The following is a 132,881-nucleotide window of genomic DNA, read 5'->3' on the forward strand; positions in this document are numbered from 1 at the left end:
CCTCAGGCTCTAGGCTAGTTCCTTCTGGTACCAAAATCAACTCACACTTGTCCACAGGGTAAGCCAGAGGACCATTAAATACAATTCCTTAGACTGGAATAGATCTTTCAGCTTATTTCATTTGGCTTTCACACTGAAGCAAGCCAAACTGCATTATGCGCTTCAATTCTGAATAAGGGCGTCTACACACAAGTTAAGATACTCCAGTCCACTTTCACATCGCGCCTTACTGAGTCTGTTGTTAATTTTCCTGAGCACCCTTTGAGAAACAACCAGGCTCTCAGGGCAGTGGTTCTTAACCACACAGTCTCATCCAGCTGAAGCCGGCCCAGATAAACATCTCCCTCTTCAAAGCTGGTTCTCCTTGTCCCTGCTTCTTGGGTTAATGGGAATGCAAGCTGCTAACAGGCTGTCGCTGAGGAACCTCATGAGCTGGCTTTTGGGGTTTGTTTAGCTAAGACTTAGTTACATGCTGGTAAAAGCTTCTCCTCAGTAAAATCTCTGAGATTACCCTGTTATAAGAGCTGCACTAACGATAGTAATAAATCGTTAAGATGGATGGACTTTTGTCCCCGTAACCACAGTGCTGTCTGATCCTCCAAAGACACTCTGGTAGCTGAAATACTGAAGGGTGGCAGGACTTTTCGTAGCTTGTGCTCCTGGCCTTTTAACAACACTGCAAGCACTGCGAGGCAGCAGGGAGATGCAGCACTGGAACACACACTACGGCTGCAGATTCCCAGTGCCCAGATCATCAATAAGCTAGGAAAATAAGCTAGGAAGGGACAGTGATGTTGGGACACAGAAAACAATATTTCTACATTCAAGAAAGAAGAAAAAAAAAAATAAAAAAGGCATTTAAACCAAGACTGAAGCAAATGGCTCAGAAATAAATATTTCAGGGACTGCAAAGAAGTTATCCATCTTCCAAATTCTTCAAACTGCAACACCAGAAGCAAGCCTTCTGTAGCCTCTGTTCTGTAGGGAGGAGAGGCCTTGAAGTTATTTTTAGAAGATATAGCTTTATCACTGAAAAATTTGTACAGAACAACCATTACAAGCTTGCAATTATCCCAAACTCTCATTTGAAAAATATGTTGTGAACTGTGAGAGGCCCATACGGTAAGAACAACAACAGTTGTTGGTTTTTTTAGGTGTCTAACAGACAAAAGTAGAGGAGCTGTGTGTAATAGTTACAGTGATGTATTTTTGGCACAAGGACATGGCTGTTAGAAATTTGGGAGATAGCCACAAATCCCCTCACGTTAACCATCGAGTAGCCATCTTAGAGTGGTATTTTTTGCTTCGTTATTAAAATGAGCAACCTTTACTAACAAATTAGAAGCAGAGGGCTGTGTTTTTCCTTTCCTGTTTGTTGGGTTTGCTCCATGTCCCAGCATTCCATGAGCTGCCAAATTACACCAAAAAATTAGAAATTACCACCAATCTGCTATTCTCGATCCCATTAATGCTAAATATGGAAATTAATATATATTTTAATCCAGATGAATTCCAAGTAATGAACTTTCGCAGAGGGTTAGGGAAAACCTCCTCTAAGTCATTTTGAAAACGTGGCCGGCCTACGTGAACTGCAAATGATTTCTTCCAGCTGAATTCTCGAGAGCTCAAAGCGGTAACTTGCCAATGAATCGCTGGAGTTTGTTATCTGTGAGGCAGGCAGGTTAAACGGGAAGGAATTTCATGACTGAATGCATATTTTAAAGAAGCTGTTTGGTGCTTGTGTTTTGTGTATTTAAAACTTTTTTTTTTAATAAAACCTAAAGTAATTTCGATAATCACATACAGACTGGGAGCTCACAAGAGACTAATTGCAGGATTAGGTCAAAAACCGTGATTATAAATATAAAAAACCCTCAGAAATTAAACAGTTTATTAAAATAGCACCCATGGGTCTTCACACTGATGAAAAAAAAAAAAAAAATCTCTTTATTTGCAATTCAGGGCATCCACCATCACTGTGACTTTTTATGTCTCGAAACGGGCGCACAGGGACCGGGGCCAGGCCCTGCGCCGGGGGCCATTTTCTCGCCGCCCCCCGAGGCCGCGCTGCCATCATGGCGGCAGGGGCCCGCCCGCCAATCAGGCGGCCTCTACCCCTCCCGGCCACGTGGGGCAGCGCCGTCGGCCCGCTCCGGATGCTGCCGCGGCCGCTTCGACCAATCGGCGGACGAGCGGGCGGGCGGCGACCAATCACAAGCGCCCCTCCCGCCTTTCGCCCCGCCCCCTGAAGGAGCACGCGCGCGCAGAGCCCTCCTCCTCCCTCCGCCGTTGTTTAGGCGTGCGGCGGGGGGCGCCAAGCCACGCCCACCCCTCCCTTCACGCCATTGGTGCGCCGGCAGGGGGGCCCTCCCCCTGCTCCCGCTCAGCCAATGGAAAGCGCGCTAGGGCGGGGCTGGGTGGGCGGGCAGTCTATAAAAGGGCCGCGCGGCTGGCGGGAAGGGGTAAGATGGCGGAGTAGCCGCGGCCGGCGTGGCTTGCGCTCCGTGTGCCGCGTCCGCGGGCAGCAGCCGGGTGGATCCCCGCGCCGCAGCGGGCCGCGGTGCGAGGCGGAGCGGGGCGCAGGAGGAGGAGGAGGAGAGGAAGAGGAGGGAGGTGGAGGAGAAGGGAAAGGAGGAGGGCAGCGCCCCCGCCGCCGCAGCCGCCGCCATGCCCAACATCAAGATCTTCAGCGGGAGCTCGCACCAGGACCTGTCGCAGAAGATCGCCGACCGCCTGGGCCTGGAGCTGGGCAAGGTGGTCACCAAGAAGTTCAGCAACCAGGAGACATGGTGAGGCGGGGGCGGGGGGCGGACTACACCTCCCGGCGGCCCCCGCGGGCGGCGCGGCGATGGGGCCTCGCGCGGGCGGCGCGCGGGGGCTGCTGGGAGTTGTAGTGCGGAGGGGAGGGGGGGGGCGAACACGGGCGGGCCCCGCGGCTGGGCCTCGAGGGGGCCTCGGGTGGGCTCTGCCCCGGGGGGGGGGGGCAGCCAGCACCTGACAGGCCATGTATGGGGCCTGCCCCAGCTGGGGAGCCGGGATCTGGCTTCATTTCTGCCTTTTGCTACCAAAATCCCTCTTAAAATTAGAAGGGGGAGGCAAAAAAATAATATTAAACTCTGAAATCCGCACGTGGAAATCGCAGTCAGCGTGTGAACACTGCCCGCAGTGTGCCACAAACGGCCCTCGGTGCCTGCCCCAACCCCCTCCTCGCCTTTGCAGCCCATGTGTTTTTTTTGCAGGATAAGGAAAACGCAGAAAGCTGTGTTTCCATTGCACAGGGATTGATTGTAACCCCCCATGCTTGAAAAGCAGTGTGAGGAGCTGTAAAAAGAGCCGGGTTATGATTTACAGCAGGTGCCGCTGCGCTTCTCATCGGGTTTCATCAACTGCCCCTACCCGTTCCCGGTGACCAGCCAGCAGGTTTTTGTGTGATCTAATGGGGCCTTTAAACATCTGATAGATATCTTACTTTAAGAAATTTATAGCCACATCTTGCCTGAAAAAAACGAGATTATTTTATCAGAACAGTCCAGGGGTAATTTTGAATGCTGAATGTCTTTAACCAGCTCTGATATTAGGTGCTCCGAGTACAGCGGGAGCTGGCTTGTGGGCTCACTGTTAATTCAGACACCCACCCGGTGGGAGGTTTCCTTGCTGGCTGAAATTCGTCGTGATAGACTGGTGTATGCTGCAAGTCAGCGCAATAAAAATGGCAAAGTTACTTGGAACCAGCAGTGTGCTGGTGGAAATGGAGCAGCAAGACCCTAAAGGCCACGTGGTCAGCAAAACCATGTTGAAGGGGAGATGAGAGAATAAAATCAAAGTAAAGATCTACCCTAAGGTGCTGTAAAATTGAAGCCATTAGGAGTGCATTGGGCAATCATCTGCCCACTTGCTCGTAGTTTGGTGTGGCAGCGAGCTGCAGGATGGCTCAGCATCTCCAGCACAAGGAGAAACTGTGCAAGGACTTTGTCTTCCCTTGGGTGCCTCCTGGTGCCTTCCAGATCCGTGCAAGGCTTCCCCAAACTCCAGTGTCGCAGTGCTTGGTAGTTAATCTGCTCCCACAAAAGGCCTTATCCAGCATTTCTCTGTAGGAAGCCTCAGAGCTCAGGCTGCCGCTTGCTTTCCAGCTCTGCCTTTGGCGCAGGTGTCTTGGAACAGGCGCTGGAGCTGGCAGTTTGCTGCTGGCAAACAGGACCTTTGGCTTGTATTCAGTCCCCTCATCAGCTGGGATTAGTGTGCATTACATCCAGGAGGAAATTAACCCCAAAAGCCTTTCCAAAGTGAAAAGCTTGAGGGCTTCTCTGTTCAAGCCAGTGAATAGCTGTTATGACTCTAAATCTAATAATCTGCTGCAGCATAGCTGCTGTTAGGAGCTTGGCTCGGCTTTCCCTGCTGGCTGGCCGTCATCCCCGCTTCCTTTATGCGCTGCTGCTTTTAGCAGGGCTGGTTGTACTTCTGTGATTCGGAGGGACGAGGAGTGTTTGAGGGTGTTTACATGCTCAGCTTGTGCTGAGCTCGAAAGTACAGGCTGAGCGCTTCTGGCCTTACTGAACCATTAAATTTGAGTGGTGAGTGATGTGGAATGGCCACTGAGCAAATAAGCAGCAGCGTTGGTGCTGGGCACCCTTGGTGATAGCACATCAGCACCCACACACCCTTGGGAATGCAGCCCCCTGGTCGCTCTGCAGACGTGCAATGGCTGGTTTTAATTTCTATTTGGATTCTTCTTTCCCCATCTGTCTCCAGCGTGGAAATAGGTGAGAGCGTACGTGGGGAGGACGTCTACATTGTGCAGAGTGGCTGTGGTGAAATCAATGACAATCTGATGGAGCTTCTTATCATGATAAATGCCTGTAAGATCGCCTCAGCCAGCAGAGTCACAGCTGTCATACCCTGCTTCCCTTATGCTCGGCAGGACAAAAAGGACAAGGTAAGGGATTAGATAAAGGTTTCTGCCTGGGGAGATGCGTGTATGCATTGAAAATCCTGACTGCCCGGCAGCTTTAAATGAAGTTGAATATGTAGTAGAACAGATAAAAGTTACTTTCCCTTACTTGAACCTAAGGGCTTCAGACTGCAGATTCACCTTTTCATAAAGATGCAGTTCTGCTTGAAAATACACCAACCTGTAATCACCAGCTGATGAGAAGGTGCAATGTTAATGAGTACTTCCTTCAGTAACTGCTCGTGAATCATTGCCTAGAGGTGGAAGGCTGACATCTTGATGAAGGAGTTGAACTTGTCTTAAATGCTGTTTTTTTTTTCCTGTACTAGAGCCGAGCTCCCATCTCTGCCAAGCTGGTTGCAAACATGCTGTCTGTGGCAGGTGCAGATCACATAATCACCATGGACCTGCATGCATCTCAGATCCAGGTAGGAGCTGAAATCAGAAGTGCTTATCTGCTCTGTCTGAGCTTGCTTGCTGCCTTGCAGGCTTTCTAGTGATCTTTCTTTTTAGCTGCAACAGCAATCAGGACTGGAAGGGACTTGCAGGGTCAGTTAGGGTACAGGGAGGTGAGCAACAGGTTCATCTGTAAATAAAATTACAGCTGTTCCTGTCAGCCTAGGCAGAATGAGCCCTGTGTGAGTGAATGTTGGGTAGGTAAATGATGCGTGCAGCTTTGTCCCCATACAGTGACACCGTGTGCTCAACTGGTCCTTTGAAGGATTTGAGATGAAGAATGGCTTTATCCAGAGTGTTCTTGAACGGTGAGCATTGCTGTCTCATGCTTAGTTGTCAGGGAGATGTGAGTGTTCCTGTCAGTGAGTGGCAGTACTGCTGCCCTGGGTGCAGTGACCCTCCAGGTGAGCTGGCACAGCTGCTTGTGAGGGTTCAGTTGTCCAGGGCAGTGATCCCATGGTTTGCTACTGGTTAGGTGGGCAACGCTGCTTGTACCCATTCACTTCTGCCCTTCCCCTTATGTTGGCTTCAGTCCTCTCCCGAGCTGCCAGTGAACTGAAAGTTTTTCATGGGTTTTGCTGGATTAGCGAACCAAGTGGTCCCACTGAGCAGCTGAAACCTTGACCAGGTCCTGCTCTGACACAGCAAGAGGTGCACCAAGCTGAGGCAGGACAGCAGGCTGATAAGTTGGTAGGCCTGTCTTTCTGCCTTGAGTGAGCTCTGAGACAGAGAAACCAAAATCATTGCAGCTGGGGTGGATGTGGCAAAGGGGAGGATACCTGATACATAACTGCGTTGCCACAAGCATTTTGAGTCCAGAGAGGTCAGGTGTCAGCTGCCTGGTGAAGTAGGTGGGCTTGCTGTCACTTTAACAGTTGAAAATGCAGCCATTCGTACTTCAGTATCAATCATTCTGCTATAATTTGCCCAGAAACATTTTGTCTCAGATGGAAAGATCTGTGAGAGCACAGCTGAGATTTTGGGAAAGCTGATGAAATAGAAGAGCAGAGCCCAAGGTGGTATTTCTCTTCCCTACGAGGCTTGGAGCTGTGATGTGTGCCACAGGGTTCACCATCAGCAGTGGTGAGGTTCAGTTAAATAACTGGTTTTGTGTAGATGAGCGTCCTGCTGGGTTGCTGCACCCCGAAGGAATGATGGTAGGAAGGATCTACCCTGCACCTCACATGGAAGGCCTGTTTTGCTAGGCACTCCTTCCCACTCTCCTGCCCATTGCTCCCTGTCCGGGATTAACTTACTGGCTTTTAGTGACCTTTGAGGTTTACCTGGAGGAGTCTGCTGGGTCAGTGTGGAGTTGTGTAACCAGCTGCAGGAGTTTAGAAACAGATGTTACTCAAGGGTTTTTCAGAGGTTTACTGTAGATACAAACAGGGTAGGTAATAAGCTGTAGAGATTGACTTTGTAAACAGACAGCTAGGCTATGGAAAAGAGTGTTTGTTGGTTTTCTGTACCACTTAGGATAGAACTAGGTCCGTGTTGTAAGTGTCAGATGTAAAGGGCTATGTGTGCTGCTAAACTGGCTCCAGTTGTACATTGCTGTACTGTGTGTCCCAAAGGCTCCTGCTGTTCATCAAAAGAAGTAGAAAGGAAAGCTGGAAATGCTGTGGAAAGGTGGTGGCTGTGGCTGATGATACAGAAGTTGTCTTCTGTTTTGGGGATGTGACCTTCAGCTACATCTGTTCCTGGTGTCTTTCTTGCAGGGCTTTTTTGATATCCCTGTTGATAACTTGTACGCTGAGCCTGCTGTACTGAAATGGATCAAAGAGAACATCGCGGAGTGGAAGAACTGCACCATCGTCTCACCAGATGCTGGTGGAGCCAAGAGGTAAGCTGTCAGAGCAAGCTGAGACGGTTCTGTATCTACTGCAGTTCCTGAGGGTGCTTGTAACTAGCTGCAGCCTTATTCTCGAGGCACGTGTTTCCCTCTGCCAGTCTGCCCCAGCTAGGGAAGAGAGGTCAAGTGCTCTTCCTGGGGAATATTTAGAAGGTTTCTTGGGCTATGCAGAGGGCTGAATAGCTTCTAGACTCACATGTGCATAGGTAGGAATTGGGCAATGACTACATCCGTTGGACTAAAACTATTTTTAGTAGAAGGGGAATTGTGCAAGTTAAAAGGAGGAAATCGTGTAGCTCATCTGCCTATATGAAGATGAGGTTACCCCTGCTGGTTAATGATGCCTTTTGATCTAGGCTGTTCTCTGCAGTGTTGAGCTTAGTCTAGTGAAGCATTTTCGTGCTTTATTGCTCTTAATTTGAATTGCTTGCTGTGACTTCAGCCTGCTGCTGCTCTTCCTGAGAGCAAAGATAATAGATGGTTACTTTCTTAAGAGCAGCAGCATATGGTACAGCACATCCCTGCTTTGATGGTCTGATAATCTACCATCTTCATGCAGATGAACACCACACTTTGTGGGCAATTTGGAATGCTCTCAGGTGCTTATTAGGAGAAACTGGGGCTGATTCTTGATGCTTCTGTGTAATGGCTCCATGTGAGCAGACAGCCAAGGGAAGCAGATGCGTTCTTTAATCCAGGGTACTGTTACACCAAAATGGTTCCTGGTTCACATACCTTGGAGTGATTTAAGTTGCCTGTCACAGCCAAGCAATACGACTGCTGTAGAGCAGTGCATGCCTTCCTGTAGCTTTGTTGTGGTCCGTGCATTAGACACAACCTCTTGTCTATGCAACTACTTGTTGTGTAATGCAGTATGTGGAGTGCCAAGTCAGCCAGCTATAATCTGACCTCTAGAGACTTCTTCAAAAGCCCCTTAAGCTGAAATGCGATGATCTTGGGTGGTGTGGTATCTTATGGAGGTGCTGCAGAACTAAATACCTTAGTAAAGAGTTCAGTTTGTCTTGCACAGGACTACCAGGACAATGAGTCTGATCTACTGAGGATGGGAACCTGCTCATAAGTATAGAATTTCTCAGGGGCAGGTGCATTTTGTTCCTTACCATTAATGCTTTTAAACTCTTTTGCTATTCATCAGTATCAATACATTATGTTTGGATCCCTCCTAGAAGGTTTTTTGTGGTCTCTTCAACAAAAGTAAATGGTGGTGGACTTGCTTTTATTGAGTGTGTACTCCTGCCACTGCCCTTGTGCTAGCGTCTATGCCTTTGGCCCCGTGACAATTGAGTGCTTATATGAGCACAAGTAGTTCCCTGTCTTAACACAACTTCAGCTGTTCCAGTGAAGTTTTATAAAGATGACAAGTTGCCAAGCATTCTGGTTGCTTGAGGTTTGCCAAACCTGCTAGTTAAGGTTTGTTTTGAGCTTTAGATGCAAATTAATTTGCAGTGGTCAGGTTAAAGACTGTTTTACTAGTCGCTGTTATCAGGAAAGATTAGATCAAAGATTCCAGTGGAAGTGCTCGAGGAGAAGCCAAGGTGGCAGAGTTGTCTTCTATGACCTGCTCGAGACCAGTTAGCAGATGTGTTGACAGCTTCTTTTATGGCAGTCTTAGTGCTTAATAGTTTTAGCGGAGATTTGACTAAAGCTATTGTGTGGAGTTAAGTGTGGTTTGGAAACTGTTCTCTCTTCAGAGTGACCTCCATTGCAGATCGGTTGAATGTAGACTTCGCCCTCATTCACAAGGAGCGCAAGAAGGCCAACGAGGTGGACCGCATGGTGCTGGTGGGTGATGTGAAGGACAGAGTGGCCATTCTGGTAGATGACATGGCAGACACGTGTGGCACCATCTGTCATGCTGCAGACAAGTGAGTAAGGCTGACTGATACGTTCCTAAATGAAAAAACTGTTGTTAATGATCACTAATGAATTGATCAGATTACTTGCACGTGGAGTTTCACAAGGTAGTGGAGTTCCTTGATTACTGATCTAATTTCATCCGTGATAAAAAGTCTAGCTTAACTTTGTACTGCGTGAACAGCTAGGAGGTCTCCATAAATAGTCTCCTTTTTTCATTTGAAAACAGTTTATATGGAAGGTATGGCTAGTGGATATTGCTCTTGATGGGTAAGCTTAGTGATGTTTAATTTCTCACACTTGAATTTAATAGTAGGTCACGTACCATCTCTGACTATATTTGGTGGGATTAAACACCGTCTCAGTCATCAACTTAAGATCATGTCTGGATTTCTATTAGCAGTGAGCTTTTCAAGCTTTGCCATCAGCTGTCTCCATTAGAAAAGCCTGCACATGCAATGCTCTGTAGTATTTGCTGCCTTGTGTTGGCAGGAGTCACAGAAGGTGGTTTAGTATGGTCTAGCCCAAATGTCCCAGAACTGATAATGTTTTTTGAATGTATAGTTTGCCTGTGCTAGATTTTATGGTACTTGTTAAACTGTTTTCTTCCCCCAAATCAATAACAGACAGGAGGGGGAATATCAAAGGTAGTCTGTCCCCTAAGCATATGGTACTTTAATACCGGTTAAAAATTTCTCATCTGTCTTTTTCCTCCCTCATAGGCTTGTGTCAGCTGGAGCCACCAAAGTGTATGCCATCTTAACTCATGGTATCTTTTCTGGGCCAGCAATATCTCGGATCAACAACGCCTGTTTTGAGGCAGTTGTAGTCACAAACACAATACCCCAGGAGGACAAGATGAAGCAGTGCCCTAAAATCCAGGTGAGTGTCTCATTTCTCTTCTGTCACTCCTTGGGGATGGTAGCACTTGTCTGTCCCCTTGTTAGTGGGGAAAACCTCATAATACTGTCCAGTGCTCACAGCAGTGTTACCAGACTATAGTTTCAGTAGCAGAGCTGACCAGTCCTCGTGTTCTAATTGCTGCATGACAGCAGACCTGGTACACTGATAAAATACACCTCCTTATCCAGGTAGTCTTAAAAGTTTAAGTCATTTTTTCCAGTGTTTCTTACCTAGTTCCAATCACTGATTGGATGTGGGACAGTCATGTAAGCAAGCAGTTGTCACTCCATAGTGTAAGGACATGTGCTGATGACACACAGCACGCAAGCAGAAGTAGGTAGGGATTTCTGAAGCCAATAATGATGCCAGCTCCAGTTGTGAAATAACCTAGGTGAGACCCTTCAGAGCAGGAGGGTGTAAGCCTTATTTTTCCTCACTAGAACTTCAAAAGTCCAGAAGGATTTCTGCTCTGTGAGAAGTCTGGTTCTTGCCTTTCCTGATGCCCTTGGAAGATCAGAGAAGCTACTGAATTTATAACAGCAAGCACAGGGAAGCATAATTTCAAGGGATGTGACTACTTGAAACACTGTCTTGTACTTGTGAGCCTATGCGCAATCCTTTAAGCAGATCTCTTTTATCTGTATGTCCTTTTTGTGACAAGACCTTTTGTGAAGGAAGTAGGCCTGGTCTGGGGGAGCTGTCTGGTGGTAATAACTGAGTGGCCTGAAGAGGGAGCACAGTCTCAGTCCGTGTATGTGTCCTGCTGGTTTCTCTGAGAGCAGGTGACAACTCCACAGGACATGGCTCAGATAAGTGCCAAAGATAAGCAGAAGCACTTTGCCATCCATATCAAAGCAAGCAGCCAATTTCTTGATGCTCGTTTTGTATCTTGGGTTTTCTATTTAGGAAAAGTACTGTGGCATTTTGTTTCTGAAGCTGGGGCTAACTTTCCTGGAAGAAAAAAAAAAATGGCTGTGGATCTTGAGCTAGGCACAACTTGAGGATTTTCTGTGTGAACAGGCAGCTGGAAGATGCAGCTTTACCTGAGCATTCAGACATTAAGAGGTTTGTCAGAAGCTTAAGGTACTGCTGTAGCATACACACAGTCAAGGACATCCTAAGTGTTGACTTCGCAGTGCAGATACATAGGGCAAAGGCATTTGGAGAATTTCTGGGAGGTCCTGCTCATCACCAAGTCTGAAAAGCAAATGGGACTGCTAATGCTCAGCTAGTACTGTGCTGTAAGTGTAGCAGGCTGCCCAGTACCCCAGAGTTCTGGTGAAAAGAAAGCTCAAATGGTTGAATCTGAAGGGAATTTTAAGCTGGTTTTGGAAGCAAATTACAAGCTGATTGCAAACTTAATCAGCACTAACTTCTGGGTGATGTTCCTGCAGCTGAACACATCTAAAAGATACCTGATGCTTTGACTTCCCTGCACGCTAACAGTTAACATAGGCAAAATACACCACTGCTAATCAGTATGTAAATCGCTGTAGCCAAAGATTGCCGTGGAGTCGCTTTACAGGCTCTTACTTACACATCACTCTTAGGCTAACATCTCATGTTTGGTGTTGGGAAATACAGAAGCACAGGAGTTGTAAGTCCCATGGTGTCTGCTTTTGCAGTTCCGAGTTTTTTTCCTTCCTTCTTAGGAGGCAAACTATCCAGGAGAAAGAAACTTAAATACCAATTTCACTTAATTCATGCACTGTGACTGTGGTGCTTAGTGAGAGACTGCATTGTAGTGAAAGGTGTTGGTGCTGGGGTTCAGAGCTAGAGTTTTACTGAGTTTACTGAGACTTTTTTTTTCCCCTCCTGTTAACTGGTTTACCCCACCAGGTGGAGCCAGTGCAGTGACTTGGTATTGGGAGCACAGTAGCTTCACCTCTGATTTAAAAGAAAAAAATAACTTCTAGCAGTGATGATAAAGCCTCATGACTCAAGAGAAGCAATCTGATGGTGCTGTAGACTGCCTGAACTCCTCTGCAACCCACACAAAATGAATAAGATAGTCTGAGGGTAAACAGACTAGGGTAAAAGGTTTCTAGGGAGTTTCAGCAAAGAAAGGTGACAACAGACTGTCATCTTGATGAAGATCAGCAAGGTATTTCTTGCAGTAGAACAGCATTGGGGTGATACAGAACAAGTCCCTGTCCTGTGTAGAACTAATCTTTCTACATCTGGCATGTTACAGATTCAGGGTAATGAGTTTGCTTTTGGAGTTCTTCCTGACATACTGGCGATTCTGCCAGGCTTCATGTATCTTCTCAGTGACCCTGCTACATCTTTCTTTCCCCCCCAGGTGATTGACATCTCAATGATCCTCGCGGAGGCCATCAGGAGGACTCATAATGGGGAATCTGTCTCCTACCTATTCAGCCATGTCCCTTTATAACAACAGATGCCAGCTGCTGCTTGTATGGCTTTTTTTTAAACCAAAAGTTGTTCAGCTTGTTGTAAAGTTCAGTAGAAGACTCTGCTTGTTCCAGTGCAGTTCTCCACAGCTCCTCCTGCTTAAGTCAGGCTTACTGGCTCTGACCCCAACACGGGGAGGCTGGGGGGGAAGCTCATCTCTGTAACACTCCAACTCCACCAGCAACCCTGTGCATTGGGGCTCGGCAGTAGCATTGACTCAATACTGCAGATCTGTGGAGAGCAGGACTGACACATGGCTAATTGCCACAATTATTTTTTTGGGGGGGTGGGGGGGAGAGGGTTTGTCTGTGAGCAGGGTTAGGTAAGCACACCCTGAATTGTTTGGGAAGTAGATCTCCCTAGGACATGTTGGTTTGGATCTACAGCAAGAGCCCAAGAGACTGCTTTGACTCTTACCACTCTACACGTGACAGAAGCCCTTGAAGAGGGACGAGGAAGGCTTGTATCTTGGCCAAGCTTGACCCTAGGTGGAGCCCTGGGGACACCTGGAAGGTGGTTCTGCTACAGCTTCCTCCTTCGAAATGGAAGGAGGTGAGTGTAGCTTGCGAACTTGAGTTCATCTTAATTGATGAAGAAATGAAATGTTCTTTAACATGCTACACGGCAAAATGGTGAGAGCCTGGTGTGTGCAGTGCTGTCTTGCTGCGTTACCTTAGTGGTGAAGGTGCATCCTGGGCAGGTGTTCTCCCTCTTACGCTGAGGATGCCCGGTGGTTGTGGGCTTTAGTTTTTAGGGTAGACTAAAACCAGTTCCTCAATTTCACAAGTTCCCGTTAGCCTTGCTCGTGACTAAAGGACTGCTGTCATGTACTTTATGGCTGCACCTTGATGTGCTGTGCAAATGTACCTTGATCCTTTTTTACCAGTACACCAGTGAACGGAGCCTCTTCACCCCACAGAAGCCTGGCGTTGCGTTTAGCAAGTGCCTGCTTAGATGCTAGGGTGACCGAGTAGGCAACAGCTTTGTGTTCAGCTGTCTTAAGCTCTGCCTGCAATCCTGCTGTCCCGCAAGTTACTGATGCGCTGGTTGCTTGTCCTGGTCACTAATTACTTGCCTTGTGTGCATTGCTCTTTGTAAAAGATCCTAAACCTGGGAGAATGGGAGGCTGCAGGACTAGAGGGCCTGAAGAAGCCCTCAGGGTGGCTCTGATGCTGTGGAGTGCTTACGGCAGTGGGTTGAAGAGGCTTGTGATACACAGTACTGGGAAAACTGCTGATCTAAAACCAATCTGGCAGGCAGAAAAATGCCTGAAAGAGAAATACCAAAACTAGAGCTGGCTGAGGCTCTTGGATGTAAAAATAAGGCTCATCCAAAACTTGGATGCTTAGTAGCTGTACCAGACAATCTTAAAGTAAACTGCTAAATCTCTCCTGGACTCTTACGGCGTTACAGACCGAGCTGTTTTATGCTGTGGTTTTTATAAGCACTCCTCTGATTTATTTGTGAGATGGGGAAGGGAAAAAGGGAACAGAAGGAACTTGAAATAGCTTGCTAGGGTAACTAGCAAGGCGCTGGGGGCTGGGGTGTCAGTGGGATTAACTGAAAAATGTGGGTAAGACCTAGGGAAGTACTTCTTTAGCTGTGCCTTTTCATGAAGACTTCTCCCCTCTCCCTTCCTACATACCCTGTCCTGTGGCAATGTTAACACTTCTATTACAGTGTAGGGTTTTTCTTTTGTATAAGAATTGGTGTTTGTCTGGAAAGTGTGTGTCTCTTGCTTCTTTGCTTTGCATCCTGCACTGAGCTCTCCTGAGTCTGATTCCTGCCTCCTCCTTTGGAGCCCCTGCTGCCACACTGCCAATGCCCCGAGAGCCAAGAGCCAGGACATCAGAGCAGCGGTGTGAGGATTTACAGCAGCATTTGTGTTTAAACTTAAGACCTGATGAAGGAATTAAACTTTTATTTAAAAACCACGGCCTCTGCCTATAAATGCTTCCAAAAACCCTACCAAGATGTGCATCTTCTGAACTGGGTCACTTGTAACCTTGATTGTGGAGTAATGTGGTTTGGAACGAACCTTGGCAGGTCATCTTGTTTGACAGCAGGGCCGACTGTGAGGTGGTTCAGCTTTCCTGTGCTCGCGTTGCATGGAATAAAATGCTTAGGACCAAGCTACTTCTGGTGGCTGTGATCTGTAATCTTACAGCCTTAGTTGTTTGAGGTGGTAGTGCGGTTTCTCTTGTCCTGTTCAATTAGATATCTGAGCAGATCTGTTCACACAATGTTCAGGTGGGGGAAAACCTAAATAGTTTAGCAAGCATGAATGAAGAATTGCTAAATCTCTTGCACAGAGCTAATGAGCTGAAGCAGCAGGATTGTTATGAGAAGCAGTTGTTTACCTAACCCGTGATCCTTATTGTGTATTGTAGACCCAGAAAGTATAAATGAAATTAAGAGGATGAGATCTCAGTTCTAGAGAAAGGTCTTTGACCTTACAGCAGTCTTCATGCCCTAGATTGAACCATTGCTTCAGGAGCTACAGCTTCAGGTAGACTTTTTGCTGAAGACCACTATGGTCATTCCTCTGTTAAAATATTTCAGTACTGGTCATGGAATACCCAAACTGGATTTCTGCCCCCTCCCAGTTGGCAGCATGGCAGCGGTGGTGTTGGTGTGGGTCTCATCGGGGTGGTGCGGCAGATTTGATCTTCCTTAAAGAAAAGGAGAACCTGAGCTTTACAGCTGAAGGCTTAAAACATCCTCAAACTGCTGAACGGATCTGAAGCCCGGCTGGCTGACTGGCAGTGACCGCTGTGCTCTCAGCACAGGGTGCTATTGTTTGCATACACGCCTGTAGGAGGATTAGAGCATTCTCCCTCTCCAGGGCAGGCACAAAAGTAGCATCAGGCAGCTGTGGTAAGGGAATCCCTTCCCTGGGGGGTGGGCTGGAACGAAAGCAGCCCCTGCCTTGTGAGCAGCAGGCACTGAGCTCCTGCCCTGCCCTCTGCCTTGGGGGTGCTCAGCTGTCGGTCCAAGCATGGTCAGCTCCAGCAGCATTTCCCCCCCCCATGACGTGCTGGTGCTAACTTGAGCTGTGTGCTGTGGTTAAGGAGATTCCCCAGCCTGTCCTGAGGAGCCTCTGGAGTAAATGGGGAACACGCAGTGCTCTGGAGGTGATTTGTGCAGTGTTTTCACAGGCTTTTGTTACAGCTGCTAATGAAATACCATAGGAAGCAAGTCATTCGTTTCCTCGGGAGAAAATCCCAAGTGGGTCGTTCCCTGTGCTCTGTAGCTGAGGGGGAGCTAGAGGAAGAGGATGGAGCTTCAGCAGCTCATGGACAGAGCACTGCAGGGACTGCTGCTGCTCCTGCCTCTCAGGCTGCTAGCTGATGTAGAAGCAGCAACAGCAGCAGAAAGGGAGGTATCATCGCAGAGAAGTCCCTGCCTCCTTGCCCAGCTCACCTGCCAGGGCAGCTGAAGCTAATGCACAGGTTGGGAGTGCCTTCAGCTATGGGGAGAAGTGGAGCAAGATGAGGCATATCCCAGTGCTCTCAGCACTGCTTCAGCTCCCTACCACTTTTCACTGTTCCCTGGTAGTGTAAAGATGATTTCTCATCTCTTAGACTCAGTGTTTGTGATCTGGAGAAACGAGCAGCTTGCCTTGCTGCTGTTGAGCACTGGGGAAGTGGGAAGAGTTAACAAAGCCCTTCTCGAAACTGCTGCCTTGGCGAGCACAAGGAGAAGCAGAATCCATGGGAGAAATGAGCCGATGTCCTGGTGTAACACTGCTGGGGCTGCCCTCATTGCCTCCCTCAGGCACCCAGCTTCTTCCCTGCTGGAAACGAGGCTGGTGGCAGGAGGCAAGGGTTAAAAATGAACTGAAAAAGCAAAAAAGCTGAGTTGGGGGGCTGGCCCACAGCCAGGCAGCTGCAGCTGGAGGGGATTTGGGCTGTGGCGTTGTGCCCTGCCTGTCCCTCCAGGCAAGAGGCTGGAAAAACCCTCTGATCAGATAGAGAAAACGTCCTGCCTCCTTATTCCTGGAGAAGGAAATAAAGCATTCCTGGAAATGGCCATCAGCAAGCCTCTATCAGAGCCCTGAAAGCCTTGTTCTGTGGGAGATTTAAAACTCATCTAAAATGGCTGGTGGTTGTTCCCTTCTATCGGGTCAGGGCTGCTTTCGCTTCCCCCCCTCTGCTGATGTCTCGGTTCCCTCATTATAAATTATTGAGCGCAGAAATGCCAAAACGCGGGAGAAAGAAGCAGGTTGTGTGGTTACAGGAGGTTTGGCAAATTTGTCATGGGATAAAGCTCTTGTTGGGGTGCACACTTGCTCTCTGTGCAGGATGGGATCTAACAGCGCCCCAGCAGCCACACACCTCGACTTCTGGAAACGCCAGGGAGCAATGGGTGGGTGCCTGGGGGGCTGTGGTGAGGAAGGGGGGGCAGTGAGCTCCCTGCCCATGCCTGTAAGGCCTCCACTGTGCTTTGTGCCCAGACAAAGGCCACGGGGTCTGCAAAGGGCTGCAGCTCGTTGGGGACATGCGGTGCATCCCATGGGGCCGGTGCTGCTCCTCGGCTGGGGCAGGCGAGAGGCTGTGTGTGGGGAGGACGGTCTCTGGGTGCTCTCATGCTCTGTGCCTGCTGGGGACAAAGGATAAACCAGAGACCATTCAGTATCCGCAAAGCGTGAGGGGAACAGGCAGGGAAAGAGGAGGAAGCTGGAGGGAAGGCAGGCGCAGCTGGAGAGTAAACACAAGGTAAAGCGCTTGCCTTCCTATTTGCATAAAGGCAAAAAGGATTTCCTTGCTTTCATTTTGAAACTGGGTGGGGTTTTTTTCCTTTCAGCCGTGCAGGAGAAATGTGCCTTTTCTCGGCTCAGGGTGGGCTTTGCAGCGCAGGCTCTGGAGGGAGGGCTGGAAGGATGCTCACTGAGGCAGCCCTGCTCAGGCTCGCTGCTCCTGGCCGTGGGGCACGTAAAGTCAACAGGCTTTGCCGTGCCACCCCAAAACCTGGCTGGGTTTTGGGGGCTGGGGCTGCAGCGCTAAAGCACAGCTGCTCCGGGAGCAGCCTGGCCTCAGGCTTTGCCTGCAGCCCCTTCCCTGCCCCAGGGAGCTGCGTGGAGGCTGCTCCCAACCAAACCCCTCTCAGAACAGCAGCCCCATCTTAGGACGTGGCCATGGGTCTCGGCCTTTGCCTTGTGTGCGTGCCAGACGCTGGGATTTCTTTAATTCCGTGCCTGAAGGCATGCAGAACGCTCCATCCCCCTCCCACGACAGCAGCCCTTCAGCTCAAAAATGCGAAGCAAATGTTTCCTCGGGCTGGCTGGGGGGGTTCTCCACAAAACCACCAGTACGCCTGGTGAGGGGCTGGTGGGCTGGGGGCGGTGTGAGGGCCGCTTCAGCGCAGCTGCTGCCCCGCTGCCGTCCCCAGGGATCCCTGCAGCAGGGCTGAGCAAGCCCCCATGGGGCCGGGCCCCACATTTCGGCTGTGTTCCCCGAGAAGCCATCAGTGGCCCCTTTCTCCTGGGGGTGCTGCTGGGCAACACCCAACCCTATGTTATCCCCCTGGGCACCCCTCAGCCCCCAGGCTTTCTGCCTGGGGGGGCACACGGGGGTGTGAGGGGAACAGGGGTGTGCAAGTGCATGGGGGGGTCTGTGTGGGGGGCTCTGTGTGGGGTGTGTACATGTGGGGGCGTCTCTGTAGGGTGTGTATGTGTGTGAGTCTCTATGGGGTGTATACATGGAGGGGGTCTCTGTGGGGTGTGTACATGTGGGGGGGTCTGTGTGGGGTGTGTACATGTGGGGGGGTCTTTGTGGGGTGTGTACACGTGGGGGGGGGCTGTGTGGGGTCTCTGGTGTCTCTGTGCTTGCACACGGGCGTGTGCGCGCGTCCGCCCTCACACACTCGCCCCCCTCCACCGCGCCGCGAGGCACGCTGGGAAACGCAGTTCTCCGGCCGCCGCGCACCACCGGCGGCTGCACGCTGGCGGACTACACTTCCCGTGAGGCTCAGCGCCGCGGCGGGCAGCCAATGGGCTCGCGGGCTGGGCGGCGGCCGGGGTATATAAGGCGCCGCCCCACGCGGCGCGCTCCAGTCTCACCTGAGGAGCGGCGGAGCGAGGGAGCGGAGCGGCGGCGGCAGCGGCACCGGGTACGGCCGGCACCGGGCAGCGGGGGCACGGCCTCGGCCGCACCGTGCCGGGGCTCGGCGGGCTCGGGCTGCACCAGAGGGGGCGGATGGGTGCTCGGGGGAGGCTCCGCGGGGCGCCCGCGGGTGCGGGCTGCGGCACCCAAAGGTGGGGGGCCGGGGGTGGGTGCGGGTCCCGGTGGGTGCGGAGGGGAGCTCGGGGCGGTGGGGAGCGGAGGGGGGCTCGGGGTGGCGGCCGACCCCGCCCTGCGCTATTGTCCGCCGCCGGGAGGGGCGGGCGGCGCCCCGGGGTGGGCTGCCTTTGTCTGCGCCGCCCGGGGGGGGCCCTGCCCGCTTCTCCTCCCCGCCTGTCCCCCCCTTTCCCTGCCCTGGTGCCCCCGCTGAGCGAGCTGCGGCGTCTCGCAGGCAAGATGTGCGACAAGCCGGACCTCTCGGAGGTGGAGAAATTCGACAAGAAGAAGCTGAAGAAAACCAACACGGAGGAGAAGAACACGCTGCCCTCCAAGGAGAGTGAGTGCGGGGACTGGCAGGGCTGGGCAGGGGGTGGCTGGAGCTGGGGGGCTCCGGGGTGCAGCCGAGCCCTGGTGCTGGGCTCTATGGGGGAGGCAGATGTTGGCCGTGGCCGTGGAGTGGGTGTCCTCGTGTGCTGATCTCACTGCCGAGGAATCCGGTGGGGAGAGGCGCTTCTGGGCAGCTGGGCTCTGACCCAGAGGAACAGCACTGAGCGAGGGGTGAGGGTTCGGGGTGAGGACATCGGGGGGCTGCAGCACTCCCTGTGCCTGCCCTGGGCACCTGGAGACAAAGATCAGGCTCTGCTATGACCGTGGTGGCAGTGGGCACCATCCTGTGCATGGGGCAGATGCCCAATGTGCCCCATCACCCTAGGAGCTGAGGCATTTGGTTCTGCCACTTGGGTTCAAACAATAAAACTGGCTGCCAGGGCCTGAGTGATTGCTCTACAGCCAGCTCCAGAGGGTGTTCCTACAAACCAGCACCAGATTAATGGCCCTCTCTTCTCTTTCAGCTATCGAGCAGGAAAAGGAATGTGTGAAGTCTTCCTAGAGAGATGGCCTGGTGGGAAGAGCACTTGATTTTTTTGCTTTGAATTAAATCATCTTTTTTTTTTTTTTTTAATTTTAAATTTACATCATGTACATGTATAGAAAACAGCTGCATTATCTAACCCACTGTCCCACCTTGCTGGCAGCTATGGCAGGTGGGGGGGACAAAGCGTGGCCCCCTCAGTCCATCGAAAGCCTGACCTAACCCCATCTCTGCTGCACAGCCGCCGCCTGTTGACAGCTCTGATCTCGCTCTCATGCGGTGGGGAGATGAGCAAGGGCTATGGAGGCTCCTGGGGACGGACCCCTCCTGCGTGGGGGAGTGGGATCTCTTCTGGCCCGGCCCATGGCCTGGGTCTGTCTCGCATACTCTTCACTGACGGTGTTCTGTAGCCTCACTCACAAGTTTTGTCTTCCTTGGGGGAAAAATGAGAAGTTTATTATAAAATAAAAAAAAAATTATAATGACCTACCTCTGGCTTGTGGCTTCTTCCCTGGTGAAGGTTCAGGTGCAGGCCTGCGTGCCCTGAGGGGTGGGAAGGGCTCTGCTGCAGGTTGGTGCTGCTCCAAGGGCCACGGGGTGGTTCCTTCCAGCTGAGTCCGCCTTGGTGTGTGTGTGTGTGTGTAGGGCTCACTCCTGGTGGCCTGGGGGGACAGAGCTTAGGGTGTGCTGGTGCCCCTCTGAGGCTCAATTAGTGCCACCAGTTGTCCCATTGCCATAATGGTTCCTTGGTGCGTTACCAGAGGTTACTCATGGCCCTCCTGCTGTGTGCGTGAGCCACCCAGCTCCCATGGGTGCTGGGTCTGCCCTCAGGGCAGAGCTCTCCCCTCGCTGCCTGGCACAGCCCTTCCCTTCACCTCCAGCCACGCTTGGCTCAAGGAGCTCTTCCCAGCCTTGCAAGGGTGGGTCATTGGGCTCAGTCCTTTGGGTACCCTATAAACTGTTCCTGGTCCTGCGCGGTGAGGGGGAGCTGGGCTCTGCTGGTGCCCCCCAAGCCTGCACTGAGGTGCCACAGGACTTTATCCCCTCCACCTGGCCTCTGGGGCCACCGCATGGGCTGCTGTGCCTGCTTGCAGAGGAGGTGGAGGCAGATCTGCCAGCTAAATTTTGGCTGGTGTCCCTAGCCGGGGACAAACATGGGACTATTGTACCCGTCCCCGTGTGGCACCAATCCGGCCGTGCCTGCACCCACGCCCCACAGCAAGGACTGCAAATAACAGTTTGCAGGGCTGTGGCCGCTTTCACCCTTCAAACACAGGGCTGGAGGCACCAGGCTGGTGTTGCTGTGCTGTGTCAGGGTGGTGTGGGGTTTTCTGTGGGGTGAGGGCAGTGCCCCTGCAGCACCCCGAAGTCCCTCTCCTGGGTGTACCAACCCCATACCCGCATGCTGGGGCTGCCCTCCGGCCATCCCCACGTGCCGGGGTGTCAGCAGCTGTTTGTCGCCCCAGCAGGGTTTGTGGTTTCCTTCAGGGCAGTCGGGGCTGCTGCTCCCCCAGTAACGGCCAGTTGTCATCGTCCCTGCCGGGGAGAGGCCCCCAGGCCCCTTGTGCAAGCTGCTCCTGCCCGTCACAGAGCCCCTTCCATGAAGGGGGTGGTGGATGGGTCACAGATGGGTCAGGAACTGGCCCAGGCAGTGGGTTCAGCACCTTCACGCTGCTTCAGCATCCCCCGCTCTGCTGAACCGAGCAAGCTCAGCCACATCCCCACCGAAATCACCACGGGGAGGTACCGGCTGCCTTGCCCAAACCCCGTACCTTCAGCTGCAAGGACAAGGGCAAGTCCGTGCTGCAACCCCACACCCAAAATGCCCCTGCTGTGGGGAGAGGGTTGGCCCCTAAGGGGAGAACCATTACAGAGCAGGCCTTTATGGCAACTCCGTCCCTCCCTCCCTCCCTGTGTCCCCAGCATGTATCAGCACAGGGCTGCCAGTGGCGTGGGAGGCTGGGATGCTGGATGCCTGCCGGCCTGATGTCCCCCAAAACACCATGGCTTTGGGAGCACGGGCACGGAGGATGCCCTTGCACCTTCCTCGAAGGGCCAGGTGCCGGGTGAGCCATGTACATCCTGGAAATATCCGTGTTGGTCCCCGCTGGGCCGTCCCGCTGCTCCTGGACACTTTCCTCCCATGGCTTTATCGGGCAGCAAGCTGTGGCCGGCGCTGCGGAGGAGGCGGCTGAGTCACCGGCAGGAGGAATCCGGGCCCTGCCAGACAAATACCTGGCGCTCAGCAGCACGGGGAGAATTGGGATCAGGGCTTGTGGCCGCGATGGGCACCGGCTCCCCTGCACTGCCCTGTCTGACTCAGCCAGGAGAGGGTTTTGACCCCACGGCTTTGCACGGAGGGGATGACCGCGGGTGTTGCCACCACACTAAGCTGAGGCAGCCCCCTGGATCCCCATCCGTGCATCTTCTGCAGCTCCTGAGTGCACGAGCTGCGAGGGAACACCAACACCTGCCCTGGGGTGGCTGGGAGGGTGCGGGTGGGTGTGTGGGGTGTGCAGGGTGTGGGTGTTCAGGGGGAGAGCCACAACGGGGCGGTGAGCAGCAGCTGAGGCAGCAGCTCGGCACGCACCAACACCTGCCCCAGGAGCCCAGAAGTTATCGCTGCTTGTGAAATAACGCCTGGGAGGGCAGCTTTGCAAACAGGAGCTTGCTCATCCCGGGAGCAAGGGCTCAGCAGGGGGTAACACCGAGCCGGGAGCACGCCGACATTGCCGGTCAGACATGGGCTGGGCTGGGGGGCTCGGCAGGCCCACCCGAGCAGGGGCCATGTGCCCAGCCACCTGCACCCTGCGCGGCACCCCCCGTCTCTCTACCAGCCCCCGGGGGTGTCCGAAATAACCCGGGCACTTCAGCCCCGAGCCGTGTGGAGTCCCCTCGGGGCTTTCCTGCGGGTGCCCGCTGAGGGGCAGCGCAGAGCCCCCCCCTCACACGGCCCCTCCACCCCCCTGAGGGAGCGGCCCCGCCCGCCGGCAGGGCGCCTGCGCTGCGCATGCGCGGGGTGGGGCCGGCACCTGCCCCGGCGGCGGCGGCGGCGGCACCGGGAGGGGGCCCGGCCGGTAAGGGGGGGGGGGGGGCGGGATAAAAGGGGACGGGGCGGCCCCGGGAGCGGCCCGCACCGCTCCGAGGGGCAGGGCTGGAGGCCGCGGGGCCCCGTCCGCTGCCTGGAGCTGTTCCCCGGGGCCCGGCGGTCGTTCCCGGGCATCACGGGCGGGGGGGGGGCAGGGCCCGGCTGTCCCGGTGCCGCCTCAGGGCCCGCTGTGGCGCCTCAGCAGGCCCCGGCCTGGGCCCGGGCCCGGGCCCGGCCCGCCCGCTTGGCCCGGCCGAGGGCTGGGGAAGTGAGAGCGAGGAGCCTGTTCGAGATCGGGGCTCGTGGCTGAGAGCTCCGAAAGGGGAACCCCGCCCGCAGGGCTCTGAAGGGGCTGAGAGCCCCCAGGGCCGGCCCGAGTGCCCTCTTCCCCACCGGGCTCGCTCCCCGTGTTGGCAGGTGCAGGCACACGGCCGGTCTTCCATCAGGTTCCAGAGCGTGTGGGCAGGCAGGGCAAAGCCGTCAGCGTCCTGCAGATTGAGGTGAGACGCGGGCTGTGCGCTCGTACCAGAGAGCCTTCCTTTTCTCTTATTTGGGGTTTAGCATCCACAACATTCCAGCCCTGGTCAGGAATGATCAGCGATCCATTTTACCCCTGGTAAAGGGAACTGTGTCCTCACCCCTTGCTCCTGGCTATTTTACTCCACTTACCAGCTCTGTACTTTCAGCGCCCTAAAACTCATCTGTTGTTTGCCCAGCCTGGGTCAGCCTCACAGATTGAAAGGCAGTGCGCTGAGTCCAGCTATGGCAACCTCACTGACAGGTGTTTGTTTCCTTTTAGCGACTGTTATGCTGGAGGAAGGCATTCCCTGGAGAGTCCCGGAGAGAGGAGTGCTGTATTTCTAGAGCAGGTACAGTACAGACAGCAGCAAAACAAATCTCTTCTTCTGTGTCAGGCATTTACCTTCACTCATAGAATGCCCCTGGGAGAGGGAGGACTGGCTGGCTCTTGGCCTCTTTCCTGCGGCTGCTGACTAAGGAGGCCGTGGTGTTGGGCTTGTTGCAATGTGAACCCGCACCTGTGCCCTAGCAAACCGGACTGCGAAAAGCATTGCCAAGAAGGAGCAGCAGAGAAGCAGGGTCTCTTTACCCAGGAAACCTCTTCCGAGCTGGAGACAACACGCACAGCAAACACGCACAGTTCCACTTCTGAGGTGAGTCAGCGTTCTTGGGGTGATTAAGAACTGGTTTGTTGGATGACTTATATTGATGTTAGGCCCGAACATCGCTTACATCCTTCCAGTCAGATGGGAGAAATGACTTAGCTAGTGATTGTACAGTACAAAGGGAAGGCCTGGTGGTGGTGGTGATCCCTGGGCGTATTTTGCTGTTTCTGTGCTAGCCTGAGGACGCAGACAAGAGGAGATGTTTAACGGGTGATTGGTGTGTTTGGTGAAACTAGATAAGCTTTCAGGTACACAAAGTTTTCTTCAAATGTAGTGGAATTAATAAGTAACTGACACTCAACAGCTGTTCTCACCTTGCTCTTAGTGTGGAGACCTGCTGCTTCCATTTGAGACCTGATAGAAGAATTGTGTGCCGGAAAACTTGCCTAATTGCCATCTCTACCAGCTGCTCTAGTAAGAGATTATCTCCTATTTCCAAAACTTGTTCAGAAACGGGGATGGCAGTTCCATGTTCTATTCCTTCCTGTGCACCTGCATCAAAATCTACAAGTTGGAGTCTCACTCTGTACTTTCCCTGAAATAATGCAGAGCTCGGACAATAGCAGAAGGCTGCTGTTACACTATTCTACTTGAAATCTAGGGTGGACTTGCGGTTATTTCCTAAACCTCTTGGAAGTCCCAGCGTAATGGTGAGGAGCACAAACGTTGCATTCTTTATTCCAGTGTGCACCAGTCTCAGCTCTGCTGCTTAATTTCTGACGGGGACCAGAACAACTGGGAGAGATCCCAGGGGCGCGGATTTCCTTCTTTCATCTCTGCTAAGTTCATGTGGAGTCCAAGTCAGTCTTATGCTAGAAGAGACTGGAGCTCTAGGTCCTCAGCTGGGTGACTTGCTGTGGAATTTGTGATTCAGAGAGGTGTTCTGCACTGTTTCTGGACCCTGTAGATTGCCTTGGTCCTGTGGCCCTCCCATCCTGCTGCAATGAGTGGGAAGTCCTTGCTCTTAAAGGTCATTCTGCTTGGGGATGGTGGAGTCGGGAAGAGCTCCCTCATGAACCGGTACGTCACCAACAAGTTTGACTCGCAGGCTTTCCACACGATCGGTGTGGAGTTCTTAAACCGGGACCTGGAGGTGGATGGGCGTTTTGTGACCCTCCAGATTTGGGACACTGCGGGGCAGGAGAGATTCAAGAGCCTGCGAACCCCCTTTTACAGGGGAGCCGACTGCTGCCTGCTGACCTTCAGCGTGGACGACCGGCAGAGCTTTGAGAACCTCAGTAACTGGCAGAAGGAGTTCGTCTATTACGCTGACGTGAAGGACCCCGAACACTTCCCCTTCGTGGTTCTGGGCAACAAGATCGACAAGCTGGAAAGGCAGGTGAGCACGGAGGAGGCGCAGGCCTGGTGCCTGGAGAACGGCAACTACCCCTACCTGGAGACCAGCGCCAAGGATGACACCAACGTGGCCGTGGCCTTCGAGGAGGCCGTGCGGCAGGTGCTGGCGGTGGAGGAGCAGCTAGAGCACTGCATGCTGGGCCACACCATCGACCTGCACTCCAGCTCCAAGTCGGGGTCCTCCTGCTGTTAGGAGAGGCTGCTGCTGCTTCGGGAACATCGCGTGGACCGGCGGCTGGGTCGGAATAAGTGCGGGCAGCTCTGGGGCGCTCTGAGGACGGCGGCCGCAAGGACAATAGGCGGTTTGCTCACTGGGGAGTTTGCAGCCTTACCGTCTGAATTCTGGCTGGAGTTTCTGGGCACGAAGGATGTATCTACAGGAGGGAGCTGTCAGAGCATGCAAATGTAGTCCTGCTTCCATCTCTGCCTGTTCTAGCAGGCTTAAGGGACTGGGTTAAACTAAAGACAGTGAATTTTGATCTGTACCGAGAACTGCCTGCAGAACAAAGCTGAGGGCGCTCCAGACACTCTTTGAGGTATTTTAGTCCTGAACTCCAAAAATACTAGACCCACTGAACTCATGACCTTACTGCCAAAGGAAAGTCTGCTCAGCATGCCGAGTGAAACCTGTTGGGGAGGCTGTAGCCCACACAACTGTGAGAATGCCGGGTACTAGCGTGGTGAGATGTGTGTATCTGTTCCTTGGGATCAATGCATTCTGTCCTGAGACTGAATTGTAATAGGAATTGTTAGAACTCTGTTACAAAACAACATACAAAGGACAGAAGAAACCGAATGTTGCAGCATCCCTTCTTGTAGCTGCCTGTTTCTGGTCTGTTTTTCCCCACCTTTAACTTTGTCTTGTATGGATGTTATTTTGTGGAGAGACTGGTTGCTGCTTGTTCAGTATATGTCCCCTTGTCTCTTCTGGAGGCCCAACCAGATCTTGCTTCTCATATCTTGAATAGCCCTGGATGAAAAATACCAATGTGGGCACTCACCAGGTCATGTCAAAGGGTTTAGAGTTATTTGGGAGTTCAGGAGACCTGGAGCACGAATCCTCAGCTGGTTTCTGCCAGAGGTAATGGCTGTGTTCAGACGATGTGCTCTGGCAGACGGGATGGAAGGTGGGTGGGATGTCTCCTCAGAGTGCAGGTGGCTGGCTCATGCGTGGGCAGCTGCTAAATCCCCTCCTCCTGTGCGTGGGGCCGTGACCGCCGTGCTTTGTTAGCTGGTGGGTCAGCACCTGCGGTTGCTTTAACATAGACGTTCCTATTTAGATGCTGCAATGTTCTCACCTGGTCTGTCAGGGACGGTGCTGCTCAGCACGGTTAACTCACGCCATTGCCCTGGCCCTTGTCCCTACAGGAGAATCAAATGCGTTTTGTCTGTAACTCCACTGATGTACTACTGGTAGCAAATGTCTGCTCAGTTAATTGGCCCTTGTTAATGGCAGCTGTGTTCAGCCCACTGCGGAGAGATCTGGACTGATTCCACTTCTGCTCAAGGTGGATGAAAAACATGGGGGGGGCAGGAAGCCTTCTAGGAACGGATGCCAGGCTTTGCTAACCCCAGCTCCTGCCCCCTGCTAGGTGTTCGTCCCCAGCTATTTGTGTGTAGCAGAGAGGTCAGCGCTCGCTGGCTGCCGTCTTTGCCATTGTAACCTCAATGTCCTGCAACTTCCCGTGCGAGTGTTTGTTCAAAGCTGTGACTTTGCCTGTAAGCACGTAGGAGCCTGTCACGGGAAGAGCTTTCCTGAGTGTGTATCCGCTAGCTGCTGAATGCAGTCCCACTGTGACGAGCTACTGGATAGCAAAGCGCGTAGCTCACGTAGAGCAGCCTCGTATCCTCTGCTTCAGAGCAGGATAGTCTCTGTCTCACACTGGCTGGTGGCAGCTAACCCCCGTCCCCCAGCAGTCTCTGAACTTGCAGGGTGTCTCCTCTGGGAACTCAGGGTGATGCTGCCCTTCTCACAGGGCAGCCACACGTGGAAGGGGCTGAAGCTTTAATACAAAGTGCTTTGCAGGGGTCTGATTTCTGTACGGGGCTCGACGCTCCCATTCACAGGAACGGATAGGGAGTGCTTGCAGCCTCTGGAAAATCAGGTCCCTTGAAGTATAAGAGAAGGCTCTGCCTCTGTAGGTGCAACATATTTTTACAGGGTTTTAAAATTAATGTTACTATTTATTTAACAATGTCTGACCTCTAGATTTTTCTTCAGTTCAACACAGCTTAATATTTCCTTCAAGATCCCAAACTGTGGTTCTGCTCCCAACAGACACGTTCCACTGGCGCTCGTTCCCACAGAGGCCATCTGGGCTCAGGCTCCTGTTTGCTGCCCAGCCTGGCGTGGGGGCTGCAGAGGAAGCTCCCTGCAGGTGAAACTGCCCCTGTCCCAGCACGGATCCTGTGATCTGTGTGAGGACTGTACCTCCTGAGGGTGAGGGCAGGGACTGAGCAGCCTGTGGTGCAGGAGGAATACGCACACAGCGTGCTGTTTGCTGTACCTCGGGTGCGTGTTGATGCTCCTGGCAGAAACTCGAGAGCCTCATGGTTCACAGGCTGTGCAAACAGTGTGTGCTCCCTGGAGGGTGCTGCGCAGCATCTTTTGTTTCTAACAGATGTTGGATTGCCTTTTTAAAACAAAAAATATTTTATTAGGCTTATGTGTTTTAAAAAATCCATCTAAAAGTATAGTATAATATATTTAAATTGTTTAATTTATTCTAAATGAGACGCACAACTTCTGAAGGAGCTGGGATCTTGAACTCTCTGTTGCAAAGTTCAGTGCCAACAGCTGTCCTCTCCCTGTGTCCACTCATGCTGCTGCAGTTGTTGCTATCGCTACGGAACTGGAACTGTAAAACTGAGATTCTACCTTTATTTAAGCAAATAAAACATGGATGTACCCAAGTGAATTCAGGAAGTGTTGACTTTTTGATTTATCAGAGTTCAAGCCAGTGACTGTTCTCCTGAATGGGAGGTGAAGCTGGGTCGGTTGTGGCAACTGGCTGAGGGATGTCACCAAATTTGAAACAAAGGGGCTGGTTATTCCTGAACAGTCGTTGAGTAAGTATAGCTTATTTACAAGCTGAATCCACTGACCAGTTTTGTCTTTCCAAGAGCACATCAGAAGACACTTTCATAACAAATATTCCACACTGCTTCCTTCTGTCACTATATGTTAATTTTCGGCCGGGGCTCTCAGCAGCAAGCCGTGCTTTCCTTTGATTTCTTCCTGCAATCTTGGACCTGGTCCCTCCTGCTCCAGGGGGCTGTAACCAGACGTGATTTCCATGGGATGCCGGGACAGCAATCAGCATATGGGGACTGTTCTCTTCCGCCGTCCTGCCAGGACGGTCACTTATTTTGGGAGGCTTTCTTTGTGTTTGCACAGTCCTTGCCTACTGTTTCTGTTGGCAGAACCTCTAGCTTGTTTTTTCTCTCATGTCTGCTTGCTTATCTGTGCTTCCAGAGGCATTGATACGGTTTCAAGTCCTTGGAAATTCTGCTTTTAAAGGTATGCTGGAGTATCTGAGGGCCTCCAGCCTCCTCTGCTGTTTCAAAACACAGCTGAGAAAAAAGCCAAGGTGAGCTGGTGGCAGAGGGTGCCAGCCTCGGAGGAGTCACGGGGTTTGGTGAGGCGGCATCTTAACGCCAGCGAGGATCTACCTGGAGGCATCGGAGCCACCAACTCACTTGACGTGTGATGTATTTACAAAAACGTGGGGCAGCTCGGCTGGGGGGGGAGGCGACGGCCCCGCTGACAGCGGCTGCCTGCAAACCCCAGGGAATGCGGCTCCTGGGACGAAGAGATGGGGAAATAAAAGGTTTCCCCTCCAGGGCTGGCTCCTGTCCCCGACCCCATACAGCCCCGCAGAGCCCCGGCAGCGGCCGCGGGGGGGAGCCGGAGGGCCGGGAGCGGCGGGCAGGGGATGGGGCTGGGATGGGGATGGGGCTGGGGCCGGCCCTGCCTCCTCCTCCTGCCCCGTGCTCAGCCCCCTGAGCTGGCAGCTCCACAGGGACCTCGGGGCCGGCTCCTTGCTGTGGTGCAGCCGTGCTTCAACCACCGGTCGTGGGGACAGAGCCGGCAGCTCCCTGTCAGAGCTCCCTCTGGGCCAGTTCATCACCAGACAGAGCCACAGGAGCCCCGAGGAGCCCACACAGGAGCCCACACGCGTCCCTCAGCCCTCGTGCCCACCTCCTGGCCATGCACACACCGCCTCGCACCGTCCCCAAGCCTCCCACCCCGCGCAGGGCAGCCCCGCTCCCCGCGAAGAGCCGTGGTGTTGTTCCCATCCCGCTCACACAGGGCCCTTTCAGCGTGGGGCGAGGAGGGTGCTGGCAGCTGGGAGCACGGGAACAAAGGGCCCCGTTGATGCCAGCCACGGCCCCGCGGGTTTCTGCGAGCCGGGGTGGGACCCAGGCTGGGAGCATCACTCCACGGCCTCGCTCCCCAGAGGGCTCAGAGCGCTGCTCCTGGAGGGAATGACCCGAAACAGGGTGTTTTGGGGGCGATTTCTGAGCAGAGCAGCGTTTGGGTCTGTTATTTTTGACACCTGCACACAAACTGCGCATGGCCTGGCTGCAAATGTCCCTCTGGCTGCCCGCAGAGCACAGGACCTGGGTTTATAGGATCCTGAAATTGTCAGGTCTGACCTTGTGCCCGGCTGAGGCCACCTTCTTTCAGCCAGGGCTCTCTGCAAGCGAGAGGTGCTCGTCCTGAGGGGCTCTGATGTGCTTGTACCAAGTGCATGGTGTGCTGCAAGCTGTGTGCTTGAGCCGTGCTGATTCGTTTTGTGGTGTCCGTGCTATGGATGCCACCTTAGGGGACAAGGCAGAGGCTGGCACTGTGTAAGCAGGGCACTAAAGGGCAGCAGCTCCTCACCTTGCCCCAAAAGCAAGGGCTTCCTGAGAGACCCCAGCTTTCAGGGCTTCTTGAAAGACCTCTGAGGGTCTGGAGGAGAGACAGCGGTGATAAGGGAACAAGGGGACTGGACTCAGGGTTGGGGACGTGGCCCCCCTGGATGAAATGGGAAGGAGAAAGGGGCTGTGGGCCCACACGTGGAGTGGACAAGTGCTCCCCTTCCCTCCCTGGGGGATGGGGGAGACCGAGACCAGAGCAACAAACAGACGCAGACAGGTACCTTGTTCAGAATGTTCTTAATTTTAATTTATTTTCTTTAATTTTTATAAAATACATCTTGTAAGATAAGTCTTTAAAAACTTGCTCCTTTTTATTGCTTGTTAGCAAGTTGAAATTCTAGATCAGAAATGAAGGAAACACTTTCAGTTGATTAACGCTCTTTGTGTGTGCTTGTGTGTGTGTGTGCGTGCGTGTGTGTGCTTGGGGTCTGGGGACGAGGGTGGGAAGGAGGGTCTGGTTATTTGTTGTTAAATCAACACGAAAGAAAAAAAAAAATAATAAACAAACCAGCAAACCCCCAGGAGAGATGGCGTTGAAGTGAATTCCCAGATCTTGCCTGGTTTCTCCCCACCCCGCGGCCCCAGCTGGCATCTCCCCCTCCCCAGCCCGTGTGCGTCGGTAGCCTGGCCAACCTCGTTCAGCAGCCAGCAGCAAGGATCCTTCGAACGCTCTGCTCAGCAGATCGGCCCCTTTATCCTTGCCCCTGCTGAAACCGGCACTTAGGAAAAACATCGATAATACAGACACCAAAAAATACAAAATAAACCCACGCGAGGTGGAGCTGCGGTCTGCTACTGAAAGTAGTTTCTCCCATAAATAAACACGAAGCGTAGCGTTAAGGCGAGGCGGGGGAAGGACGAAACAAAACGCCGGCTGGCGGGGAGGGCTGGGAGCTGCGATTTGGCAGCGAGGGATGGACCCACACCACCCAGCCGGAGGGCTTCCCTCGGGCTGCTGCGGGAAAGGTCTCCCCCGGCTCCTCGCCCTGCCCTGGGGAAGCCAGCGGGGTCTGGGGTGCGGGGAGCGGCCGTGGTTCAGCCCCCTGCCCACCGAGCTGCCGCCCTCCTGCCCTTCTTTGTGGGTTTTGACTGGAGCCGAGGTGCTGCCAGTCCTTCCCGGCGTGGCTAGCCACGAGACGGCCGTCCTGACTCGCAGGAAAAAAAAGAAAAAAGAAAAAGGACAAAAAGTGAGGGGCAGAGGGGGGGCAGGAGGAGGGGGGGCGTTACGTTTGGCACAGGTGAGAAACAAATCGAGATCTTTGCCGTAGCAAACGGTAGGGAAGCAGACGTCACCCCGAGAGAAGAGCACCATTGTGAAGGGACCACCGCGTCTGGCGTGCGCAGCTGGGAGGCGGTGAGGCGCAGGGGGACGAGCGGCCCGGAGGGGTGTCCTGTCCTACAAAAGGGACTGCTCTGGCCTTACGCTCTCGGGGCAGCCCCCCTCACACGTACCTGCCGCCTCCTGCTGCCCTGCCCCGTGCTGGGGGCCCTGGAGGTGCTGGAGCGTAAAGCTCAGAGTCCCCTTCGTCCACAGGCACCAAACTCCTTCAGGCTTAATAGGGGCAGCTGGGTTAGGGGCACGGACTTTGATCAGCATCGGGGTCAGCGCTCTCTTCTCCGCAACGGGAAGATCCTTGCCCTAAACGCCCTTTGCCTTGGCTGCAGCAGGCACTTTGGGGTAAATTCATCTTTCTTTACTAGGGGAAAAAAAAAATTGTTCTCATCCTCCATCCATGAGAGGTGCCGGCAGTCAGCTCCAGGAGAGTCTCTAGCAATGGTACCGAGACTTGGCCAACTTCCTTTTCTCTCTAGCCTCTTTCTTGCTACTCTTAGAGCAATCTACGGGGATTTCTGCCTCCCGGGAGCACGAAGGCTTTGGCTCATCCCAGGGACACTGGAGTGAGTCCCTCCTCTTCTCTTGCTGGTTTCGAAGGGCTTGGCCCCAGAGCGAACCGGTTACCGATGATGAGCGCAGAGAGAAAAGTGCACGAAGGGGGGTCCATTGGTGGGAAGCTCTCCTTCTTGGTCACGCTCAGCACGACGGATGCGAGGGAGGAAGAGGAGGGGAGTCAGCGGCGAAGGCAGAGTTAACGCAGGAGACCTGGTGTCGGGCGGCTGCAGTGTTAAAGCCTCGGGGTTAGAGAAAAGAGGGGGCGTTTGGCTGGCTGGGCTCCACCTCGTGGCCTAGAACTTGGTGCCTCGGCCCATCAGCTTGAGGACGGCGAAGTTGTAGGTGGCGGCGATCATGAAGGTGAGCTGCGGGCGGGAGGAGAGTGAGCGAGGGGAAGGAGGAGAGGCTCGCGCCAGCCTGGGAGCCGGGGGGAGCCCGCTGAGCACCCCTGCGCCCAGCACCAGCACCCCCTCGGCACAGTGCCCGGCCAGCGTGCCCCGGGGCCCTGCTGCACTGCTGGGACACCGCAGTGCCATTTGCGGTGCACAGAGAGGGGACAATCGGGGGAAGGCACAGGGCTTGGTGCACGGCAGCAGGACCTCTTCCCCTCTCCTCGCCTCCTAAAGCCCCTCCGGGCCCCCTCCTGCCACCTCCTTATCACCTGAGCTCGCCGCCTGCACTTATGTGCCAGACGAAAACGACACGAGCACGGGCTCTGTCGCGTCCTTGCCCACCACCTCTGACGTCCTCTGCCCCCAAATCCTCGCCGGGCGGAGGAGAACGGCCGGGCAGGGGGAGCACCGACTCACCAGTGAGACCAGCGTGGCTGCAGCCCCCACAAAGGCCGCGATGAAGAGGTGGAAAGTCATTTGGAACTGCAAGGGAAGACAGCGGTGAGCTCCCGGGCTGCCATTTGCCAGCCGGGGAGGGGAGCACAGAGGCTGCCACCATCCCCGTGCCACCTGCGGGTCTGCTCAGCCCCACGGGGGGCTTGGGAGGGCGCTGGGAAGGTGCTCACCTCGCTGGTCTTGCAGACGGAGAGCAGGTTGGAGCCGCACACCTTCCCGGGGAAAGCGTTCCAGGGCAGGACGCCTGGGGAGCCGCGGGGAGCGGGGTGAGCCGGGGCACGGACCCCACAGGCCCCCTCCGTCCCCTCTGCGCTCTGCGTCCCTCCTGGCAGCCCCGTTCCCTCGCGGTGCCAGCGGGAAGGGTGCGGGGGGAGCAGCGCAGCCCCCGGGGCAGCAAAGGCAGCACTGACCGTACATCCTGGCGTCCGCACACAGGGTGCCGATGCTGGCCGAGGTCTTGCTGGGGTTGGCGATGGACTGGCAGGTGGTCCAGGTGTTGAAGTAGATGTAGACCGGCACCGCGGAGCAGGCGAAGACCAGCAGCCAGACGATGGTCAGGACGTAGGTGATGCCCACAAACTGCAAGGGGCAGGACAAGCCGGGGGCACGGCCGCCGTCACCGTGCGGCCGGGGATGGGGACAGGGGAGCGCGAGGGTCCCCAGGCAGGAGGGGCGAGGGAGCGGGATGCTGCCAGTGCCTGGCTCTGCACCGCCCGCCGAGCCCGGCGCATCCCCCTGCACCCCGCGGAGCACCGGCCCGAGCCCGGCTGGCTCTCGGGGACGGTCACACGCACGTGGGGGTGACCGGTGGCAGCGGGACAGCCGCCGCTTCCCGTGCCGAGGGAATCCCACAGCCACGTGCCAGCGGGGCTCGGCCTCTGCGGGAGCGCAGCTGCACACCCCTGGGCTGGGCAACGCGGCTCTCCTGCCCTCCCTCCGCCGCGCCACCCCGATTGTCCCGAAGGGAACCGCAGCCGTCCCCCTCCGCTCCCCGAGGCCACGGGCTGCCCCGCTTGCCAGCAACTTTGTCACAGCTCCCTGCGGACAGGACGGCCCTGGGGACACCGCGCACAGCGGGGCTGGAGAGCCTGGGGCTGCCAGCACGCCCCAACCCTTGCGGGGATGCTCACGGCTCTCTCAGCTGGTGCGTAAACACCGAGAGGTTTGTTTGCCGGCAAAATCTGCAGCCGTGTCAGCTGCTTCGGTCCCCGGGGGATGCTCCCAGCCTGAGGGAGGGCAGTCGGGCTGTGCTTCCCTTCGGGATGCCCCGAAACCCAGGCGGCCGCCGTCTCCTGCCCTTCGGCCGTGCCGAGCGCGGCGAAGCCGCTGTGGGTGCGCGAAGGGGTGCCGAACCCCGGTTAAGATCACCTTGTCAGGATGTCCTAGCCACTTTCCCAAACACTGACACACCCGCTGCAAAGAGTGAGCTCGCTGGGGGCCTCGCGCTCCCCTCCCTTTCGGGCCCCCGGTTACCGTTGCGCTGAGGCCCTTGCCGCAGATGGTGGTCTTGTAGTCCCCGAAGATTTGCCGCACGGCACCGGTGGTGTAGAAGCCTTCGGCCAGCAGCAGCGCTCCGTAGAGGAAGAAGAAGGAGGCCGTGCCGTAGATGACATACTGAAAAGCGTGGATGCTGCCGGGGAGAGGAGCGGGCAGGGGTGCTCAGGCAGTGCTGGGGTGCCCGACCCAGGCGGGGCAGCCTGCACACCGCCACTTACCCTCCCCGAGCGCCGTGCCCACGCACCCCGTGACGCCCCAGGGGCGAAGCCGCTGTCCCCAAGGGGACTGAGAGGGGTGAGCTGGGGCAGAGCCGTGCCACGGGGGGCTGCAGAGCAGCACCAGCCCCCCCGTGCCCTCCATACCTACCCGGTGCGGCCGTCCTGCACGTGCCGTGGCACCTAGCGAGGTCAGATAAGAACAGGAGTGAAAAGGAAACGAGCGGCCGCCGGGCCCTGCCCTGCAGCCACGGCACTGGTGTGAGGCTGCCCCGGGGCAAACACAGCCCAGGGGTGTCCAGCAGTGGCACCGGCCACAACCCAGAGGGTGCCAGCAGCGAGCGGAGCCCCGGCCGCGTCCTCGCGGCACGGAGCACGACGGAGACGCGAGGAGCCCCGCGAGGCGGCGGGCAGGGTACTTACACATCGATGAGATACTCATAGTCCTGGTAGTTTTTGGAGAAGTAGGTCTCGATCAGCTGCTCGGTGCCCGTCAGGGCTTCGTGCCCGCAGCCGCAGAACAGCGCTACCCCGAAGAAGCACAGGCCAGTGGCCACCAGCGAGGCGAAGGGTGCCCCGATGAGGCATCGTGCGCAGCACTCCAGCAGACCTGCCGGCGGGAGAGGGGTTTTTGGGACGGGCAGAGCTCGGGCTGCAGCCCCACACGGGGCTGGGTTTGGAGGTGCAGAGCGGGCAGGCTCAGGGCAGGTTTGTACCCCCCACACCCCCTGCTTGTGCCTCGAATGCCAAAAAGGCGCTTGGGTGCCTGCCCCCCCCCTGGCTTGGCACTGCTGGAAGCGTTCCCAAACCCACGCTCCCCCCCCTCCCCAGACCCCGCAGCAGCTCTCCCTTCCCTGGAGGACAAGGGAGCCTTGGGCCCCGCAGCGATGCCCTCCCCTCCGCGCAGAGCAAGGTCGCGCGGTGGCACCGAGGACAATGGGGAATTGTCCCCGCACGGCCCCCCCCGCGGCCACCCCGGGCCGAGAGCAAACAGGGAACAAAGGCAGCGCTGTGGGGGCACTGGGACCCCCCCCGCCTGTTTGCCTTGGACGGGGCAGGCGTGGGCACGGCAGGACCAAGGGGGGGGTCCCGCTGTCACCCCCGGCTCTTCCCACGGTGATGCTCCCTGAATTTCGTCGGGTCCATGGGGAGGGCTGTGCTGGCACCAACCAACCTTTTCCTTTTCCTTTTTTTTTATTTTTTTCCCTTTTTCCTTTTTTTTTTCCCAGCCTAAATGCCAGCCAGGGAACATCGAGGCAGGCAGGTGCCCGGGGCTGGGGCTGGCGAGCGGCCCCACGGATGTGGCAGGGCCTGGCAGGGCTCCCCCCCAAAAAAGCCCCGGCCCCGCGGGCTGCAGGAAGCTGCTCCTGCAGTGGGGAAGGGAAAGGAGGGGAAGGGAGGAGAGAAAGGAGAGAAAGGGCCCTTGTGTGGCACAATCCCGGGTCCTGTGCCTTGGCTCAGCCGCTGTGGGGCCACACGGTACCCACAGGGACGGGGATGTGCCATAATTATTGCCTCTGGTGTTGATGGGGGGACCCCAGCACCCCAGGGCTGCAGGCACACAAGCGGCACGAGTTGTGGCAGGGCTCAGCCCGGGCGGGAGCTCTCAGCTCCCCATCCTGGGGCTGCAGGGGTGGTGGGACGTGTCCCGGGAGGCAGAACGGGGCCGGGAATCGGTGTGGGGAAGCAAGATGCCGTCCCCGCCACCCGGAGGCTTCCTCCCCGCAGGTTGCCACCCGCGGGGACCTGCGTGCCCGTGGCCTGCTGGTGCCGGGGGCGGGTTTGGTGGTGCCTTTCTGCTCCAGGAGCGTGCCACCGGCACCGTGTGGCAGCTGTCCCCGTGTGCAGCCCCCCCCTGTCCCCCATACTCACCCATGGTGCCGGACTCGGTCCGCTCCCCGTGCGCTCAGCTGCCTGGGCTCTGTCTGCAGCTGGGACCAGCCCTCGCCTCTCCTGGCAGTCCCTCGCCCTGTACCGTGCCCTCTGGGTGCCTGTCCCCCTCTCCAGCAAAGAAAAGGGCTCTCTGCGTGACAGCCACCCCCCTTAAAGGGACAAGCCCCCGTCCCTCCCCGCCCCAGCCCCCCCAGCAGCACCCCTTGGCTGCCAGCCCCTCGGTGCTGCGTGGGCACGGCAGCGGCGCGCAGGGCTGGCGGGGGGGGGGGGGAGGCTTTGCAGTAGGAAAAAAGCAGCTTGGGGGGGTGTGGGGGTGATGGGTGACCCCTCTGCGGTGGCTCTGGGGACCCCCAAGCCCACCTGGGCTGAGTTTGCTGCTGGCTGAGCCCCGCAGCGGTGAGGGAGGCGATGGGGGGGGTGTCCCTCTGCCTCCTCCCGGCCCCCCCAGCGCAGGCACCTGCTTCCAGCCTTGGTGCTCCGGGTGTTTTCGCTATTTTGGTGGGAATCGTGCTGGCAGGGGCAATGTCCCCTGTGTGGGACGGGGGACAGGGCTCCAGCGGGCATGGCCCCAAGGCCAGAGGGGTCCCCAAATGATGCCGAGGGATCCAGGTGGGGCCAGCTCCCCTGGGGGTCCCCAATTCCCCTGGGGGTCCCCAACTCCCCCGGGTGTCCCCAACTCCCCCGGGTGTCCCCAGCTCCTCCAGGTGCCCCCAGCTCCCTGGGGACCCCATTTCCCCTGGGTGCTGCAGCTTTGGAGCCGGTGCAGGGCTGGGGAAGCCTGCAGAGGGCAACAGGTCCCTGCCCGGCGGGCGCGGGGCGGACAAAGCCGCGCTGTGTGCCTCAATGCCCCGCGTCGTGCCAGGCGGCGAGGTGGCAGGGCCTGGCCGTCCCCAGGGATGGGGACACTGGTGGGGGGGGTCCCCGCACCGCGGGAGGCTGCTCGGCCACCGCTGCGGGCAGCATCCTCGGGCAGGTCCCCAGGGTACCGCAAAGGGACCCGGCCGCTGCGCCCCGGGGTCAGCGGGACCGAGGGAGGGGGATGTGGTGGTGCCATGCCAGGGGGCACGGGGAGGGCTGTGCTTCTCTCGGGTTATCTGCAGGAAGAAAACGCTTCTAAAAATCATCTCCTGACACTGAAGCTCACCTCCCTGCTAGGAATTGCGTTGCCTGCAAGCAGGCACCAAAGGAAAAAACACTGCTGGAGGGGGGAATAAACCCCCTGCTTCTTCTGTCTGCAGGAATTCGAGCTCTCCTGTTTTGTGAACACCCCAGGGGGAAGCAGCAGCTTCATGCTGCCAGGGAGGGTGCGAGCAATGAAGGGGGCTGTGATTCCTGCACAAAGTGCCTCCAAACCCCGGGTAATTGGCAGCTGCTCGTTAGCGAGCTCTCCCCCGTGTGCCCCCACCCCGGGGCCGCACAGCCGCTCGCCCGGCAAACCCCCACGGCTGGCTTCGTTTCATCCACCCCTCTGCTCTCCACCTAAAAAGCCCGTGAGACCTTCTCCCTGTGCAGGCTCTGCACATCCCTGTGTCCCAGCACCGCCCTGGATGAGGCCCCGAGCACGGTGTGCTGCTGCTGCTGACCCCGCTCTCCCCCCTGGCTCCCTCCCTGCCCGAGGACACGCTGCTGCTGGGCAGGCAGGGAACGGGGGACGCTGCCCAGTTTGGCCAGGTAAAAATAACCGTGCTTATAAATCACCCTGCGTTGTGCTGAGATTTGTTCTGGCCCTGCTTTGGCCGCCAGCTGTCCTGCAGCATCTCCCAAGGGGCGAGTTAGCTGCCTGGGTCCGTGAACACAGCCCCAGGAGGAGGATCCCCCCCGAGCAGCCCGGGTGCAGGTCCAACATCTCCGACGTTCACGGCCTCGATACAGCCGAAAGGAGCCGGCGACAGCGCGTGCAGAGCCTTATCCATTATACATGGGGCAGCGGGAGGAACACCGGTGTGTGCTGTCACAGCGCAGAGCCTGGCTGCTATTTTTAGGCAGCCGCTTCCCCGGCCAGGCTGAATTGCTGCTGGTTTCTACCTCCCGTCCTCAGCCGCCTCGCTTCCCCCATCGCAGGGTGGGAACCCCCTGGGCTGGGCAGCCCAAAACGGGACCTGGAGCTGGCCACGGCAGCCAGGGATGCCCAGGGATTTTCCTGCCGTGCCAAATCCCCTGCCCAAGCGGAGAGGAGCAGCATCCAGCCCTCCAGCTGCCTCCCCCCAGTGGTGCCAGGGACGGTGCCTGGAGCTGGCCCCGCTCTCCCAGGCTGGCTGCGCTCGCCCTGCTATTTGTAATCCTGGGTCGCTGCGAGGCTGCAAAGCGTGCTAATAACAATTAAATTTAAAGAAAAAAAATGCTGGCTGAACCCATCAGAGGACGGGGAGGCGAGCTGAAGGACGGAGGGACAGCACAGTGCCATGGGATGGCGGAGGAAGGGCAGGGCTGGGCCGAGAGGAGCTGGGCAGGATCCTCGCCGGGGGGGAGCGGTGGGCACGAGGCTCGGGCCTGGGGCTTTGGCGAGGAGCTGGAGCTTGTTCCCCTGGCTGGCTTGCCAGCAGATTTGCCTTTCACGTCTCCTGACTTTCTCCTTGATTCTGCTTCACGAAGGAGGGCAAACAGCCGCCCGGCTCCCCAGGCTGCTCATTACTCTCCCGCTCTGCCCTCCGCAGGGTCGCCTTCCTGAGCGCTGCTCGGTTACCTCTCGGCAAACCCGGGGAGCCAAAGACGGACACGGCGGAGCTGACGGAGCCTGGGCAGAGCAGGGGCAGCCCCGGCTGGCCCTGCCAGCAGCTCTGGGCACCACGTCCCCATACAGGGACACCGAAGGCAGCACTGAGGCTGGGCGCAGCGCTGGGCACCCCTCTGTGCCAGCAGCTGCACCGGGACCATCGCCACCTCTCCCCGGGGACACCGAGGTGCCAAAACGCAGAGAAGAGCTGCCTTTGCCAGAGCAAGAAGAAGCAGAGGGCAGGCCAGGGACACAAAGCAGGGGTCCCCACACTCCCCGTGCCCCATCCCCAGCAGCCCCAGGGCAGCAGCACCCAGCACGCCGCCCCCCCAGCCCACACCACGACCCCGCTGGGCTCCGCAGGACACCGGTGCCACCGGGGCAGCCCTGATCCCCCGGGACGCAGGCGCTGCCCGAGCTGCTGCTGTTTGCCTCGGTGCAGCAGCAGGAGGCTTTGCCGTCTAATTAAACAAATCCTTCATCTCCTCGGCGGCAGCCGTGCCAGGCAGGGGAGCAGCAGGGGGGGGCACGGAGCAGAGGGGGGGGGCCGAGTTTTCTTTCCTTCCTTCGCTCCCCGCCTGATGCCGCAGCTGTGTAACGCTTCGCCTTCCAAACCCGTCCCTCCGGGGGGGCTCTAGCAAATAAAAATAACCCCGCGCAGCTCGGCCGAGCCGGGCAGCCTGTGGTTAATGGTGAACGCCACGCCGCCCGCTCTGCGCCCGCTGCTCTCGTGCTCGGGGACCGCTGGGGCCGAGGGCAGGAGCGATGCGGAGGCGAGGAAAGAGCCGGAGCTCGTGGGATGCTCATCGCCATGGCAACTGCGGCAGGGATGCACGGGGAAGGGCACCCCAAAACGGGGAGGTGAAGGGGGCCACGGTGCCCCCAGCAGTCCCTGTACAGCAGCACAGCACCCGGCGCTGGCCAAGGCATCGATTTTCTGCAGCTGCTCCTTCACAGGCGCAGAAGCCGCAGGGGATTGGGGATGGGGGAGGCACGGGGCAGAGGCTGGGGAGTCTGGTGGTGTGAAAATCCGGCAGATTTTCCCCTATGTGGCTGGAAACGCTGCAGGTGGTGGGAGCAGGGATGGGAGCATCCTCAGCAGGAGGCCACGGGCATGCCCCAGCCAAAGCAGCCTCCCCTCGCTTCCCCAGCAATTCAGGGACGAGGCAGGCAGCAACAGGGTGACCCATGGGCGAGGAGAAGAGACACAAAAACGGGCACGGGCCAGGTCACCCTGGGGCGGTGAGGAGCCTGCTGAGGGCTTTGGCACCAGTGCCAGGCTTTGCTCCTGGCCCCGGGAGCCTGGTTTGACACTTATCTAAATTAAATCTCCCCTTTCAGCGCGCCCAGCTCGCCAAGGTGACGGGATCGTCTGGTGAGGTTGGTCCAGCCTTCGGGCTGCGTGCACCTCCCTCCTCGGCTGCTCCACCCGCAGACAGTCCCCAGCGTGCTGGAGGTGCACGGGGCTGGGAGATGGAAGTGGGATGGAAGGAGCCCCAGCCATGCTTCCCATTGCCCCTGGCGGCAAATCCCCCATCCCAAATCCCCCATCCCCGTGCTCTCCAGCGGGACGTTTGGGGAGTGCAGCCCGGTGAGGTGCCAGGAGCTGCTCGGTGAGCGGGAGCCCAGCCCCATGCCCTTGGCGGGTCCGGTGGTGCTGAGCATCCCTCTGCAGCCGCCGCCTGCAGCGCCCGCCCCGCGCCGTGCCGGCAGCAGGGGTATTTTTAGCTTGGACAAGCGCCACGGAGCTGGAGAGCGACGCTCGCTGGAGTTCGGGCCGACGTCCCGGGTCACCTTGCAATCTCCTCTGGGGCGCAGCGTCCTGGTGGCACCGCCGGGCTGCCCGCCAGCCCCCGTCCCCGTGCCCCCACAGCCGGGTGAACGGGAATCGTGTCAGGCTTTGCCCCAAAACCAAAAGGGTTCGGCTCCGGGTGTGCGTCCCGCTGCAAGCGTCTCTTCTGGCTGTTCCAAAGGCAGGATGTTCGGCTTAAAAGTCCTGAAATCAGGGCGCATTTTGAACCACCACATGGCATCTTCCCCTAAAAAAATAAAATAAAATACAGTGATGTGGCAGAAACAGCCAAATTTTGACTTTTTTTGAGCCACGTAAACAGCCCCAGGGCCCCGTGTTCAGCAGCACTGGAGGAGAAGCCCAGTGCCTCGGCCAGGAAAGCGCTCCCGGCCTCTGTGGGACACGTGGGGACCGGTGCGGCTCCGGGAAGCTGGACCAAGACCCGAGCCCCCAGCTGGGCACACGCTGGGCACTGGGGCAAGCAGCGGGCTGGCAGCCACGCGCAGGCAGGCTCGGGAAGGTATTTTCTGCAGCAGTGATCTCAGCCCCGATCAGATGCCTCCAAACGTCTGCGCAGCGGGCAGCTGCCCGTGTCCAGCCCGGGGACATCTTCGCTCCTGCAGTAAATTTCCAGACCTACAGCAGCAGGGAGGGACAGGTCCGGAGCTCCCCAAGGTGTCCACGTGGCCGTGTAGCAGCCCAGAGGGGGCTTCGGGGAGAATCCTCCCTCCTGGAGCCCCTCAAGCAGCAGGGGAGCTGCAGCAGGTTGTGTCCCCCCAAAGCTCCTGCCCCTCATATCTCATGCACCCCGGGGATTATTTGGGGCCGTGTTCCCAGAGCAAATCACCTCCTTCACCTGCCTCCCTCACGCTCCTCCCCATGGCACTCGTGGCACAAAATTGATCCCAGAGGCGATTGTTCAGCCCGAGACCGAGCTGAAGCGCCTGTCAACCTTTGCTGTGAAAAAAATAACTAAATAAATAAAGATGTTTTCAAGGAGTTTAATCACTCAGCCACTCGAAATGGTGTTGGCTGGGAAGTCAGGACGACATTTATCAGACAGGATTAAACACAAAAATACATGAAATACGAGGCGGTCCGGGGGCCGAGCAGCAGCGAGGGGTCGGGGTCCAGGCGGGGGGTGCTGGCAGAGCCCCCCTGGAGGCTCTGGACCCAGGCGCATTTGCTGCGGGCAGGAGTCGGGCCCCGGGGGAACAGTTTGACGTGGGCTCAGAGACGGGGGAGGAGAAGGAATCAAAAATAAATAAATAAATAAATAAATAAATAAAAACATGTTTTCCTCCTTTCCTAGCAGCCCCAACCCCTGCTGCCTGCGTCTCTGCCATCAGCAGAGCCTGACACCATCCCCGGCAGCCGCCGCAGCGTGACGGGGCCGGGGCAGGGACGGGGCATCCCCGGGGAGCACCCTGCTGCCAGCCCCGGCTCTGCACCAGGCTGCTGAAATCCCTGCACCCTGCCTCCGGGGCTGGATGTGAGCGGCGTCTTCACTGCTGGCAGCAAAACCACCTCGTGGGCTGCTCTGGGGAATAAGGGACGCGGGCACGCTGCGCGGGTGCCTCGGTTTCCCCGTGGGGTGAGAGGTTTGGCTGCCCCCCCGCAGCCGGTGTCAGCTCGGGTTAGCCGGGACAGGCTCTGGAAGAGGAGCTGGCGTGCGGCGAGCGCTTCCTCGGCGCCCCGGGCTCCGGATCCTGATTGTGGCTCCCAGCACCGCGGCCTCGCCAACGTTAATGGCAACGGTAATCGGAGGAGACTGCGCCCAGCTGCGGGCGGGAGGGCTGCCGTGCCCCCCTGCCCTCGCCCCCCCTTTACTGGAGCATCCCCCCCCCCCAGCCCCTGCTGCCTCAGCCACGTTTCCTCGCTCGGCGGGGAGCTCCCGAAAGCCTGCGCCAGCTTCCTGAGAAGCCAAGGCAGAGCCCAGCAAGGCGCTGCCAAAATGCAGGGCCCCCCTCTCGCCCTGGGGGGACCCCACACCTCTCCTCGGGGACATGGCTGGCTGTCCTGCACGGGTCCCCGCAGCGAGGGCTTTTCCTAGCCATTAGCAGGGTGTAATTAATATGAATAAATGAGACGAGCCAGGCGCGATGAAGGGAAACCTGAGCGGCGTGTCCGCCGGGAATCATTTATTCTGCGCTTTTCCCTTTTGAAATCCTATTTGCTTCCCTGCACGTTAATCACAGGCTGCCTGGGCCCAGGGGCAAGGCTCTGCGGCTCCGCAGCGAGCCCGGGTGATGCCAGCCCGGGGGGCGAGCAGCTCCCCAGCCCCTGCCTCAGTTTCCCTCAGCCTGCAGGCCCCGCAGCCCCCCGGCCACGCACAGCCCACCGCCCGCATCGCCTCCCAGAGCTCACCAAGGGAGGGGGCTCCCATCTGCTGGGCCTCTGCAAAAAGCAAGCGCTGGGCACCCAGTGAAGGGTGCTGAGCCCCTCGGGGGTCCCAACCCTTGTGGGGAGAGCTGGACCAACCCCTAAAAAGGCTCCCCACAGCGGGGCAGGGGACAGGACGCTCAGCCGGACCCCCCATCCCCATCCCATCCCTCGGTCCCATCCCGCTGCTGCTCCCCGGGACACCCCACCACGACCCCCAGCTCCCGACCCCGCACCCCGGGGGCCCGGCTCCTCTCCCCCCAGCCCCGGGGGTCCCAGGGGAGGTGTCCCCCCACCCTCCTTTCCCCCAGGACCGCCCCGTCGGGTGCCGGTGCCGGTGCCCGGCGGCGCTTCCCCGAGCTCCGGGACGGGCGGAGAGGGGGCGAGGGGGTGGGCTTCGGGCTCGGAGCCCCCCAAAAAACGCTGGAGGGGGGCCGGGGGCGGGCGGCTCCCCAACGCCGTGCCCGCCTCCTCCCCCGCCGCACCGGGGAAGCTCCGCCCGGCTCCCGGTGGCCGCAGCCGGCCGGCGCCCACCCCGCTCGCCCCGGACTATGAGGAGCGGGGCCGGCCGGGGGAAAGAGGAGGAGGAGGAGGAGGAGGAGGAGGAAGAGGAGGCGGCGGCGACCCCGGTGCTGCGGGATCGGGAGCGGGGGAGCCGCCGCCGCCGCCGCCGCCGGCCGGGTCATGCCCGTGAGCCCGGGGCGGAGGGGCTGCTGCGGGCTGCGGGATGGGAGCGCTCCGAGCCGGCGGCCTCGCCTTCCTCCTCCTCCTCCTCCTCCTCCTCGGCTGCCTCCTGCCCCGGCGCGGCCCGCTCAGGTGAGCCCCGTGCGCCCCCCCCCTCCCCGGTGTCCCCCGGTTCTCCGCCGGGACCCCCCCCCTCCGGGCTTTCCCCGCCGGGACCCGCAGCCACGGCCCCAGCCCCGTGTCCCCTCCGGGAGCTCGATGTCCCCCGGGACACCCCTGGGGACGCCCCCGCCACCGGACCCTTCCCGCGGGGCCCCCCGAAAGCAGCCAAGCCCCCGGAGCCGGGCGCAGCCCTGGTGCATCACTTTTGGGTTTTGTATTTGGGGGGAGGCTCAGGGCGGTCCTGCCCCAGCCCCCAGGTGGCCCAGGCCAGTGGGTGCCCATGGGTGCGGGAGCAGCCCCCCGGGTGCAGGACCCAAAGCCCCCAAATCCTTTTTTCCCCTCCCCACCAACCTGGGTGCCGCCGGGACGGGGTGGGACGGGCAGGGGGCTGCCAGGGGCCCCGTGTCCCTGGGGAGCAGGGAGCAGGCTGGGGGGGCTGCGGTGCCCCCGGGGCTGAGCCCACTCCCCGTCCCAGCACTCGGTCCCCGTCCCAGTACAGCCAGAGCGGCACGGGGGGGACTGCAGTGCTTGTGGCGGGGAGGGGGGGGCTGTATCCACATGTCACCGCTGCACAGGCACAAATTGCCGGGATCAGGATGTTCCTGGGCGGCTGTGAGCCTTCTCCAGCCCCCCCAGCACGGAGGTGCTGAGCTGCGGGGCCTGGCAGTGCCCTGCTGGGTCAGCAGCAGCGTCCCCGGGGGAGGCAGTGCCCCAAAATCCCAGCGAGGTGCCCAGGGGAGCTCCAGGGAGAGCCCTCAGCTTCCTCCCCAGCGGAGGAGGACACGGCTCACGGCCGTGTGGCGTAACTCCTTGCTACCTGCCCTCCTGCAGCCCTCCTCCTCCTCCTCCTCCTCCTCCTCCTCCTCCTCCTCCTCCTCCTCCTCCTCCTCCTCCTCCTCTCCCTGCCCCAGAGGCTCCGAGCTGCTGCAGGCACAATTTCTCCCAGCCTTTTGCTCTGGCCCAAGCCCAGACCCAGGCACTCTCCACCGCCCGTCCCCAATTAAGAACGGGAAAACCTGCACGGCCAGCTCATTTTGGGGTGGCTGTCGCGGCTGGTTTTGGCCAGCAAGGCTGCACACAAGCCCCTCGGGATGCCCCCTGCTCCCCCGAGCAGAGGTAGGAGCACGGTGTGGGTTTGCCCTGCCCACGATCCTAGAGGTTCCCAGCCCCCAGCACGGTTCCGTGCTTGTGATAAGGGGTGCGTAGCCCCGAGCAGGAGCAGGACACACCAGCAGCGCTCTGAAAGCTCCCTTTGTGCCCGGAGGTCTCCAGCTCATTCCTCCCCACCGCAGCCGCATGCCCGGCCATGTGGTGAGCGGCTTGTCTCTCGCATTGTGCCTTGAAATGATCGGTGGAGACTGATGGAAGGAGGGAAACTGGCAGGCTGCGAGGCGTCCGCCAAAATATCCCCTCCAAGGTCAGCTTCAATAAGCCTCCATCATCCCCGGGAGATGCGTGGGAGAGCTCCTGGCAGCTCCTCGTGCTGCTCCTCCTGGCCCCAGCTGGGCTGCTGCTCGATCCGAAGGGATCCCAGAGGCTCTTCCCAGCGCCCAGAGCCCACAGCACGGGGCCATCGCCGCCGTGCCCCATCCCCACCGTGGGTACCCGGCCCCAAACAGCCTTCCCGGGGGCTCCTGCCTCTTTGGGGCACCCCAGGACATGGGTGAGAAACGTCTGAGCGGCCTCCTCTGCCCCGCAGGCTGGTCTCGGGGAGGGAGGAGATCAAAGCTGCCTCCCGCAGCTCGCCCCAGCCCATGTCGCCCTCTGATTTCCTGGACAAGCTCATGGGGCGAACGTCGGGGTATGACGCCCGGATTCGACCCAACTTCAAAGGTAAGGGCAGGGCGGGGGGCTTCCAAACCTGACGGCCACCCCCACGCAGCCGCCCGGCCCCAGGGGACGGGCACGGACCCCGAGGGCTGTCCCCGGTGGGCTGTGGGGGTCCCCACAGGGTTGGGGTCCCTGCCCGCGTCCCCGTGGTGCTGGGCTCTCCGTGCCAGCCGCGGGAGGTTGCTCGCCGCCTGCTTGTTTTCCAGGCCCGCCCGTCAACGTGACGTGCAACATCTTCATCAACAGCTTCGGCTCCGTCACCGAGACCACCATGGTGAGGGGATCGCCGGGGGCTCCTCTCCCGGGGGTGCTCTCCCGGGGAGCGCGCGGGGCCCGGTGCTCACAGGGAGTGCTGCAGGCGGTGCCTCGCCGCTCCTCCTCCTCCCCTCCTTCCTCTTCCTCCTCCTCCTCCTCCTCGTGCCCTGCTGACGCCGTGCCTCTGCCCCAGGACTACCGGGTGAACGTCTTCCTGCGGCAGCAGTGGAACGACCCCCGCCTGGCCTACCGCGAGTACCCCGATGACTCCCTCGACCTCGACCCCTCCATGCTCGACTCCATCTGGAAGCCCGACCTGTTCTTCGCCAACGAGAAAGGGGCCAACTTCCACGAGGTCACCACCGACAACAAGCTGCTGCGCATCTTCAAGAACGGCAACGTGCTCTACAGCATCAGGTGCCGCGGGCTCAGCCTCTCTCCTCCGGCGCAGGGCTCGAGGGAGGGAGGAGAAGCTGTCCTCGTGCCCCCCGTCGGGCAGCTTTCAGCGAGCCCCTCCTTTGGTCTGCCCCCTCCAGGCTGACGCTGATCCTGTCCTGCCCCATGGACCTCAAGAACTTCCCCATGGACATCCAGACGTGCACGATGCAGCTGGAGAGCTGTGAGTACCTGGTTCAAAGCCTGTTTCACCCCATCCCATCCCCATCCCCATCCCATCCCATCCCATCCCATCCCCATCCCATCCCCATCCCCATCCCCATCCCCATCCCATCTCCCTATTTCTAGGGGAGGTGAGGGTGAAGGAGGGGCCATTTGGGGTGGGGGTGGATGGGTGCGCGTCCCCCTGCCCCACGGCTCCCTCCGTCGCCCCCCCAGTCGGCTACACCATGAATGACCTGATCTTCGAGTGGCTGGAGGAGCAGGAGGCCGTGCAGGTGGCGGAGGGCTTGACGCTGCCGCAGTTCATCCTCAGGGACGAGAAGGACCTGGGCTACTGCACCAAGTACTACAACACAGGTCAGCACCCCGGGGACCCCCCTGCCGCCCCCCGGCACGGCACGGGGCCCCCCACGCCCACCGGGGCCGTCTATTCCCCCACAGGCAAGTTCACCTGCATCGAGGTGAAGTTCCACCTGGAGAGGCAGATGGGCTACTACCTGATCCAGATGTACATCCCCAGCCTGCTCATCGTCATCCTCTCCTGGGTCTCCTTCTGGATCAACATGGACGCGGCGCCGGCGCGGGTGGGCCTGGGCATCACCACCGTGCTCACCATGACCACGCAGAGCGCCGGCTCCCGCGCCTCCCTGCCCAAGGTGAGCGCTGGGGACACGCTGGCGGCCCCACAACCCCAGGGTGGGGACAGCCGTGTCCTGGGGAGGGGTCCCCAAAGCCTCGCCGGCTGCGTGCCGGTGGGGGGGACGCGGTGCCGCTTGGGTGGATGAGCTCTGGCACGCGTGGTCCTGCAAGTGGTGCTGCCAGCAGAAACATTCGGGTTTTTAAGACCTCTGCAGGCAGCATCTGCACCCCAGCGCTGAGTGAAACACCAGGAAAAAACCTGATTGCAAGCCAAAACCCCCAGCCACGTTCCCCTGAGTTTCTGGGCGTGCCGCTGCAGGGGACGGCCTCTGAGAGCTGGGCATGGTGTCACCCAGCGAGGAGGGCACAGGGGCGGCAGGAGCAGTGCCGGGCCGTGGGGACACCCCTGTTTCTAACCCCCTGTCCCCTCGCAGGTCTCCTACGTGAAGGCCATCGACATCTGGATGGCCGTCTGCCTGCTCTTTGTCTTCGCCGCCCTGCTGGAGTACGCCGCCGTCAACTTCGTGTCCCGGCAGCACAAGGAGTTCATGCGCCTGCGGCGGCGCCAGCGGCGCCAGAGGATGGTGAGCGCCTCCCCGCCGCTGCCACCACATCCCCGGGGCTGCCGTCCCCGTGCCTGTAGGGCCGTCCCCTCCGGCACCTCGCCGCCCCGTGGGCACGGAGCCCCTCTGCCTGCCCGCAGACCCCCGAGCATTTCCCTGCCCCGCGGGGCTGAGGCACGCCGAGCTCCCTGGGGCAGGCAGCAGAGGCAGGGCAGGGAAACAGCAGCAGGACCTGGTGGCACTGGGGCTGTGCTGCCCGGGGACAGGGCGCCCGGGGCCAGGCTGTGTGGGTTCGGGCACCCGCCCCGTGCCCCGCTCAGGGAAGGCAGGCGGCACCCTCCTGGCACGCCCTTGGTGGCACCGCTGGGCACGAGCCCTCCTGCTCCGGGGGCTCCTTGCCCGCGTGTCCCCACAGCCGGGGCAGGGCCATGGGTCACCCGCTGTCCTTATTTCTGTTCGGTGCGCACCAAAAGGGCCTGAGCAGCGGGACGGCCAGCCTCGAGTCCCTGCAGCAGCTGAGCAGCCAGCACAGCAGCGAGCACACCTACGCGACGCTCTCGCAGCTCTCCAGCTCCAGGGTAAAGCACAACCCTCGGGCAGCCCCCCCCGGGCAGCGCAGGGCAACCCCACCGCCCCCCCCACTGCCCCAAAAGGAGCCCCCCGGGGAGCTCTGCCGGCCGGCGGGGGTGCGAGGAAGGAGCAGGGCCGTGATCCACGCAGGGCACACGGCCGTGGGATGGAGATACCCGTCCCGGGGCTGAAAGCAGAGCTGAGAGGGAGGGGACGTGGCAGATTTTGCCGGCTCCCTGGGGACACCCAGCTCTGTGCCTCAGTTTCCCCTTCTGTAAGATTTCTGTAAAATGCAGTGGCGTGAGCCAGGCTGGGGTGGTGGAGGGAGCTGGTCCTGGGCTGCTCCTCGGCTCCCTGCCAGCCCCCAGGGCAGGGCACCCAGCGCAGGCAGATTCGGGGCGTTTCCTCCCTGCAGTGACCCCACTGTGTGTGTGTGTGCTCGGGCCACACGGGCACTTGGCAGCCGGAGACGTGGGGAGGAGACCAGGCAGGGGCAGGGGCACAGGGCAGGCTCCCAGGCTTGTGGTAAGACACTTGGGGACAAGGACATCCAGCCTGGAGCTGCCCCAGCCCCCTCTGAGCCCCCCCACGGCCAGCCCCACACCCCTGCAGACGCAGCAGGGGTGAAGCCCCCATGCTGGTCCCGTTGGGGTTGGGGAATGGCTGCGACCCCCCAGGGGCACGGGGCAGGCGGCTCCATCCATCAGGGGAGCGCACACACCTCAGCTGCTCACGAGGACTCGTCTCAGCGATTTAAGCCTCTGCTGCTCTTCCCACCGGGAAATCTTGCTTAGCCGGCAGATTGCAGAGATAAATAAAGATCCGTGGCCGCCGGCTCTCCGCATGAGAGCCCCCCTGGCCGGCCGGGTGCCCACACAGGCCAGGCGCTGCCCTTCGCCCTGGTCCCTTGGAGGGCAGCGCTTGGAGGTGGCACCCACGGTGTGTGGGCACGGAGCGAGGATGGGGCTCTGTGGAGAGCCACACACAAAGCCCCACAAAGGGTGAACGAGCAGGCTGGCGTGGCTTGCTAATGAAGCAGCTGCTGGGGAGGAGTGCGGGTGCTGCTGGCTGGGACTCCACCTCCCCCAGTTCACCCCAGCAGGTTTGTGCCAAGAGCCGGGCTGCCCAGGAACCCGGGTGTGCTCTGGGGGTCGCCGTGCTGGGCTGCAGGGCTGGTGGGTGCACCTGGAAGCCTTCAGAGCACCCTCGCACCCCCATGTGCCTGATCCCAGCCCCGTGATCCCCCACACCCCTGGGTACCCCCGCCAGCCCCGTGCTTCTGCCTGCACGCTCGAGGCACCCACAGGGGCGTGCAGCGGGGCTGGCACACACGGGGCTGGCACACACACACACATGGGGCATCCATCCCCTGCTCACACCCGCTCCGTTTGCTGCCTGGCTGACGGCGCTTTCCCCCGCCAGGAGGAAGAGCTCGTGCGTGAGAGCCGCTTCTACTTGCGAGGCTACGGGCTGGGCCACTGCCTGCAGGCGAAGGAGGGTCCCGGGGAGGGTCCCGGCATCTACAGCCCCCCCCCGGGCAGCGTGCTGCTGCGGGAAGGGGAGACCCTCCGCCGGCGCTACGTCGACCGCGCCAAGCGAATCGACACCATCTCCCGAGCCGTCTTCCCCTTCACCTTCCTGGTCTTCAATATCTTCTACTGGGTCGTCTACAAAGTGCTGCGCTCGGAGGACATCCACCCGGTGCCCTGAGGCCCGAAAATGAGGGACTGCCTCTCGGCCAGGCCCCGCTGTGTGCCTGTCCCTCTGGGTGCTGGGGGCAGCCCCCAGCCCAGCCTGGCCATGACCAGGGCCCCTCTGGCCCCCTCCCAGCCCCACGGCTCACCGAAGGGTCGGGGCCAGGCAGTTTCCCTGCTGCAGAGCCCAGCGCTGTCCCTATTCTAGGGCACGTGTCCCAGGAGCGATGTCTGTGACGTCCTTCCCTGTCCCCGACTGCCACCCGCCCTGCCAGGGCCCCGGTCCCACGGATGGAGAGGGAAGGCGGGTGGCGCGCACAGCCCACGGGCAGGAGCTGCTCAGCACCCCGGGCAGGATGCTGAAGGGGGTTTTTGGGGTTGGAAGTGTGGGGGCAGCTCGGCTGACCCCCTTGGAGGAGCAGAGCCGTGGTGGCATCTCTGCAGCGGCTGCCACCGCAGGACACAGCCGTGCTGCTCGGGAGGAGGTGGTGGCACGTCACCACGGTGCCAGCAGCAGAGAGCAGGAGGTGAAATCGCCCCAGCCTTGCTGACCCCGGCCCCCAGTTACCCTCCGTCAGCCCCAGTCCACCCCCCAGGTGTGGTGTCCCCGGCAGGTTCACCCCGGCTGCTCCTCCACCGGAGAGCACCCAAACCCTCGACTTCAAACTCCAGCAAGGCTTCCAGCCCGCCGAACCCGGATGTCCTCCGTGCTTAGCTGGAAATAAAAGCAGTAGGCAACGTTTCTGTAGGTCCTGCAGTGCGAAATGTGTTGCTGCTCTCCTTTCCCCCTGCTCACATCAAGCCCAGGCGGAGCTCACGTCCTCTGTGGGGTGGTTTGCTGCAGCCCCCCGGCATCCATCCCCCCGCAGCGCCAGGAGCAGGGCAGGACGGGCAGGGCAGGGCCCACCAGGACGGGCTGGGATGGCTCCAGCCCATCACCACTGCTGGGTGCCCCCCTCCCCTGCTGCCCCACCTCAGGCAGCCTTCAGAAACTTGTTTTTTGGGGGGAGCCTATCGGGAGGTGATGCCGGCACGTGGGCAGCACCCGCAGGTGTTTTTAAACAGCCTTGGTCTTCCTGCACAAATAAATCCTTCCTGGGATTTTCAGCGGTGTGCTGGGGGTTTCTCTCTGCCCAGACCCCCGTGGCCTGATCCAGCTCCAGCTCCCAGCTGCGGGAGGGATGCAGGGACGAGGATGGTCCAGCCCTGCAATTCTGCCCAGACCTCGTTACCCCCATGGGTGATTTGTCTGCTGGGGGTCTGCCTGCGGGACGGGACCCCAGGTGGGTGTGTGGGGACAGATACAGGGTCAGGGGGGTCTCCAGCTCCACGGTGGAGCTTGGACACCCCAATACATCGAGTGTCCCAGCCTCCCTGCGTGTCCTGGGCCGGCGCCAGCCTCAGAGCACTGCCAGCTGTGCCGGGGGCTTACGCCAGCCCCGCGGTGCCACCCCGGGCCAGCGCTTCTGTCCCCAGCTGGCGTGGGGGCAGGCAGAGCTCGCAGCTGACGGCCGAGCTCGCAAGCAAGCATCAATCTCCCTCTGTGCTCCCGGCCAAGTCGCACAGATCGGCTCTGTTGGGCACCCCGTACCTCGCAGCCCCATCGCCCCAACAGCCCCCAGTGAGGGTTTCTGCAGTGGGGAGGGGAGCAGGCAAGGCGCAGGCAGGCGGGCTGGGAGCCTGGGCTGCTCTTTTGCTGGGAGAAACCAAACCTGCGATGCTCCTGTGTTCCTGCCTGCCTGCCCTCGCTGCTCTCCTTTACCGAGCAGCAGGTCAGGGCGCATGGGGTCTGTTTGGGTAGAAAAGCTGGGGTCGGCCCTAAATCACCCTGATTCCAAGAACTGGTGCTTCCCAGAAAAATGGAAAGAGTATAAAACTGACACTGTAAGATAAACTGCATCGACTCTGGTTGCAGCCAAGCAGAGGGGGTCCTCGCTTTTGGCACCATGGTGGTGAATGTTTAGGCGAGCACTGCCACCCCACGGCCCCATGGGCACCCCAGGAGCGTTTTTGGGGCCAGCAACAGCCCTCAGCCCCTGCCCAGTGCTCCCAGCTTGAGCCAGGAGCCACTGGGACACCCACACTGCTGCTCTGGTGTGTCCCTGTGCCTGGGGGCAGCAGCAGTGCCCAGGCTGGGGGTGCAGCGCGGGCAGCAGCCAGCCCAGGAGGCTCCGTCCTGCAGAAAGCCCACAGACCTCAGCTGGGGCCGTTTTTGCCTGCCCTGCACGGTGCTGCATGTTCGGGACACGTCCTGGCTGCCGCAGGAGGCAGCCGTGGGCACGGGACCAGCAGCCGTGGCTGAGTTAATTGCCGGTGTAAATTGAAGTTAATGGAGTTACACCGGGTTAACGTGACTCCCAGACAGAAAAATCAGCATAATGGGTGCCGGCAGCTCCCTGCCTGCCTGCCAGCGCGGCGCTTATGGCCCCGCAGCCTCGTGCAACCTGCCTCCTCCTGCCCCTCTGCACCCATGGGTGCTGCCGCCTCCTGCCCTGCTCCCCGCCAGCCCTGGGGCCCAGCACCCTGCAGGAGGACCAGCAGCACCATGCGGTGCCTGACTCTGCCCTTTTGTTGATCCTCACCCCAAAAAGGGGCTGGGGAACCCTGCTGGACCCACAGCACCCACCCAGCCACCTGCCTCGCTGCGGGGACGGTCCCAGGATAGTGAGAAGGGGTCACACAGGGGACCAGGGGTGCGTGCTGGAAAAGCAGCCCTGCTCCAACAGGGAGCTGTGGCCTGTGGGATGTGGGTGGCAGGCACGGGGGCTGGCGGGGACAGACAGACGGCTTTTGGGACAGACTGACCACACCTGCGGGGCATGGTCGAGGCACTGGGACTGGAGCAGGGTGGTTGTGTGGGGCACAGCGGGATGTGGCCAAGCTCCGTCAGTGGGGACAGGACAAGGGGCGGTGGGCACAGAATGGATTCCAGGAAGCTCCACAGCAAACGGGACAGAAACGGGACCGTGAGGGCGCTGGGACTGCTGCGCGGGGAGGCTGTGGGGGCGCCTCTGGAGGTGTTAAAATATGGATGGCTGCGGGACATGGTGGTGCCTGGGGGTCCCTCTAAACCCTGGGGGCCCTGAATTTGTGTGATTGTGTGACTCTGTGACTGTTTTTACAACAAGGCGAGGACCCGAGCGCTCAGCTCGCCTCAGGCCCCGCGCCTGGCACTGCCCGGCCCCGCCATGGCCGCGAGGCCCCACACGGGGCAGCGGCGCCCCCTGGCGGGAGGGGAGGGGGGGGGGTCAGGAAGCGCCGGCCTTCGTCCCACGTGACCCCCCCTCGCGTCACGTGACCGCGCGGCTCCATCATGGCGGCGGCCGTGCCGGGGCTGCTCCGGGCCCTGCTGCTGGCGGCGGCGGCGGCGGCGCTGGACAACGGCGTGGCCAGGACGCCGCCCATGGGCTGGCTGCACTGGGAGCGCTTCCTCTGCGCCACCGACTGCAGCGCGCAGCCCCGCCGCTGCGTCAGGTACGGACACGGGGGGTGGGGGGGTGGGGAGCGGGGGTGACGGGGTCCCGGTACCGGGGGTGCCCGGGGTGCTGGGGTCCCGGGGTCCCGAGGGTGCTGGGGTCCCAGGGTCCTGGTCCCGGGGGTCCTGGTGTGACGGTATGCCGGTGTCCTGGGGGTCCCGGGGGTGCCCGGTGTCCCAGGGTCCCGGTCTCGGGGGTCCCGGGGTCCCAGAGGTGCCCGGGGTGCTGGTGTCCCAGGGTCCCAGTACCGGGGGTCCTGGTGTGACGGTGTCCCGGGGGTGCCCGGGGTCCCGGGGGTCCTGGGGTGCCAGAGGTACCCGGTGTCCTGGTCCCGGGGTGCCCAGTGTCCCGGTGTCTTAGTCCCGGGGGTGCCCGGTGTCCCGGGGGTGCTGTCCCGGTGTCCCGGTCCCAAGCCCCGCCGTGCTCCTGCCCGCAGCGAGCAGCTGTTCACCGAGATGGCCGACGTGATGGCCGCGGAGGGCTGGCGGGATGCGGGCTACCAGTACCTGTGCATCGACGACTGCTGGGCGGCCCCCATGCGGGACGAGCGCGGCGGGCTGCGGGCAGACCCCCGCCGCTTCCCCGGGGGCATCCAGCGGCTGGCGGACTACGTGAGTGAGCGCCGGGAGCGCGGCGGGACCGGGAGACCGGGGGGGAAGCGGCCTCGGGGCCGGCACCCCAAGCCCTGGCCTCTGTCTGCTCCCGAGCCCAGGTGCACGCGCAGGGGCTGAAGCTGGGGATCTACAGCGACGTCGGGAACCAGACGTGCGCCGGCTTCCCTGGCAGCTACGGGCACTACGAGCTGGACGCCCAGACCTTCGCCTCGTGGGGCGTGGACCTGCTCAAGTTCGACGGCTGCAACTCCGGCTCGCTGGAGCTGCTGGCAGAAGGTGGGTGCATGGTCAAGGTGCTCGGCGGCGGTCCCGAGCCTCTGGGGATGTGCTTTTCTCCCCGAGCTCGCTCGTTTGAGGGATTTGCTTACAGAAGCAGGTAGGAGGCTGTGTGCCCAAGCTCAAGGTTGCTCTCTCCGAGGCCGCGAGTTTTGCTGGCCCAAGTGGTTTTTGGCTGCTCAGCCTCCCCCCTCCTGGAGCTTCGCTCGCAGGCAGGGCTTGAGGCAGCAGCTGCCTCACACCAGGGGCTGCGTGCTCCGGGGGCTCTGTGCAGAGTGCTGCATCAGCTCTTAGCACCACAGAGGCTTTGCCCTTCTGCAGTGCCTTCACTGGAGAGCTCGAAACACTTCACACACTTAGCCCTTAGTCCCTCGGCGAGGCCGTGCCGTAATGGATCAGCTGCACGCCAGAACAGCTTGCGTCAGCTGCAGAAAGGCAGTTATCAGGGCTTTTAACAGCAAAAATTGAAGAGAGTTCTGGCGTGAAAAACCTCCTGGGGCTCGGAAGATGGTTTTCTGTTCACGGGGCTCTCCCTGCTGGCACAGTCAGCACCACAGCGTTGGCAGCAGGAGCCCTATGGTCCTGGCTGGGTCTGGCAGCGGGAACCTGCCCGAGTGACAATCCCATCACAGCTGGTCGGGCGTACGCTGGCTGCTGGGGCCAGGAGCTCAGCTCAGCACCGCAGGCAGCAGCTAGGCTGGAAGCTGCTGTTGGATGCTGTGTGTAACCCAGGTGCGATCCTGAAGCGGTTCCAGGAGAGAGAGCGGGCTCTTCATCCCCTCGCTGCTGATTAAAAGGGATATAACAGGGCCGTCTGGGGACAAGGACAGGACAAAACTGGTGGCTTTGCATTCCTGCCCAGCCCATATGGCACAAGTCCTTCCTAAGGACATTTTCCTGCAACATTAACCACTGCAGCTGTGCCCAGCAGCTTGATAGATACCAACGTGTATTTCCCAGGAAAAAAACACCACACAGCAAAACTACAGCTTCTCCCCGGGGCTCTATCCCAAAACCAGGAGACCAAGTGATCAGTCTCAGAGCAGCAAGGCACTGAAGCTCGCCTTTCCCTGCGAGGCAGGAGGCTGGCTGCCTCCTTCAGCCTTGATTTTGCAAGAGTTGAACTGAAACCCGAACCTGTGACACTGGCTCAGTTCTCCGTGACCCAGGGGATTGTGTAACCTGTCCGCTCTCTTCCCTCAGGTTACAGGAGGATGTCTCTGGCCCTGAACAAGACTGGCAGACCCATCGTGTACTCCTGCGAATGGCCCTTCTACCTGAGGCCCATGCAGCAGGTGAGGAGCGTGTCTCAGGGCTGGCATCGCGCGGTGGGAGGAACAGGAAAGTGCTACGAGTGCAGAGCAGCCTCCCAGGGAGCTTGCTGCTCTCTGCTCTGACAGGGAGCAGGACTGCGAGGTGGAGGAAAAACACTGGGTTTTTCCCAGAGGTGCACCTGAGGCGAGTCACTGCTCTGCTGAGAATTCAGCAGGATCCTGAATAGGGCAGCCTATTTCATAGGAATCCTCCGTGGTGGTTATGAACATGTTTTTGCCAGCCAGGGTCTGTGGCTGATGCTTTGCTCTCCACCCACAGCTGGCTCCCCCGCGCTGCCAGGACAGGATGTGGCCATCGCTCCCACAGAGATAAACGCGTTAGTCACCACAGGGTGTAAACCCGAGACACTGCAGTAATTAGTAGGATGTCACACCTTAGTCCCACTGCTCCCATCCCACCTTTGGTGAAGTCTGAGGGGATTTTCTGACAGAGCTCGGTGGTTCTGCCACCAAAAATATTTAGTTCTGCCCCAAAATAGTGCTGATGCTTTGTGTACGTTCCTGACCTTGCGCAGACAAGCTCTCTGGCTAATGACGCTCGTTGTTTTGGCAGCCCAATTACACGGAGATCAAACAGTACTGCAACCACTGGAGGAACTTCTTTGATGTCTACGACTCGTGGAACAGCATCAAGAGCATCTTGGAGTGGACAGCACTTCACCAGGACAGCATTGTGAAGATAGCTGGGCCGGGGGGCTGGAACGACCCTGACATGGCAAGTAGGGCAGCACCAGCAGAAACTCCTTTCCTCGGCTGTAGGCAGAGGGAAGGATTTGAGGGAGAAATACCGGGGTAAAAGGCTCTGAGGGGGCCCTGGGATCGAGCACCCGATGAGAGAATTGCCACCCAACGGGCTGGTCTGGCTCCTGGCCTATCTAACCGCTCCCACCCTCAGCATCCTGTCATTTACGGGTGCTCAGCGTGGCGGCCCAGTTTCTCCCGGGCAGGCAGCATCACCGGGCACCTTTTTGAATTTCCCGTCTCAGCTGGTGATCGGGAACTTCGGGCTGAGCTGGGACCAGGCGGTGACGCAGATGGCGATGTGGGCCATCATGGCTGCTCCCCTCTTCATGTCCAACGACCTGCGGCGCATCAGCCCCGAGGCCAAGTGGCTGCTGCAGAACAAAGAGGTGATCGCCATCAACCAGGATCCGCTGGGCAAGCAGGGATATCGCATCACCAAGGTACGGCCGAGCTGTTTTGGGTGCACGGGCTGCTGGCCTCCTCTGAGAGCAGCCCAGCCTCCCCTAACACACGCCTCGGGGTTTGTTCCCTCCTCGGCAGGACAAAAACTTCGAGCTCTGGGAGCGGCCGCTGTCAGGCGGCGCCTACGCGGTGGCGGTGCTGTACCAGCAGGAGATCGGGGGGCCGCAGAACTTCTCCTTCCCCCTCGCCTTCCTGGGCAACGGGCTGGCCTGCAACCCCGCCTGCTCCGTGCGGCAGCTGCTGCCCAGCAGCAGGGACTGGGGCGTGCACAGCTGGGTGTCCTCGCTCAGCGTGGAGGTGAACCCCACGGGCACCGTGCTGCTCAGGGTGGGCGCGCTGTAGGAGGAGGCACGCAGACACAACAAACAGCCTCCGAGCGGGGTGCCTCAGTTCTGTCCTCATTCTCCACTCAACTGCTTCTCCGAGGGTTGCTCCTCTCCTATTTATTTACCCTTTCCATGGTATCTGGGGGATACAGGGGCCCCAGCTGCTGGCACCCCCTGCCCAAAGACACTAAGGGCTGATGCGGTGTCCTGCGGCTCTCCAGGCTCAGCGGGGAAATGCAGCCCAGCTGCCCTGCTGCTGCTTTGCGAGCTGGGCTCTACAGGGACACTCAGCCCAAAAAAAAAACACCAAAAACACAGAAAAGCTACCAAAGAAAGCCCACCCCCTCCTCAGAGCGTGGTTATCACTGAACTCAGGGACTGGCCTGGCTCGCTGCAGTTGTTGCTGTCTGCTCTCAGCGTTGAGGGCTGCTCCTTACCCCAGGAGCCCCCTACCTGTGGCTGGCGCTTCCCTCTAGACAGCAGCTCCCCTCCCCGCTCCTCACAGGGCCCCTGGGGGCTCCTTCCCAACAGCACTGCCCTTCTTTTGCTGCTGGCAGCAGTCTTTAGGCTAAAGTTACGCAGGTTCTTATGCAACTACTGTGTATGCGTGCTCTCTCTGCCTGCCACACGATGCAGATGCCTTGATTTGTTCTGGTTGTGATTACAAACTCTAATTAAAGTGCTCCCTAATAAGGGTGAAGGTTTTTCATAGTTCTCCTGTGAGTGGGTTGCTGCCAGAGTGCAGGACAGCCTGTCCTAAAGCACACCACACTCTGCCGCTCAGCAGTCACCCCTCGCTTGATGCTGACGTGCTGTGCTCGGGATTTTTCTTGTAAGGAAAATAACTCAGCGAGACGGGAGGCAGGCAGCTGAAGCCTGCTGTGCCAGCACAACACCCAGCTGGGGGAGCCAACGTGCATGGATCAGCCATCGCTCTGCACGGCCACGAAGCTCGCAGCCTCCACAGGCAGCTCGGAGCTGAGCTGCGGTGAGTAACCGCTGCCTGGCGGTGCAGAGGATGCTTCCTCAAACACAGCCCCTGGTGCTAGCCGCTGGCTGCAGCACAGCCCAGCTGCTTGTGAGAAGCGTGAGGGCTGCTCAGGGGAGCTCAAGTTACCCCAGTTCTTCCTGGGTCAAAAAAATCCCAACATCACTGCTGCAAGGAATCTCGCCTGCCTCCCCTCCAGGTCAAGCACTTAAAAAAAGCCTATTGGGGAGCTACACAACTGCAACAGGCACTTTAAAGCCTTTTCCCAAATACTGCTTCACCTACCAACAATTCAGGCTCACCGCAGAGGCTTAAAGTACTCCTAAAACACAACTGCTGTGATGGAGGCACGAACTATTTACAGGAGACAAGCTGCAAGTTTAGAAGCAGCCCTGCTGAAGGCAGCGTTCTGCCAGAGGTCCTCGTGTCAGCCCGAGGAGCACCCCCAGAGATGTTGCTGGTGCACCAATCTGCAGAGCCTTGGGCTCAGCCATGCTTTATGTACCTCTTGGAACACCCTGAGGAGGTGCCAGCCATGGGCAAGGTTTCTTCAAAACCCTTCCTAAACCATCAAATCCAACTGCTCAGCTTTGTTCGGAACGCCTTCCAGCTGGGTTAAGGTACTCGCAAGTCCCTCCCCACCAAAAGCAGGAGACAGACAGACAAACAACAGATCTCTTCCAATTCCTTTAATACAGTCCAAGCTGGGGGATGGGGCTTAGAACTGGATCACCTGGCCCTGCAAAAAGGAAGAGACAGCGAGTTTACTCCACTGCATCTCACCCTCCCCCAGCTCTGACAGTGCTCTCCCACAGCCCGTCCTCACCCTCCGCCGTACCAGCCGTTGGGGGCACCCCAACATTCGGGGTACCCCAACATTCGGGGTACCCCAACGTACCTTTCTCTTCTTGTCTCCTCCCAGCTCAAAGTGCTTGCACCTCTTAATCGCCAGCATCCGCTTGGACCTGCAGTTGGGCTCCACGCACTCCAGCCTCAGCACGATTTTCTTCGTGGTCTTGGCCTGGGAGGAGCAGAGCAGCGGGTATGGGTGAGAAGTGCCCAGAAGCAGGTGACAGCCACTCCTGGGGCAGCCCGTTACCTGCACTGCTTTAGATTCACCAGCTGATTCCTCAAATATAAAGAGGAAACCAGCAACGCAGCTGGGCCGCCTCTGTTAAACACAGCGAGGTACCTTAGAACACCAGTAAGAGAACTTAGTGATCCGTGCCTTCACCTGCTGTGGTGTTTTGTGTTTAGAAAGCACCGAGGAGCAGCCCCTTGTTCAGGGCGCAGGATGACAGCCCCAGCAGCATTCAGGGAGCTTGGCAGAGCGCCCACCAGAAGAAACACCCGAAAGCTGGCAAACCTTCCCCTGCAGGAGCAGTGATGTGACGTGCTGAACGCAGACCTGCAGCTACTGACAAGAGAGCTGCTGCTCGGAAGGCTGCGGAGGGAAGAACCCAAAGCTGTGAGGCCGCTGGAGCAGCGGGACAGAGCCGCAGCCTAGTGACAAACCCCAGCTGCTCACCCCCACAGCGCTGGCTGGAGGGAAACAAACGGGGACGGCAGCGTGCAGAGGGGTGCCAAGCTGGGAGCAGTGCTGCTGCTTCGGGTACCCTGCTTGCAGGAGCATCTCCTGCCAACTCTCCCAGCTTAAAAAAAACACCACCCTTTTTTCTTCCTTCCTGGAAGCCTCCAGCAGAACACCAGGGCTTCCCAGCAGCTCGCCAAGTGGCTCTGTAAGCACAGCTACACAGTTTGCACAAGAACTTCTATAAATCTGTCAGGTTTTGCTTCCCTGCTGTAAATTTCAAGGTTTTTGTCCCCCATCTCCTAGCAGAAGGGGCACGCAGAGGGGAAACACGCAGGAGGTCTACACTTCCAGGTACCCCGCAACCTGCAGAGGGAGGATGGCAGCAGCACATCGCTCTAATGCACTGCTAACAGAACGCACCACGCTTTCCACTGCTGCTTTGAGACTCTCAGGAGAACAGCAGCTGTGATTTGCTGGCTCAGTGATACCAATTTCTTTGGAGAGCAGCCTGCAAGGAAAGCATTCTGCGTTCTGCAGTACCCCCAGGAGCTGGGAACTCTTCACCCCATTGTACCCTTGCCAGTGAAGGCAGCCTGGCTGTGCAGAGCCTCACAGGCCTGGAAAACAAGTTCCAAAGACAAACTACCAACGCTTCGAGAACATCTGGAAAGCTAACAGCAGGCTTTCTTTCCCTTTATCGTATCCTTTAGCAAGGGGGAAAACACTCCTTTCATTAAAAGCACCACCCCCATTAAGGCCGTGTTGTCCTCAAGCAGCAGGATCTCTGCAGCAGCTGCTCCACAAACACAGGCTGCATCACTCCAGCATGATCAAGGAACATCTCAATGAGACAGAGCAGCTGGGGCAAACAGCAGACAGGGGTGGGAACTGTGTTCTTACACTCCCTAGACACCACTACGAGTGCAGAGCTGCTGTAGCACTGCTCGAGCACACACCCAGCCCGCGGCCGAGGAGGCAGATGTGTCCTGCTTCAGCAGGGCGTGAGGGCTGTGAAGATGTCACGGCTCAGAGAAGCCGCACTGACCTTCTTGCGGAAGATGGGCTTCGTCTGGCCGCCATAGCCGCTCTGCTTCCTATCGTAGCGCCTCTTGCCTACAGGGGGAAACGAGCACATTGAGGCAACAGCCAAACACACGCACCCCAGCCACGCGAACGCACCAGCTGCCAACCTCAGCCCCCAGCCGCCCAGCAGCAGCCCCGCTCCCACCCCAGCCGCCCCTGGGCTCACCCTGGGCGTACAGCGAGTCCTTGCCCTTCTTGTACTGCGTGACCTTGTGCGGCTGGTGCTTGCCGCACTTCTTGCAGTAGGTCCGGCGGGTCTTGGGCACGTTCACCTGCGGCAGCGGGGAGAGGCCCGGCGGTCAGCACGGCCTGGCCTGGCCTGGCCTGGCCTCCCCCCCCCACAAACCCCATCCCCATCCCGCCGGGACAGGCCCCGCGCCCGCCGCCTCCCCCCGCCGCCGCTTCCCCGAGCGGCCCCCAGCACGGGCAGGGCCCCCCGCGGCCGCTCCGAGGCGCGGCGGGGGCGGATGGCGGCGGATGGAGCCGGGCCCCCCGCCCCCGGCCTCCCGCACCCACCATCTTGGCGGCGGCACCCGAGGAGAAGGAGCGAGCCGGAAGCGGAAGGAGATGGGAGAGGGGGGGGAACCATAGAGAGGAGGGGAGCGGGGAGAGAGCGCCCCCTGCTGGAGGGAGGGGGCGGGGGCGGGGGGATATGGGGACATGGGGGCAAAGGGATATGGGGTGCAGGGACATGGGGACATGGGGACATGGGGACATGGTGTGCAGCGATATGGGGACATGAGGACATAGGGACATGGGGTACAGGGATCTGGGGATATAGGGCCATAGGGACATGGGGTACAGGGACATGGGGGCATAAGGACATGGGGTGCAGGGATATGGAGATATGGGGACATGGGTTACAGGGACATGGGGACATAGGGACATTGGGTGCAGGGATATGGGGACTTAGGGCCATGGGGACATTGGGTACAGGGACATGGGGACATAGGGTCATGGGGTGTAGGGATATGGGGACATAGGGCCATGGCATGCAAGGATATGGGGACATAGGACCATAGGGACATGGGGTTCAGGGACATAGGGCCATGGGGTGTGGGGATATGGGGCAAGAGGACATGGGGACATGGGGTGCAGGGTGCATGGGGACATGGGTGGCCAGGGACATGGGGTGCAGGGACAAGGTGGGCAGGAGGAGGCCCCCGCCTGCTGTTCGTGCATGTCACCCCTCTGCCCACCCCAAATCCCAGCCCCACACCCCAGCCCCATGCCACCACCCTCAGCCCCTTCTCCCAGACCCCAAATCCAGCCCCGCCACCCCTCCGTGCGGCCGCCCTGCTGCTGCTGCTGGCCCCGCGGAGCTGGCCCCGGCCATCTCCAGGAGGAAACGCAGCTGCTGCTCTGAGTGAGAAACCCCAAAAAAAAAAAAAAAAAAAAAAAAGGGGAACCGAAAGGGTGGGGTTGGCCGGCCGCGTCCTTCCTCCCTGCGCGGCCGACCCCACCATCCCTGCGTCGTGTCCCAGCCGCCCCGACCCGAGCCGAGCCGCGGGGCTGGGCCGCTCGGGGCGGGCGCGGGGCAGCGGACGCAGCGGGACCCCGGCCGGCTGTAGGGCTGGCTGTAGGGCTCGGTGAGTGTGGGGTGCCGGGGACACACGGCCCTACTGCCGCGTGGCACAGGGACAGCCGGCGAGGGTGGCACGAGGGCTCCCGGCCTCACGCCTCCGCCGTCGGGCAGTGGGGAGGTGCTGGGGGGCGTGGGGTCGCGCTGAGAGGGGTGCTGGGGGGGTTTGGGGTGCTGGGGGGCTTGGGGTTGTGCTGGAGCACGGTGTTGGGGCGCTGGATGGGTGCTCGTGGTGCTGGGGCAGGGCGCTGGGGAGGTGTGGGGGTGCTGCGTCCACGTTCCCTCCTCCGCCCTCCCAACCTTCGTTTTTGTCACCCTCCGGGCTGTGCCCGAAATGAGGGGTTGGTGTCGCCAGCCCTGGTTTGGGGGCAAGGACACCCCAGGCCCCTTCCCCTCTGCCCTACAGCGACAGGGACGTTCCCAGCCCGCCCCATGGCCACCCATGGTGGCCGTCGGGCTGCCCGGTGGGATGGGGGGCACAGCGCAGAGCTCGGGACGGCCCCACAGCACCAGGCACGGGGTGTGTGTGTGTGTCAGAGCACGCCTGGCCGAGGTGTGACAATGGCAGGAAACCACACCGGGGACGGGGACGGGGGGGGGGACGCTCACAGCCACCCACTCGCCCCCTCGGCTGCCCCAACGAGGCAGCGATGGCCGAGTGGGGAGGTAGGTGAGCCCCGCCGGGCAGGGATGAGCCGGGCAGGGACCCAGGTGGGACATGGGGACATGGAGGCATCCCCCTGTGGCGCTCACCGTCCTTCCCCGCCCGCTGTCGCCGTCTCAGAGGACGTGGTGAGGAGCTGCCCCATCTGCCCCCCACTGCTGGCGGTGACGCAGCTGCTGCGGCCCAAGGTAAGGCTCCCCGCGCCCCCACAGCTCAGCACCCCCGCCACAAGCACCCGCCCCGGCCCCAATTCCCTTCACCCCCATTCCCGGCTCAGCCAGAGGCTGCTGGTTCTTCTGGGAGGCTCCGAAAATTCAGCATTTCTGTGGTGTTCTGTATAAACCACCCAAATAGCCCAAAAGGATCCAGCAAGCAGGGCCGCTCACAGCACCTTTGGTCCCTGCCGTGAGCGGGTTTGGTGCCCGGGTGGGCAGCACGGGGCTTGACCCCGCTGCTCCGGGATGAAGGGAGCAAAGCAGAGCTGAAGGGGGAGCAGGAGGTTTCCGTGCCCCCCGCGAGGTGCAGGCAGGACCGGGGCTGGTCACAGCCTCGAGGGGTGTTGGAAATGTCTGGACACATCCCTGGGGAGGTTGAGGAGGATTCAGGCACCTCTGGGTGCTGGCTGGAGACAGCGCTTGGAGCCTGGCCCCCACTGAGAGCTGCTGACACGGGGCAGGGAGCTCAGTGATGTCTGCGTGCTCCTGCAGCTCCACGGGCACAGGGGAAGGTGGCTGTAGGGCCACCCTGTGCTCTCGGCCAGGACTTTTAGGGCTTTCAGGACTTCAGAGCCTGAGCTTTTAGGATCCTGTCCCCGCAGCTGGCCCTCACGCGCTGCCAAGGCGGCACGGCCACAGCAGGCAGAGCCTGGGTGAGCAGCGGGAGGAAACGGCCCCCACAAACACCGCGGTGCCGAGGGGAGGAGGCAGGGTGCTGGGTGTCGCTGCTGGGCTCCACGCTCCTCCCCGAGGCGATGTTTCTCACAGCCTCCCCAGCTCCCTCCCTCTCCGTCCAGCCAGCCGCGGGGACCCCTCCGGCACCCCGCTGGAGCTGGAGCCTGCCGGGGGGCGGCTGGGTCCGTGGCATGGCCCCTGGAGGGGGAAGTGACAGCCAGAGGTCACCCTCTAAACACCCCGAACGTGCGTGAGGTCTGGCCGTGGGCAGGTTTTCGGCTGAGCGAGCGCCGTGTCGGTGTCACCCTGCACGCAGCACCCCGGGGAGCACGGCGTCGAGGCAGCCGGGGTGGCCGACATGGCCAGCGTCATCCTGGAGAGCATCTTCCTGAAGCGCTCGCAGCAGAAGAAGAAGACGTCGCCCCTCAACTTCAAGAAGCGCCTGTTCCTGCTGACGGAGAGCAAGCTGTCCTACTACGAGTACGACTTCGAGCGCGGGGTGAGTCCGCGGGGCCGCTGGCCGTCCCTCGCCAGGACGAGGGGTGGGACGAGGGCCGGGGCTCAGCAGCTCTTGGAGGTTGCTCAAAGCCAGCCCGTCTCTCGCAGCGCCGAGGCAGCAAGAAGGGCTCGGTGGACATCGAGAAGATCACCTGCGTGGAGACGGTGGTGCCCGAAAACAACCCCCCCCCCGAGCGGCAGGTCCCGGTGAGGGTCCCCGCTTGTGTCCCCCGTCCTCTGGCTGGGGAGGTGGGCAGCAGCCCGGCCTGGGGGTGACGGGAGCTGGGGACAGTGATCGTCTCTGCCTCTCTCTTCCAGAAGAAGGGGGAGGATTACAACAACATGGAGCAGATCTCCATCATCGAGCGGTTCCCCTACCCCTTCCAGGTGAGTCCTCGTCACGCCCCCTTCACCAGCCTGCTCCGCGGGGCTGCGGGGGACCAGGGGCTGGCACTGCACCGGGGTGAGGACAGCGAGGAGGACACGGGGACAAGCACAGCATCATTTTGGGGATGCCTGTATCCCGCGCCGGGCAGGCTGGAATTGGGCAGCTCTCTTGAAGGGGCGATGGGAAGCAGCTCCGAGCTTCATCCCGCAGCTTTCGGTTCCCTGGCCGATGCTGGAGGGATGCTCCCTGCCCGCTGCTCGCTCAGCCCCCAGCCCAGCTGCCCGCCCTCGCTGGCACCCCAGCACACCGAAAGTCAGAGAAGGAAGTGGAAAGTCTCGGGGGAGGGGGCTTATTTATAACCTCCCTGTCATGGTCCCGCGAGCACCATGGGGCCCGCGCACACCGGCACGGCTCGTGCTCTGCACCGGCTGCCCGCGAGCCCCTGCTGCCCCATTTCCCACCCCCACGAGCCCCCAGCCCCGTGGACGTGTGTTGCCCGCAGGTGGTGTACGACGAGGGCCCCCTCTACGTCTTCTCCCCGACGGAGGAGCTGCGCAAACGCTGGATCCACCAGCTGAAGAGCGGTGAGTCCGGGCCGCCCCGGCTCCCCGTACGAGCGATCGGGAGCCGCCGGCTGCGCGTGCAGCGTGACTCAGACTCTGGGTTTCCGGGGGCTCGCTGCCTCGTGGTTACTTTATCCCATATCTGCGGAAGAGCGAGCTCTATCAGAAGCTGCTCCCATGACGAGCGCAGTCACGAGGCCGTGCCCTACGTGCAGGGTTGGTAACGTCCCTGCGTTGGCACGAGCCGCCCCCCGAGGAGCTGGGCGCTCACCTCTGCTGCCCGCCGATCCCTGCAGCACCACGGCCACGCTGAGCGAGGCGCCTTGCCTTCCCACAAACCTGCTCCAAATCAGCTCGAGCAGCCTCAGAAGTTGCTGAGGGCAGGAGGAAATGGCAGATGTGGCCGCACCGCTGCGCCGGCACATGAGGGGGAGGTAGAGCCCTAGGTGCTTTAGGAAGGGAACGAGGATGAAAAGCCTGAGTGGGGGCCTGGGAGCGTTTCCCAGCCCGTCCCGAGCCTCGCACGGTGCTGCTGAGCTGCTGCTGAGCTGCAAGGCTGCTCTCCCCTCGAGCTGGGAGCACGCTGAGGCAACAGAGGGGCTGGGGTGCTTGCGGTCGGACGAAATCTGATGGAGCTGCCCGTGTGTGCCTCTCGATGCGTGCGTATCTCCTGCGGCTTCGTGCTGCCGGGGTTAGATTAGCTGCTCGAATTGACACGGGGAAGTTTGCCCGAGCGAGGCGGAAGCAGAGCAGGCTGATAACGGGGAAGTCAGTTATTTCATGCCAGCCCTGCTCTGCCCCAGCAGCCGGCCCCGGCCACACTTCCCTGCTCAAGCTGGGGGGTGCTGCGGCTGCTGAAGCCTGGCGAGGGAGCAGCCACCCAGCAAGGGAGGTCCCCGAGCAGGCAGGGGACGGTGGCGGCATCCTGCTCTGCCCACAGGCAAGCCAGCTCCATCGCTTTTGAAAACTGGGCCTCAAAAGAGCTGCAGAGCACAGGCCTCGACAGCCCCGGGCACATTTCAGCTGGCAGGAGGACTGGTCGCAGCGGGAGCTGGCGCTCCGAGCGCATTTGTGTCCCTTTGTAGGGCTGCCAAAGAGCTTTGATCAAATCTGGGAGGAAAGGGCTGGCCCTCCCTCGCTAGGAGGTTGGTGTCACAGGGCTTGCATCGCCGTGGCACTGAGACAAAAGCAGTGCACTGAGGGAAACCCGAGCAGCAGGGCCACACGGCTGCGTATCAGGGGCAGAGCAGCGGGTGAAATGATTTACTGGGGCTGATCGTCTGCACTGGGAGAGCACAAAACTCTCAGCAGCGGGCTGGGGACGGAGCACTGGGTCACACACATCTCCCCTCCTCTGCCACAGTGATCCGGTACAACAGCGACCTGGTGCAGAAATACCACCCCTGCTTCTGGATCGACGGCCAGTACCTGTGCTGCTCCCAGACCGCCAAGAACGCCATGGGCTGCAAGATCCTGGAGAGCAGGAACGGCAGTAAGACACCGGGCACCCTCCCCTTGCCTGGCCCCAGCCCCGGGGAGCACCTCCCTGCTGCCCAACACAGCTCTCACCTTCATGGTTCTTGTGTTGTGAAGGTTTAAAAGTTGGGCGGTCACATCGCAAAACAAAGAAGCCTCTTCCCCCTACTCCCGAGGAGGACGAGGTAAGGGCCAGAAAATGTGGGTGTTGAAGGAGAGGTCAGCCTGGGAAAAGCCAACACACTCACTGAGCGTGGCTCAGAGGTTTGCAGGCTGGGACATGGCTCTGGAGAGAGATGGAAGGGGAAGGAGCTTGAACCAGGGGATGGAGCCCAAAGACCCAGAGGAAAGGCAAATGATCGCACCCCTGAGGGTCCCCCAGGGGAGCTAGGGAGAGAGAGAAACCCTGATATAGGGTGGGGGAGTCACGGGTTAAACCCAAAGGTACAGAGAAAAAACTTACCTTTGGGGAAGACGCCTCCAAGGAGGAATTGTTGCAATAAAAGCAGTGGGGTGGGTCGATCTTGGTGGAGTTATGTGTGGGAGCTGAGACAAACACTGTGCTGACCCGGCCAGTCCTGGGGACAGCCTCAGCCTGCGAACAGCGTGCCTGCCTGCCTCACCCTGTGCCCTGCTCTCCCTTTCCCTGGGGAAGATGGTGATGAAGCCCCTGCCTCCCGAGCCAGCCCCCGTCGCGGCGGGCGAGATGAAGAAGGTGGTGGCCCTGTACGACTACCTGCCGATGAACGCGCAGGACCTGCAGCTGCAGAAGGGCGAGGAGTACTTCATCCTGGAGGAGAGCCACCTGCCCTGGTGGAAAGCCCGTGACAAGAACGGGTAAGGGCTCCAGCACCTTGTGTCCCGTGCCAGTGTCATCCCTGGGGTGGCCCCAGGGACCCCCACCCGGCACTGGGGATCCCAGACTGGTCCCAGGCTCTCAGACTGGTTGGTTCTTCGCTCCACGGGCTCAGACAGGCTGCCTGCCTGCACGCTGGGCTCCTGCACCAGCTGGCACGTGAGGAGGGGAAGGGAGACACAGCAGGCTGTGCTGGTACCAGCCATCCCCAAGCATGAACACCGCAGGCTTCGTGCTGAGGTTTTTGAGCTTTTCTGCTCAGCTTTCTGGGGCAGGAACCTCCTCCATCGGTGCATGACCGTCCCCTTTTCCTCCTGCAGGAGGGAAGGATACATCCCCAGCAACTACGTCACCGAAACCAGCAATTCCCTGGAGATCTTTGAGTGAGTCAGGGAAGGCACGGGGCCGTGGCAAGTTGTGCTGGGTCAGGGCCTTTCTACGTTCAGTCCTGGGTCAGCAGGACTGGGGACAGCGGTGGCTGGGGCACGTCCCTGACGGCTGTGTCCCTGCCCCAGGTGGTACTCCAAGAACATCACCCGGAGCCAAGCGGAGCAGCTGCTGAAGCAGGAGGTGAGCGTTGGCTCGCGGGGCTGGGTCCTCCATGCACGTGGCCTCCATGGGCTGCTCTCAGCCCTTCCACTGCAGGTGACAAGGACAGAGCTGGGTAGCTCTGGCCCAAAAAGACTTGGGGGACACACCAGTAGATGTTCCCCGGGCAGGAGCTGGAAGCAGGACTGCTTTAACTCATTGCACCACTTCCAGACACGCTGTGGTTGTCCCTCTATTTTAAGTCCCACCTCCTGCAATCACCCCCTTACAAATACCCATCCCCTCTCTCTCTTTTAGGGTAAGGAAGGGGGCTTCATTGTCCGAGACTCTACCAGCAAGACAGGGAAATACACTGTGTCCGTCTACGCCAAGTCCTCTGTGTAAGTGGATGTAGGAATAGCTCGTTCCTGTCTGGGAGGGCCTCTCCGGGCACCTCTCGCCCTCCAACCCCGCACGCTGTCTCCCCAGAGACCTCCAGGGCATGATCCGGCACTACGTCGTGTGCTGCACCCCGCAGAATCAGTACTACCTGGCCGAAAAGCACCTCTTCAACACCATCCCGGAGCTCATCACGTACCATCAGCACAACTCTGCCGGTGAGCGCCCGTGGGCACGGGCAGAGCTGGCAGCTGGACCTGCACCCAGTGCCCTTCACCAGCTGGGCTGGCTCTGTCCCCCTCAGGGTGCACACTGACCCCCGCCCTGGTCTGGGACAGCCCAGCTGCAGCTTCAGACAACTCGTTCACACATCTCTGCTCAGGCATATCTGCAGCCGCAGGGACCTCACATCCCCCTGAGCATCCTTTTCCCTGCCTTCCTGCGGGGCAGCACCCACCCAGCACCCCTCTGCACCCACCCCACCAACATCTTTCATTAATCCTGTGCTCTCCTGCCTGCAGCCCTCGCCAGCACCTGTGGCAGTGGGCTGTAAACCAGGCTGCAGGAGGCTGGGAGCAACCTTGTTCCTTTTTATTGATCTGGACAAAAGCAAAACATGAACACATCCCTCGTAACCCACCCACCGGCATGGGTTCCCAGCTGATAGCACCTCTCAGGCAGGGCAAAAGGAGGGGAGGGTGCAGCCCAGGGAAAGCTGGAACAAGAATCTCCCAAGCTGTGACAGTCTCAGAGAGAGGACAGGGCCAGAGCGAGGCCACCAGTGCTTTTACAGACACCTTCCTGTGTTTCAGGGCTCATATCCAGGCTGAAGCATCCCGTGTCACAGCACCGGAAAAGTGCCCCTTCCACAGCTGGCCTGGGCTACGGTAAGCTGCCCCGGGCTACCTCCTGCTTCCCTGCCCGTGGGGCCCGAGGGGCACCCAGCACGGGCTCCCTTCCTTCTGTAACCTGCCAGGGCTGGGATCCCGGCTGTCCCCTCGCAGCAGGGCCTGCAGCATCCCCAGGGATCCCTTCCCTGCTCCCACTGGCCCTCTGGGGTCAGTACCGAGAGACGTGCAGGCTGCTTTGCTCCCCATCCCCTGGAGGAACAGGTCCTGCACGTTAGGGATTTTCCCTGATGGTTTTTCAGGCGTGCTTGTGATTTTTCAGGGTGATTTTTTGGGGGGCAGCACGCGTCTGTGAGCTCCTCCTGGACCAGCTAGATGAGATGACCGGGAACGTGCTGCGGGGAGGGCACCCGCACCCCCCTCACCCTCACGCTCTGTCCTAGGGTCGTGGGAGATTGACCCCAAGGACCTGACCTTCCTGAAGGAACTGGGGACGGGGCAGTTCGGCGTGGTGAAGTACGGCAAGTGGAGAGGCCAGTACGACGTGGCCATCAAGATGATCAGGGAGGGCTCCATGTCAGAGGACGAGTTTATCGACGAAGCCAAAGTCATGATGTAAGTGTGAGCAGCCCCCAGGGGGGCGCAGGATGCGTCCTGTCAGGGTGCCTGGTTTGGGGGGACAGCACCGGGCAGCCTCGCACACTGAAATGCACCCACACTGCGAGAGATTTCTCCTTTTGTGCTCGTTTGCCACGGAGCTTTCCACCGGCAGCTGGGGCAGGAGCACTTTGCCAAACTCTCCCTCTCCTTACCCAGCGATGCTTTTGCGGCTTGGCCCTGCAGATGCTCAGGAGTGCCCTTCTTGCCCCCAACACAGGAACCTGTCTCACGAGAAGCTGGTGCAGCTCTACGGGGTGTGCACGAAGCAGCGCCCCATCTTCATCATCACTGAGTACATGGCCAACGGCTGCCTCCTGAACTTCCTAAGGGAAACGCGGCGGCGCTTCCAGCCTGCCGAGCTGCTGGAGATGTGCAAAGACGTCTGTGAGGCTATGGAGTACCTGGAGTCCAAGCAGTTCCTGCACCGAGACCTGGTAGGGATGTGGCTGAAGGACACATCTCCAGCTCAGTGGGAGCCACAGCACATCCTAGACAGGGTCCAGCTAGCTCAGCGTGAGGATAGGCAACTCTGCAGCTGCTTCTTCAGAATCTCCCTGAGCTTCCCTGCCCACCTGAGCACAGACAGCGTGCCCACCACGGCACGTCTGGAGTCACTGCTCCGCAGTGAGCTAGCAATTGCAGAGAGGGCAGGGCTGGGCAGCTTTCCAGGGGACTGGAAATGCATTTTGGATAGGGCAGGGCTTTGCATCAGGCAGCATCCCTGGCTCAGATGCAGAGAGGGGGAACTTCAACCTCATGAAAAGCTGAGCCTGGTTCATCAGGCCTCTGGCTGGCACTGCCACTGCGGTGCTGCTCTGTGGGGTGTTGGAGGGAGTCCTGGTGCTGTGCCAGCACTGCTCAGCAGTAGACAAAACACTGGTGTGATAGCAGTGCTGTTCTCGCTCCCAGTGCAGAGCACAGCACTGTTTGGGCCAGTGCAGGGAAAGTTACCTCCATCCCAGCCAGACCCAGCACAGCAGTGACTGCCTCCATCTCTCCACCCACAGGCTGCTCGCAACTGTTTGGTGAATGACCAAGGGATTGTGAAAGTCTCAGATTTTGGCCTTTCCAGGTCCGGTAGCCATGTCTGTGTCACTTTCCTGTCTCAATTCTACATCTCCAGTCTCCCCTGCACTTTCTCCCCCCACCATTCTCCAGCTCCGCTTTTCCTCTGCTTTCTCCCAGCTTTCATCTACCTGGCTCAACCTTCCGCCTCTCCCCTTTCCAACATCCCTTTCTTACTTCCCTCATCCCCGTCCCCCTTCTTGCCACTTCTTTCCCCCGCCTCTAATCTCCTGGCTGCAGCCACATCCCACATCCCAGTTCTGCCTCTTGTGATGCTGTGTCACTGGAGCCCTTCCCCAGCCTCGACTAACACGTGCTTGTTTGCGAAGGGACACTTTCGCCTGCTCAAACCCACGCAGAGCACAAACTCTGAAAGCCGTAGATTCCTTTTGGGGTCGATTGGTTGCATGCAGACAAGTGAAACCAGGGACGGCTGCCCTGACCCGTTTGTCTGCTGCAGATATGTTCTAGACGATGAGTACACGAGCTCCATGGGGACAAAGTTCCCAGTTCGGTGGTCCCCTCCCGAAGTGCTTCTGTACAGCAAGTTCAGCAGCAAGTCCGACGTCTGGGCTTTTGGTAAGAGCGCAGCATTAACCACTCAGGGGTGGCCCAAAACCAGCGAGCTCCTCCACAAACCAACATCAGGCACAGACGTGGCCGTGCCCTGAGGTGTCCCCCGTTTGCCACCACAGGCGTGCTGATGTGGGAGGTGTACTCTCTGGGGAAGATGCCCTACGAGCGGTTCAACAACAGCGAGACGACGGAGCACGTCATCCAGGGCCTGCGCCTCTACCGCCCGCAGCAGGCGTCGGAGCGGGTCTACGCCATCATGTACAGCTGCTGGCACGAGGTGAGGCACCTCCATGCCCCCAAAACCTGCAGCTCCCCGGGGGCGGCGGGGCAGCACCCCACGGCTGCCGTGTCGCCCCCACAGAAAGCCGAGGAGCGCCCCACGTTCACCGCGCTGCTGGCCGGCATCCTGGACATCACGGACGAGGAGCCGTGAGCGCCGGGCGGGCTGGCCCCGCTCCCCCACCATCACCACCACCATCACCACGACCACCACGACGCCTTCCATCACCCCCACAGCCCCCTCAGTGCACAATAAACGGCGGCAGCGCCGCGAAGCCCCCCCCAGCTCCTCCTCCCCGCCTCCCTCCCTGCCGCCCCGCCATAAGATGGCGGCGGGGCCTGCGCAGTGCTCGCGGAAGGGGCCGGGGCTGGGGGAGGAAGGGGAGGAAGGGAAAGGAAGGGAAGGGGCGGGCGGCGGCACCACGCGAAGGTCGCGGCATGGAGGCGCCGGGAGGCGGCGGGCTGGGGGGGGCCGACCCGCAGCTGCAGCGCTTCATCGAGGTGGAGACGCAGAAGCAGCGCTTCCAGCAGCTGGTGCACCAGATGACCGAGCTGTGCTGGGTACGGCGCGGGGCGGCGGGGACGAGGAGGAGGATGAAGGGGGTGAAGGCGATGAAGGGGGTGAAGGAGATGAAGGGGGTGAAGGGGGTGAAGGGGGTGAAGGGGATGAAGGGGAATGGGGGGGGTCCCGTCGAGCACGGGGGATGCCCCCGGGGTCGCGGTGCCCCCCGAGAACCAAGGGCGGCCCCCGCTCCGCTCCGCTCTGCAGGAGAAGTGCATGGACAAGCCGGGGCCGAAGCTGGACAGCCGTGCCGAGACGTGCTTCGTCAACTGCGTGGAGCGCTTCATCGACACCAGCCAGTTCATCCTCAACCGGCTGGAGCAGACGCAGAAGTCCAAGTCGGCCTTCTCGGAGAGCCTGTCCGACTGAGCGCCGCGCCCCGTGCGGCTCCACGCTGCGAGCCGGCCGTCCCCAGCGAGCCCAGGTCACCTCTGGGGGGTTTAGGAGATCGTCTTGGGAAAGGTGCAGCCGGATGAGAGCCCGTCACAGGTACGCACGCTGCTCCTCCGCACGGCGTCGTGCTGCTCCCGTCCCCGGCCGCCGGGAAGGATCCTCGCACCGGGACGCGGATGCAGCGCACGAGGTCCGGGCGGTGGGGACGCCTAGAAGGAGGGGTGGCGATGCTCACCCCGGGGCTGCTCCCAGCGCTGAGGGGAACCTTACCGCAGGGCGAGGCGAGCCCGCGACCGCTGCCTTAAACGGTGCTGCACCCGCGTTGGTGGCGCAGGACTCAGCTTCCTCGCTAGGTGCTAACGAGCCTCGCGCTTCCCATGGCCGCGCGCTGTGACTGGAAGGAGAGCAGCAGGACTGCACCAGCACGGACACCCCCAGCCCGGAGAGCTTCCTGGGTGTAGGCAATACCCCGGGCAGCAACACTACTGGAAAACATTTCAAGGCTTCTGCAGGGTAAAGTCCTTCATGCGGCCGAGTGGCAAAGTTTCAAATTGCAGCACAGCTCTCTCAAAACTGACTTGCTCCGTTCACTGCTTTCCCCTAGACGATGTAATAAATGTTAACTGGGTCAATTTTTAATATGAGGTTCTCCTTTGTTCAGATCGCTGGGAAATGAAAATCTGGCCACTTTGTTCATTCCCAGTGATTCTATTTATTGCAAAATCAGAAGGGAAGGGGGAGTAGTTATCTTCTGACTAGACAGCCTGCTGTGAATTCTGATTTGTAGCTCAGTGAATTTGGTTCCATGAATCAAACCTCATGTTTGAGGCCTTTGTTTCTCTTCCCCAAACGGGAACGACACCTGCTTTCCTGAACGGGACTAGTTTCTTCAGAGAGACTAAAATTGCAGAATAAATGTAGCCAGCTACTTTATAACCAGCTGCACCCTTATCTGTGATCACTGGAGGGAGGCCTGTGGCCATGTCTTCTGGACTTTTGCCCCTAGGAAATGGTGTGGAGCTTTTAACTGGAAAAACAACAAACGGCTACTAATCCACCCTCCGAAACACAGTGTAGCGTTTCAGCAATAGGGCATGGCTCTGGGAAGCACGGAGTGACCCACCTTATGAACCTGTGGTGGCTTGGAGCCCTATAGAAAACCTGGTGAATTGGTTCTGCACACAACAATGCTGTGGGTGGTTGGACGGGGCATGTGGGGTGCCTAACACAGGTGTCTTGGAGCCAGCAGCCTTCCTGGAAATAAGTTCAGCACATGTGAAATAGAGCTACGTGTATACAAACCTGTGTAAGCAAGGGCGCAGCTATCTAGTTATCTTTCAGAAGTTTACCTCAATAACTAAAGACCGTTAGGTCACTCCTGTTCTCAACCACGAGCCATTCCCCCTCCTGTCCCTGCCTTGCATTTCTCTTGGGCACCCACGCTGTTCTTGCAGTGCTGCAATCCTTCGTACCTCTCAGTGCTGGCCCAGCTCTCAGTACAAACATACCAATAGCAGCTCAGTAACAAATAATCTGTTTTTAATACTGTAAGCAGGTGCTTCATCAACCTGCACAACAGACATTGCACAAAGAGGTTGCTCCCCCTGTAAGCGCCACAGCAGCACATGGCAGCACCGTTGAAGTTTTCCAGTTTTGGCTGTATTCTGTTCTTGGATGTGAATCTGTAAATAAATTCTAGCAGAGTGAGCAGAACGAGTACTTTTACGGAAGATTTTTTGAATTAGTACTCTGGCTACCTCACCTTTGGAGAGAAGACAGCTGTCTGGCCCTATGTAATCTTAGCACCATGTTAGATTACTTTGTAACTGTTAATCTTCTAAGTATTCTTTAAAAAAAAATGCTCAGAGGCCTCCCCTATCATGTGGCCTTTGCATTCAGTAAGGGTCAGCACTGTGTTAGTGCTGCAGACCTCTGCACAATCAAAGCCTGTGTCCTGACAAGGGCGGATTGATTCTTCGTATAAAAGAGCAGGTAAGAGGCACTAGATCCTGACAGTGGGGCTGTTCCCAGAGCTTGTGTCTGTAGCTGCAGGAGGCTGCTGTCCCCCTCAGCCTCCCAGCAGTGAGAAGTCACTGATCATGTGCCCCAGGCAGGTAGAAGGTCACTGCTGACTCCCACAAGCACCATAACTAGCAGCATCTGATGCAGCGAGTTCACCCTTGCCCAGAGGAGCTGCTCACTGGTGGGAGCAGAAAGCCAGCATTTCGGAGGCTTCCTCACATGCTTTCACCTTCCTCCTCTTCCTCTTCTGCACTCTGAGAGTCTTTGTCCTCGGAGGGCAGAAGAGGCTGGTGCTGGCAGGACTGATGCCTGTCTGCGCTCCTCCACGACGTGCGCAAGTCTGCCCTGCCTTGCTGCAGGAAGAGGGGCAGGAGGTCGGGGCTGAAGGGCACGTCCCTGAAGGCGTGCAGGAGGAAGATGCCGGACACGATGGTGAGGAAGCCGCTGATGGTGCCGATGATGTTGTCTAGCACCATGTGCTGCCACTCCTTGAAGAGGATGGCAGAACAAGTCATGACCGCTGTGGTGAACAGCACGTAGTAAATGGGTGTGACCACGGACGTGTTGAAGATGTCCAGGGCTTTGTTCAGGTAGTTGATCTGGACGCTGATGCAGAGCACCAGGCACACCAGGAGCACCCAGCCCAGCGGTTCTTTCAGGACGGGCTTCCCGGCAAACAGTTCTTTCAGGGCAATCCCCAAGCCTTTGACACAGGATACAGAAAGCGAGCCGATGGCAGAGCAGACCAAGACATAAACCAGGACGTTGCTCCGTCCGTAACGGGGTCCAGCCACAAAGATAAGCAGAAGGGAGCTCACCAGGACACACACAGCAAACACAATAAATCCTTTGGAGAAAGAAGAATTAAGGGCTCTGTCAGAATGGAGAACAGTAGCACCAGTGACAGACGTAACTAAACAGCAAGTAGGGACGGAGGACAGGCAGGCAACTGCCCTGTCGGTCCCTCTTTTTAGCTGTAGGGACCTGGGCTGGGAAGCAGAGGGGGTCTCCAGCCTGAGAAAAGCTGCCGACACGAGCAGTTCTTTACAGTGCTGATCAGCACTGCCCCACAAGTCTGCCTGTCAGAGGGATACAGATGTCTGTGGCACAACCAGGGTCTATAGTATTAGAGGTGGGGCCTGATACCCCCAAAGAAGAGGGGGCAGAGCTCTGCAGGACGGCAGCAGAAAGGTTGGGAAGCACTAGCTGAACTCAGCAGGTTGTGGTGGGATAAGAAAGAACTGCTTCAGAGGAGTTCAGTCCTATCCAAGCTGTATCCTACCTTCTACTGTCATTTCCAAGCCTGAAGTTGACAGAGCCCCTTTTATTTAAGTACCTGGATCTTTCAGCTTTTCTGCCATTGACTCCAGGCTGGAAACCTCTTCTTCCTGGGGAGCATGGATTACCATCACCGTGGAGCCCAGAATACTTAGGAGGCAGCCAATCTTGCCGTGAACATTCAGCTGCTCATTCAGGAAGGTGGAAGAGAGAACTGCACTGGAAAATAATAATTAAAAAATATATATATATCATTTAGGCCAAGGGATGGAGTATCTGAGGGATGGGACAGAGGAAAGCAGAGCAACTGCTTCCACCATTTAGGGTGGAAGATAAGGTATATTTCTGAGGCCGCTTACCTAACAAGGACACTTAGAGCACCCAGCGGAGTTACCAGCGTTGCAGGGGCAAAGGCATAGGCAGCAAAATTTGCTGCTTCTCCAACTCCCACTGCAAGAGAAACTCTGACAGGTAAGCATCAAAGCGAGGAGCAATTCAGCACAACACTAGCTTGAGTGCAGTGAGACGAGAGCCTTGATCACCACCTAAGTGTCCCATGTTTCTCTGAGGTATGTTGTGCAACCAGGAGAGGACAGTGTCAGCAAGAAGCAGCAGAAGCCTTTCCTTCTTGGAAAGAGAAGGCTTGTGGTTACACGTGGTTATCCTTAGTCCTACGTGGCTATCTAGTTAAGCAGCAACAACATAAAAATATTTATGTTTTCTTAAAGCCGAGAGGAGTTTAGACATATTTCTAAGTTAATCTTTTCTCCTAGAAAAGGCTTTACAGCTTTTTACAGGGTAAATTGAGTGTAATCACTTACTAATGTCACGTTTGAAAAGTGTACAGTAGAACCTCTGAAAGTGCTGTACGCCCTCCCTGCTGGACACGGCGTTATCTGACTGTGGTGTCCGGGCAGGCCATTTCAGAAGCGCTTAACCCAACCCAGTCAGACCAGTTCCTCAATTCCTACATGGCAGAGGAGCCTGGCGATGCACGAAACTTCAGAATATTGCAGAGTAGTGATTAGATCAGCAACATCCCCAGAGACAAAAATCCAGCCGTTAAACAACAACCATCACCATAATAAAGCGTGAAAGCAACTGGAAACACATTGTGAAGCGACAAACACATCCTGAAGCATCCTGCTGCAGTTTGGGAGCAGCTACATGTACTTACTGCACAGCAGCCCTGCCCACCACAGCCACTCTCGCAGGTACGCATGTCCTCCTTGCCCTGGGGGAGAAAGTAATGGGAAAATTCAGGTGAAACCACATAAAAAGGCTCGGTTACGCTGCCAGAAATGCCTCTGAGAAGCGGGTGGGAGCTGCCTGGTAGGCTTTAAGCGTGAGGCTCCCTGTGTCCTGCTGGCCTTGTTGCAAGCTGGCCTGCCCCAGACGTGGCATGACAGCAGGAACAGGTTCGTGTACCAAAGACTTTATCCCTGCTTCTCGGCAGCTCCAGGAAACACGCGAGCAGGCACAGAAACACCACTTTTTTACCGCTTTTTGCCACTTTTTGGCTGGGAGAAATTCCACTTTGAGCCAAAAACCACACCAGGGATAAAACGCGCTGTGCTCTCACCCCTTGACCCAGAACCGACCGAAACCATCCCGGGTTTGCCTCGGACGACCCCAAACCGAGCGGGCCGGGCCCGGCGACCCCCGAGGGCTCCCCCCGGGGTCTCCCCCGGTTCCCCCCGGGTCTCCCCCCGCTCCCTGCCGCCGGTACCTGCCCTGGCTTGGCCGCGGCGGCCCAGGCGGAGCAGCCCCTTCTTCTTCAGCACGAAGCTGCCTCCGATGAAGGCGCTGGAGGCCAGGGCGAGCCCCAGCCCCAGGTAGAAGCCGGGCCGGCCGCCCGCCGCCTCCCCCCCCCCCATGGCGGCCCGGCAGCGGGCGGAACGCAGCGGCGGGGCCGCGGGGAGCGGGGAGCCGGCGGCGGCTGCACCGGGCCGGCCCCTTCCGTACGGCCCCGGGCTGGGCAGCGAGGATGAGCAAGAGCAAGGACGACGCCCCCCATGAGCTGGAGAGCCAGTTCGTGCTCAGGCTGCCGCCGGTGGGGGCTCGGGGGTCGGGAGAAGCGGTTTGGGGGGGCCGGTGGGGGGAGCAGGAGGGGTGGCCGCCACCCTGTGCAGCCCCGCTCCCTTCAGGAGTGCTCCGTGCAGGGTGCTCAGAGGGCGGGTTGCAGGTTCAGAGGGGTTTTTGAAGAGGGTTTTCCACCCCGGGGTGATATTTGGGTGTGAAGCTGGGGTGGGCCTGTTGTGACCGTGTCCCCCCCTCCCCAGGAGTACGCCTCCACCGTGCGCAGAGCGGTGCAGTCCGGGAGCGTCAACCTGAAGGACAGGCTGACCATCGAGCTGCACGGTGAGCGTGCACCCCCTAAAACCCTGCTGATCGTCCACAGGACTCGTGTGTGGCCTGCTTTGGCTGTTTGGCAGCAGCCGGGCAGGCTCCTCTGCAGCACTGACCTGCCCCGTCTCTTCCCGCAGCCGATGGGCGCCATGGGATCGTCCGCGTTGACCGGGTGCCGCTGGCAGCCAAGCTGGTGGATCTGCCCTGCATCATCGAAAGCTTAAAAACCATCGATAAGAAGACCTTCTATAAGACAGCAGATATCTGCCAGGTATGGGCTGTTCTTCCTGCCTGCCCCAGCAGCTCCTTTGCTCGCCCCCCCTCTCCAGGAAAACCCTCGTACGCTTTGGCAGCCTGGCACCTGGTATAACGCGGCCAATTTCTGTGTTGTGATATCGGCAGCTTAAAATTCCCTACTTCTGCTTGGTGGTTGGAAATCCCTCTTTTGAAGCATAGAATTTGTTGTGTGTTTAGATACAAACTGAGCTGGGTGTCAGACATCATATTTCTGATACCCCATACCTGTGAATCCCTCTGGCTAGCTGCATGCAGTAGGTGGTCACTGTCCATTTACCAGAAAAGCTTTCACAGCCTCTTGTTCTTGCATTGCAATAAGCAACCTTTGTGACTATGTGGGGATTTCAGATGCTCGTTTGCACCGTGGATGGTGATCTCTACCCCCCTTTGGAAGAGCAAACTGTGAGCACTGACCCCAAGGCAAACAAGAAAAAAGACAAGGACAGAGAGAAGAAATTCATCTGGAACCATGGCAGTGAGTAGAGGCTCTGCCAGTCCCCTCCATCCCACCACCCCAGTGTCCCCACAGCTGTGCAGGGCACTCACCGCTGCCGTGTCCTGGCTGTGTTGTTGCTCTGCTTTTAGTGCTCTCTGTAGTCCTGAAGGGAACTTCTCCCCCTTGGCAGGTTGGGTTTGGCAGACCCAGCTCCCCCATTAGGCCATCTGCCTGACACATGCAATCTGTTTCCTCTGTCACAGTTACTCTTCCCCTGAAAAATGTACGAAAGAGACGATTCCGGAAGACAGCTAAGAAGAAGGTGAGTTGTTTCTCCCTCACACTGTGGAGATGCAGTAACAAAGGGATCAGAAGGCAGGGACATTAGAGCTGTAACTATTGGTCCTGAAAACAGAGCATCTTAACAAAGCTTTACATGTTTCTTTGCCAGAGGTGGGGGAGAAGGGAGGCTAGTAGCTTTAAACACTTCCACGAGAGCTTCTTCCATGTTTTTCAAAATGGTGGGAACGTGATCTATACTGAGAACTGCTGGACTCTGTTCTTGTGGTTGCTTTGTTGTAGCGCATCTCTTCCTGCTCACAGAAGAGAAAGGGTCGTGTGGAAATGAGACCACTTGTTCTTGCTTTCCCAGCTGAAATCTCTCTCTGCATGGCCTGCTCACATCCCCAACAAGCAACACTACAAATAGAATAACTGTTATTTCAGCTGGGGGAGTGACAACAGATGGAGCTCAGAGGCTCTGTCTCTGTGGAAATGCTTAAGCCAGGAAAGGTGTTGGGGAGATGCAGCACCGTGAGGCGGGGAGGATCTGTTCTTCTCTGCTTTGCAGTTTCTGAGAACACGGTGGAGTGATATTTTGCATGACATTTGGGAGACAAATTATTTCAAACGGTCTCATAGCCCACAGGAGAGATTAGATGTCACTGCCTTAAGATCCATGGCTAATTTAAAAGTGAAAAATGAAACCTCTTTTTGCGTGAGATGGGAAGGATTGCAATTGACCATCCATCAGTGAATGACACCTTGAGCGCTTTCAGTACACAGAAAGAAAGTCCTATTTCATGAGCACTATTGATGGGTGCCAGAGTGGTAGAAAAGCGAGAGCATAGAAACCACCAGGGAGCTCTGTGCAGAAAAAGACGGATCGCTTTCTGGAGGTGCATAAATTACTTTTTGGGCGGAGCATGAGCAAAGACCAAGCAGAAAGAATAAGAGAAGAGATGCTTGAGATAGGGCTCTATGCAGAGGTTGAGGATGGGAGCTCACCCGTGCAAGTCATCTAACAGGTTGTCTGTTCTCTTTCCCCTCTCTGTCCCAGTACATTGAGTCTCCTGATGTGGAGAAAGAGGTGAAGCGTCTCCTGAGCACAGATGCTGAAGCTGTCAGTGTCCGTATCCTTTTAAGAGAAAAAAAAAAAAAAAAAAAAAAAGCTCAAATTGGGAACGAGGCAGTATGCATGATCTGGGGGTTGTGGAGAGGAGAGGTGAGCTCAGCTGCACGTGGGGGTGTGAGAGGTTGGGAGATAAGCACGTGAGAGACACTAAAGTTTTAGAGCTTTATCTTTGCCTTCTTCAAAGCTTATTGTTTCTTCATGGTAAACAGGAATGTAAATAACAGTAAAGGGCTGGTCTTCAAAAAAGGGGTCTGGGGTGGTTTGTTGTTGATATCCATACCTGCAAGGCTGTACCTATCAGAGGGGGCAGTGATCTCCTGCAGTTTTTACCTTTCTGTCGTTGTACTGCACCTTTCATGCTCCTCTTTTTCCCTTGACTCATCTGTTCCTACTGTCAGGCTGGGAAGTCATTGCTGAAGATGAAACAAAAGAAGTAGACAACCATGGTTCACTCACGAGCCTGGACATCTCCTCCCCAGGGATGTCAGGACATAAGCAAGGCCACGGATCCTCGGGTACAGTGGGGAAGGTTTTTTCCTTCTTTCTAGCTCCTGAGTAATCAGGTGGGCCTGTTCTCTGCGGGGTAAGCCCTAACCAGAGATTCCCCAAATGGAGGCTGAACAGCGTTGGCTTGGGTGTAAATAGGGGCCAGTGTGTCACAGTGCTGAAACGGGAACCCGTTTGCCATAGCAAAAAGATCCCAGCTGCAAAGAACATACTGCACATGGTGCAGCAAGTTGGGGTGGCAGTGGCTGAAGGAGAGAGGGCAGTGTTGAGACAGGCACCCTGTATTCACAGGTCCCTCCCTGGTGGGCACAGGGTGCTGGGTGGTTCATCACACGTGGTTTTCCTCTTCCCTTTTGCACCCTTCAGAACATGACGAGCTGCGGGAGATATTTAATGACATCAGCAGCAGCAGTGAGGATGAAGATGAGCGGGATCATCACGATGATGAAGACCTGAACATTATGGACACCGAGGAGGACTTGGAGAGGCAGCTGCAGGACAAGCTGAATGAGTCTGATGGGCAGCAGCAGGAGAACGAGGGGTCCAACCAGATAGGTGAATTGGGTGGCAGAATGCTGCAAAATCACAGGGGTAAAAACCTCTGCTGCTGCTGTAGGTCTCAGCTCACTCTCTCTTCCAGTCATGGGGATCCAGAAACAGATTGACAACCTGAAGAGTAAACTCCAGGAGACCCAGGACAGGAGGAAGCGCCAGGAAGATCTTATCATGAAAGTCGAGAATCTAGCCCTCAAGGTGAGAGCTCTTCTAGTCTTGTGCTTAGAACTGGCTTGCCATTAGATCCAGCAGATTCAGCTGCTGCCCTGGAAAATCCACGTCTTTGCATGCTGGGTTAAAAATAAATTTGGTGTGACCATACTCTCCAGCATTTCCCTGTGGAGGTGAAACTGCAGGAGATAAGAGTCAGTGCAGTTCGGAGTTTGCTGCACCATTTGACATACTGTACTGGCAGCTATTAACTGAGAATGTACTGGTAATTGTTGTCTGGTGTGTTTGTCTCTGCAGACCCGACTCCAAGCTGTGCTGGATGAATTCAAGCAGCAGGAGGAGCGAGAGAAGCAGCAGGTGAGTAAGCTCCCACAGTGGAGGACAAAGGACTGGGGCACGAGGCTTAGTTGTTAAAGACAGTTCTAGGGCTGGCCTCTGACAAAGTTCTGAATATTGTACCGTGCCACCTGCTTCAAAGCCCAGTGTTACAGGTCAGGTGTGAGCTGTACCTCATCCCTGTCGGGTGTAAAACGTGACATGAAAAACCACTGGCACCCACATATAAGAAGGGTAGCAGCTATGGGTTCTTGGCAGATTTTCCTGGGCAGCTCTGTGGAGTTTCAGCCAGGTACCAGGGCAGGAAGTTCCCACTCCCAGATTCCCTCTGTTGCTTCACAGTGAGGGCAGTGCTCAGTTCTGCCCCAGAGGTGGCTGCAAGGCAGCTGTTTGCCAATCGAGTTCTTGAAAGCAGGCCCACATTGCCCTGGCACAGCTCCCTGCGGTGTGTAGGCAAAGCAGCCACTAGTGTAGGTGGAAGATCCGCAGAAACTCAAAAGTGCTTGGGCTTGAAATGCAGTCCCAGCTGTGCCTTACTGTGACACCTTACTCCCTCTTCCCAGATGACGTCTCTGCAGGAGCAGCTGGAGTCCCTCATGGAGAAGTGAGAAGCGGGCCCGGCCTGAGCAGCAGGTCTTTGTGCATACGAGCAGGGCTGGAAGTGTTCATCCCCATGCTGACGTTTGAGGAAAGAATTAGACTGCACCTGTGAGAGCAATGAAACCACTGGGATTTACTGTAAATATTTGGGACCACTCTCCCTGAGGGAATTGGTTCTCCCTAGGCCAGCTCTCTGCATCTCATTGAGTCTTGGACTTGATGGGCTGTGGCCTGGTGGGAACTTGTCCCTGTGTTTGGGAAATGCTTGTGTCTGCAAACCAGGCTCAATAAAGTACCCTCTTCTGTTTCCTTCGTGTATTGTTCTGTGTATGTCCTCCATGTTCTGTTTCCAACCCTGTTCTGTTCCTCCACGTTCTCCAGGGGACAGGGTAGCGCTGCCTCTTGCCAACTCATGCCAGTGTAACTGGGCTCCTTCCGCTGAAATGCTCCTGGCATGGCTGGGTCAAAGGGATATTGCGTGAGAAGGGGACCCCGCACGCTCTCAGGCTGCGGAAGGAACGAGGCTCTCCTGATTAGGGAGCTTCTTTAATTCCTCACAGGCTAGGCAGGCAAATCTCAGATTAACCTGGCAGGGTGGGAAGAGGATTAGAAAGGCAGTTCCAGTCAGCAGCTGGCAGAACACAACAGAAAGGCATCACAGGCTTCAGCAGGGGTGTGCCACAGGGGGAACCTGTCTCAGAACCTGAGGAGCAGAAGAAGGGGAAAGGGCTTCCAAGTGCTGCCACGGCTTGGGGGCACCTGGCACGGAAGGCAAAAGGTGAGCAGCAGCCCTGGGAGATGATATGTGTGTCCATATAGTCCAGAGAGGTAGATGTCCTGAGGACAACACCGAGCTGAGGAAAGGCTGGAGTACGTGCTTGTGTATGAGCGCATGACCCGCTCCTGAGGGCTGGCAGGAGCAGCCATGGAGGAAACGTACCTGCTGAACGTGGAAGGGGTCAAAAAGAAGATCCTGCATGGAGGCCAAGGGGAGCTGCCGAAATTCCAGGATGGGAGCAAGGTAAATTGTGGTGGTAGCTACCCCAGAACCCCGAGAGAGAGGGGAATGGGTCTGCCACCTCCCTCCCTGCCCATTACCTGAGGATTAGGTTCTCTGCTCGTGAGCCGTGCTCCAGGCTACAGGGAGATCCCATCCCCAGCAGATCCCTCGTGAGGTGGGTGCAGGTTGAGGGAGCCACATTGCCCTCACGGTGATGGCTGACATTGCCTGCTGCATTCACCCAACGTCAGTGCTGTTCCCTGCCTCTTCCCTCTGCTCTTCAAGGCACAGTGGAGCTCAGCAGCTGCGCTGGGTTGCTGGAAATCCTCCTCCCCTTCCCAACGTGTCAAACATGAGTGGAGGTGCCAATGGGGAGCACCGTGGGGTTTCTGGGGTCCCCAGACCACAGCTATGGACAGATCGGTGTGGGTACCACGAGGCCCTCACATGGGAGTGCTCTCTGTCCTGGGCTATAAAGGGGTTTTCAAAGAGAGCAGCCAGATATAGCAGCGATGGGTGTTAAGACGCTCTGCCATCTGCTTTCTGTCTAAGACGAGCTGGCAGGAGGCACAGTCTCCCTGCTGCAGATGGAGAGCTGCCAACCCAGCCCGCACCTTGCTGGGAGCGGGCTCATCCCCATGTCCTGGCCCCGTGGCAAAGGGGGTTTGGGGTTGGCGAGAGGACTGAGGGCTCTGACCACACGTTCCTGCCCTGGACACTGCTCTTTCTCCGGGGCAGATCACCTTCCACTTCCAGACGCTGAAGGACAACTTTGAGCGGACGGTGATCGATGACAGCCGGGAGGCCGGCATCCCCATGGAGATCATCGTGGGCAAGATGTTCAAGATGGAGATCTGGGAGACGCTGCTCAGCTCCATGAGGGCTGGGGAGGTGGCGGAGTTCTGGTGCGACGCCATCGTGAGTGAGGGGCTTTGCGGGCCCCACGTGCAAGCGCAGGGGTGCGGGACGAGCTGCTGGCTGTCCCCTTCGTGGTGTCACGCAGCCGTGGCACCCCGGGGGCTGCCCCAGAGGAGGGGGTGCAGGCTGGCCCCACATGGCTGAGTGGGGTGCTCCCCTTGCAGCACACCGGCATGTACGCCCTGGTGTCCAAGGGCATGCGGCGGATCGCGGAGGGCCGGGACCCCCTGGAAGGGCAGAAGCACCGCTGCGGCATGGGCAACATGTTCGACTACCACAGCACGGGCTACGACGACCTGGATGAGCTGCAGCGGACGCCGCAGCCCCTCATCTTCATCATGGAGCTGTTCCGGGTAAGGGTGGACGGTGGGGACGGCTGATGGCCTGGGGAGGGCTGGGGCAGCTGGCTCAGGACCCGCTGCCCACACAGGTGGAGGAGCCCTCGGCGTACAAGCGCGACACCTGGGCCATGAGCAAGGAGGAGAAGCTGGCCGCCGTGCCCGTGCTGCACAGTGAGGGCAACCGCCTCGTGCTCCGCAAGGAGTTTCGGCAGGCGGCGGAGAAGTACCAGGAGGCCGTCATCTGCCTCAGGAACCTGCAGGCTAAGGTGAGAGGAGCCTGGCCACCTCCTGCCGTCCCTGCTGGGGTTCCTCCCATGGGCGCTGGGTGCCCTGAAGGGGCAGCCGCAGCCGTGATCCCCCCGCTCTGTGGGGCAGGAGAAGCCGTGGGAGGAGGGCTGGCTGAAGCTGGAGAGCCTGGTCACGCCGCTGGTGCTCAACTACTGCCAGTGCCAGCTGGAGCTGGGCGAGTACTACGAGGTGCTGGAGCACACGACCGAGCTCCTCCAGAAGCACAAAGGTACCGTGCCCTGCCTCCCCACACACACTGGGCACCCTGCCCTCCACAGTGCTGCTCGTCCCACGTCCCTGTGTCACCGTCACCCGGATCCCCCTGCCCACCCGTGTCCCAGCTGCCCCTGCCTAGAGCATTGCCCACATCCCTGGTTTCCCCCTGCCCACGATGACACCTGCACCCCGTGTCCCCTGGTCCCCCATCCCACAGCGGCACCCACCCCATATCCCTCGAGTCCCTTGCCCACCGCAGTACCACATATCCAGCCCTCCCGTACCTGATGGTACCCGCTGGGCTCCGGCTGCAGCTGCAGCACCCTGGTGGGGGCTGTCCTCTCCCACAGACAACGCCAAGGCGTATTTCAAGCGGGCCAAGGCCCACGCTGCTGTGTGGAACGAGCGGGAGGCGCGGGAGGACTTTCTGCGCGTGGCCCACCTCGACCCCGCCATGGCGGCCGCCGTGAAGAAGGAGCTGAAGCAGCTGGGGGAGAGGATGAGGAAGAAGCACGTGGAGGATCGCAAGCGCTACCAGGGGCTCTTCCAGCAGCCCCAGGGGCCCAGCGCTGGCAAAGGGGCTGGGGATGGCAGCGGGGGGCAGGAGGGGGAAGGGGAGAGGCGGCAGGGGGAGGTTGGGGTCCTGGAGACACACGGAGGGGAGCAGGGCACAGGAGTGTGGCCATCAGGGGCTGATGAGGGAGAGCAAGGGAACCACGGGGACGGGCATGAAGAAGAAGCACCAGGAGGAGACACGGCCCCGGGGGAGCCTGTGGAGGTGAGGGTTGGAATGGGGCAGGGAGGGGAAGAAAACCTGGACACCTGCAGGGCAGAGCCTAGCTGTGGGGCAGGGAGGGGGACAGGAGGGGAAGACAAGGAGACAGCGGAGGAGGAAGAGGAGGAGGAGGAAGGCAAGGGGACAGTGGAAGAGGAGGAGGAGGTGGTGGTGGAGGAGGAAGAAGGGGAGAAAGAGGCAGTGGAAGAGAAGGTGGTGGTGGTGGAGGAGGAAGAAGGGGAGAAAGGGACAGTAGAAGAGGTGGTGGTGGTGGAGGAGGAGGAGGAAGAAAGGGAGAAAGAGACAGTGGAAAAGAAGGTAGTTGTGGTGGAGGAGGAAGAGAAAGAGGTGGTTGTGGAGGAGGAAGAAGAAGGGGAGAAAGGGACAGTGGAAGGGAAGGAGGAAGGGGAGAAGGAGACAAAGGAGGAGGAAGAAGAGGAGAAAGAAGAGGAGGAGAAAGTGGAAGAGGAAGAGAAGCCAGCAGCAGCAGAGCTGGAAAAGGAGGAAGCAGGGCTGGTACAAGGGCTGGAGCAGGGAGCTGGGGGGGCAGAACAAAGTGGAGCAGGGAACATGGCTGGGGACGAGCCAGGCAGAGCTCCAGAGCTGGGGCCCACATTTCTGGACCAGGGAACATCCCAGGAGGAGCAGGGACAGGGGAGCTGTGGGGGGCACCGAGCAGGCAGAGACAGCTCCCCCCCAGCCATCACTGCTGGGGAAATGCTTTGCGCTGGGCCCTCGGGGGCAGACCAGGAGCTGGCAGGGGGGGCAGAAGTGCCTCCCTGCCCCACACCAGCTGGGGAAGGGGCTGGGGCACCCCTGGGGCAGTGCAGGGAGAGCAGGGAGCTCAGGGCCACCACACTGGGGCACGGGCAGCCCTGAGCAGGGCTGGATGGGGAACAGGGTGCAGGGCTGCCCATGTGGGGGCACAGCCTGGGCAGAGGGGCTGCAGTGCCCTCAGGACAAGCCCCAAGGCCCTGGCTCCCAGCAGCTGGGGCCTGGGCAGTGACACGGGAACGATGCTGTCCTCGCCCTGCCGCCACCAGGCCTGGCAGCCCCGCTGTGCAGTGCTCCTGCTGCCTCCCCTTTCTCGCCTCACCGGCTCCAGCGGCTCCCAGCCGGGCCACGCTGAGCTCTGCTGGCTGAGAAATAAAAGCTCTTCCCTGGCACCATGTGCTGGATCCGTTCCTGGACGTGCCTGGCATCCCTGATCGCAGCCTGCAGCTCCTGCCCTGCCCTGGAGCCCACAGAACTGGGATGGGGACGCGGTGTTGGCCCTGCCCTTGGGATGGGGAGGCACAGGGGCTGGATTTCCCCTTTCAGGTGTCACAGCTTTGGGCTGAGAGCTGCCCCAGCACTCCCTGCCACAGCCCAGCCCTGCACACATCGGTTTTTCACTGCCTGCCAGGGCTGGGCCTTTGCTGCAGCACAGACACGGAGAGCACGGGCAGCAGGTGTGATGGAGCACCACCGAGGGGGGCTGCAACATGAAAAAGGGGAGGGAGAGGCCTGCCTGTGGGGCATCCTGCTGCCATCCTCTCGTCTCTGGGCTGCAGGAGCTCCCTGACAAGGCAGAGGGCTTGTCCCTGCACAGCCAGCCTCCTCTTAGCTGCCACACGGACCTGAGCAGACCTTGCTGGAAGAGGATGAATGCAGAGGATGGTCAGGGCATGCAGCTGCACCCAGGGCAACACCACGGGGAATGTCCTCGTCCCCACAGCAAGAGGTGGCAGCAACCTGCTGCAGGATGGCCAACAGCAAAAGAGCATGGAAAGAAGAGACCAGCGCACCCACGGGGGTCCCAGTATAAATACCAATTTATTCTCTTTCCAGAGCAGAGGTGGAGAGAAGCAGCCAGGGCAGCAGCACCGCAGTACATGGTTACCAGAGCATCAGCCAGCCCGCTCCCCTCCCGGCCGCCTCCCAGCACAGCCCCAGCCTGCCCAGGCTCCCCGGGCACACAGCTCAGACACTGCCACTCCCCGCAGCGAGGACCTGCACCAATTTGCCCCAATCCTGCCTTTTTCTTCCTGGGGGAACCCCTAATCTCATGCAGTCACCATGCTCCTGCAGTGCTTACCCACTCAGGACAGCGTCCCCTCCCTAATGCCACCACCACCGCCACCAGGATGGCAGGGACGGCACCCCACACACCAGCACGGGGCCCTGGCACCAAGCACATTTAGCACTCCGTGATACGGGCACCGCTGCCATCGTGGCAAACATCTCCCTGGTCCCAGCCTCCCCAAAGAGCTCACCAGCACACAGCCAACAGCCCTGTCCCTGCAGCTCGGGACACACAGACACAGCCTTCCCTGCACCCTGCTGTGCCCAGCTGTGTGGGCATCTCCTCTCTCCGCCGCCCCGGAGCAGCAGCGGGGCTGTGCCAGCCCTTCTCGTGCCCCGGGGCACCCTCAGCACCTGACTCCGCAGCTTTCTCGACGTAACGCAGCCTGAGACAGCCAGCCCGAGGGAGCCTGAGGGACCCGGAGCCACCACCAGCAGCCCTGCTCCAGGGCAGCGCGGGGAAGGATCCCGCAGGAGAGGGAGCCGGGCTGGGCTGGAAGGGAAGTGCAACTACACTTCGTGTTAGGGTTTAATGGCGTGAGTCCGTGAGAGTATTTCAGTACAGAATATATATATAATATATAGAAATATATGCAAATTAAACGATAAGGCTCTGTTATAAAGATCCTCTCAGGATAAGGCTACCAGCTGGGCTGAAGCTCTGGTGTGGACTCGCCCCGACCCCACCAACCTGGCAGTCTCTCCCCCCAGCAACGCGTGCCCCGCCAGCAGCAGCGTCCAAACCATAAGGCGGGCAGCTGGGTGCTGTCAGAAGGAGTTCCTTTACACCCCAGGAGGCCTTTTGGTGGCTGCAGAAACATTTCAGTGCCCACCGACCTGGAGGACCCCGGGCAGAACTGGAGAGGAGCGGGATGCTGAGCTCTGCGCCCCGTGGGTGCCAGGGGACACACGCAGCTTCCACCACTTCAGCTCTTTCTTCCGAGCCTTTCCGTGCAGTCCAACGAGTCCAAGCCTGGATGCTGCAGCTGAGCAACCCAGCCGGCCCCCGGGGAGCCCACAGCCCCGCTCCCACCTGGCCAATGTTCCCCTGAGATCTCCTGGAGCTGGCAAGCGTCCTGCCTGAGCGAGGGAGCCTGCCGCGGCACGGGGAGCACGGCGGGGAGAGGAGGAGGAGGGGAAGCAGCCAGGCAGCTGGTTAGGAAAAGCCTCTGGCTCACGGGAGGTGTTAGATAAGGGAGGTCATACCTGGAAGAGAGACGGAGAGGTCAGCAGAACAGCGCCTGGGGCCAGCTGGTTAGAAGGGGACTGCTCAGGGGTGGCAGAAAGCGGGCGAGGGGCTGGGTGGGAGAGGGCTAGAGCCTGGGGTAGAGCTAGCACCAGGTGACAGCGCCCTGGGTGCACACGTGTGAGGGATGGCGCTGAGCACGCAGTCACAGAGCATCCCTGGTCACCATCCATGTGGAATGAGCCATCCACAAGCAGCCAGGAGAGCTCACACCACTGCTGCTGCTCTGCCGGGTAAGCGGGGCCTCCACCTCTCCGGAGATGGGCAGAGGGGGGCTCACGGCGGTGGCTGCAGCCTCGCTGCCATCAGTCTGTCTTCGCAGCAGGGAGCTCATCCAGGACTGAGCTGCTCTGTCCTCTGCGCAGCTCCGGCCGCCTGTCCTTGCAGGTAGGAGAGCTCCTCCTCATCCTCACCAGTGCCTGCAGCCGCCGTGCTCCTGGCCGTGGGTGGCGGGGGGGATCAGCCATCACGGGGAGGGAGGGATCGGGGCAGGGCTCCGCCGGGAAACCTCATCTGAGGGAGCAGTAGGAGGCCAGAGAGGGGGATTTCGCTCGAGTACCTCGAGAGCTGGGGAAGGCGCTCCGCAGCTTCTCCATGATGTCCTCCAGGCACACGCTGACCTCTTGCGTCTTGGCCTCCACCTCATCTGCAGCGGGCACAGGGCTGGGGTGAGCGGCGCGTGCACCCGGCTAAACCGGGGGCCGGGGGGACAGGCGGCCTCCCAGAGCTGCCATCCCGGAGCTCAGCCCCCATCCGGCCCTCCCTCACCTGCAGTTTCGGTGTCGGGGGTGTCGTGCTCCTTCTCCTTTGCCTGGCTGCCTTCGGACTGGTGCGGGGATGAAGCCAGGGAAGATGCTGCTGAGCCATTGCCATCTGACTCTGCCGGCGGCTGGAGAGAGAGGGGGGCTTGTCGGGGTCCTCCGTCCTTGTCCTGCACCCTCTGGCCACCCCTTCCTGACCCCCCTCCCTTGTTATTTGCTCCGTACCTGCAGCAGCAGCTCTCTGAGCCGGTGCAGCTGGGACTCCAGCTGCTTGTTGTGGTCCTCCAGGATCTGCATGCGGGTCTCCAGGCGGCTCTTGTGCTGCCGGAGGATGCGCGCTTCCGCCAGGAGCTCCTCGTTGCGGGGGTCTGGCACCAGCTCGGGGGAGCCCGTAGCCAAGGTCGGGGACTCCACGGCCTCGTCGTGCTGCCATTTCAAACGCCTCAGCTCTCCCTGCAGGATCCTGCGGGACAGCCCAGGTCAGCACCATCGTCTCCTTTCTGGAGACTCAGAGACAAAGCTCCAGCGGAGGCTTTGCCACGGGAGAAGCTCGAGGAGCAGCTCCTGACCGTCCCTGCACCGCGGGGTGGCCTGCCTGCAGCTCCTCCTCGTTTGGGTGGAGGACAAAAGGCACACGGCTGCTTCCTAACAGGCTGAGAGTAAGGCAGGGAGAGAAAAACCCTGTGCTGTGCTCCGACAGCACCTCCACCATTCCACAGGAGCTCAGGGAGAAGACAGGCAGCTGTGCCCTGGGCTCACCAGCTCAAGAGGGGTTCTTGGCAACACGTTTTGGGGATAGGGATAAGGATTCTGGGGAACGGAGCCTTCTCCCTTCCTTGGCAAGCACTGAGCCCAGCGCTCCCATGTGGGCTTCAGGGCTCAGCCTCCAAAGCAGGCTCCACCCTGGCTCTCAGCCAGGTTTCTCCAGCCCCTTCCCTTCGACTCAAGCCCCCGCTTTCAGCGCTGCCCACCTGTTTTCATCCTCCAGGTGCGCCAGGATGCGCTCCAGCTCCCCCTTGTCGTCCATGGGCAGGCTTCCTGGGACCTGCTGGCTGCCCGCGGGCTCTCGGTCGGTGATGGGGCTGGAGTGGCGCAGCAGGTACTGGTCCTCGTCCCTGTTGCAGCAGGTGGAGGAAACACAGCAGGGAGGAACGTCAGGATGGGGACTGCTGGGCCCTTGGGGCTGGAGGGAGGTGGTTTTGTGCGGGAGTTCCCCACGGCTGCTCCAGGTCGTGGAGCTCAGAGGTGGCTCCAGCACCCCGGGTAGCTGTGCACAGGAGCCTCAGGCTCCAAGGGCTGGGAGGGGGAGCAGGGATGCCCTGGGTAGGTGGGGAGGGACCCACAGGAACCTGGCTGCAGAGAAGCAGGGGAAGGAGGCAGAACTCACAGACTGTCATCGGGGGACAGGCTGTCGCTGAAGAAGGAACAGTTCTGGTTTTCCATCTCTGCAAGCCTGGAGGAAATAGAGCTGGCTTGAGACACGTTCAAAGGCACCCTGAACGTCTGCTCAGCGCACCCAAAATGCAGCAGCCCTGTAAGACCTCTCTGCAAGACCCCGTGGCAGCCACGCAGCGTGCTGGGAAACACCCGTCCCCAGACCCCTCTGCCCCACAGCCCCCAGTAGTGCCCGGTGCCACTACCTGCTGGCAAAGTGCTCGATCCGGGAGTGGGTGTCAGCGTGCGGCAGCATCGGGGAGGAGGCTGGGCTGCAAGAGACGCACACTGGTCAGCAAGGATTGCGGTCCTCACCCAAAACCAGGGCTTGGAGGGGCTGCCCTGCCCACCCTGGGCTGTCAGGGAGGCTGAAATCTGCTCCCCCAAAGACTCGGTGCTGTCAGCCCCAAGCAAGCTGCCTCCAGGCAGCATCCCCGGGGGTGCTGCTTCCTCGGGCAGGGTCGGGGCACTCACGTCTCGGAGAAGTCAGCCTCCAGCACGGACTGGACGGGCAGGTAGCCCCTCTGCGGGTGCTTGCTGAAGTACTGCTTGGAGCGAAACTTGTTCTTCAGCGTGGTGGCAAAGTCCCGCATGTTCTCGCTGGAGGTGGTCTGCAGAGAGAGAAAGAAGCATTGCCCTGGTGGTGGGCAGAGTGGGGATCACAGGGTGGCATCCTGTGACCTGCGAAGCTCCCTTCAGGCCGGGCACAAGCCCTCCATCTGCAGAGACAAGTGGGGGAGCGAGGGGGGCACGCGGCTGCTCCAGCAGCACGAGCCAGGCTGGGCATGCTATGGATGCCACATCCTGCTGACCACGAGCCCCAGAGCAGCAGGGACACCGACAGCCCCCAGCAGGGACACCGACAGCCCCCAGCACACAGAGGGGAACAAACACACACAAAGCAGCCACCCTGGGGCAGCCCCAGCACCGTGAGGCCACTGCCCTCAATAGCCAAGCGCCGCCCGGCCCCGTACCGGGGTGTAGTACTCCATGATGGGGTAGTGCAGCTTGTTGCCCTTGCTGGCTCGCCCGGTGAGGAAGCAGGTCTGGCAGATATCCACGTTGAACTGCTTCAGGCTCCGATACCTGCAGAGAGCGGGAGGCCAGAGGGAGAAGGGAGAGTCGGCAGAGCTGCCGTGTCTCGGAGCGCAGGGGACGGAGAGGTTTGTGTGGCTCTCGCGCCCCGCTGACCCCACGGTGCTGGTGGCTGAAGTCCCCGCGTCCCCTACCTGAAGCCCTTGATGGGGCACTGCCGGCAGATGGAGCACTTGGTCTGGTGCTTCACCTGCTCGGCCATGGTGACGCGGTGCAGCACGGCCAGCCACACCATGGACTGCGGCTCCAGGTTGGCCCACTCCAGGAACTGGGACGCCTCGATGGCAGACTTGCCGTGGCTCTGGGACGGGGAGGGACAGGAGGAGAGGCTCAGAGCAGGACCCAGCCACCTCGGGACGCTTGTTCTTCGCTGCACATAGCCACGGAGGGGCCACCGCGGTACTCACGAATCGGAAGCAGCTGCGGATGCTGGGCTCCACGTTGCTGCCCCCGAAGGCTGCCACCTCCCCGAGCTGCCGTGGGACCTGGATGGCCTCGTGGAGCAGGACACCCAGGTGCCGCTGGTCACACAGACCCCCGGCATTTGCCACTTGGCTGAAGAGGTCTGCGGTGGGACAGAGAGGGAGACAGCCCCTCAGACATAAGGCTGGTGCCTGCACAGGAGGCAGCTTAAACCGGGGGAAAAACACTGAGATGAGGTTAAATAACCATCACCAGCATCCTTCCAGCTCCCCAAAGCAGCAGTTTAGAGCCTTCCTGAGCCAGAGGTTATGGTGACAGCACTCTTATTTAATCCCTGGGTGATCAGCACCCCCACCCCCAGCACCCTGTGGCTTAAAACACAGCAAAAGGGGCTTCCTTTAATTTGTCTGACCCCGACTGCCCCGCCACACCCCCCCAGGGCTTTCCTGGAGAAGCACCAAGCAGCTGCTGCCCCTTTGCCTTCGCCACCCCGCCCCTGGCAGTGCCATGCAAGCAGGACCCCCGCAGCAGCAGTCACTGCCAAAATGCCTTCTAATTTAGGCGGCGTGGGCTGGGGGAGGGAGGAAGGGGTGGCGATGCGAGCAGATTAGTCACCACACGAAAGCTGCTTCTCCGATCCTGTCGGGCAAAGGAGGGCGAAGCTGTGAAGCGAAAGCACTCCCGCCTTCCCCAGGTCGCTCCGTGCGGGGGACTCACACTGGAATTTCTCCTTGACCTCCGTCCCGCACAGACATGCAATGCCCGTCTTGAAGGAGAGGGCCCTCATCTTCCCGCTGCGGCCGCTGCAAGGCGAGATGCGGCACAGGGGTGGGTTTTTTTTTGGTGGGGGGTCAGCAAGGCAAGCTGGCACCAGCCACCCCATCCTGAGCGGCTGGGGCACCGAGGCTTTCCCCCGAGCACGGCGCCGTGGGGCTGGTACCTGTCGAAGACGTTGAGCAGCCAGTTGAGGCTCATGTCGACGCAGAGCGGCACGTTCACCAGGATGCCCCGCTCCTCCTCCAGCCGCTCGTACAGGGCGGTCAGGCAGTGGATCACCTCCACCACGTCCATCGCCCGGTCGCTGGGCTGCAGGTCGTGCTCGTTGAAGATCTCCAGGGCCGTGGCCAGGGTCACCATGTCCACTGGGAGGAAAGCAGATACCTGCACACGGCTCCGCAGCATCCCTCCCTAGCCCTGAAGCTTGGTTTTCAGCTCCCCTTTGTCTCTGGAAGAGGTGGATCCCCTCCTGCCCCCACCAACCCGCCTGCTTTCTGCTCTGGGTCACTCTCACAGCTCCTCCAGCCTCTCCCATTGCTGCCGGGTGACCTCCTGGCTGCTCCAAGGTTTGTAACTCTGCTTTGTCCCTTTGGTCTCTGAGGGCTTTGACTCACACCTGCCCTGCAGCAGTTCCACCCTAACCCAGAGGCAGTGAATTTGCTGCTTTTCAGCCACGGGCTCAGCGCTTCCCCGGTGGGCTCCTGCCTCTGATGTGCTGATGAAAGGCCGTGTTCGCTTAATGCCTCTACCCAGGGAGCCCCAGCGGGAGGGCCGTGCTTCCCACACTCACATCGCAGGGCTTTCTGCACCCGCCGCAGCTTCATCGCTGTCCGGTACGCCGAGAACTTGATGTTGTTCAAATCCGCTGCAAGAACAGAAGGAGAAGAAAACCGCAGCTGAACACCCTTATCTGCAGGGCAGGAAGCAGCTGCTGCCCCCAGCACAGGCCTGGCCGCACGCAGCACCCATCTGGGGTTTGGACCCTTTGGGGGGAAAGCACAGAGAGGCCCCTTTTGGGGCTGGGGGCATCTCACGCTGCACCCCAAAAAAAGAGGTTTTGTGGCAGCCTCCTCACCCAGCGTCTGGTACAGCTCCGTCATCTTGGGGTGGTCCCAGCACGTTGTCTGGGCCTGGTGGCTGGGAGGAGGGAAGAAAACCTGGCGTCAGGCTGGGAAATCCCTTCCAGCCGCGTGCCCGCCGTCGGGCAGGCCCGAGCCCCGTCCGTGCGGGGCAGCACACTCACTTGATGTAGTAGGGCACTTTGTTGGGGGAGATGGCTCGCTCCCAGGGCACCTGGACCGAGGCTGCAAGGAGAGGAGCAGAGGTCAGAAGCTCTCAGTGTCCCTCAGCAATTTTCCCTCGCCACGGGCAGCTGGAAATGCTTCCACTGCTCTCGGGTGGAGGAGCAGGGCCTCAGGGACACCGGGGCCAACAAACCCTGCAGCTGGGGGACTGCCTTTCCCTGCCTTGCCCACCCTGTCCCCGAGGCTGGCACTGTCCCAGGGCCACCCGGCTGCTGCTGCAAGCATCGCAGCTGCAGTCCCTGAGCGTCGTGCACCACCACGGGCACTGCCCCAGCCTGTGGGAGGGCAGGCAGCCTGCAGGCAGCGCCGACGGGGGCACCCGTCACGTACAGGAGAGGAAGTGCTGCGAGCCTGGCCCGAAGTCCCGGTGGGCATCCTGGAGCTGCTTCAGGCGTTCGTTGATGGAGGCCTGCAGGAGGGGACAGCAGAACGCAGTGGCAGCGTTTCCAACGAGCATTTTGGATCACAGCCCCCTTTGGGAAGGCCTGTGGATGGACTTGGAGGTGCCCCAGCCACCCAGGTCCGCTCCCTCCCTTGGATTTGCATTGCCCAGACGGCTCCTGCCTGGCCAAGCCTTAATAAATCGTCCCCGAGGTTCAGCTCTTCCCCTTCACCCCCTTCCCTGCAGGGTGGGGTGTTTGCAGGGCCCCGACCCTTCCCCACCTGCAGCTGCTTCCAGCGCGTGTTGATGTGCTCCAGGGTGCGGGAGTTCTCCATGGAGAGGTGGACGTCCGAGATGGCGAGCTGGTGTGCCAGGTCATTGACCACTTTCACCCCGTCCTTCATGGGAGAGAGCTCGTCCTTGAAGAGCTGCAGCCCCGTGCCCAGGGGAGCAGGCACAGGGCAGAGGGAGGAGGAGAAGGAACAAGAAAGGTGTCGGTGCTCAGCTGTGATCCCTCTGCTACAGTTTCGGGTGGGCTGTGCCCGTCCCCAAAGCTGGGAGCCACAAGTACCTTGGTGGACTGGATGTGCTCTGGCAAGGAGTCGATGAAGAGGTCCCCGATGGGCTCCCAGGTCTCACGCACACTTTCAGCCTGGTCCAGCGTGGTGCTGAGCTCCTCCATGGCCCCTTTGATCTCCAGCAGCTGCTCCAGCGTCCGCTCGATGTGCCGGTGCTGGTCCACGCAGCGGGCCGTCAGCTTCTCCCACAGCTCGCTGGCCACGTTCGCCTGCTTCCAGACAAAGCGGCTGATGTTCTGGATGCGGTGCCGGGGAGAAACATCTGCGAAGGCAAAGCGAAGAGCAGAAATGAGAGCCTGGGGCAGAAGCACAGCTCTGTGCTGGTCCCGTCTTCTTCCCAAGGGCTGGGCATAACATGGTGTGTTATGGCAAGAGGCCGAGCACTGCTGTGCCACACCAGCCGCCTGCTCCATCCCCCCCAAACCAGCCCAGGAGGAGCCATGGGAGGACGAGGAAGGGGGAATTGAAGGGGGAACTCAACAGACCTTTGCTTTCTGAAGTTGGCTCTTCCAGTTCCTCAAACGGATGCTGGGAAAGGAAAGCCTGTGCTGACTCCAGGACAGAGTAAATATACGGCCCCCGGGACTTCACTTCTTCCATGAAAGCCTGGAGAGGAGAGCAGAGCACAGAGAGGAGATGGCAGGCTGGGCTGGAGAATTACGTCCTGCTGCCCTTTCGCCGAGGGCTGCCGTGATTTACGCATCCAGTGCCCAAACGAACCACCCACGGTGACATCAGGGAAACGCTGCCAGAGGAAAGTACCCAGCCCTCACTGGAAACGCAGAGAGGAGTTAACAGAGAAACATTTCTGCAGTGCAGGGGGAACAAGGAGGGGAGCAGCAGGGTGCCCCGAAGCCCATTCACAGCCGGTTGGGGTTGGGTTTGGGGTTGGGGTGCCCTCTCCTGCCCACCAGCTGCAGCCTCTGTGGTGCTGCCTGCTGGGTCAGCGCTTTGTGCTCCAGGAAGCGGCTGGTGACGGTGAGGACGAGGGACAGCAACCGTAAGCAGGGCGCAGGGGAACGAGGGAACGTACCGCATGCGTCTCCTTCTCCTGCTGCACCAGCAGGACGTCCCCGCGCAGGGGCAGCTGCGCCGACAGCTCCTCATCCTTCTGCCCCAGCCAGTCGATGATCTCCTGCAGGGGCACCTGCAGCTTCCCACTGTGGTCGGAGAAGGCCTCCAGCCGAGCCCTGGCACGAGAGCGGGGACAGCACGGGGGTGCTCAGGGGGAACCAGGGGAACCCGCAGCCACCCCAGATGCAGGCAGGGAGGTGCCGGGCAGAGGGAGTGCCACAAACACCCCAAAGCTCGCAGCCAGCAGCAGGAATGGAGCCACTCTGCGTGCACCCAGGTCGGTCTGGGCTGTGCACGGGGGGCTTGGCTCCGTGGCTGCGTGGCTGGGCGGCTTCCAGCAGCCAGCGTTGAGGCAAGAGACAATTAACATGCCCCAGTTAAGCTCTCCGTCATGCTGCCACCGCTGCAGCTGCGACCTCTGAGGGTCTGGAGAGCCCATTCCTCTGCTCAGCTGGAGAGGGCTTCCAGCAAAAGGGCAAGCACGGAGGTGGGGGGAAAAGAGGCGAGACATGGAAGTGGCAGTGGGGAGGATGAAGAAGGCAGCAGTGAGCAGGGATGAGGATGGGAGGGGGAGAAGGAAGGGAGGGGTGGGCACAGGGAGGATGCAGTGCATGGAGAAAGCTCAGAAGTCCATGCAGAAGAGGAGAAACAAAGCCAGGGTCGCTGTGGGTAACACAAGGACGAGCTCAGCCACCTCCAACAAGCACATGCGGCCCACGAGGCTGGCAGGCCAGGAGCTTGCCCCGGGCAGGGACTCTTACCGAAGGCTGTGGGATTTCTTTTTGATCTCGTTCCAACAAAGATTCATCTCCAGGGGGTTCTGGGGCCCAGCAACACTGCTGGGAGCCCGGGGGCTTACACACGAAGGTCCCGCACCATCCTGAGAGCCTTTAACCTGGGCAGAAACAGACAGAGCTGAAACGCTGCCAGCGCTCAGGCACCCGCCTGCCTGCACCGTCCCCTCTGCCATCACCATCCCTGACTTTTCAGCTCTCTGGGTGCTGCACCGCTGTGCAGGGGGCTGCTGGCTGCTCCAGGGAGCTCGTGGCCATGGCTGGAGAAGGGGCACAGTGCCGGCTACGGCAGCACTGCGAGTAAAGGTGGCACTTCCACGCTTTGAGAAGAGGTGGATGCAGGAGGGTCCACCGTTCCTAGTGACCAAGGGGACCTGCCAGCCTCTGCTACGCCACCCGCAGCTCTGTGGCTGCCACCTGCTCCCCTGCAGAAGCACCAGGCTATTCTCTGCCTGCACCGCGGATCTGAGCTGATCCCCGCAGATGCTGCTTCTCCTCTGCACCTCCCCGGAACCAGCAGTGGCACGAAGGATGCTCTGAAGGGCTGAGGAGCAGCCGGCAGCCAAACCTGGTCCGGTCCCTGTGCAGTGTGAGCACCTCCAGCCCTGCCCTGCCCAGCCAGCAGCTGAGCCAGACACCCCCAGGTGCCTGGAAAAATGCGTGCTAATTACTGAGGAATGAACCCTTGGTGGGTGGGGAATCCTGTCCTAAACCTCTTGCACTTCATCACGCTTCTTCCCCCTTGCAGAGGCAGCGAAGGCATGGTGCTTGCTGGCCACCCCAACACACTGGCAGGACTGAAAGCATCGCACACAGGACTTGGTGAGCGAGCGGGGATCTCCTCTCCAGCAGAGCAGCCCGGTGCACAAACACATTGTAATGCCAAGTGGGATGCGCTCTGCTGAGGAACAGGCAGTGTTTCACTCTAATGCTACTTTGATATTAGAGCTCATTTGGGGTAATTATCCCCAGGTGATTAATCAACCGTAATTAACTGCATTAGCACTTTCTAAACAGTACATGCAACAGGCAGCCTTTGCCGGGGAAGGGAAGGAGCAGACGCAGCTCGCTGCCTGCCCACGGGCTGCCCGAGCACCCCAGGACAGGCGCAGGGGAGCAGCAGGCAGGAGGAAACCAGACCCAGAATTTGGCCGTGCAAGTGGAACGATGCCCATCCCGTGCTGGCTCCCAGGGAGGAGTCAAACGCTCAGCGAGTGCTGCTAAGTCTTCTTCATCTAAAAACATCTAACGGCAGGCTGTTCTCTGCCCCCCACACACCCTGCCGCTCCAGGAGCATCAGGAAAACAGAGAAAACCATCGCCCACAGAGTTCACAGGAATCTCGGGGCCATGAATAATGAATCACTCAAGCTAAAACTGCTGCTCGCACTTAGGAGAAAATAAATAAAACCCCACAGTCTGCGTGTGCAGCTCCTCATGCCACCCAAGTAGGTTAGCCCCACAGCACTGCCCAGGAGCGCCCGGCTCCCCGCTACGTGCCTGGGGGTGCCAAGGAGAGGATTGAGCTCAGCACAGAACAGCCTTCCCAGCCCAGTTTAAGACGATGCTAAAAGCCCACAACCCGTGGACTATCACCTGCAGACGAGCCAGGGATGGTGGCCAAGCACGGGCCAGGCATTGAACACCTGCCCCGCTGAGAGCGAGCAGGGAGCAAGAGCAGCACCTTCCCCCCGAGCATCCCCTGCCCACCCCGTCCCCAGGGCTGCAGCGGTGGCAGCCTGGATCCGACCCCCTCTGCCCTCAGCAGGTTTATTTTCGGGCCCAGGACACTCACGCGGGCTCCTTTCCGCCTGTCCTCGGTGCAGCAGGGCTGCTCGGAGCAGCCGGTGGAGCGGGCATCGCCTTCTGCCTGCTGTGCAGCACCGGCCGGCAGGCAGCAAACGCTGCTGTGAGCAGGGCTCGGGGCTGTCCCCGGCACTGACCCCCCAGGAATCTGCAGGGGGGCGGCCGTGCCTCCTCCCGGCCTCAATCCCAGCTTTGTCTCGCGGCATTCCTGCGGCCTCCAACCTGCCTTAACCCCGGGGGTGCCGCTGCTGCGGAGCCCCTCGCCCGCTGGTGCCCTGCAGGGTGGGCTCTCAGGGATGGGCTTTACCCAGGGACTGGTCCCAGCAAGCTTTGCCTACCCTAAAGGTAAACCTGCCCTTGAGACATGACCCCAAGGAGCCCAAGGTGCCCTCCTCGCCCCATCCCAGCCCTTGGTGCCAGCACGGCTTCTCCTGCCTGTCCGGACTGGGTGCAAAGAGTTTGTTTTTGCCAGCAGGCTCCGGGCTGGCTCCCCGTGTCCCCCACAGCGCTGCCGGCCAGCATTGTTCCCATGCTCTCCTCCACCTACGGGAGGGAATGAAAAGCTCCCTGTCTCCCTGCCTCTCCCTCCCTGCACATCTGACCGCTGGTGTCCCCGGGGCTGTCAGTGCCAGCCTCCCCTCCCACCACCCCGTCCCCTCCACGTCCCCAGCCCCCAGCCCCAAGGGGTGCAGAGCCTTCCCCTCTCTGCCCCGTGTAGGTGAGCAGCCTGTGCAGAAACACCCAGGGAAGAGGGGGGGAAACCGATAGGTGAGCACCCTCCGTTCCTCGAGCAAACCAGCCCAGAAGGAGGCCAGGCTCCTCTGCCTCGCAGCATCTCAGCCTTGGCTTTCACCGAGGCCTTCCTTCTGAGCTCTGCTCCGCAACCAGAAAGATTAGCCGCAAACCTTTCAGCAAAAGCTGACATTCCTCCACGTTTCCAGGAAAAAAGCAAACCCGACCAGATAAGCAAGAGCTGCGGGCGGCAGCCTCATGTTCTTTATCCTGAAACCCAGCTCTGCGGGTTGCCTGCCGTGCTCTACTTCGGGAAACGCTTTGCAGCCAGAGCGCTGGAGGAGAGCTAACGTCCTCATTAAGCACCAGACAACGGGGTGCTGAGGCTAAGAGCTTTCCCCCAGCAGGAGCCGAGGTCCCGGAGTGCTCCCCAGCCCCGCACAGCCGCAGGAGGAGGGCGAGCAGAGCAGACCTTACCTGAGGCAGCGGGTGGGCAGCGCCGCTGTGCCGCGCCGGGGCCGCGCCGTGCCACTCAGGACATGGTGGGAGGACGTAAGGCCATTCCTGCATCACCAGGGGCTGCATCAGAGCCGATGCTCATGGGGATGGAGACGGCCTCGGGCGCCAGCACCTGAAAGGCAGAGGGAGAGGTTTGGGGTCAGCACCTCCCCATCCTCAGCGCTCACCCCCAGCAGAGCCCAGAGGCTAAATGTGGTTCTTTGCACCGATGCTGCCGTCTCTTTTCATGCAAGTCCAACTCTTTTTTGCATCTAGTTCTACAATTTGCTGTAACAACGTCCGGTGTGTGTGTGTCCCACAGCTGCGCCTTAGGGCTGGGTTTCCTGCAGGGCAGGGGATGCACCGAGTATAAAAGCAGAGGGCAGAGAGCCTCTGCACTCCGGACACTGTCACAACCACTTTTGTTTGGACATAAAAAAACAAATCCCAACAACAGGCAATATCTTCCAACATAATATTTTTTCCTTTCATATTCGGAAACAAATTTTTCTAGCACTTCAGTCCCTCACACATGCATCTCATATAGCCAGCTACCTTTTTATGTGTTCTTACTCGTTATGAATTACAGAAGTCCCATTTTTATTCAGTTTTAAAAACCGTAAGACCCAGAAAACCAGTGAGCAGCGTCCCCTTCGTCTGTTCTACAGACCTCAGTAAAACCCCTGGTCATCTGGCTGGTTTCTTTTTTGCTGTTTGGAGTCTGAGCCAAAACAGTGATTTTTCCCATCGCCAGCACCAATTCCAATTTACACAGAGCCACAAGAAAATAAAGCCCAGAGGGAAAGGTGCACGGCAATGATTTACCAGAACCAAGCGATTTCCCACCACAGAAGCACGATCCCAGAGCTCTACGTGCGGCCGGAGCCAGCAGAGGAGCCGAGCACAAGCACGCTCTGCTTCCACACCCCTCGCTCCCTCGCCCGAGCTTCCACTGCCTTCCCTCCTCCATGACACACGCTAAGAGAACAGCTTACCCTGTTACGATTTTGTTAATCCCTGAGCAATTTCTACCGCCGTAATGCTCTCCGTCTCCGGCAGAACAGCCTGTGCTGAGCTCTCCAATACGCCGATAATCCAGGGGCCTGCGCTCTCCCCTTCCTGCCACCTGCAGAGATGAGCATCGCGGACCGTGCAGCGCGGCACCCTCTGCTCCTCTCCCAGGGCTGGCAGGGTTATCACGGCACAGCAGCACTTACAACTTGCAGGGTCCACAGAGACCCCCTCATGCAACACCAAGGGTGTGGTGGATGATTTCTGCCTTCGACAGGAGGGAATATATCCTATTACCCCAATGCTTGTGCTCTTGGTGGGCCTTTCTGCATTTTGCTCAGGGAAAAGTCTCCATGCACAGGGTTGGTGTGGTTCTGGAGAAGGGGAAGGGAAACCTTGTCCTACAGGTGCCCATGTGTAGGGCGAGTGGCTCTCACCAGAAGAAGAAAAGCCCTTTTGGCACCTCCAGGTGGTGGGCCTGACCTCCTTCAGCAAAGACAAGGTTCTTGAGGACACAGAGCCATGGCGCAAGGGAAAGGAGCCCGTCCAAGGCAGCAAAGCCCAGATGCGGAGAGCCCAAGATGATCTGGAAATAGCTCAGCTGTACAGCAGCCAGCACAAAGGCAGACATTCAAGGGGAGAGACGACCAGACGGTGAGGCTCGGCTGCGAGCAAACCAACATATGATCACTTTGCCAAATCCCCAGCGATTACAGGAGAGGGAGAAATGCTCCCGCTCTGCTGCTTTGCTGTGGCACACAGTAACTCCAGCTCTCGCACTTGTGGTGTAGTGGTGCTGCCAGGCACCGTCGGGCACTGCAGCACGGGCAGCAGGTTGTATGGATGCTTCTGGGCTAAATGCTTGCTGCTGGTGCTTCCCTAGCTCCGGGGCTGTGACCCCCCTCACCTCTCTCCCACCAGCATTCACCTCAGGTGTGCTACAGCCGAGCGACACGGCCAGTCACAGAAATGTTGGCAGCTGAGCCAGCCTGGCTCAAAACGCGTGTGGAACAAGTGCAGGCATTCAGAGGGGAGGCAGAGGGCACAGCACAGGAGGGGTGCCACTAAAGGCACTGCTGCCACGGGGTGAGAGGCAGAAGCCTCTCCCAGGAGCTGGAGCAGGGCTGGGATGCAAGAACTGAGCTGCAGTCCGTGCAGGATGGCTGATGCCACTGTGTGGGAGCACAAGGGGATGGTAAGGAGCCTGGAGCTGCCCCATCCCACGTCAGCCCTGGGGCACTGCAAAAGCATCCCAGGGGCTCCCAGGGGCTGTGGCCAACTCTGGGCCTTCCCACCATCTGGAGGGAGGCCCCAGGATGTGATGCTCACCCTACAACAGCCACTTATCAGTGTCCGTACCTGCCTGCTGCAAGAAGCGACCCCACAGCTCCACAGCTGCAGTTCCCACAGCCCATTGCAAGCACCTGTTTGTAAAGGCGTTGAGGCATGAAAAATGCTCCTCCTGGCCCTCTGGAAGCCTCAGGAGCCATGTGGTCAGGCAGTCCAACCAGAACTAAAGCCAGGCTGACCCCTGGGAACATTTCTGTGCAAGAAGGGAAACATCTAGCCCTCTGCAAGCAGCAGCAGGTGAAAATTGCACGTGAAGACATCACGAGAAGCTGCCTGGTGGGGCACCAGGGCACTGCACCCTTCCATTTCAGGAGCAAGGAGTGAAGCTGTGCTGGTGTGTCCCACACAGCCAAACCTGGTCTTGGCTGGAGGTACCCCCTCTGGGCACAAAGGTGATGGACCCTGAGGAGGATCGGGTGCAGCCTCCTTACATGAGGTTTTCTTTGCATCCTCCCCCATGAGAACACCCAGCGCTTGCCTCTGCTTTTGGTATGCATCTCACTGCGCTGAGTTACAGCCACCAAACACTTCAGGAACCAAGCCACAATGCTTTAGCCTAGCTTGAGACGGCGATGTTCCTCTAGGAAAAAGAAAAAGCCCAAAATCTCGACGCTACACTTCAACAGCTGAATGCAGCTGTGTTAGGGTCTATTCAGAACAGAACGGCTGCCTTTTTCCTCTCCCTGGATGAGCTGTACCTGCCACAAAACCCGCACTGCTCTCCTGGGGAGGCAGCTGTGGCAGCCTTTGCCCAGCCTCACCCCAAGCAGCAGTGGAGCTGTCTGGCTGCAGAGGCTCCATAGCTCATGCCCTGAGTCCTGCAGCAGCTCCTCTCCATGCCAGGCACCAGGAAACCCTCACACCTGCGGGCACCAGCATCCAACAGCTTTAATCTGCCGTTGTTTAGAAACCCAGACCCAAACTCCCCCAAACATCAGGGCTGTGCTGCAGCTGTCCCTTATCTCTGCAGGACAGGAGGCTGCCCTGGAAGCTGGAGTTCCATGCAGATGTTGGGTTCGCAGCTCCCTCCTGCACAAAAGGAGAGCAAACGCAGCAAGCAGGGCAGGAGGTCTCTCCATCACAAGGCTCACGCTTTGAATTGCTAATTTCCTCCAAGACATTCTTCCCGGGCTGAAACTTTCCACTTCATATCCTGGCCTATCAGGAAAAAATATGGCAACATTTTGAGGCAAGGCAGCTCAGCCTTTATCCCACGAGGGGGATGGAAATACAAACACACTCCCTGCTGCTGGAAATGTTAATGGCTTTGTTGTTGTTTAACTTACTGTACAAGAGAAGTAATAACATTTTAGCTCAGCATGCTCAGTGTCCTTTAAGGGGAAAGGTGGGAGTCTTGCGGATGTTTCAAAGTTCAACTCCCATCCACACGCTGACAAAGGGAGCGTTCCCAAGCTGGCAGGCAGCAGGACTCCCTCGGTGGTGCAGCAGCACATCCTGTTCCAGCAAAAGTTGTTTCTGCATCTGCGAGTAGATAGCTTACATCTGAGAGCTAGGGCCAGCAGACCGACTTCCCAAGACCCCACTAGGTCAAGCTTTGGTGAGAGAGAAGGAAGAGAAATCCTCGTCCCACTGGGACCGAGCTTAAGGACAACACCTCTCCCTTCATCTCTCTGTACACACCAGGAGCAGATACCTGAACACGCTCCTTGAGGACCACCTTGCAGCCTCCTGATTCCCAAATTTCCTGGCGCAAAGGAAGGGGCCAGCAGCAGTCTCCCATACAGGCAGACCCTGAAAGCGTTCTCAGTCCCAGGGCTCCAAACCCAGACTCCAAAGCTGCAGCTCGGCCTGGCGCTGCTGGTAGGACACCGCACCGACCCTCTGCCCCCACAGCAGGACCCCACGGGGCTCCTCCACCTCACCACCAGGTCCCCTCATTAATTACAGCAAAGGGCCCCTCAGTTAAGCAGCTCTTCTTAAGAAGTAGCAGGAAATCTCTGGTGTACCAGGTGGCGAGCACGTGGCACAGAAGAGACCTGATTCAGCAGGCGTGGGTGAAGCGGGCGCTCTCCCACCTCACAAGCTGCGTACTGAAATGACCACTCAGATTTTGTTCTCACAACCAACACGTTCTTTAAGTTCAGGGGATAAGCAGGTGACACAGGTCCTAATAAATCAGCAAGGTCTCTTCTGCTGGCTTGCTCCCTCTCCATTTTCCCCAGCAGAATACACGTGCACACACACAAAAGCTCAGGCTGAAAAATGTCCCCAGTTACATTCCTTGACCAGGGAATCAGGACCCCGATGTCCCCGGCCAACGAGGTGAGCGTGGGTGCATGCCCACAGCACGGCCACGCAGAACTGGCTGTTCCTCTGTGTAAAAACAACTCGTGGCAATTCAGGAAGACTGAAATCTGAATTTCTGTCACATGCCCTTCCCGGCTCGCAGCTGGGTTTTGAGCTGCTCTCTCCAAAACTCGCTTTGCTGAGGAATTCTTCCCGTCTCTCCTCCTCCTCTTCCTCCAATTAGGCAGCACTACATGCAGTTGCCCTTGCACCTTGAAAGCCAGCTGTAGGCATGCAGCGCCGCTGTGCTGGACACAGAAGTTGCTGTCTGACAGACCTGACAGACAAAAGGAGCAGGGGAAGAAGCCGGCATCGTCCCCACCCACAGAAGGGCCAGCAGGGGGTAATAACTTGCTTAATGGCCAAGAGAAGGTTGCAACAACCTTAAAAACCTAACCTAATTCTTCAGAGACTCGGTCATGCTCTGCGGCCTCGAAGCCTGGCTATTTAAACCCACTGAAAACCCCGAGGCTTCTCTTTGTCTGCCTCTGACAACCCGAGCTTTCCCTTCCCTGCTGTCAGCGGAGGAAGGAGCCTTGCTGCAGTGTGAAAAATGCACCCAGCAAAAACCCAGGCAAGGCTGTGCTAACTCTCAGCTTCCTTGATGCTTTGTTTCTCATTCCCAGTGTTAGGAAACCACCTGAATACTCTGCCTCCGCCCCACGGGCTGGTCCTTGTGAGCTCTCCGGCCGTCCGAGGCAAGGCATGGACTGAGTGCCATGAGTCCCGTTTCCTTCCATCCCTTCCCCAGGATGGATCGGAGCTACCTCATTTTTATGCTAGGGGGAACAGCGAGATGGAGCTATTTTGGCTCAACTCTGAAGAGCCCCGCTTGATCTTTATACACCTGTGAAAATGAGGTTTTTGGAAGAGTGAATTCGTCCTGCTCAGGATGTCTTAGCTCACAGGATTTGTAATTCCACTTTCATACGTTTATCACAGGCATCCAGCCTAAAGCAGAGGCCTTGAACATACTGCTCAAGATAGTATTATAATCACAAATTCACCGTATGTCTCAAGAAGGCAGGCCTTTTGTTTGAACCCATCCATTTAATCCCTTCACTATCTCACTTTGTTTAATTTTGAAAAGAGTCACTCTGCCCTGAGCAACCCCACTTCCAGGCACAGCCCTGGACAATCACAGTGAGTGTGATATGTCTGTCTCAGGTGTTAATTAGAGAGGTTCTATCCTCATCTTAATTTTCACCTGGAATTATCATTTTTCTCCCATTCAGGAGTGCCATTACCTACTTGTCACCTTTCAGAGCGGGGAACTGGCAGGTGGCAATGTGAGATGGACTCAAAATCAAAAACGCACATACACATCTGGCAAAAAAAGGGAAACCCTCCTGCTGCAGCCAAACCTTGCAGCTGGGAGTTTGCGTGGTATGGTGTTGTAGGGGACTCTGGTCAGGCAACAAAGACCACCAGAAAGAACAATCACACAACAGCTCTCATGGTTCTGGAGAGATGAGCAAGTAGCAGACGGCTCAGGGAGTACAAAGGACCTCGTATTAGGGCACAGATAAAACACGGATGCACGGAGATTTGGCTAGATCATTTTTTCAGTGATAAAAACCAAAATCCATCCGAGCCATCCCTTTGTCCCACGGCCAGCATGGGGCAGTGGCTTCACCCCCATGTGGCAGAACTCAGGCAATCCCAGCGCAGAGCCCCTGCGAGGGCAGTGCTGGTGATTTCACCACACACCGGTGGTGCCGTGCAGAAGGGGAGGCTCGAGGGACCATGCTGGGCACCAGCAACAGCCTGCCGAGCCGAGCACTCACTTGTGGTCACCCTGCCCCTCAGGGAGCAGGATGCACGGTGCCCAGCCCCGGAGAGCCAGCAGCATCCTGCCAGCCCCGGGTGGCTCTGCCCACATCACCGGGGAGGTCAGGAGTGGCAACACAGGGCCTGGAGGGAGGAGGAGGAGGTGGAAGGAACTGGGGGGAAGCTGGGAGAGGGAGGGTTGAGACATAAAAGAAACAAGGCTGCACCGGGCAAGGCAGTGAACAAAAAGGACAGAGCTGGGACGAGAGCCTGATCGCAGCCTGCTGCTCGGAGATATTCCCCACTCTGCCTTGCCCTGCAGCCAGAGCCTTGCAGGAGAACGCTGGAAGGCCAGCACGCACCCTGCGCCGAGCGGTCCTTCAGCCCAGCCGAAAACACTGCCAGGGTGAAGGAGCTTTCAGCGTGAAAAGAACCAGGGCTCGTGGAAGGGATGCTTGCTGCTATTGTTCGTCTTGGGCATCCGCATCACTTACCGCTCCCTGGTCTCTCCCCCGTGCAAGCACCCTTGGCTGCCCTTCTCTCTGCCCATGTCCCCCTGCCACCCGTCTTTTCTTCTCGGCAAGTTTCCTCGCCTGCACACACACGGACAGCACCGCTGTGCAGGGACACACACATGCACACACGCACTGGGGTGTATTTCCGAGGTTAGCCATCTGGGTATTTCCCCCTTCCCAGCACGGCCGGGCACCGAGCAGGAGGCAAATCCTGCCTTGGCCTACCTTCCGAGTCCGCCAGGTCTGAACCGCGGGCAGCAGCCGTGCGTCGGGAGCAGGGGCTGTGAATCAGCAGAGAGGTGCCAGTGACAGGGATGCATGCTGAGGCTGAGCGCTGCGCCCGCCGCCTCGCCTCCTCCAGCGCCCCGCTGCTGTGTTGCTATGCGATCACATCCCCGGGAGGAGCAGCATCTCTGCCCGCACCAAGAGGTACCCCTGGCTCCGCACGCCGGGGGGAACAAGGACGACCCCGCGCCCCTTGGAGGTCCCTTGGCGATCGGCCCCAAGGAGAGGAGGGAGAGGAGTGGAGATGCAAAGGCAGACACGAGCGCGGGAGGAGGAGACAAAACACACATGGAGAGAGAAGGGAGAAGGTGGGGGGGGGGAAGAAAAAAGGAGGGGGGGTGTATTTCCACTAGCACACAAAAGGAGCCGTGGGCTGACCTCCGGGGACCTGCCACGGGCTGCTGGGCTCGGACACGCTTCCCGACGCTTGCCGATGTCTCCCCGCCGCTTTTTGGGAGTGACAGCTCTCATTTTAGGTTATATACGGCCGTGTGTGTGTGTGCTGGAAAATGCCAGACACATTCACCTTGTTTCTTAACCGCAATTTGGATGTCTGGCGTAAGATTTAATAAGTTTAATTTTAAAATGGGCTATTTTTATGTCAAGAAGCAAAAATAAGACAAGCACGTAAATTCAGATATGCTTCCTATTCTCCTTAGAAAAGAAAAATAAGTAAAGGAAGAGCCAGTTCTCCAAGCTGCAGAGAAAGCCTCATCCAAGATTTTTTAAATGTCAGGGTATTTTGTCTGAGACAGAAGGGTTTGGGCTGCTAACTTGGCTGAGGACATGAGCAAACCTGGAATTTGGATTTTAGTCCATATGTAACAAACAGTCTGTAATTTTTTGGATCTTTCCACCCAAAGATCCTGAACTCTGCTCAAGATGTCAGTGATGCTATGCCCACATTACCCAAGCAGAAACAAGAGTTCGGTGACTTGGTCATTCAGACCTGACCCTAGTCCCACGCTGTAGCTGCCAGAGCGTCTCAGCCTCTCCCTGGGAACATTTAAGCTCAGACAGCACTAAGGTCTGGTCCTTGTCAGAACGATCTCCAAGGAGCCTCAGCCTCTCTCCTTGCAGGGCTTTTGGTGGGCTGTGTGCAGCTGAAGGTTGGTGAAGGAATGGCCACTGGCCTCAGCTGCCCACCTGTTGGGACATCAAGGTTACCTGTCAGTCCATCCGGGGGCCTGACTTTCCAACTAATCCCACGACACTGTTGGAAGGTGGATATGAATGGATATAAAGCTTTACCAGGTTGCCAACTTCAATCTGGAGCAGTCAAAATACAGCTGATCTCCGGCAAAATGCATTTGAGAGAGTCCTCAGGAAACCAGCACGATCCTCACAGTGGTTCCAGTGGGAGTCTCTGGCACAGGGGTGGCCGACTCTGCAGAGCCCCTGGTCCCATCCAGGTGAGCCCTGAGTCAGGCACACAGCAAGGCGAGGTGCACAGACACCTCATGTAGCTGCACTGAGCAGAGGAGAAGTATTTTTAAGTAGCATCTTTCCTGTGGTTGGTTCCAAAAGGAGCAACACAGCATCCTTCAAGTATCAACCTGAGAATGGGTACGTACTCCACACCTCCTGCTTTCAAAAGCCTTTTCAATAGCTTCCACTTCCACAACAGCCACAGCGATGCAACACAACTTGTTCTGAAAAGCTGTATTTAGACCCAAAGAAATAGATATGGGTAGGAAAGCGGAATAGAACTGTCTCTCTACAGGGCTATTTTTGTGCACACTTACACACACACACAAATAACTCCTGGGTTAACTAAGGAGACCAAGGGGAAGGAGAGAGCAGAGTGCCTGAAGGGCTGCCCAGGCAGTCGGAGCACACTGCCCTGCAGAGCCGTGACCGACCCAAACCGCAGTGTGTGTCTGTCACCGACACGGTGAGGAACGTGACAGCTCGGATAAACACAGCGAGCACGCATCAGGCCGAGGTACACATGCACACGAGACAGGCGTCAGCACAGAGACATGAACAGACAGCTGGAGTCACGCAAATAAGGTACTTTGCAGTACATGCATCCTAAATTATTGATAGTTTAGGGACGGCAAAATGCAGCGGGAGGATATCTCTTGTGTCAGTTTAACTTAAATTTTGAGACAAAGCAGGATCTCTGGTGAAAGACTTGCTTCTATGGCTGGGAGCATCATCCTAGGTCCCCCAAGTTCCTTGTGCTTTAAGGACATAATTAGGACAAACAGCCCAGCAATTCAGAACTCAAAGGGAATCAAGGAGACAAACTCTGATTTGCCATAAGCCCAGCCTTGCATATCAGCACCAAAACTGTATGGAGTATATGGGAAAAAATATGAGAAGAAACACTCAGTTTGATGTGCTTTAAGTTCTGCAGATAACCTCCAAAAAAATCTCTCAAGGAACTCCAAGAACCCAGCTTCCAGAAGACACATTGGTACCTACCACACGCCTTTCCCCAAGAGAATATTTCAGACATTCATGTCCTACTACATGGCAAAGATGTACCTTGCTAGCAAAATTAGGAACCTCCACCTCTCTGAAGGGACATGTGCGCAATCCTAAATAAAACATACAAACATACAATAGATAAAATTGAGGTGGATTTTATAAGACACAAGCACAAAAGTGAAATTGGATTCTGATTTATACCAGTAACACTCCATTTAAAACACTGAAGTGTAAATCAGTTTAAATCAGTGAAACAGATTCTGATTTACACTTGTGAAGTCGGAATCAGCCACACGGGCTAAATATACAAAGCCACAAAATACCGAACACCCTGAATACAAATGCATTTGCTGAAAATGGCTGGTGAAAATTGAGCTCTGTGGAGATCTATTAAAACTGCTTTTAGTTTGAATTTTTTTTTTTAAGCCAGAAATAAGAGCTGTGTCTGATGTGACCCCAAAGCTTTTACTATTAGCTCTTTATTCGAAATCAATATTAATTTGGCTGAATTACTCGGAAGATGGAACTTCCCTAACACTAAGTACCGTGTGTTACCAACCAATCAAAACATCAAACGAAGTTCTAGCATCCGCATTTTCAGCAGGGTATTTCAGATGCTGATATAGTTCAAGGTTATTATTTTCACTGTTTTGCTTCCCATAACCCCCACCTGTTAAATACCTCTTCTAAAATGTCCCTCATCTCAGAATTGCTTCCTGAAACGTGTGCTCACTCACTGTCCTCAAACTCTGTGTCTTTCTTCCTCTGAAATTTTGTATCTCCTGAAAGAAGAGGAACATTTTCCCTCTTGTATAGAAGAAGAAATGCTGTTACCATCCTCTGTAAGCTTTTTTATTATTATTTCCCCTCGTAAAACTCAGAATTTCTTTCCACTCAAAATTTTTATTGTATGGATTAGAGAAAGTTCCTTCAAAATAATCCTTCTTCCCACTAAAAGCAATATCCTCAGAACAGATGTCTGTTCCTACTCCCATGTTTCCATAGTAGTTGCAAGTATTTTCCCTTTGTTTTATTACTACTGAAATCTAAGACCCTCTTCAAAATTCACGTATTCTTCTTTGGCTCCCACCTACCTTAATGAAATACCAGGCTGGGGATCAGAAGCCAACTGAGTTTGTGGCTCTGCCATTGGGCTGCTGAGTCAGCTAGGACAGATCACAAAACCTCCTCCCTGCCTCCTGATCTGTGAGCTGGGACTAACATTTGTAAGCAGCATTTCCCGTGTGCTCCAGGATCTATTGATGAAAGCACTGTGCAAGAGCTAGGTGCTGCTGCTTCAAGAATTTATTCATTCAGCTAACCTGAAACTGTTCCTCAGATATGCCAGCTCACCCAGATAACCCATTTATTTAAGCCGAGCATATGCTACACAGCCAAGGAAGCACCTGTTACACCAAGTGGTCTAGAGAGGTCTAGAAGCCATTCAGCTGAGTGATGCTGATTCAGATTGCCTACAGAGAAATGGGCTGATTTAGAGTATTAGAGTGACAGAGAAGTTTGGGATCATGATTTATCCCGATTAAAGTATTTTAGAGAACGACGCTTTATCTAGGAACCTATAGAGTGGATTGCGTAAGGAAGATTACAATTCACTGGCGAGGAATAAATTCTCCGAAATCCCTCATAAAGAGCAGTACTTAAACACAGAGAATAGTGAAGCAAGGCTGCGGGAAGCACAATGCCGCAGCAGCAAAGAAGACAGCAGATTAGAGCACGTTCGTACGCCTGTGTTCAACCCATCTCTGCCTTTCACAAAGCACAGGGAATTTTTTCAAGTTACCTCTGAGAAGGCACCCGCGTGATATTTTGTGTGGAGAAGCAGACGGTGCAGCCCGATGGGGCTTAATTCCCAACTTAGGGCTGGAGAAGCTGTTGGAGGCCATGGAGTTCCTGCGTGCAGGAACACATCATAAACACCCTGACAGCCTCCCAGCCACAGGCACCTATAACACAGACAGACAGCTAGACACTGACTGAGGGTGCATATGGACATGCACACTTGCTTACAGGAGAATACAGGAACAGACAAAGAGCATTTTCCCAAGGGCCAAACACTGATTTATTTGTGGATCCTGCTGCTGAAGAAGGATTTGGTGAAAGGTTTGCGAGCGGGGAAAACATCCCTGATGGCTCCAAGAAATCCTGTCTCCTCCCAAGAGCCTACAGCCCTGCTTTCCTGAGACGCAGGGCTCCCTCATCTGGGTCTCCGCTTAATTGAAATAACAGATGAGGCTGAATTTTGCCACAGCCATACATTTCAAAACAGTAACGTGCGTGTGATGCAGGATCGTTGATCAGAGTGGTTGTGCTGCGCCTACCTGCAGAGCAAAAGCCAGGAGGAACAGATCCCGCACAAAGGGACGGAGCTGCCTGTCAATTCCGGCACATTAGACAGCCAAGCATGCTTGGGAGTAGAGCACAAAGAGCCTTTTTTCAATAAAACTAGAACCAGGGGCCCTAAATTCGGCTTGAGACGAACCTAAGAACGATTACCCAGACATCATACCGCATTGTTCCTTCGTCTGTTTAAATAACTGATGTCAAGTAAATAACTGCCTCCTTCGCTAGCATCAATGAGCAGAGAAATCTTCCAAGCACAGACTCTACGCTGCCTAAAGTGTTTAGAAAAACAGCAGGGTAGTTTCTAAAAGCATGACACCTGGGGTGAGGAGGAAGAATAGGGAGAGAACTGATACAGGCAGGCAGCTGCCGTGCACTCAGAACGAATCCCCCTTCTTGCTTGTTCCTGCAACGGGGCCTGAGACAGTCCTGCCCCAAGGAGAAAGGCCGCAGGGAGAGAGGAAAGCTTTCCAGAGCATGAGCACCGAAAGGATGAGCGGTGGGTGTCAAAAAGAGAGTAGAAGAACTTGAGGGAAGGATGAAGCAAAGGAAAGAGACAAAGGAGAAAATGAGAGGAAAAAAAATGCAAAAAACATGAAGGAGAGAGAGGGAAGGCAGACAAGCAGTTTTCAGGGGCTTTTTTGTTCTTCAAAGGCTGTCAACACGTTTACGCTATGCTCTCCATCCCCCTCCCTACTTACCGGGCTCTGCACACAAAGGAGCAGGAAGGAGATCATGCAAGAGCTGCTGGAGATTCACTTAGACGCAGAACAGAGGTGCCCTGAGAGAAAGGAAACCGCTTAGTGATCCGTGTACAATGAGCCACAGTGGGAATGTTGCAGGCCTGGAAAGTCTAAAGAGAGAGAAAAAACCTGCAAAGAGAAACCTCTTCCTGGGGAGATCACCCTCAGGACTTACAGACAGTACAGGTATCGGAGAAAAGAGAGTCAAACGGTATGAGGATGCAGCTTACAGACTAAAAATATATTTATACACACACACAACGCTTACCACTGCTCCTTAAGGGAAGAGCCCAAACGGTTTTGACAGACAATAAAATTTTCAGGAGTATCTGTTCCAATCTGCATCCAAACCCAGTGCCCGAGGCTCGGGAACTCGGCGGTGTTCTCGTGCCTGTCATATCCCACCTCTCAGCCACACCAGAACACATTTTGTGTCACGTTTCTGATAGGCACCAAGCTTGGCTGATGAACATTAATTCATTAGGCTGCAGAACGGGATCATGTCTAAGCCTACAGATTTCTAAATGCTGCCAAGGTTAAAATAGTGTCTTGAGCCCATGTAGGGTACCTGCAGCTTTTTTTGAGGACTGGCTATTTGAACTTATGTTTGTGCAAGACTGTAGTGAGCTTGAAAATGCAACTTAGAGTCCATATTAAGGCAATTTTTAAGATATCCTGCCCTCCGCTGTGAAGGCCTCTTACTCGTAAAGACAGGAAATTGAGAAGGAGAGAAATAAAGCAGAATCACAAGGCATGCTCTTTACTAAAGCCACCAATATTATTACTTCAGGGCCTGCCTTGACAGCTCTAGGAGGAATCTTGTGTATAAAACCACATGACTTTATGATCTTATGACCTAAGTCAAAAGCAAAATTTGGCAGAATCAAACCACCATCAGGCCAGAATCACTACTTTTACTCCGAAAAGCAGAGCTGCAATGAGGAACCGTTAGTAAACCAGAAATCAGCTTTCCTGGAACTAAATATTTGGAGACTTCCAGAGCAAGCTTGTTATCAATACCTGTTGTTGCTCTCCCAGACCGGACGCGTCCTCTGACTAAAGAGCATGTAAAGAGCTCCCTCACAACTCCCTCAGGAACCACCGTGCTACAAATAAAAGCAGGCCAGTGTGCATTATTAATGACCTGTTATCAGAGGATCTGGGATCATCGCCAGAGAGAGGAGTTCCACTGTGCTCAGATGCGGTAGAGAAGATGAACTCTTAGCCAGGTCAGAGTCCTCAGTTTCCCTATTCTTTTGTCCTCTGGGTAAAGATTTGTGATAAACCCTTTTGTCACCACGGCCAGGAGATCGCCCTGCACTTACAACTGAGCTTTAACTTGGAGACAAAGGAAGCTAAGTGAGGAGAGGCTGGGTAGAAAGAAGTACAAACACACGTTATAGGGAAAGGGCGCAGAAGCAAGTTTTATTTTTGGTACCAGTTAAATGCTATTAGCAGGATTCAGACATACATATTGGCAGTTGTAAAAGCTGCAATACAAGCCTCAGAGGTTCAATTTTCTGAGTGGCTACAGCTGTACCACCTTCTAAATCCTTGGGTCCTGATTTATTCATGGCATTAGGAATGCAAAATGCAAGCAGAGGGAAGTAGGCCAACAAGAGAATAGAAAGCAGGGACACAGAGGAACCAGTTTCCTCATTCCAGCTGAAAACAGGTTGAAATTGTTAACTCCTTCAGAGCAAGTTGACTCTTTCTGAAAGGACAACACTTCCTGATGCATAAAGATGTACAAATGCTTCTCTTCCTACAAAGAAAAATCTTGATTAGTAGAAACACAAAGCAAACAGCTTCAGAAGAGGAATTCAGCTTAACTTGAGCCCGAGGCATTTGCATTTTCAGATGCATAATGCTCAGGCCAATGCATCTGACTGGGTAGGAGTTAACGGCAGTGGTTCTGTGAGCTGTGGACCAGATGTTCAGCCGGTGCAACTCACCACAGCGCCATTAGGAAGCGGTGGAGCTAAGCCTGCTTACCTCAGACAGGGCTCTGGCCCTCTGTACTCTGAAACCCTTATCTAGAGCCCAGAGATTTTTCTGAAGGGAAATATCTCCCTTTTTAGAAGCAGCTAACCAGGCTACTAGCAAGTTGAACACAAAGCTTAAACTTTTCATCCTGCATTCTTCTTATCAAACAGTACCACAAGACAGTTGCTGATATTATTTCACAGTGCACACGTACAACACACACCTTGTAACAGGCAGAAAAAGGCACTAGGGACAAATTGATGATTTCTTTTGTCACTTACCAGGAAATTGATAGTGCTTGACTCTCTCCATTGTATGATGCTATGGTCAGCCAAGACTTTGAGTATATGCTTGTAACAGCCAATTGTCTGCAAAATTTACCATGGTAGATAATAAAGAAAGAGTGGGGAAAAAAAAAGAGCTACAGCGGCACTTTTCTCCCTAAAATGACCATTCTTCCATGCAAGTGGAATGTCACTAGACAAAAAATCAGAAAAGTCCAGATGTGAAAGAATGTCCAAGGCATTGAGATGTTAAGTCATCCCAAATGCCAGTAGCACCAGGTATATCGCTGCTACATGGAGAGGATTTTAAACAGCTGTCTTTACTGACAAAGCTGCCGTTAAAGGAAAGTTATTCGCCCTGTTACTTTTCTCCTGCACCTCTAAATGTCAATCCTGTGTACTCGAATAACAAAATTGTACAGTTTGTTTAGACTCAACACAAAAAACTGGTCATACAGTAGTAGTCTTCCCTAACATGATTCTGTCATTTCTGAAGCAAACACCAATCTCAAAGAAAAACTGATCTTGGGGACCAATAACTATACATGTACAACATTCAGCATATCATATAGCATTCTGCTATGAGCATCTTTAAATAAATCTACATACACCACACATTAAGAACCTAGGCACCTTCCAGTCTCACCAGAACACTACAGAGCTCTGCTCCTTCCACAAACTCCTGAGAGCACCCAGGTAACAAGGAGTCCTTCTCCTTGGCTAGATCTAAGTGCTACTTGGAGATGTTCTGTTTGTTCCCTTCCTCACTGAATCAGCCTGCCGTACACAGATGTAGAACCGAGTCTCCCAGATTTTCCCAGGGCTCTCAATCCCTCCAGCCCTATTCCTAAACGGTATCCCAGTTAACAATGCAAAAATACAATTATCTTCTGATGTTGACCAGGCTTCTATGAAGGACAAAGGCGAGGGATTAAGCTGTCTCTAAGAAGTGTAGTACACAGGCCTCCCAGAATAAGTGCTGACATTTTTAATACCTTTCTGAAAAGAAGACTGTTTAACATAGAAATTATTAAAAAAAAAAAAAAAAAAAAAAAAAAAGAGCCAAGGACTGCTAACTCTCCTCTTTTACTCAGCTAAGGACTGTAGCGCTCCTCCTTTAATCCTAAACTGAAACAGGAACATAAAACCCTCCAGGAGCATAACAAGTGACACTAGGATAGGGACTGCCAGCCAGTGGTGTTAGGAGGTGAGAGTTAGGAGAAGCACAAACCACCAAGCTGAGCTGGTCCAAAACTACAGTCACGGCTTCTAATAGTTACGTTAGCACCACCTCTTGAAACATATTCACTTGGAAAAGTTTGTAAGCTGCTGAGTTTCCACTATCACAAGAAAGTAATCAGGATTTGTGAAAATACGTTTCTCTTGACAGAAACTAAGCAAGCAGCACTACGCTAGCTGGAATAGTGCAGCCAGATGAGAAAAGGGAATACTTTATTCTGGGAAGATCTCTTTGCAAGTCTTTTTCTTTCACAGTCTTAGAAAGACTTTCTTATTCTCTGGAGAAAAAAAAAAAATATATGCATACACACACGTACATAAATCAGATCACCTAGTTGAACTTAAAAAATCAATAGGCTACAAAACCTAGAAGCAGTCTGATTTTGAGACAATGAAGAAACCAACACACATCCTTAGGGGCTCTGGAGTCACTCAGGACTGATGTAATTCCTTTACTGGATCAAAGTACAGATTCACAACACATAATTCAGTATATTGTCCCACCTGTTGAGCATTTGCAACTTCATTTCATAGCAGAGAGACAACATTCACTCAAGTGTTGAAGACCCGTGTTCAGCTTCTCCCAACTTTTACTCAGTGTTAAAACAAAGTGACAGAAGAAACTTTTTATAGCAGTTCCTTCAAAATGGCAGTTGGAAGAATTTTTACAGAATATAAATTATACATATGTACACATGTAATATACAACATGTACAGAGCTAAAACAAAAAGGCAAGCCACATGAACTTATTAATAGAAAATAAGGAACAGGTGGCAACGCTGTTCAGATGCTCAAATTATCAATAAACCATGAACTGAGCACTAAGTTTTCCAGCTAAGTTAAAAGAGAATTATAAGCAAAGCTATCAAGAATGTCCCTTCTGGAACCTTCATAATGAAAATGAAGTTCAGGAAGATCAATTTGGCCACCCTGTTAAGAGCCAGTATGCACGTGCTACAACAGGGAAAGCTTGCAGTCCTTCAGTCCAGTATATATACAGTGTCCCTGAAAGGCAGATTAAACTGTCTCTTGCTGTCAAGGAAAGCAAAGGAGGTCATGGATCAACACTATGTATTTGAAGGAGCAGTGCTTCGTGCAGTTTCAAATGCAGAACGTTTGTTCCTCAATCAAAGCAGATATTCCAACAAAGAAAAACAAGGATGCTACACAGCATATGAGCTCAGCAGCCTCAGACCAAAGAAGTTCAGCAGAAGGCAGAAATAGTGGTCAGTGTTAGTGAACCAAGCCAGCCTAAGCATTCCTTCTGTATCTTCACTTTCCTAACACAGATGCCAGTAAGAAAATGCAGGCAAGGGTAATTGCTCTGTTTCTTTCCACCGAGGAAGGATTAGCGACACAGTCCATTATATTCTGCTTTTCTGTTCCAGAAGATTCAAAGGCTCCAATGAGTCCCAGAGTCACACTTCCACATTCCTTGCTTTATTTTGAGAGGCCTGGGAAACACGATTGATGCTGCTTTCAACAAAGAGCTTCAGGCCTTCTAAACCTTGTGCATAGAGATAATCCAGATACCAGTTCCACTTCTTTCCCTATAAAAAGAAAGAATAATCAGATGTGCAAGCCATAGCTATGTCTTTCTTGAAGCAATCTGAAAAGGTCTGCAAATATCACCTGCCACAGTTTGACAACAGCCATCCCAGTCCACAAATACCCAGATATACAGGGGTCCCATTCTGCACCCAGACACACAAGCTTTTCACTTATGTATTACATGTTCTTAGCTTGACAAACCATAATAAATATAACAAATCATGATCTTTTTTAGTACTGAAGAGATTTATAAATCCCAATTCTCAGAGAGAAAAGTCTATTGGATCAACAACAAAGACATCAAAGATTGAATGAACGTGGATATTGAAGTCTTCCTTCCATCACTGAGTGATTTTTCCAGATCAGGCTATATGTGCGCTTTGATACAGGAAAGGGAAAAAAATGCCACAGCAATTGCTCAGTGGAGGGCCACTGTTCAAAGCTGTAAAAAAAAGCTACACATTCACCTCAGAAATTTAATATTGAATTCATTGATAATAGGAATTCTGCTTCTAGTACTCCAAAACATTTTTTTTTTTCTGTAGTCTGCACAGCAAACAGCCTTGTCCTGATACTGCACTGACTCCTGGAGGAAATGTATAAAAATCTCAGATCACTGACCACAGCTGGCATAATTTCTCAGATGTTTGACGTGCTCGTGTTTGGCCCTGTTGAAAGACTGAACCTAAGTAGAGCTTGAATTTTCAAAATTTTTCTGGGTGAATACTACCACCTCATTTCTCCTTATCTATTGAAAATTGCCTGTTTTCACTGAAACATGAAATCTTACCTTAATTAAACTGAAGTTGAAGGTGGGATCATCTGGACAGGCCTTAATGAGAAGAAATAAAAACAACGTCAAGTCAGATAAAAAACATACATCCATTACTGAGCCTCGACTTAGTCACCTCCTAAATCAGGAATTGTAGGTGTGCAAATAAATTCAAAGATATTTAATTGTATCTCAGAACAAGTTTCCAGCATTATACTTGGCCAAAAAAACAAATGGCAAGACAAGGGGGAGACAGCCTTGCCCTGTGCTGCAACATAACTGGATAGCAACAGAGAAAATGTATGGATACCCTTAGCAACTGTATCTCCACAGAGTAAAAGCAATCCCTTCAAAACATCAGACAGATAATTCCCAACTAGACAGAGCAAGAAGAGAACATATGACATTTAGTTTACTGCTCATGTTCTCATAGTGTGCTGCAGAGCAGTGCCCTCTGGCGCTCAGCAATGAAGCGTTCAAGAAAAGATGGAACTGCAGGTAATTACGTTCTCTTGTCTTAATATACATCAGTGGTAGCTACTAAGCAAAATCTTTCCTGGTGCCGCAGTGGGAAGAATGCAAGAAATCTCCAGGCTTTTTTTTAAACTTAAAAGCTACAAGGCAGTGTCAGTAAGCTATCAGGAAGCATCAGAACAAAAAGGACCTAGACAAAAGATATGAAAAACTAATTCTGCTATAACAGCAGAAAGACCAAAGAAAAGTTGTATTTAACAAAAATAAAATAGTTTCTTCTGGCAAAGGCAAAACTTGAGTTTAAGTCAGCAGTTACAAAGTACCTAGATTCAAGACACTAAGTACATAAGCCAAGGCAGATTTGTGAAGTGTTCCTAACCAGCATTCTTTCACCTTTCACATCAGATTTCCTAGGTTTCATTCCAAGAGCATCCTTGCTGTCTGCCAGCAATCCTTGTAACAAAATGGCAGCTTTGTGCACCTCTTGGATAGCCTACAAAAGCTAATTTCTCAGAGCATTATGCACATCTTGAACAGTAACAACTCTGGTAAGCTGCTCCCTCCACTGTTCAGTAGCTGCACCAAACACGAGAGCACTTGGAACCTTCAGCTACTAGCAGAACTCCTCGGACAATACAATACACCGTGATATCCTACTTCTGTACTTGAAATAGCTGCTTGTATTTCTTTTTAATAAGTGATTCTCAAAAAGTATTCTGCTAAAAGTTCTGCTATGGGCACCTGAATACAACTTAACTATGCATTTCTTCATATGCAGAAGTTTAAAAGTTTAGGTCATGCACTGTATTCTATAAGGCGGAATGTACTATTGGAAAGCTTTTACTGAATTAGCTAAATAATGAGAAAATCAACTATTTTAGTTCTGTTTTCAGAACGATAAGCACAAATTCACATCTAGAACCGTTTTACTCAGACACTGAGTAGACTTTACTCACTGAGAGACACTTCTTTAGAGAAACTGTCAATATAGAACATCTGGTGCTGCCAAAGGCCTACACCATTACCTGCTGCAGGAAGTGGGCAGCATAGCCCATCATAGCTGGGTGGTAGACAATGTTAAAGCTGTTTTTGAATTCCTGCACTCCGGTTTTCTTCAGCAATTCATCATCCAGACGAACACCCTGAGGATGGTTATCCTTCTGGAATACGTTGGATGTCCACAGACAGCCCACCATAGCTATTATGTACTGGTTGTATTCTTGGTATGTGTGGCTACTGAATTTGAATTGCTGCTTTTTCTGAGGGACAAGAAAATAAAATCAATAAATAGCACCTTCAAAGCCGTTATGTTCTTTCCAGTCCTTAAAAAAGAGCTATCAAAACACCTTCCCTCCATTCAACCCAGTTCCTTTCTAAGGTCCATTCTAGCACATAGCAGTTACCTTCTTAGTCAGCTCATTTTCTTTCGCAGCTACCAAGTTGGTTCGATACCTCAAAAAAACAAAGAAAAGAGAAAGTTAGATGACTGAAAATTTTACGACCTACCAGTGCCGACAAACACTGGAAGAATGTTTACACAGGATATTAAGAAAACTTTTATTTTCAACAAGAGAGACCATCAAACTTTTCTCCTCTTTTAAAAAAAGAGAGGCAAGAAAATTAATTCAAAAGGACTTAATCACTTGACATGTTTTTGCTGGGGAAGGGTGGATGAGTCTGGTAAGATTTGTGTCTTGGACCAGCTTACCTGGTACAGTAACATTTATAAAGGCTATATGCAAGAATTTGCACACAGGTTTGAAATCAGCAGAAAAGTGCTGTACATCTTTAAGAAGGGAGACTTTCATTCACTAAGCAGAGAAACGGAAGCCACTGGAAGTAACGCAACTTGACAGTCGCTCTATATAATAAGCACTAGCTCCTCTCATTTCCCAGGGACCGTCTTGTCATGTTAATTACCCTGCAGACTCCTTAGAGGAATAACCACATGGAGAGCCCTACGCCAGCTGTCAGCAATTGGCTACTCTTCTTCTCAAATGCAGCCACTGGAACTAACAAGGCCAAGAACAGCAGACATGTTGGTGGATCCTGCTGAGAGCTAAACAGTGCTGTCTTTGGACCTGCAGGCAGCTCAAGGCAGTCCCAAATTCCCACAGGGTTGGGGGGTGACAGAAGTGCTTCCTACTCAGCACATTACAGAATTTGCAAGGAAAAGCTTAAGTCTGGTGGTCAGAGCACAAGACTGAGAAGTTTAATGGTTAACTACTAATGATTCCAGCTCTTTGTTGCTAGGTGACTTAAATTCTCTCAAAATATGTGAAATCTTTCCTTCACCTATCAAAGCTATGGAAATAATAAAAGGAAAGAGGTCAGAATCTTGCCATTTGGAATAACAGAGTGGGGAAAAAAATATGAACTACAGCTATAAAACACTGTATCAAGAATACTTGGCACAGCTGGAACATTTCACCTTTGCCTTATGCAATAAGAGAAAGTATAGATTTCAAATTCAGGTTTTACAAAGTAATTTCATTTCCAAAAGATCAAAACAAAAGACACGAGGATTCCCTACAACCCACACCATTTGTAGTACCTGTACATGATGTAGCAGAGCTGATTCAAGCTGACAGAATCCATACTAAGCAATGCTGGGTAGAAAACTCCAGCAGGAGGCATTATCAACAGAGGCAAATTGTACTTCAGATACATGTCACACACCTGCAAGAATGAAGCAAATCTAGGATTATTATTAGTGCCATTCACAAACCCCCAAACATTTAAGAGCAAAAGAGTGTGATATTTCATTCCCGCCACTTCTATCAGCTTCATCTAGGAGCTAAGACCAGGGTGAAGCAATTGTATTTGTTTCTTGCTCAGTACAAGACAGCTCACATCCCAGTATATTTCAACAGTTTTGGGTATACCATTACAATGGTAATTGGTTACATTCTGGGTCAAATATATCCAGATCCTGCCTTTTTTTTGTGAACTCTGATTTTTTTTTTTTTTTTGGATCATTACTAAGTATGCAGCTTGGCTTACACTTGATCAGACCTTGTTCCTAGCCTAAGTTTGCTGATAAATAGCAAGCCAAACTCATCCAACTGGGAAATTCATTCTTTCTTTTTGACCTGGCTGGAATTTCATGACTACATGATAAAGCTTTGCTCTAAGAAAAGATTATATGGACATAAACCACAAATTTATTATCAGGCTAATTTAGAATTTAAGGTTGAGCTTCAAGTAAAAAAGGCATTTTAAAATTTTTGCAGATTTAATAAGATCTTCAGCTAAAATGACAGCCTTAAAGTATGGATAAATAATACAAAGCAATATTGCTGTAACTTTACACATTACTGTCCTCTATTGCTTAGCCACACTAATATTCCCAAGCATAGGCTGTTACACTTCTCTTCAGGAAGATACGCATTGTTCTCAGAAGATTAGTGTCCTAAGATCTAGTAACTACAACTCAGATCATAGGCAATTAAGCTGTGACAGCCCAACAGACAGAAAATAGATACTACTTAAATTGTATTCAATTAGGCACCATTGTTTTAAGGTTCCTCTGCTCTAATACCATAAAAAATTTTTCACCAAAGACTATTTGTGAGGCCTTCACATTTCCTCTTGCCCTCAGTACAGCAAATACCACATAGATATAGGTAGATATCTGTATGTAATTGGGTTACTGGTATTTTCAAATATTTAGACTCTTTACTTAATATCTCAGCTGCATGATTTTAGAGATCTTTATAAAACTGACGAGTTCTGAACACATCAGTGAAGTGTAAATAAAAACATCTTAGTTGCATGCTAGAACACCAGTAACCTAAGGGTGCATGATTCTTGGTATATTCCCATAAAATGATCATTTACTTATTTTAAACACGCTATCTTATGCAAATGTTGTTGCCTGTTAGTTTTGTGCATTTTTAATGGACATTTTCGTTACAAGTAGTTCCCAGCACTATCACTGCTTTTTTAACGCTTCATAATTTCATCCAAATTGTAGGAGAAGCATGGCTAGAGTTCACATAGCAGTAAACACATCTACAGAGTTGATTTAGGGAAACTAGAGAGTAGGTGTATGCCTATTTGACACCGCTTTATCTATAGGATAAACTAGGAAAAAAAAATGATTTTTTTTAAAGGGACATAAAGAAGAAGTCAGGATACGTTGTTTGAAATTGAACTAAACATTTTTTTCTATAATTAGTATTAAAAAAGCATCATCTGTTATGTTATGCCACATTTTTACTTCTCCATGAGCAATGCAACTCTGACTTAATTAAGAGCAAGCACTCACTGGTAACTTTTATTTCTGCCTAGGGATGCAATAGCAGTAGCTACCACTTGTAGATCTAGCAGATATTTGGAACATTCTGGCATTTAATCACAAAGTTCTGTAAACTATAACAAGGAAGGTGATTCCATGCTATAGCTGAAAAAAATGCAGTTGGCCTCAGGGAAATGGGATTTCGAAAGCCAAAACAAATGGAATACATACGATTTCATAGAAGTCCAGGATGAAGTACAACAAGAAGGTACAATTGTTTTCTAAACGCAATGCAACAGTAGAGATCCATCCAACAAAGTGGATTAGTTCAGCTATCCCATCCACTAGTCCAGAAAGGGTGGTATTCCTGCAGTAATAGACAGACACAACATTAGCATACATACCTCTTCATAAATGCTAAAGAGGAAACATGGTAAAAAGCCATGGTAAAAACAGAAACTAGAAGTTATCCTTCTGCCCCACCACCCTCAAGCATCCAGCAACATGTATTTGGTCTTGAATATATCCAGTATTACATTGTTACCAACATTATTACAAAAACGACCCAGCTGTTAGTCTCAAGAATCTTGACTTCGGACTTTTCAGTGTCAATAGAAATATTTTTAAACTAAGGGTAAGAGTAGGATTGACAAGGTAGCTTGCAATATAGCAGAAACATTACGGCATTACTGACTGGTCTTCATGGTAGGTAAACAGGCATATCTAAACACTTGTGAACAGTGTACAAAACACCACATTATATTCACTTTGGACAAACTTACAGAGAATGAAATTGATAGTCGGACTCTGAATCCAGCCGAACCACATGCCAGTTCAACCAGTTCTGCAACAGCTCTTTCAAACACTCAAGAACACTGCACTGTAAGAGTCAAAAAGAAAACAGGTTGTTGACAATTTACATAAGTGAATGATACTAAACAAAAAATGCCATGAGAATTAAAGCATACAAGTAAACATATGAAGAGTTTCTCAGGACCACAAAGAGCATTTAGATAATTGCAGTATCCACTTAAACCAGATGTATACATTACATAGTTTTTGCTGGAGAATGCAAGCTTCAAATAGTGACTCAAAATTGCAATAAAAAACTGTTGTCTTCTGTGCTATTACATAGTTCTATGTTAATCCAGTGCTTCTGCTTAATTCCAGTCAAAAAAAGAAAATATCTTGAAGGCACTCAAATTCCCCAAGAAATTACATCATAAATACATATTTTACCCTCACTTCAGCACAAACTCCCCCAAAAGAAGTCCTCTATACAACCCCTCAGACTGTTGTACCTTATACAAGTGCAGATAACAGTACCAACTAGAAGTAAACAGCCACTGTACTCACTTAAATTACCTTAAAATAAAGCGAGGATGTGAAAAAGAGCTGTGCCAGGGGATCACAGATGTGTGATTTCATTTCTGAAATAAACAAGAAAGCAGCATGATATCTGAGCACAAATTCTTCCCCCCAAGATCAGACACTGCCCAACTTTATCCAAAGGATCTGCAACCCATACCAGAGAAGCTGCTGAGGGGGATCCAACTCATGAGTCTGAGGACTTGTGATCGGCAGCAGGAGCCATCCCAGAGAGGAAGGCTTCTGCACAGGAACTCCTCACAAGAAGAAAATCCTTCCTGCAGATCAGAAGGTGAACATTCAAAAATTCATCTCACATACCTGAACTTTGCCATGCTCAATTCACCCTGGAGAAGAGGCTTACGCCTGCTTCCTGACATGCAATTCTCCAGGACACTCAAATTATCATTCCTGCAGAAACCACGGCCATGTCCAGAATATTGGAAAATGTACATTTATTATTCTTTTGTCTATTTGAGACACTGCAATTTTTAAGAGATACTGCAGGAAACATGCAAGTCCCAAATGCACTTTAAGGGAAGAATTCATGAAATCTTTCGTTTCCACAAAATAGGCCCTCACCTGCAAGAAACATTCTGCCTTGTAGATAATTTCCAGGAAGTCCTTGAATTCTTGTTCATATTGGCTATTTTCAACCACACACCAGGTACACTCTAAACAGGAGAGAAGACTGCATTTGAACACAAGTATAGCAAGAATAAGCACAATTAAAAGCAAAATTCAACTCTTCTTCAGTATTTCTTTTAATGCTATATGATTACCACTATAAATCTGAATAGCAAAGTGCCATTACTGAATGGTGAAAAGTTCAGTCTTTTACCTCCATACCATGCCGTGGTGGTTATGTTAAGTTCTTACCTTCCTGAAGAGTCTGTCCCATCCAGTAGTAGAGCCTCAGGTAAATAGATTCATCTTTGATGCAATTCATGTAATGAAGCAATAATGGGTTTGTTAACACTGAACCCATCTGGGAAGGAAACTGCAAGAAAAAAAAAAAAAAAAAAGAAAAAGTTATTCTGTGTTTAAATCTAAATAGTGCTAGAGAATCTCATACTATCAGAGTTGTCCAACCCTTTTATTAGCAACAGGAACGTCTCCAGGAGTCACACTCATCGCCCTCAGGTAGGACTACATGCTTTGTCAGAATTAGGTAACCCACATGCCACTCACATATAAACAGGGCATAGACAAAAATCATTTGATCTCTCCAAATCCTTCAGTGAGCTTGCTGAGACCTTCCTGCCACTCACCTCTAAACAATGGATATTTTCTACGAGCTGGGTAAAGGCCTGCAGCTGCTCCACTGGAAAAAAATCGTTTGCGCTGTTCTTTTCACTGTTCCCTACTAAATTTTGTGCGTTGGCACTGCTTGCAGGTATAATCAACTGGGCATTCCATTTCTGTAGAAAAGAAACACAAATGAACAGCAGTGACTCAGCTTCCAATGCAAACAAGTATGCTTGTGACCAACATTCCCATAAAGACTCCACTTTGAACAAAAAAAGCATCTAGGCTTTCATTATAATGGGAATGCTGTTTCCATATAGCTATCCCATCCTTCCCAGTGCTGAAATAAAGCTCAGCTCTCATTACTTGCCATTAATCAACATGAAAACAGCTGTTTGGCACCTTCTGGCACCAGGGGAGGTTTAGGTTGGATACTGGAAAAACATTTATTCACTGAAAGGGTTATGAGGAATCGGAACAGGCTGCCCAGGGAAGTGGCTGACTCACTATCCCTGAAGGTATTTAACAGACATGCAAGTACGGCGGTGCTGAGGGGCGTGGTTTAGTGGTAGAACTTGGCAGTGCTAGTTAATGTTTGGACTTGATGATCTTAGAGGTCTTTTCCAACCTAATTGATTTTATGATCCTAGAGTCTTGAGGCCCATAACCTACTCTTTTTCGTGACTGAGGTTGAGTTGTGCCTAAACACAGTGCTTGGGAAATTGGAGAATTTGCCTGGTTTCTTCGCCTTACAGCGTTGATTGCTGCTTTCCATGGAGCCTCTGAATTCTTGAAGTAAGTCTGTAAACACAAATCAGACACGTATGCAAGAAGCCAAAGTAGGATAAAGTGACAGAAAGACCAGTTTCTATTCCAGTAAACATCAGTGATGTGTGTGAAAACAGTTAAAACCAGAAAGCACATCAACAGGAGGATATAGGTAATCCTCATAAGGATAAAGGAAGATCGTTCCATTTCAAATCATCTCAGAGTGACGAAGAGAAAAAAAATGCAAGGCAAGGAATCCTCCTCTAAACCTGATTTTACTCAGTGAAAAGAGGCAATAGAATTCATCTTCACTGCTTAATCATGCTATTGTTTAAACAGAAAGCTCATCACAAATAGTGTCATAAATAGCAGTTCCAAGTAGATTAAATCTAACTCCTTACCTTCATCTTCCCAGGAAGGGTTATGGACATGAGCTCGGGACGGAAGACCTTGTAAAGTGATAGCAGAGCCTGCAAATGAGGCTGCATTCCCTGTCAAATAACAGAACAAGTAACAACATGTGTGATATATTTTTAATATAAATATTGAAAACTATATTCACAAAGGAAAAAAAAAGGATTACTAAAAGCTTTCAGAAGTACACGTCAGTAAGCAACCAGAGATGCAAAATGAGCAAAAGAAAAATTGTCAACAAGAACAGCATAGGGAGGGGATTGAAGAACGAACTTTCTGCAATCACAACTCTAATAAAAAGAAATTTAACAATCAAAGCCATTAAAAATACAGTTCTCCACTGACTAAATGCTCCAAAAAACGTGTTACTCTAACTACATAGCTCCATCTATATTTCTCTAGCAACTTAGAACTTACTACTTGTGACTGTATTTTTTTCCTTATAGAAAAGGCAGCAAGATCCTATACATGCTTTTATTTTCCAGTCATTTTTGATATTGCTTGAAAAAGGAAGAGTAAAACTAAAGAAAGTAATAGAAAAATTAAAAGAAGCTGCTCTTTACTTCAGAGATTTCACCATATCAGTCTATAAAACATAAAGGTGTTTTTTTCATGTCACTGCACGTGCTCACAAATTAACACATGAGAATTCAAGATGCACATGCAAGATATACCAGCTCAGATGTTACAAAGACTACAACCTACATTTCCAAGTCTAACCCCATCCTGAGCTGCTAGCCTCTCCTCCATCTTGTAAGAACACTTATAAGCTGCAACATTAACCATTGTTCAAACTCTACAAAATTAGAAATGAACTTGCCGTTTTTGCTTGGAGGTCAAGCAGTCTCCTGACTCGAAAAGGCTTGACTGGAAAAACAGTTAAGAACATCATGAGTTTAAAAAACACATTATTTAACATTCAAGAGAAAATGAAATATCACTTTTATTGTAGGAAGTCATGGCAAAGCAAGCAGAAACAAGTAGTCTTACTTCTGTGCTAATACGGGTTTCTGATCCAGAATGTATTGCACAAACCCAACTGAACTGCCACTTAGGCTTCCTTGCCTTAAAAGTATTGCCTTACCTAGTCATTGGAGTAGCTCCATTTGAAGAAACGGCAGCACCGGGAAACAGAAGAAACAAAAGGCTTTTTTAACTCATACAATTGGATAGACTTACCATTTTCTTTCTTAGTCAGCAGGTAGAGCAGGTGGCAGACGTAGGGGCACTGCAAAGAAAAAGCAGCAGTGAGCTACCCTGCCGATACAGACTGCTATGATACATCAAAAGCGACACCCTTCCAGAAAGGCTTCACAAGCTGATATTGCTTCATTCAGTTGGCTGCCTCGAGTCATCATGGCATCCCCACTAGGGCAGAGCATACCTTACTTCTCGTAGCAAGCAGCCTGTTTTTACACGTCACTTACATCAATTTTAAGTAGATACATTATCTACATTACAAGCTGTCCTTATAGTAATAAAGTTATTCAATGAGCTTTCGTCTTGTTTTGGGGAACATGGTCTACATATTTCAGAGATCAGCAGTAACATTTTCCAAAGCAAAGATACCCTTGAATCAAAATATTAGAGCTTCTAACTACAGTGAGTCTGCAAGGGTCTTAAATTGGGTTCAGCTGTGTTTTCCAATTGTCCCATCATGCCTGAATAAGCTACAGAACTTAAATCCAGTTTTATGGAAAAAAGGTTATAACTAGTGTTAACCCATCCAAAACTTTGCAGGAAACATAGCTCAGAACTTCAGAAAGTTGTCTTGACCACAAAATATTCTGAACTGAAAGAATATCAACAATTTCATACCTATCTAACATGATTGCCAACTGGATCTTAATCTGAATTGAATCTATTTCAACATTCCAGCGCCCAGATTTCACAGATATCAAATAGCACAAAACTCATGAATGTTTGCCCTGTTTTAAGCTACATTTCAAAGAAATTAAGTAGAACAGGATTTTGAGTTTTTAATCATTCTATAAACATTGCTCCTAAAGGTTTTTTCTTTTTGCCCAAGGTATGCAAGTCAGTTTCTTCTCAGGGACAGAGGACTACACCTGCTGACATGTCACATCAAAGGTAATTTCAGGCACTGCGGTGTCACAGCATCTCTTAGGAATTTACATGAAAAATACTGTCTATCTGTTCAGATGTTACAGAGTGTCAATGCTTGGAAACATGTTTAACCAAACAGATCACAGTACTCACACTAAAATAATCCAACAGTACTTTCCCATTTCCAAATCAGAATTATCCAGCAATCTTAGAACTCAAAAAGAAAAAAGGAAACTAAGTTCTACCATCACATCGTCTCTCATACACAGCTATCTCAGACTAATTTTTAGTACCAATACACACACTACTAATGAACATTTAGGTTTATTTTGTGAATTCTGTATATTCTTCATCTCTCCTTACCAGCTTCTCATCATGAATGAAGGAAAAGAAGAAGCCATAAAGGGCATGAAGTTGTTCCTTGCGATCAATGAAGTCAAACATTGTGATCAGCCATCTTAGAAAAAGCAGCTGCAGACAGAAAGAGAGTCATCTTACATCAAGTAATAGACGAAACCAAGACAGAGCAGTCACTAGCCAGTTTAAGAGACATCATCATTAAAGGACACTCAAAGACAACCAGATAGCTACAAGATAAGCCTGAGAAGAGCTCCAAATTCCATGCTGTAAGAGAGAAAGCAGCCCTGTTCCAAACACGCGATAACCCCCAAGTATGATGTAAACCTTTCAGCCATCTACATGAAGACCAAAAAGACCATTTCACTAATCTTAAATCATGATGCCAAGGCACACAGAACTTAGGTGATACGTTGCTGAGGTGGATGAATAATGCCTCACACAGCTCAAGTCATTCACAGAAATTAATTCCTTAGGAGAGGCTTCTCCAACAGAGAACCTTCCTGTTCTGTAACTGTGCAAATTCCCACTCACAATCCTCACAATCTCAGCTTCCACTCCCTTTCTATGTACAGGTTTCTCTGCCAGTCTTTCTAAAAAACAGCAGCTTAAGCAAGAACCTTGCACATCAAAACCCCAGCTTCCTGCAGATAATCTGTCCTCATCATTCCTGTGCTGAAGCAGTAACTACCACAAACATTTATGAAGTTACCTGGACATTGCTTGTGCATTTGCTGACACAGAGCCAAGATACAGATGAAACAACAGAACTTTCTGGTATTACTGAGGCTGGAACTAAGCTCTTCAATAAACGAGTATTCACTGTATCAGCTGGAAAACAAACATTTTAAAATTGGATGCTGCTCACAAACCAGGTTCTTTGACACAGTTTGGCAGTTCAGGTTAAAATCCCCTCTGGACAAGATTATTCAGAGCTTTATTGCTTACAGGAACAGCACACAAGAAACCAGTAGGGATTTATCTAAAAAATATGAGAAATATTTCTTTCCAGGTTAAAGAAAATGGCATATATATTATTCCAGTATAGAAATAGCCTTTAGGCTCTTGGCAAGACAACCAACAGTAACACAAATTTCTGGTAATATTAACAACCAATTACTTCAACAAATGAGCATGTGATTATCAGCCAAATATTGGCAGATTAGTGTCTTGGAGATAAGCCAACAAATTTAAACCAAGAAAAGAATTGAATTGCTTGTATAACGGGGAAAGAATCCCGTAACATCCTCTTAGACTAGAGGGAGTGAAAGGTTTAATTTTTTTTTAATTGAATATTTCATTAGTTTCAAAATTTAGGTGATGGCCACCATTTCAAAGAAAGCAGCATGAACCGATTGCTAGTATGACACTAATTTTATCAAGTTTCACAATACAACTA

General features: G+C 55.9%; 14 protein-coding genes across 21 annotated transcripts in view; 9 read left to right on the forward strand and 5 right to left on the reverse strand.

The window, feature by feature from the left end:
* The first annotated feature begins 2,480 nt into the window (after positions 1–2,480).
* On the forward strand, positions 2,481–14,383 carry PRPS1 (phosphoribosyl pyrophosphate synthetase 1). The gene is made up of 7 exons (XM_084293990.1): positions 2,481–2,789; positions 4,750–4,933; positions 5,278–5,376; positions 7,123–7,247; positions 8,969–9,142; positions 9,854–10,013; positions 12,337–14,383. Exons 1-7 carry the CDS (start codon positions 2,668–2,670, stop codon positions 12,427–12,429), a joined length of 957 nt encoding a protein of 318 aa, XP_084150116.1. The 5' UTR covers positions 2,481–2,667; the 3' UTR covers positions 12,430–14,383.
* A 4,091-nt stretch (positions 14,384–18,474) lies between these two features.
* LOC311213726 (thymosin beta-15A homolog) lies at positions 18,475–20,090 on the forward strand. The gene is made up of 3 exons (XM_084293922.1): positions 18,475–18,560; positions 18,963–19,067; positions 19,582–20,090. The coding sequence occupies exons 2-3, from the start codon at positions 18,968–18,970 to the stop codon at positions 19,617–19,619; spliced, it is 138 nt and encodes a 45-aa protein (XP_084150048.1). The 5' UTR covers positions 18,475–18,560; positions 18,963–18,967; the 3' UTR covers positions 19,620–20,090.
* A 2,534-nt stretch (positions 20,091–22,624) lies between these two features.
* On the forward strand, positions 22,625–29,122 carry RAB9B (RAB9B, member RAS oncogene family). 2 transcript variants are annotated; one of them, XM_084294211.1, is made up of 4 exons: positions 22,650–22,678; positions 23,489–23,558; positions 23,738–23,861; positions 24,199–29,122. In XM_084294211.1, exon 4 carries the CDS (start codon positions 24,817–24,819, stop codon positions 25,420–25,422), a length of 606 nt encoding a protein of 201 aa, XP_084150337.1. In that variant the 5' UTR covers positions 22,650–22,678; positions 23,489–23,558; positions 23,738–23,861; positions 24,199–24,816; the 3' UTR covers positions 25,423–29,122. The 2 variants fall into 2 exon arrangements, with proteins under 2 accessions (XP_084150336.1, XP_084150337.1); XM_084294210.1 differs by having other exon boundaries at positions 22,625–22,678; positions 23,489–23,861.
* A 3,217-nt stretch (positions 29,123–32,339) lies between these two features.
* Positions 32,340–36,482, reverse strand: PLP1 (proteolipid protein 1; the record flags this gene model as incomplete). The annotated part of the gene is made up of 7 exons (XM_084294263.1): positions 32,340–32,411; positions 32,856–32,921; positions 33,065–33,138; positions 33,305–33,473; positions 34,368–34,524; positions 35,030–35,216; positions 36,479–36,482. 7 exons carry the CDS (start codon positions 36,480–36,482, stop codon positions 32,340–32,342), a joined length of 729 nt encoding a protein of 242 aa, XP_084150389.1.
* Positions 36,483–44,113: 7,631 nt separating this feature from the next.
* Positions 44,114–51,086, forward strand: LOC311213705 (glycine receptor subunit alpha-4; the record flags this gene model as incomplete). 2 transcript variants are annotated; one of them, XM_084293896.1, is made up of 10 exons in its annotated part: positions 44,114–44,202; positions 45,932–46,065; positions 46,269–46,336; positions 46,511–46,734; positions 46,854–46,936; positions 47,152–47,292; positions 47,377–47,591; positions 48,009–48,158; positions 48,611–48,715; positions 50,130–51,086. In XM_084293896.1, the coding sequence occupies 10 exons, from the start codon at positions 44,114–44,116 to the stop codon at positions 50,415–50,417; spliced, it is 1,497 nt and encodes a 498-aa protein (XP_084150022.1). In that variant the 3' UTR covers positions 50,418–51,086. The 2 variants fall into 2 exon arrangements, with proteins under 2 accessions (XP_084150022.1, XP_084150023.1); XM_084293897.1 differs by lacking the exon at positions 48,611–48,715.
* Positions 51,087–53,691: 2,605 nt separating this feature from the next.
* Positions 53,692–58,337, forward strand: GLA (galactosidase alpha). Its single transcript, XM_084293915.1, has 7 exons — positions 53,692–53,875; positions 54,314–54,488; positions 54,590–54,767; positions 55,971–56,062; positions 56,655–56,816; positions 57,088–57,285; positions 57,386–58,337. The coding sequence occupies exons 1-7, from the start codon at positions 53,715–53,717 to the stop codon at positions 57,647–57,649; spliced, it is 1,230 nt and encodes a 409-aa protein (XP_084150041.1). The 5' UTR covers positions 53,692–53,714; the 3' UTR covers positions 57,650–58,337.
* A 958-nt stretch (positions 58,338–59,295) lies between these two features.
* On the reverse strand, positions 59,296–61,795 carry RPL36A (ribosomal protein L36a). Its single transcript, XM_084294030.1, has 5 exons — positions 61,755–61,795; positions 61,405–61,510; positions 61,201–61,268; positions 59,520–59,642; positions 59,296–59,360 (listed from the first exon to the last, which is right to left on the reverse strand). Exons 1-5 carry the CDS (start codon positions 61,755–61,757, stop codon positions 59,340–59,342), a joined length of 321 nt encoding a protein of 106 aa, XP_084150156.1. The 5' UTR covers positions 61,758–61,795; the 3' UTR covers positions 59,296–59,339.
* Positions 61,796–62,695: 900 nt separating this feature from the next.
* On the forward strand, positions 62,696–72,785 carry BTK (Bruton tyrosine kinase). Of its 3 annotated transcripts, none has more exons than XM_084293902.1 (20): positions 62,696–62,827; positions 63,605–63,672; positions 64,691–64,873; positions 64,981–65,079; positions 65,191–65,259; positions 65,763–65,844; positions 67,187–67,315; positions 67,417–67,484; positions 67,955–68,136; positions 68,476–68,538; positions 68,671–68,725; positions 69,002–69,084; positions 69,173–69,300; positions 69,895–69,969; positions 70,374–70,545; positions 70,808–71,024; positions 71,598–71,662; positions 72,116–72,234; positions 72,351–72,508; positions 72,593–72,785. In XM_084293902.1, the coding sequence occupies exons 3-20, from the start codon at positions 64,733–64,735 to the stop codon at positions 72,662–72,664; spliced, it is 1,977 nt and encodes a 658-aa protein (XP_084150028.1). In that variant the 5' UTR covers positions 62,696–62,827; positions 63,605–63,672; positions 64,691–64,732; the 3' UTR covers positions 72,665–72,785. The 3 variants fall into 3 exon arrangements, with proteins under 3 accessions (XP_084150028.1, XP_084150027.1, XP_084150026.1); XM_084293901.1 differs by having other exon boundaries at positions 62,768–62,827; positions 65,194–65,259; XM_084293900.1 differs by lacking the exon at positions 62,696–62,827 and having other exon boundaries at positions 63,629–63,672; positions 64,646–64,873.
* A 131-nt stretch (positions 72,786–72,916) lies between these two features.
* On the forward strand, positions 72,917–74,104 carry TIMM8A (translocase of inner mitochondrial membrane 8A). 2 transcript variants are annotated; one of them, XR_014618813.1, is made up of 3 exons: positions 72,917–73,071; positions 73,280–73,561; positions 73,741–74,104. XR_014618813.1 is itself a non-coding variant. In XM_084294368.1 (2 exons), exons 1-2 carry the CDS (start codon positions 72,949–72,951, stop codon positions 73,439–73,441), a joined length of 285 nt encoding a protein of 94 aa, XP_084150494.1. In that variant the 5' UTR covers positions 72,917–72,948; the 3' UTR covers positions 73,442–74,104. The 2 variants fall into 2 exon arrangements, 1 of the variants encoding a protein (XP_084150494.1); XM_084294368.1 differs by having other exon boundaries at positions 73,280–74,104.
* Positions 74,105–74,232: 128 nt separating this feature from the next.
* Positions 74,233–78,716, reverse strand: LOC311214003 (magnesium transporter NIPA2-like). Its single transcript, XM_084294366.1, has 5 exons — positions 78,495–78,716; positions 77,943–77,999; positions 77,125–77,215; positions 76,824–76,984; positions 74,233–76,334 (listed from the first exon to the last, which is right to left on the reverse strand). Exons 1-5 carry the CDS (start codon positions 78,640–78,642, stop codon positions 75,703–75,705), a joined length of 1,089 nt encoding a protein of 362 aa, XP_084150492.1. The 5' UTR covers positions 78,643–78,716; the 3' UTR covers positions 74,233–75,702.
* On the forward strand, positions 78,652–83,738 carry TAF7L (TATA-box binding protein associated factor 7 like). The gene is made up of 11 exons (XM_084294367.1): positions 78,652–78,818; positions 79,048–79,126; positions 79,252–79,385; positions 79,760–79,886; positions 80,111–80,169; positions 81,187–81,259; positions 81,660–81,776; positions 82,135–82,323; positions 82,409–82,521; positions 82,792–82,851; positions 83,394–83,738. The coding sequence occupies exons 1-11, from the start codon at positions 78,753–78,755 to the stop codon at positions 83,436–83,438; spliced, it is 1,062 nt and encodes a 353-aa protein (XP_084150493.1). The 5' UTR covers positions 78,652–78,752; the 3' UTR covers positions 83,439–83,738.
* Positions 83,739–84,355: 617 nt separating this feature from the next.
* LOC311213927 (aryl-hydrocarbon-interacting protein-like 1) lies at positions 84,356–89,911 on the forward strand (the record flags this gene model as incomplete). Its single annotated transcript, XM_084294264.1, has 7 exons — positions 84,356–84,451; positions 85,169–85,348; positions 85,513–85,701; positions 85,779–85,955; positions 86,065–86,206; positions 86,544–86,971; positions 89,744–89,911. The coding sequence occupies 7 exons, from the start codon at positions 84,356–84,358 to the stop codon at positions 89,909–89,911; spliced, it is 1,380 nt and encodes a 459-aa protein (XP_084150390.1).
* DRP2 (dystrophin related protein 2) lies at positions 88,909–99,604 on the reverse strand. Of its 3 annotated transcripts, XM_084294297.1 has the most exons (21): positions 98,868–99,604; positions 98,066–98,222; positions 97,518–97,638; positions 97,026–97,294; positions 96,736–96,882; positions 96,403–96,481; positions 96,012–96,072; positions 95,844–95,905; positions 95,559–95,633; positions 94,932–95,133; positions 94,709–94,794; positions 93,976–94,133; positions 93,703–93,869; positions 93,448–93,559; positions 92,948–93,084; positions 92,680–92,745; positions 92,427–92,492; positions 92,011–92,154; positions 91,265–91,502; positions 91,047–91,167; positions 90,591–90,924 (listed from the first exon to the last, which is right to left on the reverse strand). In XM_084294297.1, the coding sequence occupies exons 1-21, from the start codon at positions 99,080–99,082 to the stop codon at positions 90,788–90,790; spliced, it is 2,820 nt and encodes a 939-aa protein (XP_084150423.1). In that variant the 5' UTR covers positions 99,083–99,604; the 3' UTR covers positions 90,591–90,787. The 3 variants fall into 3 exon arrangements, with proteins under 3 accessions (XP_084150422.1, XP_084150421.1, XP_084150423.1); XM_084294296.1 differs by lacking the exons at positions 98,066–98,222; positions 98,868–99,604 and adding an exon at positions 88,909–90,238 and having other exon boundaries at positions 90,838–90,924; positions 97,518–97,633; XM_084294295.1 differs by lacking the exons at positions 98,066–98,222; positions 98,868–99,604 and having other exon boundaries at positions 88,909–90,714; positions 90,838–90,924; positions 97,518–97,633.
* Positions 99,605–119,641: 20,037 nt separating this feature from the next.
* The window catches only part of CENPI (centromere protein I), a gene marked incomplete at both ends in the record, with an annotated part of 14,220 nt that continues 980 nt past the window's right edge, over positions 119,642–132,881 (reverse strand). The window contains 18 exons of the mRNA XM_084294359.1: positions 119,642–119,773; positions 120,565–120,606; positions 122,046–122,279; positions 122,424–122,472; positions 123,575–123,699; positions 125,492–125,627; positions 126,043–126,140; positions 126,626–126,690; positions 126,789–126,906; positions 127,211–127,302; positions 127,508–127,628; positions 127,900–128,049; positions 128,549–128,677; positions 129,046–129,135; positions 129,879–129,925; positions 130,238–130,286; positions 131,489–131,596; positions 132,195–132,313. Of these exons, the coding sequence (XP_084150485.1) occupies positions 119,642–119,773; positions 120,565–120,606; positions 122,046–122,279; positions 122,424–122,472; positions 123,575–123,699; positions 125,492–125,627; positions 126,043–126,140; positions 126,626–126,690; positions 126,789–126,906; positions 127,211–127,302; positions 127,508–127,628; positions 127,900–128,049; positions 128,549–128,677; positions 129,046–129,135; positions 129,879–129,925; positions 130,238–130,286; positions 131,489–131,596; positions 132,195–132,313 (1,904 nt within the window). The remainder of the gene's footprint in view (positions 119,774–120,564; positions 120,607–122,045; positions 122,280–122,423; positions 122,473–123,574; positions 123,700–125,491; positions 125,628–126,042; positions 126,141–126,625; positions 126,691–126,788; positions 126,907–127,210; positions 127,303–127,507; positions 127,629–127,899; positions 128,050–128,548; positions 128,678–129,045; positions 129,136–129,878; positions 129,926–130,237; positions 130,287–131,488; positions 131,597–132,194; positions 132,314–132,881) is intronic.

Source organism: Netta rufina (assembly GCF_964035555.1).
Source record: "Netta rufina genome assembly, chromosome: 12".
Classification (NCBI taxonomy): Eukaryota; Metazoa; Chordata; class Aves; order Anseriformes; family Anatidae; genus Netta; species Netta rufina.

Coding starts and splice junctions, on each gene's coding strand:
- DRP2 (XM_084294297.1), bottom strand. CDS start 99,082: ATGGTGATGGCAGAGGGGACGGTGCAGGCAGGCGGGTGCCTGAGCGCT. Junction 95,906..96,011: donor AAAGTGCCCTACTACATCAA/GTGAGTGTGCTG, acceptor CCCTCCTCCCAG/CCACCAGGCCCAGACAACGT. Junction 94,795..94,931: donor CTGCTCAACGTCTTCGACAG/GTACCAGCCCCA, acceptor CTCGCCTTGCAG/CGGCCGCAGCGGGAAGATGA.
- BTK (XM_084293902.1), top strand. CDS start 64,733: ATGGCCAGCGTCATCCTGGAGAGCATCTTCCTGAAGCGCTCGCAGCAG. Junction 71,025..71,597: donor AGTTCCTGCACCGAGACCTG/GTAGGGATGTGG, acceptor CTCCACCCACAG/GCTGCTCGCAACTGTTTGGT. Junction 72,509..72,592: donor TGTACAGCTGCTGGCACGAG/GTGAGGCACCTC, acceptor TCGCCCCCACAG/AAAGCCGAGGAGCGCCCCAC.
- RAB9B (XM_084294210.1), top strand. CDS start 24,817: ATGAGTGGGAAGTCCTTGCTCTTAAAGGTCATTCTGCTTGGGGATGGT.
- TAF7L (XM_084294367.1), top strand. CDS start 78,753: ATGAGCAAGAGCAAGGACGACGCCCCCCATGAGCTGGAGAGCCAGTTC. Junction 79,127..79,251: donor GCTGACCATCGAGCTGCACG/GTGAGCGTGCAC, acceptor CTCTTCCCGCAG/CCGATGGGCGCCATGGGATC. Junction 82,324..82,408: donor CGAGGGGTCCAACCAGATAG/GTGAATTGGGTG, acceptor TCTCTCTTCCAG/TCATGGGGATCCAGAAACAG.
- RPL36A (XM_084294030.1), bottom strand. Junction 61,269..61,404: donor GGACTCGCTGTACGCCCAGG/GTGAGCCCAGGG, acceptor TTCCCCCTGTAG/GCAAGAGGCGCTACGATAGG. Junction 59,361..59,519: donor GAGGAGACAAGAAGAGAAAG/GTACGTTGGGGT, acceptor TCCTTTTTGCAG/GGCCAGGTGATCCAGTTCTA.
- LOC311213726 (XM_084293922.1), top strand. CDS start 18,968: ATGTGCGACAAGCCGGACCTCTCGGAGGTGGAGAAATTCGACAAGAAG. Junction 19,068..19,581: donor CACGCTGCCCTCCAAGGAGA/GTGAGTGCGGGG, acceptor CTTCTCTTTCAG/CTATCGAGCAGGAAAAGGAA.
- PRPS1 (XM_084293990.1), top strand. CDS start 2,668: ATGCCCAACATCAAGATCTTCAGCGGGAGCTCGCACCAGGACCTGTCG. Junction 5,377..7,122: donor TGCATGCATCTCAGATCCAG/GTAGGAGCTGAA, acceptor TCTTTCTTGCAG/GGCTTTTTTGATATCCCTGT. Junction 10,014..12,336: donor AGCAGTGCCCTAAAATCCAG/GTGAGTGTCTCA, acceptor TTTCCCCCCCAG/GTGATTGACATCTCAATGAT.
- LOC311214003 (XM_084294366.1), bottom strand. CDS start 78,642: ATGGGGGGGGGGGAGGCGGCGGGCGGCCGGCCCGGCTTCTACCTGGGG. Junction 78,000..78,494: donor CCGCGGCCAAGCCAGGGCAG/GTACCGGCGGCA, acceptor TTTCTCCCCCAG/GGCAAGGAGGACATGCGTAC. Junction 76,335..76,823: donor AGAAAAGCTGAAAGATCCAG/GTACTTAAATAA, acceptor CTTTCTCCAAAG/GATTTATTGTGTTTGCTGTG.
- GLA (XM_084293915.1), top strand. CDS start 53,715: ATGGCGGCGGCCGTGCCGGGGCTGCTCCGGGCCCTGCTGCTGGCGGCG. Junction 56,817..57,087: donor GCTGGAACGACCCTGACATG/GCAAGTAGGGCA, acceptor TTCCCGTCTCAG/CTGGTGATCGGGAACTTCGG. Junction 57,286..57,385: donor AGGGATATCGCATCACCAAG/GTACGGCCGAGC, acceptor CCTCCTCGGCAG/GACAAAAACTTCGAGCTCTG.
- TIMM8A (XM_084294368.1), top strand. CDS start 72,949: ATGGAGGCGCCGGGAGGCGGCGGGCTGGGGGGGGCCGACCCGCAGCTG. Junction 73,072..73,279: donor AGATGACCGAGCTGTGCTGG/GTACGGCGCGGG, acceptor TCCGCTCTGCAG/GAGAAGTGCATGGACAAGCC.